The 132,118-nt window shown below is 37.5% G+C and overlaps 5 protein-coding genes and 3 non-coding genes across 12 annotated transcripts in view; 4 read left to right on the top strand and 4 right to left on the bottom strand.

Annotated features, from left to right (window-relative positions):
• Positions 1-6,880, bottom strand: part of boka (BCL2 family apoptosis regulator BOK a) — an 11,029-nt gene extending 4,149 nt beyond the window's left edge. Inside the window, exons 1-5 of one of the 2 annotated variants that reach the window (XM_060867773.1) lie at positions 6,687-6,880; positions 6,526-6,608; positions 5,382-5,662; positions 3,788-3,916; positions 954-1,117 (exon numbers count right to left, since the gene is read on the bottom strand). In XM_060867773.1, the coding sequence (XP_060723756.1) occupies positions 954-1,117; positions 3,788-3,916; positions 5,382-5,607 (519 nt within the window). In that variant the 5' untranslated portion in view covers positions 5,608-5,662; positions 6,526-6,608; positions 6,687-6,880. Of the gene's footprint in view, positions 1-953; positions 1,118-3,787; positions 3,917-5,381; positions 5,666-6,525; positions 6,609-6,686 lie in introns of both variants that reach the window. The other variant, XM_060867772.1, reaches the window with a different exon arrangement.
• A 6,670-nt stretch (positions 6,881-13,550) lies between these two features.
• Positions 13,551-25,206, top strand: stk25a (serine/threonine kinase 25a). Its single transcript, XM_060867777.1, has 11 exons — positions 13,551-13,825; positions 16,390-16,620; positions 17,889-17,945; positions 18,090-18,198; positions 19,919-20,076; positions 20,297-20,482; positions 20,588-20,733; positions 20,818-20,923; positions 21,793-21,861; positions 22,103-22,239; positions 23,592-25,206. Exons 1-11 carry the CDS (start codon positions 13,796-13,798, stop codon positions 23,629-23,631), a joined length of 1,269 nt encoding a protein of 422 aa, XP_060723760.1. The 5' UTR covers positions 13,551-13,795; the 3' UTR covers positions 23,632-25,206.
• On the bottom strand, positions 23,986-72,231 carry farp2 (FERM, RhoGEF and pleckstrin domain protein 2). Of its 2 annotated transcripts, XM_060867774.1 has the most exons (27): positions 72,084-72,231; positions 69,793-70,031; positions 52,834-52,938; positions 51,938-51,980; positions 51,773-51,851; positions 51,421-51,518; positions 49,532-49,646; positions 46,863-47,010; positions 46,671-46,766; positions 46,178-46,341; positions 45,921-45,989; positions 45,747-45,807; positions 45,318-45,546; positions 36,809-36,981; positions 36,385-36,474; positions 35,919-36,052; positions 35,271-35,352; positions 34,966-35,203; positions 34,654-34,784; positions 34,309-34,377; positions 33,618-33,707; positions 31,633-31,715; positions 31,419-31,537; positions 30,871-31,034; positions 29,433-29,540; positions 27,437-27,588; positions 23,986-26,615 (listed from the first exon to the last, which is right to left on the bottom strand). In XM_060867774.1, exons 2-27 carry the CDS (start codon positions 69,982-69,984, stop codon positions 26,525-26,527), a joined length of 3,123 nt encoding a protein of 1,040 aa, XP_060723757.1. In that variant the 5' UTR covers positions 69,985-70,031; positions 72,084-72,231; the 3' UTR covers positions 23,986-26,524. The 2 variants fall into 2 exon arrangements, with proteins under 2 accessions (XP_060723757.1, XP_060723759.1); XM_060867776.1 differs by lacking the exons at positions 23,986-26,615; positions 27,437-27,588 and adding an exon at positions 29,765-29,904.
• A 996-nt stretch (positions 72,232-73,227) lies between these two features.
• Positions 73,228-84,025, bottom strand: LOC132843938 (rho guanine nucleotide exchange factor 5). Of its 2 annotated transcripts, XM_060867076.1 has the most exons (15): positions 83,877-84,025; positions 81,369-81,624; positions 80,957-81,184; positions 80,445-80,525; positions 79,642-80,219; positions 79,357-79,517; positions 79,096-79,248; positions 78,621-78,750; positions 78,453-78,527; positions 77,239-77,328; positions 76,837-76,988; positions 76,489-76,662; positions 75,465-75,526; positions 74,758-74,862; positions 73,228-73,674 (listed from the first exon to the last, which is right to left on the bottom strand). In XM_060867076.1, the coding sequence occupies exons 2-15, from the start codon at positions 81,595-81,597 to the stop codon at positions 73,478-73,480; spliced, it is 2,415 nt and encodes an 804-aa protein (XP_060723059.1). In that variant the 5' UTR covers positions 81,598-81,624; positions 83,877-84,025; the 3' UTR covers positions 73,228-73,477. The 2 variants fall into 2 exon arrangements, with proteins under 2 accessions (XP_060723059.1, XP_060723060.1); XM_060867077.1 differs by lacking the exon at positions 81,369-81,624.
• A 4,735-nt stretch (positions 84,026-88,760) lies between these two features.
• On the top strand, positions 88,761-102,256 carry hdlbpa (high density lipoprotein binding protein a). Of its 2 annotated transcripts, none has more exons than XM_060867778.1 (28): positions 88,761-88,903; positions 90,378-90,449; positions 91,861-91,975; positions 92,091-92,257; positions 92,423-92,638; positions 93,064-93,270; positions 93,434-93,649; positions 94,085-94,291; positions 94,411-94,518; positions 94,645-94,749; positions 94,864-94,942; positions 95,103-95,242; positions 95,435-95,539; positions 95,647-95,760; positions 95,876-95,962; positions 96,197-96,328; positions 96,470-96,688; positions 96,769-96,990; positions 97,308-97,526; positions 98,072-98,210; positions 98,588-98,736; positions 98,813-98,917; positions 99,055-99,189; positions 99,575-99,718; positions 99,846-100,025; positions 100,261-100,377; positions 100,714-100,854; positions 101,205-102,256. In XM_060867778.1, exons 3-28 carry the CDS (start codon positions 91,900-91,902, stop codon positions 101,295-101,297), a joined length of 3,822 nt encoding a protein of 1,273 aa, XP_060723761.1. In that variant the 5' UTR covers positions 88,761-88,903; positions 90,378-90,449; positions 91,861-91,899; the 3' UTR covers positions 101,298-102,256. The 2 variants fall into 2 exon arrangements, with proteins under 2 accessions (XP_060723761.1, XP_060723762.1); XM_060867779.1 differs by lacking the exon at positions 88,761-88,903 and adding an exon at positions 89,468-89,486.
• Positions 102,257-103,708: 1,452 nt separating this feature from the next.
• Positions 103,709-103,782, bottom strand: trnai-aau (transfer RNA isoleucine (anticodon AAU)). Its single transcript has one exon. It is a non-coding gene; the product is annotated as a tRNA-Ile (tRNA).
• Positions 103,783-104,118: 336 nt separating this feature from the next.
• On the top strand, positions 104,119-104,190 carry trnap-ugg (transfer RNA proline (anticodon UGG)). The gene has a single exon. It is a non-coding gene; the product is annotated as a tRNA-Pro (tRNA).
• Positions 104,191-104,488: 298 nt separating this feature from the next.
• On the top strand, positions 104,489-104,560 carry trnag-ucc (transfer RNA glycine (anticodon UCC)). Its single transcript has one exon. It is a non-coding gene; the product is annotated as a tRNA-Gly (tRNA).
• Positions 104,561-132,118: the final 27,558 nt, after the last annotated feature.

Here is a 132,118-nt window from a genome sequence, read left to right on the forward strand (position 1 = left end):
TAATATCACTTCTTTAGCTTACATTTTACAGCTGAAAACTATCGTTCTCCTGCTCTGACCGCAAAGAGACCACCGTGGTGAAGACTCTAATAAAACATTCAGCACAGTACATCTTTCTTTATTTGTTCCACCCTGTTCTGTTTACCACAGAGATACAAGTAGCACAAACAATAAAGAACAGGAGGCAAAACCCTTTCTGTACAATAGTTTCAATTGTCGTAAGATAAATATTATCAGTAGCATTCATCTGTAGCACTAAATCAACAAATCAGCATCCAAATCAACTCATGCCAAAGAGAATATGTAGGAATGCATTAAAATTGATTCTACTTGGCTTATGACTAGAATGAGCTCAAATCTTAGCACTGCCAAGCTCCACAATAGACAATTTCAGCAGGCCCTTTCTCCTAACATAGCTGTAGGTCACATTCAAGTGCTAAATAAATGTAATCATTTGCTAAATACATGTACGCAATAAAACAATATTTTGATGTTATAGATTGTTAATGTATTAAAATGAGTGTAAACCCATTATTTCTCTTCCCATGATTTCTCTTCCAGCTGCTATTATTGTCAGAGTGGTTCTGATGAAACAATACTTTCAAACCAATCAGAATCAAGCACTCAACAGCACGGTTCTATAAAGCTAAATTAAATCATACTAAAAAGCAGGTAGTATTATTTTATATCATTTATTACAGGTATTATTAAATGATCTACACAAATAAAAAACCTCATATTAAAATTATCCTTAGGCTTTATTTAACTTGTTTTTCTTTTCCTTGTTAAAATTCTTATGTATATTATTGTAGAACACTGTATAACATGCTGTTTTCCTGGTATTCAGTGCCTAACCCAATATGTAAGCAATCCTTAAAAAACTATGATAAACTTAATGTATCATGAAATTGTGTCATGTTGACCTAGAAAGTGTTAGTGTGGTGAATACTTACCCAACCTCCTCTCCTCTTTAACCAGGACACCAGGCTCTTGCGAACAAACTCGCCCATGCAGTCTACGATGGTATGGACCATGGCTGGGTAGCCATGCCGGACACAGTCCACTGCCAGTGCTCCAGCTACAGCATACAGAGAGACCACCTTACCCCACGTCACCCCTGCAGAAAGTAAGAGGGAGGAAGAGAGAGGAAGAAAGAGTGACACAATGTTCAGTTACACAAATAATACACAGCACATTTAATCACATCATAAAATTCAATGTCTAACATTTAAAACAGATATAAAATTGTTTCCCAAATAACTGCTAACAAATTTACATGCAATCATTGTTTGAAATTCCTGAGTTTAGCTGTTGTGTGTATGTGCAAGACAGAAATGTGTATGATAAAGCTACTGCCAGGCAACTCATCTTCTAAACACCACAGGGCGGAAGGGAAGAGGAGGTGTGTGCGTGTGTGAGTGTGTGTGTTACATAACAGTCAGGGGAGCTGTCGAGTGGTCAAGAACAGAGCAGCCGTTTCCTCCTAAAAATCCACAGAATCCTCTGCCTCCCCAGGACACATGGCTTTATATTAACACACTAACAGCCATCCAATAGACTTTTACTGAGCAAAGCTTTTAACTGAAGCATTCACTGTGGTTTAATTTCCAGACAGCATAATAGTGATCATGAGAGGACTAAGTCAGTCAACATTATTTGGTACCTAGATTTTGCGTGACATTACGTGGCTCATGTTCACATTTATAGTACATTAAATCTTAATAAAACTACTTTCTTGTTATGCCAGGTACTATGAAAATAAACGAGGACACTCGAATACACATTCAAATGTATTGAGCTGTTTACAGCTTTACTTACAAAAGATTTTAAATCGTTACATTTTTATGTAACATATTCAAAATGTATCAGAAAGTCTAAGCAAACACTGAAACAATTAGGAGTAGGAATAGCCAAACATTATGAAGTTCAAGTGTATTTCTGCTACAATAAATATGTAATTGATATGTCCAGAGAGAGGAAGCAGACGCAGGAAGATAGAGTGTCACTGTGTTAACATCCAGGCCTGGGCTCAGTGATATACGCTTGGGTTTGAAGTTCTAGCCAACCAGAAAACACCCACGTTTTCCTCCCTCTCAAGTGAGCATGAAAATCGCTCAGGCCTGATAAGGAAGTCAATAAATAGACTTAACAGCCTGTATAAGAAATGTCCAACAGGGAAAACACATCCATTAGGGAAGAAAACTAAGCCCTCACACAATCCACACACAGTTCCTTCACCCATTACTCTCACTGTGATCTGTGACCTACTCGAGTTACACTAATGGATCACTCTTAAACATACAAATCACTTCTTCTTTCCTGAAGTCAGTACTGAGGGTGTGAAATATCCATTTATATCCCCCAAACAATGAAACAAGAGTCCTGTTTTATTGAAACTTCCTTTAAATGCCTCTGTCCAAATCCGGTACAAAAGAAAAATTGTTCTCAGTAAATGCAGACACACTGAGGAGGTTAGGATTATCTGTCACACCTACTGAAACAGTCAGTAAGTATCTGACTCATTGTTACAGCCCACGAAGACAAATTTTTTTACTGACACATTGCAGTGAACCATTGCTTTTCAGATAAAAGCAGCCTTTTTCGAGGCTAAAGCAAATGTGACTAAAACACCGGAAATAACCAACTTTCTGATTTCCTTATTGAACTTTGTGAGATCGTACCAAAGAGTGTTGATGATGTTTGTACAAGGAAAAGGGTGATCACAGCAAATACTGGACACAGACATGTGAGGAACATGCACAGATACTCCACATAGATACTATTTACTATACTTTACATACTACACTTTACTATGCAACGTAATAACACATGGAATTTTAGCCAATATCATGCATGGTTTCTGCTTCGTGAACAATGCAAAACTATTTATGGAAAAAAAAAAAGAAATAGAGGAGGTTCAATTCTTCCAAAAATAGTCTAGGGTTTAACTGGTGCCAGCTTTCTACTCCAAAAGGATGAAAATGGGATCTCAGGTTTACATATCCTCTAAATGGTTTAAGCCTAAAAGAATGAGCAAAAGCCATTAAGACATTCTTCTACAAATTCTACACAGACTGGAAACTTGCAGAGTGCAGATGAAAATGGGACTTTTTTTCCTCTTCTCTTCCCGCTCTGAACACAGACATTGTTTACACTGAATGATCTGATTGTGTTCACTAGAAAAGAGCATCACTGTCAGTGTATGTGTATATAAATGTTCAAACTACTCCACTTTCAGCAGCTTTAGAAAGAGCAAAGTTTGACTTCACAGATAAACCAGCTTTAGGCACGCTGGAATTATGTGTTCCATAATAATTTGTGGTCTTTGCCGTCTAAATGTGGACTCCATGTTGGGTTTCTTCTGAATATTTCCATTACTTTGCCTGGGACACAATGGTGCTGGGCTTCTTCTTACATTATAATTCAGCACCAGTGTTCAGACAAGGGCAATAAAATTTAAACCTTACACACATACACTAACATAAGGATCAATAAACAATCAATAATGATGAATGTGTGTGAATATGATTTTAAATGTCATCCTGTAACAGTGATGTCATGTACATAGGAGTGTTCAAATCAAGTTAAATTCAAGTAATTTAATGTTTCACACGAGACTGGAGCGTTAATTGTCATTTAATGTTGTCTACTTTGACATTAATATACAAATAACATATTATACCAAAACAAAAATACAAAATCTCTGTTTCTTGTTACAGTACTGTGATTTTATCATCCCCTTCTACACATGAATAAGATTCACATATAATGCATCCATATGGCTAACCTGTGGAGAAGATTTCTGCAGCTACAGCCAGAAAGGCATCAGAAACAATCCCTTCTGATGCCACAGTGATATTCAGTTGCTTTGCTACATTGCGGTACACGTTGGGTCGCAAGTATTCAAGCTCATCACCTAGGAAACAGAACAACCGAGAAGCAGCAGATTAATGTAACGTCATGAAAGGAATCTTTGTGGGCATTCTGTGTGGAGGTCTATGTATGTTTTAACACTAAACAAGATGAAGGAAAACACTGCTGCTGTATATAAACGTTCTCTAGGATAAGATTTTAAATACAGTGGTGCCCCAAAAGTCTCCATACACAGGGGAAATGAACACCTTTAGTAAAATGTAAAACATCCTTTATATGATTTGCCATAAAAACACAGAGTCTCTCCCACTCATGATAAATTTGTGTTACCACATCATGTGCATGTAATTGCACGTCGATCTCGGTCAGCTTCCCGCCCTAACATTTTGCTAAAAAGTGTTCATTTTCACTATGTATAGAGACTTTTGTGACATCCTATTTTATTACTACACACAAAGCCTTTAAGCCTCCTTTGATCTGACTCACTTATTAGTCATAATATATGAAAGCATGTAGCTAATGCATGAATGTAACTGTAAATCCTTAGTTTGTTGATACGATTTTTTTTTTAATGTATCAAGGTTACATCAAATATTTAATATTTCCTCAAGACAATGGATCTGATCACTGTAAGTATTCAGATTTATACAACATTCTTCCATTTTGCAGAAGTGTTTACATCCAACTGAAGCTGAACGGGTTAAGCAGGGTAACCCGTGGGCGGGAATCTCCAGCATTTCCCCAGCCAATTCAGATCTGCTCTACGATAAAATTAAAAAAAAAAATTAGTTGCTTTCTCTCTAACTGTACTTAGAGGAAACCCAGACAAAAATAGAAGTACAAATATGAGCCCATTTAAAAGACTTGTGACTTTAAATTTTGGGAAAATACAGTTAAGTTCTGAACACAGACAACAAAGTCCATACAGTCACACAAGTATCATGTGACATGCATGGGCTTGCAGTGTGTACAGTCTTGACTGCGGAAAACAGTTTAACTAAATGTTATAATAAACATAAAGAGGGATGTCTGCTATACAATTAAGCAAAAAAAAAAAATGAACACAGCCCCTAAATAATTCTCAAAATAGTTTATACCCTTACATGGGTGAGACCTAGAGACAACTATTAAATGCACTGTAAGAGGTTATGAAATCAAGTATAAAGGAAACTCTAAGAGGGTAAAGGAGAAGATGAATACCGATGTGGCTATTAATATTGCACAATCCTATCGGAGGATGGATCTCAAATACATTTTCATAACGCCAATGGAGATAATAAGAGCATAACAGCAGAGTCTGTTGCTTAATCACACCTGGTTAAACACACTTAACTTACCAGACCTACTGAGTGTTTTCAATGCAACAATAACTATACACCAGCATTGTGTTGCCTACCAGTGAATGTAAACAGGTTGCATGAATATTAAACAACCTAGACAAGCAGCACTACCGCAAGTCATCATTATATCCTCAGCTTTTTTCCAAGGTAATATCAAACATGCTTTACCTAACCAAAGAAGAACAGTGGACACTTCTCCGAGAATTCCTCCTGTAGATCCAAACTCAGATTTGGTGCAAACAATTCCAGCTCTAGTTAGCCTTGAGTGAATGTACTCCCTGCACAACATTTTTGACTGTGAGACCAGTTCTTTGTCTGTAGGGGAGCGATCAAACACTTCCATGACTTCTGCTGCAAACACTGATGAGCGACGGAGCATCTCCATGCTCTTCATCAGTGGCCTGTGTGTGGGAGCACCGTTTCTCCTCTGCTATTGCAGAGAAGAAAACCTGCTTTAAGAGAAGAGGTGGACTGTTAAATGCAATGTCTTTACATCTCACAATGCATCATGTAAGGATTTTTTCTTGTCAGATCAGCTCATATTAAGGTTTTATTTTTTGTTTTTAGTTCAGTTCAGAGTAAGTATCACTTGTTCTCTCTAGATCAGGTCATCCAAAAGTCCACCACCCATTTCTGTACCATCCATTTTTGTCTATGCTTCACAGGGTTTCAGTGGACCTGTAGCCTTAATCCCACCTGGAGCCGGGAGACTCCTGGACAAGGTGGAAGACACCCTGGACAGGATGCCTACAGGTTGTATGGCACAATTGCACACCCATTCACACACTATGGACAATTTAGAGACGTCAATCAGCCTACAATGCACGTATTTGGACTGGGAAGGAAACAGGAGTACCCAGAGAAAAAACGCTCAGTAGTGTGAATGGAATCCTGGTGGTGTGAAGCAAAAGTGCTCTTCACTAACCCATGGTTTATTGAACCCCTGTCTCCAGGTCAGTTTATGACAAGAATAACTTCTCTCTAGATGAGTTCATCACAAGGATCTCTTGATCAATTTAAAAAAAAAAAAGATACCCTTTCATCTCTCTAGATAAGTTATAGTAAGGATGTTTTTTGTTTGTTTGTTTCTTAATCAGTATGTAGGAATGACTTTTTGTTTCATGAACAGGATTTCTTTCTTTGTCTCTCTAGATCAGTTAGATCTTGTTTAGGCTACACAGGTCCTCATACATATTCTGGATGCACAGATCATATTATTTTAGCAAATAATTCACAAACAATGAGCAGATCAATGACTTGATCATTCCAAGCTGTTGTGCTGTTTGTGCCAGAAAAGATAGAAACAGCTTACCTTTGTATGTCTGTAATGACACTTTACCACTGGTTATTCCAGGTCTGCTTACAGCCTGAGACTGAGAAGCTTCAATACTGACACTAGATATGGAAAACACAAGCATATTTGGAAAAGAAACACACAACACAGAAGGGCTAAACTTCTCACCGCCCACTAACCGTCATTTTGAAGCGATTTTGGCCCAGAACAGCCTGGTTAAGGCGTGTATCATTCCTCTGCTCTCGGTGCCTGTTCGTGTGAAGCTCGACTACAGATACAGCAGATCCGAGGCGAAGTTTCCTTCTATGGCCAATCCACAGTGCCAAAGGGGGAGGGTCTGAATACAAGGCAGGATACAAACTAACACCTCAATCGTATTAGAACATTTTACCTTTGTGTTTTGTAATCAAGTGTCACTTAGTAATAAAGGAAAAAAAATATTAAAAAAAAAAAAGAAAAAAAGAAAAAAGAAACATCGCTTTTTCATTGTTATAATATCCGCAATGCAGTCCGATTATTATCTAAAACTAGCCATATTTATTGTTATATTGTCTGTCAGGCAAGTTAATGTTTTCCATTATAGCGTTGCTGGGTTTTGTTGTTGTTGATTTGGAAAACGTTGCATGTTGGCGCTAATTTTACGTCTTTGTTTGCGGAACTATTTTTGCTTCTTCCGTTTTCAGACGGACAAAATATTAAATTGTCTTGATGAGCAAAGCTTCAGCAGTCACTCACATAACACACTAAAATATTTATTATTATTTATTTATTTTTATTTATTTATTTATTATTATTATTATTATTCTTGTTATTCTTGTTATTATTGTTGCTGTTGTTATTATTGTTTTTTATTATTGTTGTTGTTAATAATATAATATATTACAGTGAAGTTATTGACTGTTTTTTAGTTTTCGCTTTTCGGGATTTGCACTTTGCAGACGGTCTCTTGGAATCTGTTTCTCAGTCGTCTGCACATAGAGACTTATGTATTTTGTCATCATTGTGTTTTTTATTTTTTGTTAGTAAAAACACTTCTATTTGAATCTTCTTCGTCGTCTTTTGGACTTAAACGTGACATTTATGCTATCTGTGTTGGTGTGTTTTTACATTAAAGTGTGCATGTCTTTTTTAAAGCAGAATACATCCAGTGTTGTAAATTTTAACCGTTTGGTGAAAAAGTATTCTAAAAATATATTCTAAAAACTAAATCTAAATAATTTATCATAAGACATTATGGTATTATTATGGCCCACATATTGAAAAATACAATTTGCAATTCCTTTTGAAAATATACTTGGGAAAAAAATGTATACAGTGGTCAATCAGAGGTGGTAAATAATTGTAATTAAACTATTAAAGGAAATAATTTATATTTTATGATTTTTTTTCCCATTATCCTCCAGCTCTAACTTCCAGGTTGTATTGCTGCTAGCATTATTTAAATTCATCTTTATTGCAGGTGCAGTCAGGCAGAATCCCCTTAGTGGTAAAGCCTCAAATAAGGACATTGCATTCAACATCATTGGTTGCACCTCGCTGTAGACCGAGAGGAGGGTAGGAGGGAGCGATTGAAGAAACGCGAGGCCCAACAACACATTGCCGACCCTCATTAGAGATGTCCCTGTACATCTCAACTTACCTTTCAAGTTTCTTTAACTTTATCAATTTCTCTTTAAAGTTCTTTGTACAAGTTACTCTGATTTAAAAAAAAAAAAAATCTGTGATTTTTTATTACTCTCAGAGTTGAACCTAACATTAATACATGCTTTAAAACATGATTTTTGGTGTAAAAAAATAAATAGTCTAAGACTCTTTGAATGTTATTTGTATTATAAATATTTCTTCTTAATGTTTTCAACTGAATTCCACTTAAATTATTAAGTACAACTGAGTAGCTGTAATTATTTATTCTTAAACGTATTCTTAAATGTTTACTCTTAAAGCTGTCAAAAGTAAATTGTTCGGAATACATTTGTTGTTGAGTGTTTCATTTACCTTTGAGTTAATAAGACTTTTACATACTGTCAGCTGCATGTGGGGCACATATGGGCCGTTAGATTTGAACAGAACTCAACCATACTAAAATAGCATATAAGGCTCACATATGGGCTACATTAAATTGTATTATTTGGCTCATGTTTGGTGGCGTTATGGCACTCCTTTGGTTCAGTTCTGGCAAAGAAGAGGTGTGCCATATTTGGGCCACATAAAATTACATTTGGCTCATGCTTGGTGGACTTATGGCACTGCTTTGGTTCAGTTTTGGCAAAGGAGATGTGGGCCATATCTGGGCCGGCAAACACAAACTAATCTGGGCCACAGCTCAGCTGTTTATCTGGCCCAAATCTGGGCCAAAGGAAATTTGCTGACTGGGAATAATAATAATAATAATAATAATAATAATAATAATAATAATAATAGCAACAACAACAACAACGACGATGATAATAATAATTTAAAATGTTTGCTTTTACAGGAATATTCAAAACAAATCGTTGGTTTAATTAAGGAACATACTGACAGTATTAGGTTAAGTAATATTCAGTACAATCTAATGTGAATTGTTCCAAACACGATTCCACCAAGTCACTGAGATATGTAATATAATAAAGATATGTTTTAACATATTAATATGTTTTGATTACAGCATAATCCTTTATATATTATCAGAAATGCATCCTGGGAGGTGGCGTGAATCTGTTCATTCATTCTCTACCACTTATCCAAACTATTCTCGGTCATGGGGACTTGAGCCTATCTCAGGCGTCATTGGGCATCAAGGCAGGATACACCCTGCATGGAGTGCCAACCCATCCCAGGGCACACTCACACTCTCATTCACTCACGCACTCACACACTACAGACAATTGAATTTTCCAGAGATGCCAATCAATGTCTTTGGGGGAGGAAACCGGAGTACCCGGAGGAAACCCCCAAGGCACGGGGAGAACATGCAAACTCCACACACACAAGTCGGAGGCGGGAATCGAACCCCCAACCCTGGAGGTGTGGGCAAACGTGCTAACCACTAAGCCACCATGCCCCCCTGAAGCTGTTCAAAAAAGTGATAATGTCTTTAGCATTATCTCAAGTGAGTGTTGAAAGGTTTTATTTATTTTTACTTTACCATTTCTTTTTCAGTAACACTTCCATAGAAACCTGTTTTCAACAGATTGTTCAATTGAGCACAGACCCACAATCCGGGCTCAATAACAATGCAGGGATGTTTAGGTCTACTGTTTTTGCACATTGTAGCACCTTACTAATTTAGCAAATGAGTCAGCAATTGAAAGCATTCTGAACCAAATAATCTGACTGACCAAATCGACAACAGAGTCGTATAAGTAAGATCTAGGTCGTGGAATAATGAAAACTCTGCTACTTATTTATTCAAAATACAGTTATTAATTCATTCTGTCTAAGTCAGCCAAGGAAGTATTTGTCTAAGGTAGTAAAACTCTAGCCTAAGCATTGAGCAATTGAGGCCACAGAGCTTGCCCAAGAGACTAGGATTCTTACATCCTTTCAGATCACTAGTTTAGAGCCTAGTATTGTTCAGTTTAGTGACTAGTATTAGTCACTGTGCTTTCACTGCTGTTAACAGAGACACTAATTAGTATGACATTTTGCTTGAACACATTCAAGGTGTAATTGATTCTTAAATGATGAGAAAATATACAGGTGTACTGGTAGCTGTTGTGCCCTTTTGGGCTTTGCAACGTGTCAGAGATTTTCAACAATGTTCATAGATTTAAATGCAGAGATCTTCAGACAGAACCACTGCATATCAGAATTTCACTTCTTGAAACCAAGTTCTAGTGGCAACGTAATGTCTGGGATGTGTTCCTTCCATCTGCAACAGCTGTCCTGCAAGTAAAACAGGCCCATAATCCTGTCTTTCTACTTACATTTACAGCATTTAGCAGACACCCTTATCCAGAGTGACTTACAACTGAGCAACTGAGGGTTAAGGGCCTTGCTCAGGGGCCCAGCAGTGGCAGCATGGTGGACCTGGGGTTCGAACCCATGACCTTCCGATCAGTAGCCCAACACCTTAACCACTGAGCTACCACATTACTTACTGTAAATATTCTAAGACATATCACACTGCAGCACAGAACACATATTTACACCTCAAAAGTAGGAACAAAAATGAAAAGAAAGTAAAACAACAGAAGTTCAACAGAATTTGTTACGATTTCTAGTGTGATAAATACTAAACAGATGAATGCATCAGTTCCTCTTTGTTGACCACGTGTGTTCAGGCTGTTAAAAAAATGGATGTCAATGAGGAAGCACTTATTGTGGTCTGATAAATTTGTAATGATTGACGATATGCATAAACACACTAGTGGTTATTTCCCTAGTAGATAGAGCCAAAGGTGGTTTAAGGACAAGAGAAAAAACAGGCTTATGTTTCAGATGAATTTCTTAAAAAATGGCTTCATTTATTATGTATGCGTTTTGTTTGTATTGTAATTGGCTATAAGCCTCAAAGCCTTAACATTCTGCTTGACTAAAACATTTTATCAGGCTGATTATGACTCAAGGGAAGTATGTTTTAATTATCTGCATAATAGTAATAGTTTACAGGCTACATTCAAACTTTACCCACACTATTTTGTTGGTATGCTTTTTTATCAAGAAAAAAAACACTAGTTGTATCATATTATGCCTGAGAATTATAAATACAGTCCATCAATTAAGTGGATCAAACATAATTCAGACTAAATTAACACAAGCTTTATTCACTTTTATCTTCACAGTCATATTTTTGTCTTCATGGTCCCTGTGCAGTCTGGGGTTCAGTTTCATCATATCCTCCTTTAAATGCCACTAACCATTGCAAAATGTGTTTAAGGGCAGGGGACACATACACATTGTAACTTATTCATTTAGATCACATATGTCAGACAAAGGAAAACAATGAAGTGTAAAGGGTATATTGAAAAAGAATTTCTTAACTAGCTGCACAGAATCCTCAGTGTCATCTATTTTAAACGGATTTAAGGAAGCAAATAGGCTCAACTATAAAATCTTATGAAATAAAATATAATAATAATAATTATAATAAATATTGGTTCAGAGTAAAAGGGTGTGGATTTATAGGCTGCTTGGAAGCCTTAATAACCTACTTTCCTGGATATTTTCTTCTTTATGAACTGTCTCATATCTACCCTGAGGAATACTTTCAGGTTTGTTTGAGCTGTTACTCATATTTACAATCCCAGCAGCAACATGTTTAGTGTTGACTAACTGAACAGTCTGAACTAGAGCTGGGCAGAATACATAAGGTTTATATGTACTGATTTACATAAATGTATAAAAATGGTAAAGTTAAAGGATATATTTTTCATATAGGTAAAGGTAAAAGATATTTATTAACAGTACTTCTGTTACATATTGAACATTTTACATGAAATTGTACATGTGGTGGAACATTGTTAGATCAAATCAGCATTATATCATTACATTACTTTTACCGATGCAACATCATAGATAAGAGATTTATTGACCATTTTAATCAAACCAGTGGCAAAGAATATCTGTTAGCTTGACCAGTTTGGCCTGTGTTTTTGCCTGTGCTTTCACACTCACAAATTTTCCAAAGTAAGTATTTTGCTATAGTTCTTGAGATTAAAGCTGGCTACTAGTCTTATTTATATAATTTGTTCATTGCATGGGTTGTGTGGTGGTGCAGCAGGTAGTGACTCCACAGTCTGGGGTACAATCCTCAGCTTTGGTTACTGTCTGTTTCTGTATATGTTCTCTCATGTCTGTGTGGGATTTCTCTGGGTTCATTTGTTTTGTCCCACTTCCTAGAAACATGCTGGAAGGTGAACAGACTAAGATACATTCCTCCTAATTGTGAATGTCTGTATGCATGGTACCCTATGATGGTCTGGTGTACAGTACCACCCAGGTTGTTTTTGGCATAGTCCCTGGATCATATCTCCAATCATTATAAAACAGAAAAAGTGTCATATTGTTGTACTGTCTCTTCAGCAAAACAAATGGCAGAGATACACGCATTCCCAAAACAACAAAACTTGATTTACCTGTAACGACTTGGCCAGAATCTTAATGGTGTCTTGCCAAAAGCTATAAGCTTGTAAATTGCTCTGAAACGTAACATATAATTTAGCACTGCAGTTCCTTCAATAGTTTAAAAAAGAATTTATCTGATATTATCCAGTCCTGGTATTCAACAGGTTGAAGCTGAACTGAACTGTGTATAAGCACCAAGTGGAAGCAGCACAGCTGGTATGGAAGCAAAAAACTTCAAATTCTTAATTTTCTTAACTTAAAATTCTTAATAATGAAAATTAAGCACAATTAAAATCATGAAAATTGAAATTGTAAATTATCTATTTAATTATTTCAAAGTAATCTCATTTAAACTCCTTGTTTTTTAGAATTTGAAATTTGTCTGTATTCAAATATATATTTTCATAAAATAAGATTCAACAATTTAGATTTGAAAACTAATATCTAAAAGTCTGATTTGTTCAATCTGAATTTGAAAACAATAAAAAAAATGGAATATTTATAAAACTTTTTGTTTTTTTTCTGTACCAGCTGATACTGCAGCTAATCCTGGAGTAAACTGTTTTGGCTCAATGGCGCCCCCTTGAGGGAAAAAGCGTAAATGAACACGCAGCAATAAAACCGGTTAAACTTTGGACATAATGAGTTAAAGAAAGCCGAAAATGGGTCTCTCGTACAAACAAAAGCAATGTTTCTAGTAGGAACACCGTCTTTATTATTTACCCCTTATTTAGCTCCAAAACATAATTGGTTTTTGACAAATGCTTTGCATAATTTAAAGCAAAGATAAATTGTAAAGTCAATTAAAAAGTTAATAACATTATTATATTATTATTATTATTTTTAGTAGTAGTAGTAGTAGTAGTAGTATTAAAAAACCGCCTCGCACAAACTACAATACCCAAAAGTATAGTTCATGCGCAGTACATCATCTGTTAAGGAAAGGGGCGTGTTCTCTGTTCATACTGAGAGATTAAACATTCAGTAAATATTTATCTACGGAAACGTGACAGCTGTCTCGGATGGACGGGAATACCAGATTACACGCTTTACAAACTCAGCCAGGGACACAGTGCTGTGTCTGAGGAAGCAGACAGAAGCGTTTGTGTGTGTGTGTGTGTGTGTGTGTGTGTCCCAACAAAACAACGGTCTAGACAACGGTGCGTAAATATTGGAGGAAATTTGGGAAGAAAGGTAGAAAGGAAGAGAGCAGAAGCTCCTGCGCGGTGCGACCGCCACCATGGCGCATCTGTCGTATATCAGCAACCAGGTAATATGTACTAATAAATATACTAATATACTAATCTCCACCTGAGGGGTGAGTGTATTTATGCAGTTCTCTATCTATCTATCTATCTATCTATCTATCTATCTATCTATCTATCTAACTCTCTGTCTGCCTGTCTGTATACACCTGTGAATAAAACTGTAAAAGTAAAGAAAAAAATCACCTTACAAGCAGAATCCAAGAAAGTCATTATTAGATGGTTTGTCATCATTGATGTATCAGATCTTGATAACTTTGCCTAAAGGAGGTAACAGAACATGTTGGGTGGTGTGTCATGTTTTTGGTGTAAATGTTAATCAGAAAATGATAGGCTTTTTGTCGTTGTTTTTGTTTTTCTTGTTGTTGTCGTTGTTGCTGCTGTTGCTATAGTAGCCTAAGAGGTAAACCATGGACAGATTTGCAGGTTAAAATGAATTTAAATAAACAATTCCCTTAATTAGTACATTGTACTGTGATTTTGCAAGCTTAGCTGTTTCTTTTGGATACTCAACTATTAACTGCTATTCATATACTATTTACCTGAAATGTCAGTCAAACTAATAGGAAAGGTATGTAGTTACATCTGAACCCATCTTTAAATATAAGATGTTTATACATTCTTTTATCCCACTGATATTAGTGTGATAACAAAATGTGTTGACTGGCTGCTTGGAAGGTTGTTAGCTCTAATCCCAGGCTGCCACTGCTATGTCCCTGAGCAAGGCCCTTAACCCTCATTTGATCAGTTGTATAATTGAGATAAATGAAAGTTGCCCTGAATAAGGGTGTCTGCCAAAATGCCATAAATCTAAATGTAAAAATGAGTGGCGTGTAAAAGTCTGAACCTGCCAATGGGAGATGAAGTAATTTCAATATGGTATGAGTGTTGTAAAAGCACAAGATGCAGGTATTTAGACTGCCATAAGTTGAGTATTTAACAGCGGTGGCAGGTGTGAACAAGTCAAAGTGAACATGTGTGCATGAGTAAGAGCATACCATCCTGCTCAGCCCTGACTCTCATCCTCTGAGTGAGGTATCTTAAGAAGCCAGAGTGTTGCTGCAGCATGCTCTGCATGACACGTGGATTAAGTTTCTAAATCTAGAAATGATGATCATTTTTTTTAAAGGTGTGGTATTCAGGAAATCACTGTTTTTGGGCCTGGAAAAATGTAGGTGCTGATGATGTTAGAAATTATGTTAGGACTGGATATTTCCAGAATGTTTCATTTTTAAGAGATTCAAAAATCCTGCACAAAAACATGAATTCTTTCAATTCCATATTTTTGCATGAGAAGAATAACATATATTTTGTCCTTAGAGATACCTATAATTCAAAAACATTATAATAAGTAGTGAATAAGGTCAGACTATGACGTACCATGTTTTGTTTTGATATGTTTTTGTATTGCTACATTCAACATTGCATAATAAAACAGGCTATTTGATATAAAATGCTGATTAGCTCACGTGCTGTAAAATAAACATTACAATTAATCTTGTCCTCTTTATCGCAACTTCCTCTTTATCTCAAATCAACATAGGCTACAGGGATTAATAAAACAGTCTTCTCATGAACATGATGTTTTTACAATTCAAACATTCACACAAAAGCTAAAGAACATGTTTCAGATATGCACCCACATTTAACTAACCACGTCTTTAGTGTTTAGTATTTTAGTCGGTGGAATATGGAAACCTAAGGCTCATATTTATTCAAGGCAATGCTCATTTTTGCTGTGTTGAAAACCTTAACTGTGAAATATGTTTGGAAAACATTATATTATATATATTGTACATACATATTCATAATATGGGTTCAAATATGGAAACTAGTGGATTTTGTTACTGTGAGTATTTTGGTGTTCATTTGGATGTGTGTTTGGGGTTATTCTTTTACTAAATTGGCATTATGTGCAATAGTATTAGACATTCTAAAAGGAAGGAGAGAGAAGGGGAAGAACATTTCAGTCCATTGTTTTTAATGTATGCATAATGGGTGTCTATGGCTAAACCTTTGCTCTCTTACTTTTACAAGATGTTGGACAATTACAGTTTAATGGACATGGGGACAAATTGGATTGCACTGATAGAGCTTTCACCCTTGGCAGGATCTTATCTTCTAAACTTTATGACCAGCATGAGTGATGATTTTATTTTTTGGTTTCAGATTGCTACTGAGCTCCTTATAAAGGTTTGAGTATTTCTTGGAAAGTCCAAAGGCGGAAGTGTCTTGTTCCATGAAATATATTAGTTTATACTGTATGGTTGGCAAATACATTCATCCTACTGATGATGTACTGTAAAATGCATTAAATGTTTGCAGTGCCTGATTTTCCTGATTTGTCTACCGTATGAAATTGTATTACCTCTGATGAAGTCCTCAGGTGATACCTGTTGCTTGGTAACTGTTAATGTGTGACATCCACTTCAGCTCTAAGAGGACTGCTCCAGAGTGTTCGGGAAAAGTCTTATGCTGTTATATCAGTTGATGCGTTTTTTTGCTTTTCCTTTTACAAATTGTGATTAAACATTAAAATGCTTAATGTGTGTATCTGTTTATTGACCAGAACACTCGTCTGGATCCTGAGCAGTATTTCACCAAACTAGAGCGCATCGGCAAAGGCTCCTTTGGAGAAGTTTACAAAGGAATTAACAACCACACCAAAGAGGTAGTGGCTATTAAGATCATAGATCTGGAGGAGGCAGAGGATGAGATCGAAGACATTCAGCAGGAGATCACAGTTCTCAGCCAGTGTGACAGTCCCTTCGTCACCAAGTACTTTGGCTCTTACCTGAAGGTCTGTGGACAAGATATTCATACTCATCTGCATATTTTAACAAGACCAGAACTTTATTCAGCTTTGCTTGAGTTATCTTATTCTGTGCTTTTCTTCATTATAATTCATTTTATTTATTTTAACTTGCACACTCCCAAGAGTGTTTTAGTAGCAAAAAATCAATATCACTTTGTTGCATAAATAGCATTGATGTAGACTTTAGTTTATTAGCTTCTCTCAGTCCTATGGTGTATAAACAGGAAAAAGAAAAACAATAAAAGCTATCTATATATAAATCTAATATACATAAATAAGTGTCTATAAAAAGTCTACAAAAAAAACATAAAATGAACTCATCGAATATATATATATATATATATACATATACATATATATATATATATATATATATATATATATATATATATATATATGTATATGTATATATATATATATATATATATTCGTTTTTTGTGTTAAATTCCAGTTGTATTTACACTGTATAATATTTTCCATGCTAGTTGAGAAATTAGTTATTTCATTGTACAGCTGTTATTTACGTGACTAAAAAAAGGCTCAGACTGGCAGTATCTTGTGGCTAGTGTCAGATATACATGTCCAATATCTTTTGCACACATTTCTGTCCACAGGCATCGAGATCTTTAATGTTGCAATCTGATTGGCTTTCTGCAGTTCCATGTTTAGATATTTCACAGGATATTTCTCATGCAAGAAAACAATCTTATTAACACCAAAGTTTTGTTTAAAGAACTTCGTGATGAGTAAATGAGAAAATCAGTTTGTCTTCTACCCTTTCAGTCCAATTGCCCATTTCTATGAAAATAGTTCTTGACCACATTCATTATAAAATGTATCAGGCTGTATAGAAAAAGCTAGAACTCTGGCTTGTGAGACTAGTGTCTAGACATTCTGCCAAATAGGTTAGATGTAACATTGAATTCATGCAGGAAATCTGTACATGTTCCCCTTCACATGTCAAGAAATGTATAATTTTCAGTCCAGGGATTATTAGTCAAGGGGCCCTGAGTAGTCAGTTCTACTGTTTCTTTCAATGTAACATCTCTTGTCTTAGTACCTGCTAGATGACTAATTAAGTGTGACTTGTGACTTGACTGTAAAATGTGGAATTTACTTTACATCATTCTGTAAATATTGTAAGAGGTTAACTGTAAACAAAACTTTTGAAACTCAGGAAGCTTATTCCATGGGTAAATAAATGAATGATTAAATGTGAGTGTGATGTTAACAGGATTTGTGTATAATGACAGGGCACTAAGCTGTGGATCATCATGGAGTATTTGGGTGGTGGTTCTGCACTAGACATGGTGAGTGTTGATTATTGACAGCAACCTGAATTTTTGATTGTGCTTCCAATACAGATATAAACATATTAAACTCTTCATTTGCATTTCTTGGGTATCTTATCCAGTTTGCCACATGGTGTGGGATTTCTCTGTGTTGTGTGTTAGCTAAAGCCAGGACCTCTGGAGGAGGCCTACATCGCCACTATTCTCCGAGAGATCCTTAAAGGACTGGACTACCTCCACTTAGAGAGGAAGATCCACAGGGACATTAAAGGTCAGGACTGAAATAGTCTCTGTTTCACTCTGTAAAATCTCTACATTTCAATGTAAACATAAAAAAGTCTGGCAACTTTGACAAAGCTACAAAACACGTGCCTTCCTTCCATGCCAAAACCCGTAAATCATGTTGCTTTATTTGTTAGCGTATGAATTTAATTATAACACGATGCATTAATTATAAATTACAATCCAGTTGATTTTATAGAAATTATTGAGTTTTTTTTTTCTTGTAAAGTGTTCAAAGTGACCTGGATGGAGTGGATTTACTGTTACAACCCTCAATATTATTATATTATATTATTATATAATATAATATTATTTTCTTTAACAACATGTTCTGTTTTTTTTTTTTATCTTAAATTGTTATTTTCAGGGCAATTTGCATTTACTTTAGCATTTTATCCAAATTAAAATATGTAATTTTTTTGATCAGTTTATACTTCGATTTAATATTGTGGATCATAAGGGGAAAAAAATACAGCATCTCATGTTACTGAGAAACCGGAAAGTGCTCTCTGTTTTGTAGACACTAATGTGTTAAACATTTACAGCGCTTGGCAGACGCGCTTATCCAGAGCGACATACATAAGTGCTTAAATCTCTATCATTGGATACATTAATGCTGGTTCACTAGGTTACATACTTGACACCCATGCTAAGATGAAATTTTTGGACCTCCACTGAGACAAGGCTGACTCTGTGAGAACCCTGAGACATCTACAGATCTACCGGCTCCAGTTGGACTCTGTGATACTTGTATATTTGTAACCACACCATCTAGTGTCACCCATATGAGGATGGGTTCCCCTTGAGTCTGGTTCCTCTCAAGGTTTCTTCCTTTACCAATCTAAGGGAGTTTTTCCTTGCCACTGTTGCCTGAGCCCTCAGACTTGCTCATTGGGGACAAATACACATACACACATACACACATACATACATACATACACACTGTGAACTGTATATATCTTGAATTTTTATTATATTAATTCTTTATACTTCTCCTTATGTTTATCTTTGGTTTTATGTTTATGTTTATGTTATGTATGACAATGTCCATTGTAAAAAGCGCTATACAAATAAACTTGAATTGAATTGAATACTTAAGATACCATTAGTTTAAAACATTGCTCAAAGTTACAATGAAAATGTTTCAAAGTTTATTTATTTATTTATTTATTCATTCATTCATTCATAAATGCAAAAGATAGGGATTGAAGTGCTAGTTGAATTGTTTCCTGAATAAGTAGGTCTTAAACCGCCGTATACTTGCCTCTTACCCTGAGAGATGGTGGAACCAATCGAGCAGTGCTGGTAGATCGGAGGGTGCAGGGTGCAGTGCGAGGAGTTAAAAAGCTTATTGTTACTGTTAAGAGCTGACACAGGAGATTACTTAAAGAAAAATAGATAGATAAATAAATAAATATACATCCTTTTCAGTAAACAGAGATATTTTTTGTTAACTCACAGCCCTTTTTAGCCATTTAGCCATTATTGATATTTACACTTTATTGAGTCATAAATTATGTGACTATCCATCATACACGTCCCATTGACTGTTACTATAGAACCAGTAATGGTATTAGATTGTAATATAATAAGTTTATTGATATAAACCTGTGATTTGAATGACATAATCGAGCATTCGACAGCAACATGGTATGAATAATGCCGCAGTATAAATCGACCTGCTGTGTGTTTATTCTGATCACAAACAGCTGCTAACGTGTTGCTGTCAGAGCACGGAGAGGTGAAGCTGGCCGACTTCGGCGTGGCAGGTCAGCTAACAGACACACAGATCAAGAGGAACACTTTTGTGGGAACACCATTCTGGATGGCTCCTGAAGTCATTAAACAGTCTGCATATGATTTTAAGGTATTCTTTCCCATGGACACACTCACACAGACAATTTCAGAGTGTCAGGTTTAAGTCTCTAATTTAAGTTACAAATCAACATCTGTTGAGCATCGCATGCATTCTGTTCACTCTTGTAAATTATCCTGTTGAAATATTTAGAAAGCAACAGATGGCAAGGGTGCTAAATGTTATGTCGTCTTCCTTTCTCCTTTGTATTTTTACTTTTTCTTCATCCTAGGCTGACATCTGGTCATTAGGCATCACAGCCATTGAGCTGGCCAAAGGAGAGCCCCCGAACTCAGACCTGCACCCCATGAGGGTTCTTTTCCTCATCCCTAAAAACAACCCGCCCACTCTGGAGGGTAACTACAGCAAGGCCTTCAAGGAGTTTGTGGAAGCGTGTCTTAACAAAGACCCACGGTTTGTGAGTGTCCCTTTTTTTTTTTTTAAGAATAATAAACCAATAATACAATGTTACATTTTACATGTTGCTGTCATTTGATGAAAGTAATACTGATTATCTCTACAGAGACCAACAGCCAAAGAGCTGCTTAAGCATAAATTTATTAGTCGCTACACTAGGAAAACATCCTACTTAGCAGAGCTGATCGACCGCTACCGACGCTGGAAGTCTGAGGGCCATGGGGATGAGTCCAGCTCTGATGACTCAGACATGTATGAGGTCACAATGCATAATTGTAATGATTGCAACAGTGGAAGTGTAGTTCTCAAGCTAACCTGTGTGTGTGTGTGTGTCAGGGATGGTGAAGGCGAAGCAGATCAGAGTCCTATGTGGACGTTCCCTCCCACCGTAAGACAACCTTTGAACAAGCTTCAGAGAGGAAATAACAATCCAGAGAATAAGGTTGGTGTGTGTACATAAAGCTTATTCATTTCCACTGTTTCCCAGAATTAGTAGGTGTCATGTAGACACACAGAGGGAAGTAGAAATAGCTAAATGAACAGTGTTAAACCTGGACATTATTACTCTTATATTACTTATTAAATTGAGTAAATCAAATGTAATAATTGTGATCATTTCACACAGGCCAGTCATGAAATCATAATGCTTGCTCGAGTATAAGAAGAAGAAAAAGTCTTTATTTTGCCACATATACATTACAGCACAGTGAAATTCTTTTCTTTCCATATCCCAGCTTTGGAAGTTTAGTCAGCCATGATACATCACCGCTGTATGATACATCACCGTGGCATCTTGGTGGTGGGGCTTATTCTGATCGTCTGATAAACAACCCAGAGCCTTAATCACTTCAGCTATTATTTGTTGTGTTAATAACAAGGAAACCCTGTGTGCTAGTCTGAATTAGGGTTGGGCCATATGACAAATATATCACAATTTCCTGAAGATGTTTCTACATTACATGTCGCCTTAAGGGCACAAATCTGTAATTAATTTCATTTTTAAAGTGTATTCATATTAATATATTTATATTAATAATTTAAGTGTCACAGAAACAACTGTAATTTGTTGTAATTTATTTGTTCAGTTATTAGAACTGCAGTCCTTATTTTTTCACCCATTCTATGAAAACAACATGGACTTAAATTGTAAGGAGGAAAAATATGATGAAATAAAAAGAAGAAATATGTGAAAGAAAAAACAGATATTCAGTAATACAATACAAAAATTTAAGTTTTAATACAATGCAATTTCCAACTATAAAAATGTTGTGATAATTAAGCAATGGCACAACTTTTTGTTTTCCACCACAGACAGATGTGATGAAGAGAAAACCGAAGTCCTCCTCACTCAAAACACTCCTCATACCGGCCTTTAGAGAGGTATGCAGTTATATTACATTAATGATAGAATTAAATGCTATCCAGAGTGCACTAATTTTATAAATTCAAATCATTACTTTGCCTCTTTGAGGGGGGGTTTATATAATTAACATCACAAAGAAGTTTAACGAACACGGCACAAAACACTCAAGTCATTCGAATATGCTCACTTAACCAGCAGCAGTGTTATCAAATAGAGATCTCTAGAGCTGTAGTGCTCATTTCTAATTTCTGTGTGTAGATCAAAGAAAAGCGCCGTGTGACTGGAGGAGTTGTGTGTGCATTAGAGGAGCTGGAGAATGCCTTTAACCTGGCAGAGGAGTCGAGTCCGGGAATCTCAGACCGTTTACTCACCCATGTGGTTGAGAGAATGTGCAGGTAAAGATGTTTGGTTTGATTAAGGCCAGCAATTTATAAAATACCATATGCATGAAAGAAATGTCCCAAGCCCTATAAATGCTGTTTGTGGGGATTTTTCAAATTTTCTATCAAGTCAGTGTAAGTTTCCTCCTCCAAAAACATGCCATTGAATAGAAGCTTTTATTATCGCCACATATACTGTACATTACAGCACAGTGGAATACTTTTCTTCACAACTGAGGAGGTTGGGGTCAGAGTGCAGGGGCAGCTATGATACAGCGCCCATGGAGCAGGGAGGGTTGAGGGCCCAGCAGTGGCAGCTTGGCTGTGCTGGGCCTTGAACCCCGATCCTCCAATCAACAACCCAGAGCCTTAGCCAGAGCCTTAACCAGTTGAGCCACCACTGGTGGATTTGTTAAAGATAATTGTGTGTGTGTGTTAGCCTGCTCATGTCATGTAGTCATGTTCATGGTGTATTCTGTCTCACTCCTTGTGTTCCTGGGATAGTCATTGGATCAACTGAGACACTGACCAGGATAAACTGCTTATTGAAACTGAATGAATGAACACTATTGTGTTTGGAAATATAATTTGACACAATTTAGATAATTTTTTTTGGTAATAACTCAGTAAACTTAAGTTTTTTGAGTTTCTAATTGAGTAGTTTGGACTGTCTGAAGTCATGTACTGTTAAGTTCTACATAACATCATAATGCTCATACTGCCAATCTGTGAGTTCGTCACCATCAGTAACATGCAAAATGTTACATTTATTTAAGACAAGGATATCCAGTCTTATCTGTAAAGGGCCATGTGGGTACAGTTTTCTCTCCAATCAAGCTGAAGTCACAAATGAGAGTCAAGTAAAATCCAAGATCAACTGATTAAACAGGTGGAATTAGGTGTGGCTTCTGCATGATTGGAATGAAAACCTGCAGCACATCAGCCCTTTGTAGAAAAGACTGGACACCCCTGATTTAAGATGTTAACATTACCATGCTGTCCTGCACAATTCGTTACATTAAGTGTTCATTACAGTATTTTTGCACATGCACTATAGATTATATAGTATATACTCTGGTTGCTGCTGCTTTTGTGTATTGTCTTGTAGTGTTTTATATTGTTTGTTTGATGCAATTTTTTTTTGGCTAGGACTAACTTAGGTCCTTAGCTCTGTGTTGTTCTATGTTGCACTATGGTCCTGGAGACACGTCTCATTTCACTATGTACTGTGTTAGCTCTATACGGTTGAATTGACAATAAAAGCTTCTCGACTTGTTTATATAAACAAACAGTGACTAGAGCAGAGGTCATCATTTCTACATGTCTGTGATTCTCACCTCTCACTCATTCTGTTCCTATTCCTACAGGTTTACACTTAATGGGAACACAACACCTCCAAAGCGATGAGAGCTCTTAGAGAAAACAGTCTGCATTAAATCACACCATCGATCCACCTTCTTCATGGTATCCTCTCCAACACCGTTTATAAAAGGCCTGGACCTTTTCATCAGTGCCACCCATCTTATTATTATGGCACATTATGGGATGTGTTTCATCGTTTCTTTATAGAATAATGATTGCTTTTACAAAGTCAAGATCTGTCTATAGCAGGATTTGATGTTAGATTTTACCATATTAATAAACCTCAAGGATACAAAGATATGGAGCTGCGTTTTAGAACAGAAACTAAGGCATTGAATGCTTTATGAATTATAGATTCCATTACAAATAAGAGACTACATTTCAATCTCAGATCCAAAATTAATTACCAGATTTGTTTTTATTAGTTTTTTTTTTTAAATGTAATGACATGGGACTGACTACAGCAACATGGTACACAAATAGGAGCATTGTGCATCAGAGACAGGAGTAAAAGATGGCGTTCAGAGTCACTCTAAATGGTAGAAGCAACCTGGAGCTTTGGTAAAGCTCATTCTAAACTCTACATGTGACGTGTGAAAATGACTTTTTACGTGGAAAGGATAGTCAAGAGAGAAATATTACAAATTCCAGTTTGGGTAAAGAAGTGTAAAAAAAAGTAATGAGCAAAAAAACAACCAGAGGTTTGATGAAACTGCTAATAATCCAGGATTTATGAATTGTGCATAATATCTGCTTACTTATATTAAAAAAGTATCCATATAGTCACAAGTACCGATTAATGTGTGGCTGAAAAAACTTCAGCCAAGGTATTCAGTCTTATGAGACATTTAGGTCTTTGGTTGGACCCAATACAGCATCCATTTCCCAATGTAGCAGACTGTGATTCAATCAATATCAAGTCAAATCTCCCAGATAAGATCAAATTAATTTACAGTTAATCTCAGCCCTTACGAGTAAACACAACATATATCGGTTTCATAAAGGAACACTTCAGGTGAAAGTGAAATCTACACAATTTTATCCATATACCAACACAAATGATCAGCCAAGAATCATCTGATGTCTGTCTGTTTTAGTTTTGCACTAATAGCTGCTATGTGATGTGGTTTCTGAGTAATGGCACATAGTAATGTATTAAAAAAAAGAACAGAATTAATACATACAGCAAAAAAAAGACAGTAGTAGCAGCCACACGGAAGCCAGAATCACTTTCCTCCTCAGCACAGTTTGTCGTCACTCCACACAAACAGGTTTGAAGTAAGAACCGTCCATTAAAGATTATTTGGATGAAGTTATTTTCTTCACTGACTTATTTTTCTATGTAATGAAACCTTTTGTTCATTGACGTGTGTGTTTGTGTGTGTGTGGCTATATCCTTGCAGCTTTCATGCAGAACCAAATTTCAATCACCAAACCTGTCTTGGGTAACCAGCAGCAGTTGGATACATGAAAAACTGTGTAAATCAAACTGTTCACAGAAATATTCCTTTAAAAGAAACTTTGACAACCCAAATATTTACATAAAATAACTGGCCCTTATAGTGGAACAAAGGATTAATAATAACACAGAAAACAGCATAACCTGTGCTTCAACACTTCTCTATGAGCTAAAAAAAGAAAAAAAATAATAATCTGATGAAACTTCATCACATTGACCTTTTTTTTTGGTTTAAGCATATGAATCTTAACTAATACGAGCAGTTACCCAAATGGCCCGTGTTCCCTTCTTCACAATTAGTGTGCAGGAGAAGTGGAGAAATCAGCAGAGCCACATGTTTAAAAGAAACTGATGCTAACTATCCTGACCCCCAGTCTGAAAGACTAGCTTAGGGGGTTTGTGTCAGCAAGCGCTAGGATTAGGACTGGATGCATACTTGAGATGCTGACTCCCCCTTGTGGTCCTCCAGGAAAAACAATTACATTTTATTTTTTTTTTAGATGACAAGTGTGTATAAATGCATTGTCAGTAACAAAACTGTTATATATTCTCTGACTGAGCTGTTTCAATATATATCAATATATCTTACATTTACATGAGTCAAAGCAGTTCCATATATAACTATTAATTACCAGGCATTTTATTAAAGGATAAGAAACAATAAGGTCACTAAAGTCTTACAGTGATGACTGTGGAACTGACCAGGAGCGCGTGCACACACACAAACAACGGACTTTACTCACGTGTCCACACCAGATCACCTATTATTCTGTCACTCATCTTAATTCCAGTGCCATTAATTCAATACCATGCCTTGTCCTTTTACAACAGTTTACAGAGGATGATGACCGTTCTCCAAACCAGATCATCTCCTGAGTGCTGCCATATCCTCTGATCCATGCCGCTGTGGTTCTATAGACTTCTTTCTTCAATCATTTCACTTACTCTACCATTCAGACATGATTCAGTCCATTACTCCGTTCGGCAACATTCCGTTACTGTGCTCCCGTAAATATGAAAGGTTGAGAAGATTACACAAAATGAGCTTTTAATGACATTGAAACTCATTCAGGACGTCCTAATGGGCTTGAGACAAAACCGTTTGGGACAAGCTCCCAGTTTTGAGATGAAGAACTGGCAATTTTAGAAATGTGACTGCTGAAATTGAAGCAAGACCACATGAACCAAAATAGAACATAATAGGCCATTTATGGTTAGATTACACTTCTGGAAAACTGAACTTGGCATGACTTTAAAATGAAGGGGTCGTAGCCCACATGTCAAAGATGAAAAAAAAAAGTAACGAGTTATTAGACGGCCCCCCGACTTCTTCCGTTTCCATTCAGAAGAAAGGTTGAAGATAATGGCATTATGAGCAATGAGACAAAGAGGATTAAATAAAATAATAGTGTAGACTCATGGCAGTCTGCAGGGCCCAGCCCTGAGCTCCAGGAGGACAACCAGCCTCACTTTCAAGCTTCAGTTCCCATTCATCTCTTCTGGGCCTTTAGGGATGAGCAGACTCACTCTGCCAACAGCACTTGCTGCACTTTTTATCACCTCCATCCACCTAAAAAAAAAAAACAAAAACACACACACACTCTTACTTCATGCCACAATTCACCTTTTCAGTCCCAATCAGCTTGTTTCATTATACTTAAGGGTCATAGCTATCCAGTGTTTAATGGCATGGTACTTGGTACTACTCATCTACCTACAGTTTTCATACAAATTCAAGGATATCAGGACAAAAAGCAGTGACCGTTCCTATGAAAAGCAAACATAAGAAACCAGATGGTTTGAGTTCCAGCAAAAATATTATTGTGCAGAATCTTCTAATCTGCAAAAGAGCTCTCGGTATTTCCATGTTGTTGAGGCTGAAATGCTGTTAATTAATTCTGCTACATTCCTCGATGTGATTAAATGAATTGTGTAAACATGTTTTTGGCTTTGTTTTTCCCCCTGATTTAGACGGTGCAGGAGAGGAGCTCTGCAATTAATATTAATTGTCCTCTAAAATGTTTGTCTGCTGAACAAATCAGCCGAAGGCCTTTGAGAAATTTAGCCAGTAACAGTTTGAACTTTCCTTCCCAGTGTGCTGATGTGCATGATCCTGTACATGGACATTTGTGAATTCCAGATGACTTCTTTTTTTTTTACATTTCTTAAAAGATTAAAGCATGCAAACTGGAACACAAAAGGGAAACAAGTAGTACCATTTCCCGAGTATTAGACAGGCTACTGTTTGGTAGTTAGAGTGGACTAAATAAAATTCATTTCAATATCACAATGCAACACAATGTTTATTCCCAATGAAATGAGAACACTTAATACACTAAACATTTACCTATATTCTGGTGATGATAATTAAGGAAAATGAGAAAGGTTTACCTTTCAAAGGTATATTCGCTTTCAGCCCTGAAGAAATAAACATGGGACTTGAACTGCAGCTTAAAGACATATTCTTTATGAATGCTGTCTGATTCCCCGGGTGTGCTGACCGTGTAACCCAGCAGAGGCAGGCTAGCCAGAGGAAAGTCATCCTGGATGAAAAATAGAACATCATGAACTCTCAAACCCAAGACGAAAAAGTGGCCGAGGCTCAAAATGGATGTTGTTACAGCTGCTCCTGAAACTGAAGTCTGGGTTATAATCAACACAGCACATTAAATAGAAGTCATTTGGAGAAGCCAAAAGCAAAAATAACATTGTCTGAATATGAACGCACTAATCGGTTTCATTCAGATGTGTCCAGATATGGTGGTCCTTGTTCGAGCTCATTATTCTTGTATGAACATTGGATTGTTTTGGACTCGATTGTAGAAACCTCAGACTTCAGTGTTTATTTAACATGACCATCCGCTTTAAAAGCCTCATTCAAGAACTTAAGTGAATGGGTGGCCGGTTTAGAGCTGCAAAACCATCTCTGAACAGCTGTAGGTCAATGCAATATCTTTTCTGCATGTGTCGTGCTAAAATAACACACAATAATATGACAGTAGTATTCCATAGTATGAACACAGTAGTAGCAGCGATACTAAAGTTTCCCCTACGCATACAACAATGTCTTCTAACACTCGGCAAACATCAGTCATCTAATCTGAAGACAGAAATAAAACTGATTAAATTCCCTGCTATCCTTATTTAGATCTTTCAAATACACAGTACTGTACATGTCCTACACTCTAAAAACGGGTGTAAGTTGACTGTTTCTCATGTCAGGACAGAATATCAGCATGGAACACTGTACAATATGAACTTAAGGAGTAAGTGCTATCACGGAAAAGCTGGAAACGAGTTGGCGTTTCCTGTCCCATAGTCTATGAGTTTTTAAATGGATTTTGGTTAAATTGCCTGATATAAGGTCTGTGGTTAACACAAGCTCAAGATATTAAAGTTTTATTCTTAAAAATAAAATCCATCACGAATGCCACACTCGTGATTTTTTTAAAGTCTTTATGTGTCAAGACAGTTGATAAGTGGTGAAACAGAACTACAGAGGATGTCAGGGACATTAAACGTCATCACAACGAAAAGGAAAGCTCATCTACCAGAGCCTTGTTGTGTTTATACTCCCATTCTTACAAACTATTCCAACTCCACCTTTTCATTTATTCAGATTCATCCACACAAAGAACCAAATGAATTTTAACATTTTTAAAAAAAGTGTAAGAATCAGAAACTTTTGTAGGTCACAGATTATTTTCTGCAATAATCCAAAAATCCATGGATTGAACCATGGAAAGCCTTTTTGTCGAGAGCATCAGGGTGTTGACTTACAAACGTGTGTCAATCTTGCAGCACTCTACCGGGTGACTGCTTTGTTTTTCTGACACAGACATTCAGTATAAACCATCCATAAAAAAAATAATAATAAACATTCACCTTGAGAATTACTTGTAGATCAAGATTTTTAATGAATGATTATTATTTAACGTGTTTAAAATGACTATTTGACTATAAGCTGACAGTGAGATACTTCAGCTCTCCTTTGCTGTCTTCTTTATATTTCTACATTGTCTTTCTATTAAATATTAAATAATACAATTGAGCTAGTCAAGTCCCTCAGTGACATCAGCGTGGCTCACAACTGCTTATTTCTCACAAGAATAATGCAAACAGAACCAGGCAATGAACTAGCACCAGAATCACATCACAAAAATAGCAAGATGTTGTTTCAGGACAGGTCTATCTTAAATTCTTACATTAAACCTGTAGCACAAATGCAAAACTAACAGCAAATTTACGATGGCTGAACTGTTTAATAAACTAAATTGTTTTAATAAACCGATTGTTCTAATCCTTATTTAACTACCCTTGATTGGGTCTTAAATGCATCCAGAAAAAAATCAGAGCTTTGTTAAAAATAATTCTGGAGTGTTAGTACCTGGTGTGTCTTGTAGAAGAACAAACAGAAGTTGGTGAAGACCACCCACAATTTCTGCCAGCCGTTGCTGTTTTTAAACTTCCTCAGCAGGTAGCCAGACAGCTGGTTCTGTAGAGAAAGAGCAGTCAATATTTCAGAGATGTCACTGAACAAACAGGACCACCATGCTGATTTATACTATGGCTTGACATTTACAAAGATTCAGAGCTCTGGCTAAAACATCCAGTTTTAAAAACGTCTCTAGGAAAAGGTCAGAAATGTAACGCGATCAGTTCATTAGAAAATATCTTGTTGGACATCATCCTCGGAGAAGTTTGGTTTGCTGTGTGTACCTGGTTCATGCGCAGGTAATCAGAAAGAGAGAGGTTCTGTGTGCGGTACCAGCACACGTGTGTGATGGTGTTTGGTCTCTGTCCCTGACCAAGCATATAACGAGGAGGCAGTTCCGGAGATGCAGCCGGAGAGAAAAACACTGAAGACACACAGGCAATAGGACGTGCAGAAGAGTGGAAGTAAAGAGAGAGTGAGAGTTACAGAGAGAAATGTGCAGAGTGAGACAGAAGGAAGGAAGCAGGCATGATGCAGAAAAACAGAAACTGTGTGTTAGTGAGTTAGAAGCTTTTAATCCACAGGTAAGAACTTAGTCTTGAGAATACTGACGCAGAAGTCAAACACTGCCGAGCTGAAAATGTTAATTGAACATGCAGCGTCAGTAGACCTGGTTTACCTTTTTCTGTTTAAAAGAGAATTTAAGGTCAGTAAAAAGAACATCCATCATGAACAAGAACAAAACAAATGCTAAGGTTAGAGATAATCTCCAGACTATAAGACACTTGTTTGCTTTCTAGCAAATAATGTGTCATACATGTAACAAATACAAAACCTTTTGATTTTTTTGGAATACACATTAAAAGTTTGCACTCAAAATATAATCATGGAAATACCAAATTTATATATATATATATATATATATATATGTATATATATATATATATATATATATATATATATATATATATATATATATATATATATATATATATATATATACACATATACATATACATATTATATATATATATACACACACACACATATCTCCATGCGTACATTTAGATATGGTGTGCGAATAGTACATAGTAAATCAAAAAAAATCTTAAGATTAGATTAGATTAGATTGGAAGATACATCCTTTGTCTATGCAAATTTTAGGGGACGCGTCTTACAGTCTGGTGTGTTAAGAAAAACAGGAGATTGCAACTTTGTTAAAGGAGCAAACAGGAAAAGTGGAAGATGAGGGAAGGTAAGAAGAAGGATGAAGGATAATGTCAGCTATGAGGTCGCGCCTGCCTAAGCTGTATACATGTGTGGAGAAAAACAGCAGGCTGTATATGATGAAGTGCATGTGTTCGAGAGGACGTGCGTTTCTGAGCGCTACCTCCACGGCTAGGCTGTGGTCAGACATGGAGACACTGGTGTTGCGGTGCCAGCACACATGCATGGTGGTGTTGGCACGATGGTGACTCTGTTTGTCCAGAGAGCAGCGGGATGAGTTCACATCGTCCTCAGACTCCTGCTCCAACGACACCTCATCAGATGACCCTAACGCAGTGTGAAGGGAGAGGACAGGAGGAGCAAAGGAGTGGAGAAGAAAGGAGTGGAGGTGAGAAAGAAAAAGGGAAGAGTGAAGGGAAGGCATTGAGAAAAGGAATGAAAAGGGGGAGAGGAGAAAAGAAAAAAGAAACATGGGAAAAGAAGAATAAAAGTAGAACAAAGAGAAGTGCATTGGAAATTTAAAAAAAAAGAAAAAAAAACCCAAAGGATTTGAAAGAACAGAACCGAAGAGAGGTTAAAGATGGTGGAGGAGAAAAGAGAGGAGAAGATGTGGGAGAGGAGAGGACATGCGGAGAAAAACAGGTTGGGTTTTATATCTAACACAAGCAAAGGGGTAAAGTGAAGGGATTTATAAGCTGAAATAACCCTCACTGTTGGAGCGATCACACAGACTTGGGTCGAGAAATATATCTGATTTCTCCTGTGACTTCTTCGCAATATCAATCGCCATGTTTAGGTCTTCAATCCACTTTGTCATCTCTACTTTAGAGCTAAAAAAAAAAGTTAAAGACAGAATGTATAAATGTGAGCAGAGGCACATATTGTATTTATTGTATTATATTATGCAATGTAGATGGTGAGTCACCTGGCAGCCACCACGATGGTCCTCTGGGCTGAGTAGATGGTGAAACAGTGAGGAACCGACCACTCATTTTCATTCTCCTCCACCTAGAACACAAACACTCATTAAAGGTAACCACACACAGCCAGCTAGGTCTAAAGGAGCATGAAGCTTTCCACAAATAATCTTTAAAGTTGGTCCAAGAATTACAGGTGTGCTCAGGGTCAGCAGCTACTGGGATTGTTCAGGACTCTACTGAAGCTGTAAAGCACTAACAGAGGAAGTCAGGTGGCGCCATGTGAAGGTCAAACCAGATATACGTACAACTTATGAGGACAATATCTATACAAGACACAGCCTAACAACAATTGTGAGATTGGAAGGTGGGCATCCAGGTAATATATTAAAAAGCATCATGATAAAACCATAAACAGTCAAAATTAACATTCACGGGGACTGTAATACAAACACAAAAACTACACCACAACTTAGAAAATGGCTGAAACATTTCAAACCCTGAGGTTGTGAGGGGGACAGTTCATATGGAATCTTTTCTTACAAATGGTGAACATGACCTTAAATGGAGAGAGATGGGGGAAAAATGGGAGAGGGCAGGGACTCAGACTTAAGCTTCGAAGTGTTTGGGTTTGCTGTTACTCACCGGACCATCCAGCACAATGAGCTGCATGCATGGGTGAAGCAGAGACGTGAATGTGAAGCGTGTGTGTGTGTGTGTGTGTGTGTGTGTGTGTGTGTGTGTGTGAGGGAGAGAAAATGTGTGTGTGAGTGAGTGAGAGAGAGAGAGAGAGAGAGAGAGAGAGAGAAAGTGAAAGTGTGTGTGTGTGAGAAAGCGAGAGAGAAGAAATGTCCTAAAGCTTTTTAAAATCCTTCTCAACTTGCCCCAAACCACAACCATAGTTAACACAATGCTAAATTATATCCTAAGTATACCGCACAATAACTGCACACTACAATGCTCAATATACCCAACCATTTGCACAGTACCATCAAAGCTCCATACCCAAAAACCTGCCCCATGTCTCCCAAATCCCAATAACCACAGAATCCTCCTCAGACCTAAAGACTTACATCAGTCTTACAATGTGCTGAGTGTTATCAGCCATATAAACAATGCTAAATAGTAACATTCAGCTAGACTTCATTTACTGCCTATGAAGGACTTCAAATCATTTGATAGTCTAGAAGACATTCTCCCACTAATTCTGGAGGCTTTATAAAATCCCTACAAATCACTCTGGAGGAAATATGGAAGAACTACTGATGATGATGAGAAGAAGAGTGTGGAAATGTATTTAATAATATATCAATCCAGTCCTATAGACTTAATACTACTAGACTCATTTTATTATTTAATATACCGATACTACTGGAAATCACAAATAAATCTTTGGGTAAAAATTGAAAATATTCTGTTGTGAAGTATGAAATACAAAAAAAACCCTGACAGACAAGAAAAACAAAGTAAAGTTTCAAAATACCATATTTCAAAGAGTGCTGCTTGGACATTTAAGCAAATACTGTATTGGATTGGATGTTGTTGTGTAAGTATATATATATCCCCAGAATTGATGTATAGATTTCTTCTTGCTATAACACGCTTGCTATAGAGATAGTTGCAGTTTGAAAATTAAGATGAACTATTCACAGTAGGCCAGAGCAAATAAGTGGGTGTGTGGTAGTGTTTAAGGTGTTGAGCTAGCAATCGGAAGGTTGTGTGTTCGTTCCCAGGTCCAACATGCTGCTACTGTTGGGCCACTGAGCAAAACCCTTAACCTTCAATTGCTCGGTTGTATAAACATGAGATAATGTAAGTCGCACTGAATAAGCCGTCTGCCAAATGATAGAAATGTAAATGTAAAGTAAATAGTCATCCATTTCAAAAACCAAACAAGGTCACTGACTGCAGTGATTAAGACAAATAAAGAAGAAAGCATTACAGAACAGGCAAAGTTTGTTGTTATGGAAATGAAATAGAGCCATATACTCACAAGCATGCCATGGAGGGGAAGCTGGCCATGAACTTTAAATTGGTTTGTTGCTGTTACACCTTTGCTTGTGTAAAGGAGCATGTCTGAAAACTGAGATGGGACATTCAGGTCAGTTAAAGGTAAAGATGAAGGTGAAAAGCCTGTTCAAAATGAAATGAAAGTCAAAAGATAAATGTATTCGCTAGTGGTAGCTATCTAAAGTAATAAGGTACAGTTAGCTAGTAAGCTACTTAAGTCCATCTGAGGAGTAAATGTTTTTTGTTTTTTTTTTTCAAAACATAATCATGTTTGCACCCACAACAAAAGATTTGCAAGTTGTTGACTATAAACTGGATTGTTCTATGCGTGCATCACATATAAAAAGATATTATAAAGACAGCTTTTTATTTTCTCTTCATATTTCCATATACTGTGTTGATTGTTCTTAAAATTACATTGTCTAATCATTCAGCCTAGCAAAAACACTTCTACCGAAAACTAGATCAGACCTCTGCTGAGGAGTAGTAGTAAGCTGTGGGATTTGGAACAAGCAGCTCTCCGTATAGTGATGCAGATCAATGCTGTAACACTGTGAAATGCATTTACTTTAAAAATATTCTCAACCCAAAATCAATAAGGAGTTGTTTTTCCCTTTCTTCTTGGCTAGTGATTTGTCCAATCCTGCAAGAAAACAATTGGTGTGTAAACTCACCAGGAAGAACATCCTTTGCTGCAGGCCTTTCTTTGTAAGCTTGTAAAGACAACCTTCCCTGATGAACTCCTGGTGATCACAAAAGCATTACAAACCACACAAATCATTACAGTTTAATACAGTACTGTACAGCATCAGTTGATTTTTTTTTTGTCTAATTGGGGAAAAGGTAGAACATGAGCTCTTATCAATTTGGGAAAAAAGAAATAGTTTTTAAACAGTAAGTTTAATCATAAAGCCCTGGTGTGCTACTGCTATTTTATAAATAAATATAAGTATATATTTTTCAAATTTTTGCTTGCTGAGAGAAAAATTTAATTATGTTAAATAAAGCAGGACTCGCACCCTGCCAGGAGCAGTGAGGTTCTCAATGCCGATCAGGTCTCGCTGCAGTTCCGTCAGTTTCTGGAAGTTCTCCAGTCGGATGAGGCTACTCTGCAGCTGAGCTGTTATCTCTGCCACCTCCTTTAGGGCCTCTACAGACACAAACATATATACTCGTAGTATATACATAGAGAAATGCTAATAAGTCATCTAACTTTGTGTCCTGTGTGTGAATCATTCTCACAGCAATCACATGCTCTCCCAATTCCATGATTAAGCTCTGATCTCCTGGACTTACTAGGAGTTACAGATGGAATGTGTGAATGTGGTTACCTTTGCAGTCCTGGTGGTCCCTGTGCTCGGGGGAGTAGTGTTTGCACAGGCGTTCGAGGATCAGTTTGTAGTGCATGAGCCTCTGGATGGGCTTGAGGAGGAAGGTGTTGAGGGGCAGATAACACACCTTCTGCAGTTCAAACTCTTTATACACTGTTTCCAGCTTCTTTACACGCTTCGTTGCCTTCTCCAGCTCAGTCAAGACCTCGTCGTGCTTCTGCAGGTAGCTGGTGAACTCCTGAGGAAAAAATACAATTAAAATAAAATTGATGAATGTTCCATTCATTATTTATTTAAGCCCTCACCTTCAGGGCACACATGTTCCTCAGCATGACATCACCAATCCTCTGGTAATCTCCCTTCACATGAGCATTAGAGCGACCCTCCCTGGGGAAAAGAGAAATAATATTAGCAAGAGATTAAATAAATCTATCACTGGCTGTGTCCTATATGTGGTACATCAGTAACTACAGTGTTCTTACAACATGACAACATGAGCTGCACCAAAAAAAATCTCATTCTAACCAAATCACAGATAAATCTTTTCCCCAAATCCTTTGGCTTTAAATTCTTTATTATAATAAAAGTGATATGTATAAAGATCCTAATTGACGCTTCATTTTAAACTTTAAATTGCAAATTGTTAAACTGTTAATTTCAGTTACGGATATTTTGGAAAGGGTGCTGAAAAAAAAAAAAACAGACAGAAGACAGAAATGTAAAACACTTAAAAAAGGATCTGTTTTAGAAACTTTTGCCACATTGCCACTGAAGAATTCAGAATTGGAACATAGTCTTAATGTGCCTAATTACTTTAAGTAATTGAGCAACAAATATACAACGTGTTTACTGTTCTGTTGTACTCATGCGCTGTGTCTGGAATAGGTCCATAAAATGTACTGTGCTTTGTCCATGATTGATTATTTGAGGTAAGAAAAAAGGTGGACAGGTACCAGAGAGCCAGCCTCTGGTCAATTTCTTTGAGAAAGCCTCGATGGAACTCGTAGATGGGGTCAATGTTGGAGAACAGGAGAGTCATCAGGCCTTCAGGCATGGCATTCTCTTTAATCACTGCACTGCGGAACCACTGAGGACACACATATGTGCCAGCATGATATAAAACACATCCATATTAGACACAGACCTCATCATCATGTCTGTATCAATAAGTCATGCATAAAACAGACGCAGACATCGGCCCCACTATTGATTCTGCATGTGTACAACACATTCACACAGATGTACCACTCTTACAGTGACACTCCAAACTACACGCACACACATGCGCGCACACGCACACACACATGCGCGTACACGCACACACACATGCGCGCACACGCACATGCGCGCACATGCACACACACACACACACGCGCGCACACGATTTGCTATTTGTTATTTGTGAACAGATTTGCTCACCACTGTGAGAACCTCCAGGTCTTTCAGGTACGTCCTCTCAGTCATCAGAATCTCTTTGGCAATAAAATACGCTTTATCAGTGGGATATCTCTGGAGAGACATAAACAGATAAATATCAGTAAAAACACACTCTCATGTTACAGTGTAACATTTTAGAAAAGATGACTAATTGTTCAGGACCTATTTACAAATGTATTATTAGTGAGGTAGCATGATGACTAAAATAATACATTCTGCATACACAGAAAAGTAGCCCTGTGTGTATTTACATGTTAATGGTAGGAGTAATAAATCCTAAGAGTAATGTAACATATGATTCCCTTAAAAAAACTCTTTATACAGTTATATACATGGCCTTTGTATGGTCCAAAACCTGTGTTCTAGAGTGTGATTAACTTGCCATAGACAACCTACAACAGCATACCTTCCTCCTAAGCTCCTCTTCCTCCTCTAGCCTGGCACTGCCCCCCTCGTTGAGAACAGGACTCGAGGGTGCCTGACTCGGCAGGCTGAGTGTGGACATCTGGAAGGACGTGGACATACTCAGAGGACACTTAGACCCAAAGGGAGACAGTTGGGGGCTGTCCATTATGGGACCTGAGAAAGGAGAAGAAAGAACAGGGAATAATTAATGCAGACGAATTTAAAGCAAAATGGGAGAGAAAAATATCTGTTCCAGTACATAAATACAGGTGGATAAGATGTTGAAATGTGATGTTTTCATCAATTGGAACAACACATGGAATAATTATCAATCTGATCTTATTTAAGAAGGAACAAAACTGGGGATGATCAAGATTTGTGGAAAAAAAATTTCATTTTGTACTTGGATCAACTAATTGGTCAATGTATCAACATTTGGCAGTGTTTAAAATTATAATACTGTATTTCTGATATTTTTCAAGCATAGAGGCCATCCCAGATGTGAGTCTGGGTTCCAATGTACTACAGACAACGGGGAGATGCAAATCAGTTCATCTCATGTGAGGAACACTTCTGATGAGGGAAAACCAGCACAGAATGAGGAACCCATAAAGACTGTTGAGAACTTGCAATCTCTGCACACAGGTGCAAGGCAAACGAAATAAACACCATTAATTTGAAGTGGAAAAATACTAATTAAAAAAAAAAAATAAAAAAATACGAAGAAAAACTACAGAAGTTTTTTTTGCGATATCATTACGGTTCAGCTTAAGACTGGTTTTTCGTCTACAATGTTGCGGAAACATTGACAAATTGAGGAACACCTAAAAAATAAGGTGAACAGGTTGAACTTGTCAGTCTAAAGCAGCAGGGGACACGCAGTGGACGGGGAAAAAAAAAAAACAACGCAAGATCTGTACTCACAAGTAGCAACATTCGTTTTCAAATATAAACCTTTCGCTCTGTTGTTTTCAGTACGTCGGCAGAAATCATGGCAAATGTCAGTTTTCGGGCACGAGTATCCTTTCTTGATATGTAGATGTTTCATGTAACTTTCAACCAAGGGATAAAACTCTGAGGTACTTTCAACATCAAGTTCAGTCTCTGGCATCAAGCATGGGCAGGATGTATATTTAAAAAAAAAAAAAAACCTGACAGTCAGAACCTTCCATCATAGTCTCTCTTAAACTGCAAAATCTGAATTCACACCTTTAAGAAGGGAAAAATTAGCAAAGCTTTACACACAGATCAGCAGACTATTTAAGATTTAAAAACAAGGGAAAAAAAAAGAAACACATTTTGACAAGAGAAACAGAAACAACCGAAAAGAGAGAAAAAAGTGGCTGTATGACCCGGAAGTAATTCCTGAAGAGGAGGCTTATCAGGAATGCAGCAATTCTGGCCAGACGGTTTACAGTTTAACTGCAGTGTCCCATTGGGTATGACACAGGAGACGGGGGAGGAGGATAAGACAGCGTTAAAGGCACTTAGCCAAAATCCTGCACAAACACTGAAGCAACTCCACACAGGAAGAACCGTAGCTGTGCACCTCTCAATCTCTCCAATCATTAACCAGACTTTGGTCCTGAAAAGCAGTGGAAATAGCTGCCATTTCAGCTCTCAGTGCCAGAGAACTGTACAGTACACACACACAATATTATGACGGTACTCTAAAACCCAATGTGTATTAATAATGATAACTCACAATTAAATGTGTAGAATAATATGAGAAGAGTTTGTAGTAGGACTTTGTTTGCTGCATTAGAAGCTGATTTATGGACATTTATATTCATAGCAGCTTTTTGAGAGACAATGAGGTGTCCTAATTGAGAACCTGTGTCTGTTTACCATAGCATAATAATGCCTAAAGTAAGATTAGTGGATTATCAGGCAGAATTGTGTGAAAATTGAGGCAGATGACTAGTTTTAGGGATGATAAAATAAATAAACTCTGCTAATTTTATTTTTTGTAAGTGTACCGATATTTCCCTATGAATGAAAACATAGCTTATCATGTTCTATTTTGTTATATTTGTATATCGGCTGACAGACAGTTTTTGTGAATGTTTTCAAAATAATTATTGCCTGACGTAGTGAGCAAACAGTGACTCAAAAAACAAAATTCAACCCAAGATGTAGGCAACAACAAGATATTGAGTTTAAGTCAGAGAGCGCTCAGGAGCAAGACAAACTTTCTATGGGTAAATAAATGAAAACATGTACACAATATGATTTATGATAAAATTGTGATAGACCTCTGAAGAAATCAAAAAAACAAAAAAAACAAAAAAACAAATTGAAAACAGAGTAATGTTGAGCTACAAACAGCTGACTGGATCGAATGAGGATTTGTGATTACGGCACTATTTCCAGGTCCGCACATAAGGTCCTATTTGGTTTGGGTAACCAAATTCTACATGGGTTCAGCTCACTTTGCATCTGAAAAGTCAAAGTCTGAGTTCATGGATTGGTCATTCTGTCGTCCTGTACTGTGTTGTGCTAGTGCTATTTCCATTTCACACATTCTACATCTAAAGTGTATAATCCAAATACAGAGCTAAGGATTCAAGGCATTTATGGGCCTGAGGTTCACTGGGAGCTGAAAATATAATATTACTGACAGTAGCAGACAAAACATGTAATTGCTGTGGTATTACCATACCAATTGTTCCCACTTAATTATTTATTTTCTGAACATGAATAAACAGTATCTCATGTAACCACCGCTAAACCCTCAAAGCTTTCTAGTTTATTCTGCCTTCTTTCAGTGTGGCATCTCTACTGATGTGTCTTCTTTATATTCAGTGTTCTCATATAAGTTGAGTTCTGTTAAAAGTGGCAATAAGAAGCAGCTATGCTAGTTGCATATACTTAAGAGAATAGGAAAATCCTGCATTTCCTGAGCTCCCAAAATGAACAAGTATCTAAGGTTTCATACAAATGAGTTTGAATCACAAGGATAGCACAGCCAATGGAGCATAACTAACTCTACTGCCTAGATAGGATGGATGCTACAAACTGTAATCACTGGGAACCTCATTTGTGTGTAAGTGACTCTTGGTGGTGGTGGTGTTGGGAAACAGAGCGTTCACAAAATGATGTGCTGGCTGGCTTCACTGTACACACGTCGCATAAGACATGGTATAAAGAGACCCAAATCATGGGGTTTCACAAATTTTATTTATGGGGTGAAACACACCAGCTCCCTGATAAAGACTCCAAATCAAAGCCTGAACCCTGGTAAAAAAATATGTTGAGATACTGATATGTTGAGATGGATATATGTTGAGATACTTCTGGATCTTCAGGAGCATGCTCAGTTGTTGTGCATTTCCTCCAACGTATACTTTAGTGGGCGACGTGGCACAGGAAAGACAGACGCTCTCTCACTATCTTGGTATCTGATGCTATATACTACTTACAGCCATCGCTTGGCTGGGAAAATGTGTTATTACACTTTCACACAGCTGCACAGGACAGAACCGAAACCACAGCACCTGGCTGCAGTATAATGGCCAATTATTCCCCAGCCTTTTAAGAGCACCTAAAGCATTTGTTTACATTTTCCAGGCCACTGGACTGTAATATTACGAAAGGGAAACAGAAAAAAAAGGAAAAATTCCTGAATTCTTATGGAACCAAATGCAAAAATTCCTAAAAGAAGTGAAGAAACGGTATGAATCAAGCATAAATGTATTAGATGAAATGCAGCAGTTCCAGGAAATAAAGCTTCTTAAAGATCTTTTAATAGAACATATTAGTCATGTTTGAGTCATATAAGTAATAATAAAAGGAACTGACAAAATGTTCAAAGTCTTCAAGGTCATGTACCAAAAAGCAAATGGTTTATTTAAAAAGATGAAAAACATACACACACACGTACACTTTTTCACATTAATTGTTATAGATTAGGCACTTAGGTTGTGCAGTGATTCAATCTAAATTAAGAGCTTTAAAGTGAAATTAAGTGGTCTTGTTTGTAAAGTGATGTCAAATACTTAGTTAATAAACTAGAGCAGGGGTAGAAGGGGAAAGGGACTAGGAAGATAATACTCAGAGCAAGGAAGATCTTGTCTGTCTTACAAACATCCGTTTGAGAAATATTTTCTGCAAAGATTTGTGAAGTGTGAATTTTTAGCTTCTAGATTAATGTTTCCATCTGCGGCCCAAGAGCACCATGAGTTGGTAATAGTGGTGAAGACTCAACCTAGCTCAGATTAATAAACAAATGGTTTGGAGTCGTTGTTATTAACTATGACTATTACATTCTGATCATTACTAAACCTTCAATGGGCTATTGCAAGACTCAATAAAAAAAAGCAGCACTTTTTGATCACCTTGCTTTGATCTTACCATCCAAACACATGTAAGAGAAAGCTGTAGAGTTACTGCAAAGCTTAGGGTGAGTAATGTGTCTGTGTGAAGAGCAGACGCCCAGCCTTCATAAACAAACCGTTGACCATCTTGGGTAAATCTTCTGCTGCAGCTACAGCTTCAAAGCAGCATTAAAACCCAAACAGATGTTTATCGTTACAAAAGCTAGCAAGAACACATCGAGTTTTGAAGTCAGACTGCATTAATGCATTGAAATTTTAAGGTCAATTAAACAAACATAATTGCTTCAGTCTATGGAGATGTCAAAAATATAACTGCATTTTTCAGAACAGAATTTCGGCATGCCTCACACTCAACTAACAAAGGTTCCAAGCTTGTCCAAGGATAGAGGTAAGGCAGCTGGATGGCTATTCTGTGCCCAGTTACACTGCTTGTCCTTGCTTGTGAGAGTAGAGAGTCTTTCGGAGGAAACAACTTCACACAATTGGTGCTGAAAACAGCTTTGCCAGCTCTCAAAATGACAATGAGAATGAACTCGGCCTTAAATGACCCAATAACGTAATCCACAGTCACACTGGATTTCACTCCAGCTTGTTAGTTATTCAAAGGCTCTCTCTCTTCGTCCTTGTTGAAATCTTTTTATAGTTCTTTAAAATTAATCTTTCTGCCATTTATTGTATTTTTCACAGAGGTAATACCTAGTTTAAAAAAAAAAAAAAAAAAACAGCTGAAAAGTGCTAGAAAGAGTTGCCAAAGGAAGACAAACCACAAATCTGACAACCGAATTTAGCAGAAAATGGACTGAAAAGAAACAAACAAAGTCTGAGCAATTCAGCAAAGTGAAGCAGGATTAGACAAAGCAGGAAATGAAACTAAATGGAATTTCACAGGAGATAGAATAAGGAAATGACATCACCCAAAGGAAAAAAAATGCACTGATCATACCCCATATTGTGGTTAAGATCTCAGTCTACTAACGGAACGCACCTCAGCCAAGAAACAAGGCCATTAAAGCAGTCTGATTTACCCACAAATCTGCATCTGCACCCGACTGATGTTTCCTGTTAGTGCCCTGTGTAATGTCTAGTACTATATAATGCCAACTTTGGTCAATCTAATTTGAAACAGGTTTGCCGAAAGTGAAACCTATTTCATTAACTAAAAGCAACTATTTAAGAAATGAATAGTGCAATAGCTAAACACTGAATGCGTGGAAACTGAGGATGAGGTGAACAATGCTAAATAGGATAGTTAGGATAACTTGCAATATACTTCAGACAAAATTATTAAAAAATTAAGGGAAAGCCTAAAATTTTATTGTATATAGTAGCTAAATCTGGGCGACCATAGACTTAACGCATTTTTAATCACTAAGGTCACACAAATCTGATATCAAATGTGACTGATTTGAAGCTTAATTGCTGTATATTAACATAAGGAGGATAAAGCACATTCTTCATGAAATGCAGCTATGTGGTGTAAAAATAACTGATGTAAATCATATACACATAGAGCTATATCTAAATATACAGGAGAGTGTTAATACCAAGACCCATTTAAGGGGGTGTAAATGTTCAGTGAAAAATACAAGAACACTGAATCTCTGACACTATGCATGAGCTTGCATATTACTCAAGGAGCAGGTTACATTCACACTGTTTTTTTTGGGGTTTTTTGGCAGCATCACTTGGTGCATTACATTCTCTGGAGTAAGATCAAAAATCTAAAATATGTAATTAAAAATAATAATAATAATTAAAAAAAAAGGTTTGCATGGAAGCAACAAATTGCGCAGTAAAGAAAGTCAGGCTACATAGCAATAAATCACCATCACCAAAGATAAAAAAAAAAAATACATTAAGGCAAAAATTGTGTCAATAGTGTGAAGGGAAAATACTGAACAGCAGGGAGCACTGTGGGGTAAGTCGATCACAAAATGAAAATACCAATACCAGTGCTATTAAGCCTCGATCAAACTTCCTGAAGAGGCACGGCTGCCAGTTTCACTGCTGCTTCATAACAGGCCTGAGCAGAGCCATAATCAAATTCACACCAAACACTGGAGTGGATACGTAAATAATCCGACAGTTTCACTATACAACGTTCACAGCACCTGATCAGATAAACCATACCGGTAGCAGGCATGTGTTGATGAATATCACAAAATAGTGCATAACTGATCAACACACAATATTGTTGCTGTGGATGCTTTAATGTATCATCAAGTCTATTCTGAGTATGGCTGTGTTCTAATTCATCTTATTTAATTTAGTTGACTAATGTGATTTGAAAAACATCATTATATATTCTTTACAAGTTTTAAAGAGGTCACTGTCTAATAATAATATTAAAGAAAACACAAAGCACAAACAATGTATCAGCACATGCCTTACTGGCAGCATAGATTTGCTCCTTATCTAGAATTTTTAAGACTATTTTCAAATAACTCTTGAGGTAATATTTGGCTATTTAGAAAAACAGCTTAGGTCACTAAATGTTAGATTAGAAATGGGTTCAAACTTCACAGTTCACTAAAAGATAAACTGGAATTGCATTCAAATATCAAGCAAATAACAAATTGCTGTACTTTTAGATTGAAATAATACATTCTGGTGCTGAATACAGCAACAACAATAGTATAAAACTATCTCAATGTTACAGAACAATTTCTAAAGCAGTGATTCTCAAACCAGTTTGAGAGGTACTATTCTAAGTTATAGACTATTGCAATATTCTCCTTCGAAGTCCAACACTGGCTTTAAATAACTGTGGTGGTCAGTAATTTTCAACAATCAGTGCTATGGCACAATAAACCAATCCAAATGTCAAGTATAAAACTGATTCCAAACATAGACAAAGAGGAGAGTACAGAGCAGCAAACAGGAGAGCTGAACCTGCACTTAAAGTCGAAGGGAAGATCTCTAATGTCAGCACCAAATCGTAAAAGATTGATTGTAGTCCCAGAAGGCATGTCATGACAAGACGCAAGCTTGAACACAGCAAACATTTAGAAAATCGGGACACACCAGAAAGCAAGAAAGACTAGTGGCTAAGCGCACGATAAAGTATAAAGGAAAAAGTGGCAGCATGAGATGATAAAAGTGCCTATTATGTTCTCAAGAATTATGAAGTGAGGAAAAAGAAGCGCTGTATCTGTTTAGCATCAAAGATGAAAACACCCCCCTCCCCCCAAACTGGTGGCTTTTTTCTTTTTTCCCTGATTTTGAAGTATTATGAAAATTCGTGTATTATGAATAAAGCCTTACGTCTGATGCTTAGCTAGAGCTTTAGTGGTCTGCAAGGCATCTCTCTCTAGGATTTCCCACCAGGAAAGAGCTCAATTTATATATAAGTAAAACACTACACATCAAGCTGGTTGGCTTTGGGGGCTTCCCCCAGGCTTAATGCACGAAGATTGTGGCACTCAAGGAGGAAAGCTTCCATGTCTGCAGTACCAGTAAATGGGTTGCTGTAAAACAGATTCTGATCTGACATCAGGCCTCCATCAGAGCCCCAGTCTGAATCTGAATCAGAGCTGCCTTCGCCTGAGCCCTCTGTGCCTGTTGGTGGACAGCTAAGCTGCTCCAGCTGGTCCACCAGTTCACTAAATTGCATGGCTGAACTGGCCTCTGAGCGTGCAGAGCATGGTGGGAAATTAAGCATGGAGCTGGCCTCAGATAGGTTTTCTGAGCCGGGCAAGCGCAAAGATGAGGACGACAGTCCCAGGTTGTCCAGAGAACTGCACTCTGAGCGATTATTGACCAGTGAGCTGGTCTCAGATTGGCCAAAGGCAGCCTCTGAAAGCTCATTCGAGTTTCCATTCATTTCACATTCGCCATATTTGAACCTCTCTGCATTTTCGTTAAAGCCAAACATGTATGCTTCATTCCCACCTGCGTAAAATGACATTTCAGCAGGGTCATCATCTATGAACTCTTCGCTGAACTGCAGCGGGAATGCGGCAATTGGCCCAGGGTGCATAAGCTCCGTCTCCAAAGCCTCCAGAGGAGTAATGAAGGCCTTTCTGTCACCTGAACCAAGATTTTGCATCAGACACTGCCCCATCTTGCCCAATGCCACGTGATCACCATAATCATTGCCATTTTGGGAGAAGCTACTCTCTACACACACAAACGAGGGGCTGCAGTCTCCTGCTGCCGGGTTGTAAGGGGCACCTGGGAAGGCTGAGTTAGATGGAGGGTGGATCTTTGCAGGCTCCTCCTTCACAGGGCTAGGTGGTCTCACAGGCTGCTGAAGAGATGGGATGTGCTGGATCTGCTGGATTTGAGGCTTGCTATTGTTATCCATCCGTACAGGAGAGATGGAAGAGTGCAGAGAGTGGAAGGAAACAGTGGCAGATGGGGGAGAACTGCATATCTTATGGCTGTCATTGAAGAACAGGCTCTGTAGGAGAGAAAAATAGTCAGAAAAAGAGGATTAATGGGAGGTAGGGATATTAGGGGGAGAAAAAAAAGATTCATAAAATTCATAAAATTCATAAGATTCATAAAATTCACTGTATATATGTAGAATTAAAAAGCTTGTGGTTTAGAATGGAAAAGCAATGGTTTGGGATAATAATGTGGACACCATTTGTTACTGACCTGCTTAGGAAAATCAGTGGCTAAGGAGCGAGTTGACATTCGGATCTTACTGCTGTTCCTCCTGTCAAAGACAATATACATAATAAAAATAATAATAAAAAAAGAACAAATGAGTTAATTTCTGTTTCAGCATTGTTGTATTAAAAAAAACAATCTTGGCCAGCAGTGGCTCACCTCTGGTAGGGTGTTCTTTTCACACCACTATCCCTAACATATTGCACCAGCTGCTTCTGAGTACGCCCACTGTCACAAAACACACATAAATCATCAAGCCTGTTCCTACAGACATTACAAACAGGGAATAGGAAGATTCTTTTGCTTTCATAAAAAGGGGTAAAATGTAGTCTTTGTCCTTTACACACATCTACAAAAATAATCTACAATCAAACATATGTACACTATGCACACTCAAACACATTCACACACAGTACCTGTATCTGAAGGAAGATCCCCTGCTGAACAGAATTGTTTTGGCTTTGGGTTGTGGTTGATCAAAAAGGCGGAAGAAGGCGTGGTGCTCCACACAGCTTTTCCAGAAGATCTTGCACTGATCACGACTAGCCATCAGGAATTCCAAGGTGTCCTGATGAGGACCCTGAATGATGGACACAGAGAGAAAGAGATACATGGTCACAAAGAGTTAATAACACACACACACAAAGTGACAGTATGGGAACCCTCACTATCCACCAGTGTAATCATGCAGTTATCTAATTAGACAATCGTGTGGAGGCAACTCAGTGCATAAATTCATGAAGATACATGTCAAGAGCTACTCATCCTCCATCAGAATGGAGAAAAAAAGTTGCTTGTGTACAGGTGTTCCTAATAAAGAGGATGGTGCTGTATAGTCGTGGAAAAAAATAAAACGATTCATGTGGTGCAAATTTAGTAGTGAGTCCTCTCCCGGGCCTCAATACCCACATGGACCTCTGGGTGCAGCTTGATAAGAAATCTCTTCCTTTTGAAGCTCAGTTTGCGAATCTTGGACCAGTTGAATGTGTTGATCTTGGTGTTACCCTGAGAAAGAGATTAAGTAAATAATGAAGTTTATCATAGCTTTAAAATGACAGACCTGTTCCCAAGCACAGATTAATACAAACAGGCCATGCTCACCTGGAAGACCTGCAGACCCATGTGGGCCACTGATAGGTTGATCTTGGTGCCTTCACGATCGGCTGCAGGGTGGAAACGAACACCGTACATCTCCAACTTACGGGCAATTTCCAGCACTTGGAAATCAGACTCGGCCGGCGTCTGACCCCTGCACCGGAATAAAGAAAGGAATCACAGGTGTGCTGAACAAAAAAAATAAATTGTTATTTGACAAGAAATGACAACACAGTCTGAGGTACAAAGAACACAAGCATAGTAAGACGATATTTGCGGATATTTATTCATAACTGCTTGAGATGAGCTTTTATCAGGCTGAACCCCTTTTCACTCTGTCCTACATGTTCGTCATTAAAGGTATTCCATTGTTTGTGCTCTTTATCTGCGAAAATGTTTTCTGTGAAATGAAATGAATATCAGATCAGTTTGAAAGATTCTTGTATAAATACTGACAGAGATGAATTTGGTATTAGTTTTGGGTAAAAGATGACAGATTGCGAACCCTAAAACATTAGACTGATTTGATCATGTGGCTTTTCTTACAGAATATCAGAATATCATGCATGTAAAATGTATTTCTTACATTTGGAACAAGCCTTGGTTAGCTTCTATAGCAGCCCATCAGGCCCATTTCAAAAGAATTGAAGCCAACAGCTGAAAAGTGGACGATTACAACCTACAAAGCTATAAATGAGTCTATCCAGTAAAGAGCATGTGTATGCCAGGCTCTGGCCCAATAGCAGATTATCAGCACATTCTAATTTTGCTCATCCTTTAAGCTGTGAAATCTGCTGAGGCTCCTCCCAGCAACAGTGTGGCTAATAAAGGGGTCTTAGCCAGGGGATTGGCTACGCAATCAAATACAGAGCTGACCTGAACATTTTAACCACTCCTCATACAGCCAGAGTGCCTGACCATATACAAACTTCAAAGACACAGAAGCTACTGAAAGATCCAAAGCAATCACTATTTTACACACCGATTTCTTTTTAATAAAAACGACACTTCAGAAGTCTTTATTTTTTCACACATACACTATAGCGCAGTGAATACCTTTCTTCACATGTTCCAACTTTGGAGGTTGGGGCCAGAGCACAGGGTCAGCCATGATACAGCGCTCCTAGAAAGGTGAATTTAGATGGAGCAGCTGTCTGCCACTACAACCACATCTAATACATATCTGCAAGCTGTTCAAACAATTCTGATACATTTCCAAACATCAGACAGTGTGGAATCCGAGGCTCCATCACCCTTCACTTACAATTAACCCAACACTCTAATAGACTGGAAAACTGTAAAGCGTTCATTATTTGTTCTGTTTTTGTGGTGTCACTTTGTAATTTGATCTCACAATAGTTGAAAAAAAAATAGAATAAAATAGTTCACCTGCATCAAATAAACAAACAAATAAATAAATAAATGTTTACGATTACTGACCCCCACTTTTGCTGTGGCTTTAGTCATTATTCTTGAAAGTAGAAAACAAGAAACTATAGTTTACGACCATTCACCCCATAGGAATGGATTAAACATGCAATATATTTATACAGAAATGATGGGGTCTCAATGTTAGGTGTGCAAGTCACAAGTCATGCATAGAGAGGATATTTTGCATTAGTGCAAGAAAGTGAATAATCGTGCACTGTCATTAGCTGAGTAAGGCTTTCACCCAATTAACAAGTGCTGGATCAAGAGATTATATGCCCTAGGTTTTTCAATTTGAAATAGAGTTAAGAGTTTGTTTTTTTTAAATCTAAGTGTTTGTGTTGCTGCTGAGCAACAGTAATACAACCAGCTGACTGTCTACAGCTATGCTTTTTTAGAATCTATGTGGGCGCAATGTCTGAATTGGCAGCAGCCATGATTTTTGTAAAACTGAGCTACAGACTAGCAATTACAAAATTGTGGTGGTTCTCATCTTATAATTATTACATTTCCAACAGGCTCTGGCAAGGAAGCATGTGTCCCACAAAATAAATTTTACTACAGTCCCAGTACAAAACACCAAAACTACTATCATTTTTGTCTGTTACAACTTTACCTTGTATATTCTAGTCTACTGTACTGCACTCTGTTCTTTTCTAAAAAGTTAAAAAGTGCTTAACAAGATCAAGAAAAGACTCAAATTATAAGAGCATAAGTCATCATTTGAATTTTTAAATAACAATAAACAGCAATCTGCAAAACATAACATTAGTTTCCTGTGGAACTTTTGGTCTTCCATCTATTGACGAAACAAAAATGCCTTTCCAAAACCAGGGAAACGCTGTTTATAGTTGACAATAGCTTATAATGTTTTACTATATTTTAGTACATTTCTGCTGCTGTTAAGTCTAGTTTGAGACATGTTTGTAGCACTTATATGATGCACACGCACGCACGCGCACCCACGCCCACCCGCACGTGCACCCACGCGCACACGCACCCACGCGCACTGTATATGACCCATTGAAACTATCCTGCAGAAAAGAAAAAAAAAACTGTTTTCAAAAGGTATGCAAATCCCCATGGTGGGGACGGAGTGTGATTTGTACCAAGAAATACAAAACCTGAAACAGCACAGTGTGTTCCGTAAAGGCAAAATACACAGGGTTAGTGTTATTTGCATAATGTTATGCACTTTTTCTGCTATCACAATGTGCAGTGAGGATAAGTTTTGTAAATGGTCTTACACATGTCTGCGATGGAACTCCATGATTTTCTCCTGCAATTCCTCCTGATGCGGCAGCAGGTTAGTGAGCTTCAGATACTCCCTGTCTGCAACATCATCATAGTCTCCAATCTCAGCTAACAGAGAAAGAGAGAGAAACAACAAAGACTAAGGAGGAAGAAGAGAAAAAATGAAAGAAAAAGACAGACACTTTCCTGCCAAAACCTTGTTTTGGCATCTGATGAGTGAGACATTACAAATACCAGTTTATCCTAAATAAAGCAACCTTATTTCCCTCGACTGCAAAGAAAGATGTTTTGCAGTTGTCAAACCATTTCCTTCAGCTAGTAGTCATGCAGAAAAGCCACACAAAAAGAAAACAAATAAATGAAAGACCTGGAAGCTGAAATAAAAAAGGCATTTATTTTGGGTCCTTAGTATATAAATAATGAGACAGAGTTTGCTGTGTGGTTGAGTTTTGTAAATTTCTGTAACATTTCGCTCACATCATCTTCGTTGACTGACTGGCAGAAATGTGCTGGAAGGAAAATGTGCTTTATAAGAAAATCTTACACCAAATTTACTTGTTTATTAGGACTCGTACAGTTCTTTAGAGACCAGACACTCCATAGACTTGTTTCTAAAAACATTCCCAAGCTGAGTTATCAGTTGTCTCCACATAATGATTCAACCATGGGGAGAAGTAGGTTCCATGATGGGCAAAATGGATGAGATATCATCTCATAAACAGAAGTTCCTGCACTGACCTGGACATTTTTGATAACTGAGAGATAACATGTTCCCTGGAATGGCTGAATGACAAAACAGAACTTTGAAAGAAAAATAAATAGAGGTTGTTTATAGCTGCTATAACATGAGTGATAACAGGAACTAACATGCTTTGCTGTTAAATGTAAAAAGTAAATCTTTAAAACGTATATGCACCAAGCAGAAAGAAAATTTTAGTGTTAAACTGCTGAAGTAAAAGGGGAAATACAACACTTTGCTCACACCCAAACACTCTGTGTCAAACTGGGATTTTATTCTTTAATTATAAATCTAGGGGCAAATTAGTGGATAAAGGCCTGCATGTTAGAGACCATAATTTGAACAAAACCCCAACTGGATTGAAAAATATATAAATAAATACATTTAAAAAAAAATCTAGTGCCAAGTTCAGGTTATCGCAGGGCATGACAAAACTATTAGTGACTATATAAACGGCTCATTTGTATATCTGCAGCCTTCTGCTGTATCCAAAGTCTGATCTCTATTGCATTTTGCTTATCTGTATAAAACTAAAGAAAAAAGAAAACAAGATAGATAAAGTGATGGACTCAACAAGGCTAAGGGTGTTTTAACATACACAGTTCCAACAGCTCTCACACTTGCTGACGGCGTGTGCTTCCAAGAAATTTTGCTATGCTGGATAAATTGGAAACAGGTCTAAAGTAACTGTTTGAAATGAATTATTTCTATAAACTTTTCATCATTTCTGTAAAGACTTTAGCACCATTTATGTATTCTTCATGCTTGGTTCCTGTGATGGCTAAGATGGCCTTGTGAAGGATGGTTTACTTTTCCCACTACCATATATCTGACCAGTGAATGAATTGTTCTTTATACCCGCACTGACACACAGCTCTGGAAGGGTTTCGGATTTTCCTTTTTGGTTTAATTATGTATAGTGGGAAACTGAGCCGAACACTGAGCCAAATGGCTCAGTGCTCTAAAGAAATGGAGAAAATTAATAAAGTGCTATTCGCAGCAAGAAATATACTATTTGAATGAACAAATGAATGAATGAATGAATGAATACATACATATGATTACATACACATGGCCATGGTATTATAAAATCACAAGGACTAAATTAAATACCATCATTGTGCACAGTGGACATAGACTTACATTGGACAAGGTGAGAGGCCAGTAGAGCTGCTGTGTTTTCTGTGCAGTTCAGTATTCCTTCCATCAGATCCCGCTTCATTTGCAGGGAGAACAGGTACCTGCACCAGGAAACACAAGCATTAATATGTTCTGAAAAACCTGATGGAACAAAAGCTTTTGCTTGCCTTTATATATTGCCCCGGAATTCAACGACTTTTATACAAAAATATAAAATATTTTATAATAATTGCAATCACTTTAATAATTAAATTATATTTTACTCGAATGAACCTTGATATCAAACATCTCTCGTTAGACATAAATATCTACAGCAGCAAAAGCCAGATGTTAACTCTTGTAACTTGTCACACACCTTGTGAATTCCTCCTGAAGCTGGCCAGGATCGGGCGGGAAGAACTTCACCGACAACCGAAAGAGTGTGTTCATTGGTCCTGAAATACAACACACAATCACAAAAACATTCACAAATCTTTTCAAAACACACTACAAGTGACCCCAAATCTAAAAGTGCACTTACGTCTCACTTGTTTCACTATGAGCTTGGTGGGCTCCAACCAAACCTACAACCAAAAGCAGAGCAACAGTTTTAGCGTCCGTTCCTTTTAGAGGATTGTTCACTCAGCGTTACCATTCCAAACTCCTAGCCATTCTTTCCTAAGGAGTTTACTGGATTTTGGATGGAGTTTGTTGTCCACCGTGAAACATTTCAGACAGAGATGAATAAAGTTAGAAAAGGTCTATGTTAATACCACACATTGAAGCTAGCATTCACAGAGATAATACCTTCTAATTATATCACTAAATGCATTTTTAATACCATGTGTTTGCACAACTACTGTGTATTAGACCCACAGTTGTTCTACAGGAGATTCCTCTTTTATCACACACATCTGTGAATGATTGTAACAGGAATGCACTGCATGCTGCCACACCTTTCCTCCAAAGAGATCTGCCCTTGTCCAGACAGCACTTTACCCATTCTTCATAAATGTATACCTTTTTTTTTTTTTTTTACTAAATATTCAGTGATTGTGGTACATAGACAATACACACAGTTGCACTTTTAGGTACGCCTTCCATATATTTACTTTTACAGGTATACAACAATATTATTATTATTTTGTTTTCCCCCCATTTCCTTCTAGCAACCTTTTTACATGTGTTTGTTTCTCACTGTACTGCAAGCTCCTGAAGTCTCTTTGTGCTGTCAATTTTAGATATATTTTAAAATACGTCATATCTTACTTGCTTTATTCAGAGCCAGACAGCTTTACAGCTATAATTGAGAGAGACCACCAAACCCCTGAAGCCCAAAGGCAGTACATATGAGGTTATAAAACTGGAGCTGGAGATTTTGGAGACTCGTTCTCTCAGCATGCACACTGGGGCATTGTTCAACACGCTGCCACCTACCCAGTTCATCTGCACATTCTGGAACTCCAGACCAAAGTAATCGCTCTCGATGAGATTTATCCTGCGATACACGTCATTAAGAAGGGTCTGTCCGTCTGCTTTAGCCTGAAGACACAGAGAAGGAGCAAGAAGGAGAGACAAAAGGAAAACATTGTGAAATAAGTGTGTGTCATTATTAGCTCTTCACAAGTGGGCAATTTCAAGCAGGATTTAAGATCCTATATTGATAACTGACTTTTGTGCCATTATACAACACTGTACTACTGTATTTCATTCGGAAGGCATGTAGTCAACAGTCACAGTGTTAAATTGAGTAGGTCTGAATGTGTCAACTTGATGTTGACACCTATTATACTCTAAATACCTATAGGTATATGTCTGTCTATTTGAGTAGGTGATTATAGAAAGTGACAGGGTCTGAGGCACAGTGTATAAATGTTTGAGGTTGTTCGCAGTCAATGAGAAATATGAAAATATTTTATGAATTGCCCTGAGCAGAAACCCTGGGGAAAGAAATCATGTGGACAGCTTTGGTATAAAATGGCTCCACTTTCAACAAACGGGAAAAACCTTTTTTTTTTTGCAGAACGCTTGCTTCTGAAATGCCCTGGGCTTTGCTTTCTCAAAATGAAGGACTAATTGCTACGTAGCGAGAAAACACTGCAGTTTGGGTTTTGGATGCCAGTCGACGACTTTTTGAGAAAATTACACAGCAAGACATCTGTTTGCAATGTTGAGTATATTTTTAAATCCAGTGCATGGGCACGGTTTGGATTTGTTTTAACCCCTTAACTTCTCAGGGTATTATCAGTGTATTATTTACTTACTCATCTTAAAGCACATTATTCAGTAACAGCAACAAATTACTCAGCAGAAGTCGTTTACAGTGACAAAGATACGGCTGGGATTTTAAAGGCTTAAGCATAGGAGTCTTCAAGTTTCTTGTGAAAAAAATGTAAACAAACTGTAGATCATATTAGCAAATTAAACAACAAACGCAAGAAAAAATGGATTGTCTATGATAAAGGTTGTCTAGTTCATTATGGGAACACTGGGTCTCATGGTCATGAAGCATGATCTGAACCGCAGTACTGTTTATACTCAGACATGGTTTTGAGCACATGATCGATTTGTTACTCATGGTTAAGGCTCCACTGTGTACTTTAATCCTCTTCTGACATTGTGGTCCCTCTTTGGACATGCCTCCTCCTTTAATGTGTAATTACAATGCGGGTTAAATCTACAAATGCCCTCTAGCTGGTCCCTGCATTTGTCATCTACCACACGTTCCACCTACCCAGAGGGGCGCCCCTTCAATGTTTCTCATAAATCTTTATGGTCTTATCTTGATAAGGACCTGTAAAGTTTATGAAGACATGCTTGTGTGATTTTGTAATTAGTATTACAATTCATTTTAAACCCTTCAGCTGGTTAATTAATATTCGTGTTGAACAGACCACAATTTTAACTTCACTTGTGAAAAAAGCCTCAGTTACTAAGCAATTACTAAGCAGTTGTCCATTCTGATCTTTTTAACATGCATATATTTTTGCTAGAAGTAAATTCATTTGTAGGTTCAATTCAGCAGGCAATTAAAAAAATGTAAAAAATAAAAAACACGTGTACATTTGTTAAGTCTGAACACTTGACAGCCCCAATATTACAACTTTTGGGGTTTTACTGGTGGCAATGCTGGTGAAGGAGCTTAAACTCAAATGACACAACTCTCAACTAACAAGGCTCTGTTTCATAATCCTGCTGCTGTGAAAACAAGGGAATGGTGATTTCCAGGAGGATGTCCTCACATGCATGTTTTTTTTAGTCAGGATGATCTCATTGCATGTTCCACTAGTTCCTTGGCTTCACACCATCAAGTCTATATAGCGACAGGTTGGGGGGGCGGGGGGGGGGGGGGGGGGGGGTGGGCAAAGTGAACAGAGCACTTTATATAGCTAAAGTCTTTGAAATGAACAAATCAGTATCCTGGGACAAACAGATTAAGTGCCTGGGGTAGTTTTTTTATTTTTAGTTGCCCAGGGGACCACCAGGATTAATAGGCTGCTTTTCCTTTTCTTGTACAGAGTAGAAAATAAAGATTATATATATAATAATGTTTAATTTGATATGCAGACCCATGCTGTGTAATCAGAAGAAACATGGTGGTAGTGTATTACACCTAAATATAGTACTCATTTCCGAAACCTACATCAAACGCTGGCAGGAAATTTTTTTTAAATAAACGTTATTAGCTTCACAGATGACAGAAACTTTATTTTTCTTTTGGAAACAAAAACCTCATAGATGAGTGGAAACAATGACAAGACCAAGCAAATTACAATGCAGTGCAAACATCACAACCATACTGAAAGAACAGCAAAGATCAAACTGCATGTCAATTAAAACACAAAAAAGAAAAGGACAGACAGACAGACTCAAATGACGGGTTTAATATAGCAGAAAAATCTGTACTACAACTTCGCTCTAAATTAAAAAGAGAAATAAATAAATTTCTCAATTCTCCTAAAAATGTTAATGAATATTAAAAAAGTCTCTGACCAATGCACTTTGCTCAACTGAAAATAAAGAAGCGATAGCAAAGGCATCATTTTAACCAGAAATATGGCGTTTTTCTACCTACCTAGCTACCTTGTATTATTTAAAAGCTACATAGTTGTATAAAGTGTATAACCTCTGTTGTTTGTTGATCATTAGCATCTGGAGCTAATAGGTTATTCAGAGCTAACAGAGATGGCGATTCACAAAAGAATGCAATCACATGGACATTGTGTTGTCTCTATACATTTTAACTCCGCTGGCTGTGCATCTTGGTACCTATGGTGTTCAAAAAATGCTATAGCATTACATGCATAATAAAATGAAAGCTGATTTCCACAATTAGAAGGTCACATTTCCATAATGTCCATCGTCACATCGCTATAGTTTACCTAAAAGAGTTAATGAATGGCATCTTCTGTTGCTGAACCTTAAACGTTTTATAAAATATGTAGAATTCACTTTGACATGTTCGTCACTCGCGTCTTGCTTAGAACATCGTCACTAGTGTTGTATCCTATTGAATTTATAAAACAAACATCAATTAGTTGTCATGCAACAAAGCATGGATATTTAAATATTCATTTATATATAGATAAGATAAGGACAACGATTACTTCAAACTCCTACAGAACTGGCTGATATTGTGTGTGTAATGCAGGAGGTGAGCCGCTAGTGAAACACATGCACAGCTGTGCGGATACTAGAGACAAGCTCCAACCTGGCACAGGGAGGGGTTTGAAAGGGAGGTGCGTGTTGGGCCTGTGTGTGTAAGTTTAGCTAGAGAGCGATGTGTGTGGAATGAAATGTGACCTGGGCTTGAGTGAGAGAGCCGATGGCAGAATTCCACACTGTTAGAGGGGAAAGCTGTGTTGAGGCATGTCTTAACACTCCAGCTGGTGTGCCATTTTCCTCTCACACACTTAAAACCCGGTTGAACAGCCAGTGGCTCTCGCCGTCTAAACACCTAACCACACCCGTAGCACCTTAAACCTATTATTCTATTATGCTCGACACTAGTGCCACAGTCATGGGTACATGACAAACAACTGGACATAAGCCAAACAAACGCAGAAATTCTTACTTGTTTCACTGTTCACAATTTTATAATCTATTATTTAATAATAATATTTAAATAATTAGCCCATAATTATTTCTATCCTGAAAATAAAGTAAAGACTTTATTTACTGGCATGTACACCAGTACACAATCCCAGCATGATGCCTGAAGCAAGAGGATCCTACAGGGTACAATGTAGTAAAATAGTCTGCAATCATGGAGAAGAGATTAAATGTACTTGAACTAGGTCTTACTGATATATAACGCTCACTCATTCCAGCCTCTATCACACATACAGTGATTCTGTATGTGAAACATGGTCTGCCTTCATTTAACCCTCAATTTCTTAGCTGTGTGTTAAATGAAGGCAGACCATGTTTATACAAAGACCATGGAGGAAACCCGAACAGGTTCATACAGTGAATGATAAGAATCCCTATTTGTAAATGATTAACTATTTAAGAGCATGTGTACTACAGGTGACTCAAAATGCAAATCCAGCTTTAACAAAAAAAAATACTTAAAATCATTTTAAATATATTGAATTCCTGAATAGGGATTCCGTCTAACTAAATGGAAGTATATATGTTAGCTTCTTTTGTTAAGGCAAGTGTAATATCCAAAAGGTCATGGTTTCCCAATACCTGACCTGAACTGAGTTGAGCTGAGCGATTATGAGCTTTCCTCAGACTCTACATATTTTAACTCTGACCTACTACAGCAAACAGGTTATGAGTAATACCTAAATCTTAGGCTGTCCTGTCTGTCAGGTTAATCAGAACAAGGTTGTCGTATGAGGAGATAGGGTGTTTTGTACAGTATGGTCAGTGCTCTAACAAATCTGATCCACTGATTCCCATTCACAAGACGCAATGCAATTTAACAAACCTTGTTGTTTGGGGAAAGCAGGATTTTATTATAATTAAATGAAAGCAACATTACAAACAAAACCGATTTCAGGTATGAATTGATTTGGGCATAAACAGAACCAAAAAACGTCAAATCACAGAAAACATTTAATGGAATTTGCCAATTAAACTAAACCACTTTTATTCTTTGAACCTAATTCTTGTCAGAAAATACTGTACTGCTTACTCATGTTATATAACAGTATAAAAAGTGATGCTGCAAAAGAAAGTGATGCAATGGTCTAAGCATTCAGCCCCAAGTGATATCTTTCAGTGTTCCAGATTAATAACTGTTATGTGAGCAGGAAATGGCATACCAAGTCTAGTCCTTTTTATACTGCAGTACTTTTTAATTCTTAAATCTGTTTGGTCAGAAGGTGTCGATTTATTTTATTGTAAGCGCACAGCTCTGAAAATACTGCGGACTGCAATTCAAATGATAAATTCCGTCATATACAAAACTCTTGCAAAGGGAATTACCCTTAATAAATGTACAGATAAAAAAAAAAAGTTATTTAAGAAAGAAAATAATTATTCTCATTTACATGCCAAAGCTTTTTATAAGGTGTTTCAGTGTCAGTGCTTTGGAGAAAAATAAAAAGAGGAAGGTGAGGTAATTTAGTTTTTTGGTAATTTGCTTTTAGTTGCTATAACCTGTCTTGTAGACATTTTACAATATTAAACATTAGAAATGAAAAAATCCAATTGTTAGGAAAATGCTATAGTATGAAAGCAATAACATACTTTCGGACACAATATTATTTAAAAATGATCCATTTCAGAATGGTAACAGTACTTCCTTGACATCAGGGTACATCACACCACCATATTACATTACATTTACATTTACGGCATTTGGCAGACGCTCTTATCCAGAGCGACTTACATTTATCTCATTCATACAGCTGAGCAATTTAGGGTTAAGGGCCTTGCTCAGGGGCCCAGGAGTGACAGCTTGGTGGCCCTGGGATTGGAACTCACGACCTCCCAATCAGTAGTCCAACACCTTAACCACTGAACTACCACATCCCACATATTATGATGTTGATGTTATGAACATATTATGATGTTCCCCGAACAGCATGCCCTGTCCTGTTTTATCCCTTACTTGCCTTAATCTCTTTTGCAAATAGCAAGTAATTTTCTCTCATATTCTCATAATGGCGAGACACATTGACATTTGCTTTTGTGTAAAAACTTTACTGGCATGTACACCAATACACAATCCCAGCATGATGCCTGAAGCAAGAGGATCCTACAGAGTACAATGTAGTAAAATAGTCTGCAATCATGGAGAAGAGATTAAATGTACTTGAACTAGGTCTTACTGAGATATAGTACTCATTATATAGTACGCTCACTCATTCCAGCCTCTGTCACACATACAGTACATACACACACAAACACACGCGCGAGCGCACACACACACGAACTTACACGCGCGCAAACACACGCGGGCGCAAAACACACACACACACACACGAACATATGCGTGCAAACGCACACACACACCATAAAGCATTAAACTGAAAAATACTACTCTGGAAGGGAAAAAGAGAAAGGAACTAAGAGGCAAATTTATTCAAATATGTGGCAGACAGTAGGGAGTGTTTTTAACACTGAGACCTTCCTCAGCTTTAAAATTACAAATTTTTGCCATCCAATATAGTTACTCTACACTCTAAATATGAATATTAAATGGACCTTTTTGGTGGGTTCAGACTCCAGGCGTCCTCCAGTTCCAATCCCAAACTGCGCCAATACTTGGCCCTGCTCAAAGAGCTGATCTGTCTTACTTTGATGCTCGAACAACACCAAAGTAAGAGTGGCCCAAAATTATGATCCAACTCACGGGGAGCAATCAAGAACAAGCTGAGGGATTTCAATTTATTTCCAAGTGCTGTGTCTAATTTGTTACAGTAATTGTGTCATATGGCAGAAACTCAGCTAGCCTAGAAAGTGTGTGTGTGTGTGTGTGTGTGTGTGTGTGTGTGTGTGTGTGCGTGCACACACACGCAGGGGGCATCTGGAGCTAGAGAAGTCATGCCAAGCTGGAATTAGAAACCAAACTAAGGCTGCTGCTTAAACCTAATCATATGGAAAAGCCATGACACCCCACCATAGAATACCAAGCCACCAATCCAAATGTAAGGACAAATAACAATTATGCCCAATTGATGATAATAAAAATATAAAAGATGTAAGTCTTTCAGTTATTTAAACATTGTGCTTTTCAAGAATACAGAGCTGGAATAAAACAAACTGTGTTTCCTTTAACACCAAATTTCACCTATTAGTTAATCCCTAATGCTGTACTGCAGCCAATCAATGAACACAGGGGTGAAGGAGCATCCTGTTGAATAGATGAAGGACAGCTCGAAGTGCTGCAAAGCACAGAGCAGCTGAACATTTCAAGATTATGCTTTGCAGTCAAAATATAAAAGCCTCACTGACAGGGCTGGGCGATAAAACGATAACGATATGTATCGCGATAGACACAGTATCAATAAAAAATGTGTTTGATAAAACGTTCAATATTTTTTATTCTTTTTTTTTGCGGAAAAAATAAATGTAATTTTTATTACCGTTCTTTTAAAGGTAGGGTCTCCGATGTGTGAGAAATGCTTCAGAAAATGAGTTGGAACAAATAAATTCAACAAAAATCAAAACAAACATGTAGCCAATGAGCAGAAATAGCAGAAAGCGGTTTTAACATTGACATGGAGGATAAAAACGAAGAAAGAAAGCGAAGAAAGGCTTACGATAAGGCAAGAAGTAGGACCCGTGTTAATATAGGATCAGCTTTCCAGCGAAAAATCAGCTCGCCAGTATGGCAGTTTTTTGGATATTATAAGTCTGACCGTAGTCAGACCAACGTCGTCTGCAAATTATGCAATAGCACTAAACTTGCACTAAATTCTCAGGTTTCTATATTTAACACTTTGCACTATTTTACTACACTTTATTAAGCATTTCTTACATTTTCTTCTTATTTTGCACCTTAAATGTTGAGATAATTGTTAAGTGTTCATTGTGACTTTAGACTTATGTTTACATTTTAATTATTTGAGTTTTCCATGGTTGTTGACATTTCTGTCTTAATAACTGAGGGGATTATGATCAGAGGAAGGTTAGGTTTAAAATAAAAATGTTTAAATGTAATATTTTTCTCCTGGTCCTTATTTTAAATGGGGCATAAAATATCAATAATTATCGATATCGACCGATATGAAACACTGATATCGTGATACAGTTTTCAGCCATATCGCTCAGCCCTACTCACTGATACTGAATCACCTATACATGCAGGGGACACAATCCTACTGCAGACATTATTACACAGATCTTATTAGCTCCATCTTAAAACAGTGACACCAAATCACAGACCTTTTCTGGAAAAAAAAAAAAAAGGTAACAAAACATTTGAAAGCAGGGGTTAAACCCCACAGTGGTGTGTGAAATTTCCACAGTGTTCTCACGCTGTCACGGAGACAAAACGCTTCTGACAATTCTGCACACAAATGAAGCTCATTCTGCATGCAAGGAATGTAAAAAGACAAAAAAAAAAAAAAAAAATCAGCCCGTTTCCCCGACAACTCAAAGACACCGGCACAGAAATGAGCGTACAACGGTGAGAGTAGCTCAGCCTACATTTTGCGGCCCACTGAGATGGGCCTTTAACATGAAGTTTAGTTGAAACACAGAGGCTTGTTGAAGTGCCATCATCCAAAAACCCTCAGGTTTATGGTCCAAACTCAATTCCGAGTGCAGGCAGAAAGAGTTAAGAGAAGGAGAAACATTTTCCCTTATTAACTCTCAAACATTTCCATTGATTAAAAAAAAAGGTACAACAAACTAATATTTAAATTTGGACATGATCAACAAGACAATTGTGTGTTTTAATATTCCAGAACACTAATATACTTCGGTGCTTATTGGACAAAAGTATTTTATATATGTAAAACACTGAGAAATGTAAAGTAGTGTAGAGAACATTATGATGATCTGGGCCTGGGGGGGGCCTTAAAACTAAAGAGAAGATCCTAGTAAAGACCTAAAAGTTATTCATAAGGCTTCTTAACCCTTAAAAGAGCTCATAAGGTCAAAAAGTGTTAGAAGTAGTGAGAAGGACTTTTAAGAGTTTTAATGGTTTCTTTAGCAGAGGAGAAAATGACCAAAAAGTGAAGAGGGAGAAGAAATGTATTTTAAACAATATTTAATAACGATAGTGAGTTAATAAGATGCTATAGTTAAGATCGTTAGATGTTAGTGCATCTCTACTATGATCAATCAGAAAAATAACCCCTACATGATATAGGCTCATATATTTTAACATAAAGACAAAGTGAAGGCTTCTAATAGACCAGCTTTTAAAAGCACTCCTATTATTTTATTGGACAACCAATCACAGTCTTACCAATCACAGTCTCAAACGTGTCATACCCAGGTTTAGCCCCACGTCCTCTCAAGATAAAGATTGTTTTATTTTCTTTGCTCAGAGTTGCTCTGGGATTGGTCCTGAATCACTCTTAAGATAAGATTCCTAGTTAGAAATGTTTAAGCTAAATTATGAGCGCTCTGAGATAATACTTAGTCTTTATGAATAAAGGCCCTGGTGTGTAATGTTGTGCAAATACAACCCCTAAAAACATAGCTGCTGTGGGGATTCTTGTGTAATTAAACAAACAATAAACTTTAAGCTCCAAGACTGAAAAGGAGTATATTAAGAAAATCTAAGCTGTTCAAGCTGACCTCTTTACTCATGCAAATAATGAGTCTTTTATTTTATTCATTCAGCTGCACAGATTTTGAATTGCAGTTAGTACAATTCCACTTCAGCCCCTTCAAGAAGTTGCTCCTTTCCCTGTGCAGCGTGATCAACCCATACTATTAATAATTATGTTTACCAATGGTGGCCGAGTGATTAAAACGACCATATCACTCTATAAGCCTCATATTTACACAATGACCAATAAGGATCCCTGTTTCCCATGTGTTAGTTGAGCAAACAGCCATAAACATTACAGCCATAAACACAAAGAACTGAAATTCAGACACACACAAACTTCCCAATGACCTACTCTTCATCTGGATAAGTTGCACACAGGGAAAGCAACACACTGTTGTAATGAAGTGCTGCATGAAAAGAGCTAGTGTTCTCTGCTGTCCTGTAATGCAATGCCCTCGGTTGTAGAGAGATGTGGGAGGGGGATGAAGCCAGGCTGCTCCTTCAAACCAGCATGAACCAACATGAAAACAATGCATATACAGACTGAGAAGTGCAGTACTAACAAGTCAGGCTGCAATTTCTAGCATGATGTTTGTCTAAACATTAAAGACATGAACACGTGTCACAGGTCACGGTTGGACATGTTGAGGTAATGAACATTTTTATCTGTGAAAGATTTTCACAGGTCAACTATAATTAGGCTCTGCAATAACCAACACGATTTATGTTAAAAGCATTTGTGCAAATACAGTTTGCAGAGTGCGGGATGAAGCACTGTTTAAATTATTTTCAATGATATTACATTTAATAAAATTAAAATGGGACCACTACACATCAACATGTAAATATTTACTAGCCTCTAAAAGGGCAATAGACATGCATGAAATGCTGACACTTTAATGTCTGGTCTGCGGCTGACTGGTCTCTTTCCCTTTTTTCACCCGACATGTGATACCTGCTAAACATCATCTGGACAACGTGTCTCACTTAATGGGAATATTTCAAACAACATAACCCGATAGTTTTCTAGTAGATTGGATTACTTTCCTTTTTTTCTGTAATGCAGAAACACATGGCTATGGGACAGATAACAGTGCTCTTCTTTCAACTCTTGTGTCAGAACAAGGATCAGACTCTGCAGTTTGTTTGTTGTTTTTTTTTCACTTTGACACCCACAAGGAACAAAAATACTCATGATTTAATTACAAGTATGCAAAGCAAACGGAGATCAGATTCCCCGGACAGTTCGCCATAAAAATAATCATCTGCAGCGTTCTTGCAAATCATCTTCTCATTAATAACAAAAGATGAAACACTGATGGGGAACTGGGACTCGGATTAAAGCTTGGCTTCCAAGCTGTCTGACTGAAACTCCTGCCAGGTGCTTGGCACATAAAAATGCCTGTGCGAGCAGGGAGGACCTTCACACAAGAAGCCGTGTATTAATAACCCATTGCTTGGTGTCATTAGTAATATAAAGTACTGTCTCCTCTTCTTTCTCGTCCTTGCTTTCAGTACTTCCTTCCTTCTCTCTCTGAACATCCATAAACACACACACAGTGTTGTTTTTGGCAAAACCTCTACTCTTCGCACACATTCTATTAATTAGGATAGATGTTCTCCCCCTTTCTCTCTCTCAACACACAAACGTTCTACGCTAACGTAAAGGCTATTCTCATTTCTACGGCACAGGCCCCTCCCCAGTGAGCTGCAGTGGCCTCACAAATTCCTCCAAGGGTTAGCACAGCACTCGGCCGGCTGGACGCACGCATTCATGACATTCCATGCAAATTCAGTTCAACCGAGTGCCTTTGTGCAAAGCTCAGGCACAACATATGGCAGTGAAGATTAGGGATAACAGTCAACTCTGCTGACAAAGCTACCAGCAACATTACTGTAATGGCTAATTAGTGAGAGATTTAGGTCAAAAGATTTACAGTATATACTGGATTATGATATGTGCCTTCTGCATGCAACAGGTGCTACGACTTGCCATTGTATGTTGTTTTCTTTTCTTTTTTTGGCCAGTAAAACCATTATAACCAGTATTCCTTATTTCACAGGAGTTTGCTCATCACACAGTTGCCGCCTTAAAAAACAGAATGCTCTCAAACACACTTGACTTACAGATTTAAAACAAAGGTGCACCTTTCAAATGAACCACTGCAAACACCACTGCAGTAGCCCTTCTTCCAGCCCACCCATGCACAAAAACTGAGTTAATCAGCCATTCATCACCTTGCTTTGAACACTGGTAAAGGGAGGTCAGCGACAGGAAAACGATCCATGATATTTACATGAAAGCTCCAAAAGGATATTGTTGACAATTTTATAAATTCGGCTGTGTTTGTGCCATAGACACAGAGATCTCAAACTCTGTCGTCTTTCATGTTTTTGCTCTGCATATGTTTAAACCTGAGGTCACAATCCTCCCCACTCTAATAAATACTGATTTTAAAACCAACATGTGGGAAATGGCTTTGCAAAACCAAGTGTATTTTGTTGAGCTAGTAAACTAGTTGATCGGTTCAATACAGATCATTTACACAACATATTTATTTACTCAAAGTTAGAACGAACAGAAATTAAGCACTCAATTGAATAAACAAGTACAATAATTAAAGAGTACCGTTTCATTGCTTTTCTTTTCTTTTTTTAACTCTGGCACTGAACAAAACAGTAAATTTGTTTGAAGGAACATCTGGAATACTTGGGATGCTGCATTCAGGAAAACCAAATAAACCTACAGAAATCTATGAACGCAAAAGAAATAAAATTAAAAAACCACAGCCACGTGTGTTGCAGCTTCGTAAGAAGTTATGTATTACCAAACAGATCAGTTGCCTGTCAAGACTTTGACTACTGCTGTAGAAATAAAGACAATAAAAATCACCATTTTTCCCCCCACTTTTCTTTCGCTTCCTCACTCGACCACTATGTTGTCTCTACCTGGCTGAATTTCTGCTGAGCTCTCACATGATTTGTAGAGCGGTGTGTGTGTGTTTGTGTGTGTGTCTGTTAGACAAACACAAATATGTGTTGTGACAGTACGGAATGAATAAGACCTGCTCTGTGAATTTTAAATAAAATACCATTATATAAATCTTATAAATCAGCAGGTCTGATTTCTATAAAGAACGCACAAAGCTTATTGTAAAGCTAGTTTATGACAGTCGGATTAGATCATTTGTATGGAGGCGTCCACATTTTCTCTAAGCACAGATGGGACAGGAAGCCTATGTTGTTCGTGCTGCTTCCTCATCACTTCCTATTGGTTTTGTGAACAAGGCCTCATACAGGAAAAAGTGAGAAAGGCACACTTCTGCAACATAACAAGAAAATAAGCCATGGAGCGATATTACATACAAAAGGAGAGTTCATTGATATTACATTTTACAACAGGATTCAGTTGAAAGTTTCATTTTTAGGAAAGGTTTAAAACAGGCAGAAATATTTATGTATCCAAAATATGACACAAATCCAAAAACTGCATCTTACTTGGCCTCTAAGGTTGGAATGACAATTTTCCACCTCAGCACCAAAATTTCGCTGTGATTGATGGATATTTTCCTTCTCAAACAGTGTACGATATGTTTTAGATTTAACTAGTAAATGTGTCTGTATATTGATTATTCAGAAACAAATAATTGTGTATAAATTACCCTCTTAAAACATAAAAAGTGCAGCCGATATGATAGCACAGAGATGGAACTTATAGTTTGAAATACTAACCAAACCTGACAAAGTAAGAATTGCAAGCTGAGGGGTGTTTTTGATTTTTTTTATTACTTCAGAGATTGGAATTATAAGATGCAACCTCAAATTCAGTGTAGGACAAAGCCTCAAACCCTGAGTTAAGGGCTATACATTAAAGACCAAATACAACACTACTATTCCAATGCTACACTTCAATGGTTACTCTTTGAATTGATACTTGACCATTAGTCAAATGGGCTTTAATATAGAGCAAGACATCATAATCACATGTATCTGCCTTTTTGGACCAAAATATTTGCTTTGTTGGTTTGTGGGTTAATAGTGCAATTCATCCAAACACAGAAATTAATTCTAGAACCGGGTTGTCCAATATTATCCACAAAGGGACGATGTGAGTGCAGGTTTTCAATCCACATAGCTGATTCCACAGGTTTAACCAAGTTCAACTTGGCTTTCGGAATATTATGGGGTGTGGATTCCACATGGTTGGAATAAAAACCTGCACTCACTCTGGTCCTTTCTGGATTAGACTGCAAACCTCGATCTAGAGCCCCTGGCATGACAATTGAAGATGATCTACAATTCCACTTCTGTTATAGGCAACACTGCTGATATTCAGCAAATGATATATTGTGTCCTGCCCAACTTAATGCACAATAAACTGAAACAACTGAACTGGTAAAAGCTACTGTTTAGGAAAGCAGCACAAAACAAGCCAGAGGTTTAACTGAAACAGGGCTTGAGCTACTGACACTAAGTTTAGGCAGCAAGGCAAATTACAAGCCAGCTGACCAAAAGAGGGAGGGAGCAGAGTCGTGGTTTTCCGGGTCAGCAGTGGTTAGTGCCAGCGTTAGAGCAGTGGCATGCCCTGCCCAACACATCCAGACTTTAAAACACATTCATCACTTCAGAAGCATCTAGAATGAACTGTGTGGTTTTTATACATATGGCTACAGGAGAATATTAAATATACGAAAAAAACAAAATATGAATGTTCATAGTAGATTAAAAAAAGATGGACAATCGCTATAAAAGGACTTAGAAATGAAAATGTGAGATGGAAACAAGTTTTTGGAACAAAATATAACTTGAGTGTGCTTTCCAGCCACTCGATGACATCCCTCTTTATGTTTCTTCAGACAATTCACATAACAGAAGTGCATGTAACTAATGCTTTTGAGCTTTATTCAAATCTGTGAAAAACTTACAAGGCAACAGAAGAGACATAAAAGAGTCTGGAAATCCATAAAGAACACAATCAGCTTGAATATCCATATATTTAAAAAGACCAAATCGCAAGATACTTGTGTTCAAATGCACACTGGGGGAAATAATTCAGGCCTTTATTGGCGATTAATAAAACTTTTCTCCCATGAAATGTTTCTGGTAGCAGTTAAAGATATGAGAAGGATAGTAAGATTTCAGAGCAGTGATGCAAGTCTTTAAAATAACGTCCAAGCTTGGAAACAGATGTTGAAACTATGGCATTAAACTGCCACTGCAAGGTGTGTTACTTGCTCAATGAGAGGAGCCCTATGATCTGGAGTGAAGTGCTGAAATTAATTCAATGGTAAACAATTCAGTCTCCAAAAGTATGTGGACACCTGACGATCACCAACATGTGAGCCTTCCAGAAACTATAGACACAAAGTCAGAAACACACAATTATAATATGATGCCTTTGTATGCTGTAGCATTACAACTGTATTTACTGAAACAAAGTGGCCCAATCCTGTTCCAGCGTGGAAAATTGGACAACAGTCCTATCAGAGACAATATCTGTGTGTGGAAGAAATTACATTTACATGGGGTCCTGGGGTAATTTGCTAGTTTACAGGTGCTTCGGTTATTTAATCTCCATCTAGATTGGCCATGTTGGTGATTTTATTCCATGCATCTTTGAGAAAACTACAGGTCAATTTACCTAATATTTTTCAAATTTTAGTCCTTTCTGGATGCACATATCTGTGATTTTCTATACAGATGTCTCGCACTGGAAAATTAGTGCTGATTTATGCCATAATTAGCCTCATATCATGAATATTAGTGACCCTCCTTCAGATCTGAAACATTTCCTAAGTTGCAGAACAAAAATGGAAACTTCTTGGAAAGTTGTGGTCATTGTTTAATTGTATTTTCAAATTGTTGAAGAAAATCTTTTTCACCCCAGTAGAGAAATAAGAGCCAGCATCTCTTCTCTAATTCAGTAATTCCTGGACTGCTTGGATGCCATGTTGTGAGTGGAGCTTGATCACATGAGACAAACATACAGGTTCATACAAGAGAAACATAGTGTTCAAGTATGTGTGAAGTATCATCATGAAAACTGAAAATTATGTCTGATAACCACTCTCACTCTCTCAGTAAAATAAGATAGATATAAAAATCATAGAATAATGTTTTGTGTCACAACTACATCAGTTTAGTGTTATATTAATAGTATTTGATTTCTAGTATCTCAGTACTAATGTAGTATAAGGCAGATCAGGCAAGCTCACAGCACTTAACACCTAATTCAGCTGCATCACATGACCATAACAGTGTTTTAACACATAATGGGCCTGTTCTATTCTCCACCTCACATCTGACGTGTGGAAGGAGCGATGAATGACAGTTCCACATCCACATCGTAGTGTGAGATCCAGCCCATCTCCTTTCCCCACTCCTACGTTCAACACACACCCTTTCCCTGCTAAAGTCAAAGGTATTAGGCACATGTCTGATCAGATAAGCACAGCACAGCTGTAGCCAGATGCAATAAAACTACATGAGTTAAGGTGTTCCATTAAAAAAAATAATAAAAAAATGTAATAAGCCTGCTTTCCTTTTCTGAAAGAGAAAATGGTCATGCATCATTTATTAAGGTTCAAAACATGCTTAAAATTGTTTTTAATACTTTATATTTGGCCATCTATATATGGATTATTATTCCACGGCAATTTTTTAGCCTCAACTTCGAGAATGGATTAGTGGTCTAAAGCCCTGCACTACAAATAAATGAAATCTGATCCTAAAGCTCTAAACTACCACCATCATTTAACCCAGCAAACCAAGCTGATGTTGAAACATTTAAGACATGTTTGTCTGAAGTTTTCCCCTCAGATGGAAGGTTACACCAGGCTACACTAGACAGATTCATGGCTCGTAAAGCCGCTCCAGCCCAGCAACCTTGTTAGGGCTAAGGGGGACAGAGTGGGACGTGCCGATCTGCAGTGATCTTAAAGAAGGGATTTGAGGAGTACAGCGAGGTGACAGTTGTCACTTTACATACACAGCACAGCTGCGTCATGATAAATGCACTCCATCTGACTCGTCTCATTGCTTTTATACGAGCTACACATGTGAATCAAGATAAGGTGACTAAGATTCATGAAGTGAATACAAAAGATAAATGAAAATGATGCATCAAGACTTTTCTCCTTACCGTGTGGTGGACAGAACTTCACCTAACGTTTCGAAAAGCTGAATCACTGGCTTTTCTCAAGCTAAGATTGAACACCTACCTCTTTATTGGGAACCATTGAAAAAAGGAAAAAACAGTTTTGTTGCTGTACTAACTCCCCTGTACCAGGTTTCATCCTGATGGTGTTCTTAGACCCTGACCCATTTTACCAACATGAAGACTGTAAATGTAATTTAAGCCTCAGCATGCAGATATACACTGCAGTCACATCCCAAAATGGCTATTTTAATAAGTGTTATGCCAAAGCACTATGCCACACGTGATATTTTCTCATACAATTTCCTACAGCAATATGCATTTGGAGTTATAACTATGGATCAATATTGTCACCACGTTGCACTTTTCTGTTTTCAGTTGGTTGAACAACACAAACTTTTTAGAGACTCAATATTTCAGAAAAAAATAAACTAAAAAAATTAATAAATAACTCCTTTCACTTCCAATACTAGCACAAAAGTGTTTGTTTCCAAGGTCCTATCTGCATAATTTGCGTATAAGGCAGATCAACAACTGAAAACAAGAGCCTCACCTCAACGTCGTAGAACTCCTGAGCATCATCCAGGCCCTGAACACGGATCTGCAGAGACTTGCCTTTGCCTCCTGTCCCAGATGAGTTCAGGCTCTGCCCAGGTTCCAGCGTGCTGATTCCGGGGTTGAACTGAGAGCCCAAGCGCGTGCCCGGAGTCTGTAGTGCCCGGTATGTGCCCTCGACCTCACCCATTGCTGCTCACGGCGCAGCCGGGCTTCTCTCTCGCTCACACACCCTGTCTGTGAGCAAAACACGAAATAAATATGAATAATATATCCTGAGGAATTTGAACATTTCCATTCATCAAGCCACTATCTTTGCTGTACACCCTGATCCCATAATAGCAGCCTACTGATTGATGTATTAGTGCAGCTGTTCTGTTCAAGAAAGCCTGACATCACCTACTGGAAACACAGTTCACTCTCTGCTGAAAAGTCATCCATCATGTACAGTGACGTACCAGCGAGAGATGGAGCCACCTCCAAAACAAACTCGGACGGTATTATTAGCCCGTGCTTTTCCAGTCACTCTAAAACACTCACCCAAAACGACTTCTTTATATAAAAGAGCAAGGACAAATGTATTTTTAAGTGCCCAGCCATGTTCCAGCAAAAAGATCATAACTATAAAAGAAGTAGGATTAAATTCTGCTACCAATTTCAAACATGCACGCTCCTGCGCAAACACACACACACACACACACACTTTGAGAAACCCAGATAAAACAGTACCTTTACAGACTATTTACAGACTAACCATTATGGTGAATCTTACTTGCTACAACAATTTAACAAAATATGGAAGACAAAAAATCCCTTCACAGCACCGAAAGTTTTACTTATCCTTATATGATGTCTTCCATCACATTTTTAATGGTATGCAATGGTGTGATATCAAAACCATGCATATCATACATCATCTGCACTACACACTAAAATTTGACCTTTAAGTTAATGAATCTAGGGATCAGTCGTTATGCATGTTTCTGGTCCATTATCCTAAGACAACAATACAGCCATTCACTTTTGATTTATGCCTTAGGCTGTTTCAGTCTATCAATATACAAAGTCTGAAGTAGACATTTCATCCAATATGTGCTAAAAGTTAATAAATGGAGAAGCCTGTGGGCTGAAGTGGAGGAAGAGTAAAGGCATGTGTTCACTCAACACCAGCAGCAGGCAGATTGAATGGTGATTTCAGAGCACATAAACATACAAACATCATTAAACAAGCCGTAAATAAACAAGCAATATGAACTTAAGTCGCCTGCAGTGTTCTGTAATGGTCAGGTTAACAAATAGAGCTGGGCAGAAAAACAAATAGTTTTTAATGCAGTTTCCTTCACTCAAAGTGCTGTGGAATTATCTCAAATTAGAAAAGCCTCAGTAACCAAGTAACCTACTGAGAGAGCAAATCTGATTTTCTCTCACATAAATCTCTCTCTCACACACACACACATACATACATACATACATACACACACACACACACACAGAGAGAGAGAGAGAGAGAGAGAGAGAGAGAGAGAGAGAGAGAGAGAGAGAGAGAGAGACAGAGAGAGAGAGAGACAGAGAGAGAGAGAGAGAGACAGAGAGAGAGAGACAGAGAGAGAGAGACAGAGAGAGAGAGAGACAGAGAGAGAGAGAGAGAGAGAGAGAGACAGAGAGAGAGAGAGAGAGACAGAGAGAGAGACAGAGAGAGAGAGAGAGAGAGAGAGAGAGAGAGAGAGAGAGAGAGAGAGAGAGAGAGAGAGACAGAGAGAGAGAGAGAGAGAGAGACAGAGAGACAGACAGAGAGACAGAGAGAGACAGAGAGAGAGAGAGAGAGAGAGAGACAGAGAGAGAGAGAGAGAGAGAGAGAGAGAGAGAGAGAGAGAGAGAGAGACAGAGAGAGAGAGAGAGAGAGAGAGAGAGAGACAGAGAGAGACAGAGAGAGAGAGAGAGACAGAGAGAGAGAGACAGAGAGAGAGAGAGAGAGAGAGAGAGAGAGAGAGAGAGAGAGAGAGAGAGAGATGGCTACCTCATCTACTTTTTGAAGCTAATTATTCCAGCAGAAAACTAAGTATAAAACACACTCTTGCTCCTCTCGACTGATTTAAAAGTCCACCCGTTTAATGCAGGTCCTGAACCTCAGAGAAAAACGAAACTTCGTCCTCCCACTAACACGCGTTTTTAAAGCACCATAGATGGAAAAAAAAAGTGTCACTGGCGACCTAAAGCAAATGGTAAGTTATTTTAAACAAAACAATGCAGTAAAATAAAGTGTAAAACCAATACAAAAGCAGCTCCTACCTCGTATTTGTGACCAGTTTTATTTTCCTCAACTCTTTTTTCGGGAATTTCTATCGAGTGGAGTTACAAGCGCGAGCAGCAAACAAAGGCGTCATCTGATTGGAAGAATCCCAAAGCGTTCTGATTGGAGGAGTCGACGAATTACCTGATTGGTGGACGTCTGGTATAATTCAGCTCCTATTGGTTAACCGTTTCATAAAGTTTTTAACAAACGGTGATTGATTTTTTTGGTTGGTTTAGAGATATTTGAATCAGTGCCATCATTGGGATTTTCTAATCCAGTACATACTCTGGGCTCCTTTGGTGTTTTGAATAGGGACACCATCACCCCACTTGCCTGGTTACAGCTAAACATCTGTTTACACCTAAACATCTGCTAAGGAGAATAACCCACTTAACTCACACTGGTGGCAAGCACTGGGAGACCAGTATAACCAGTAAGTCAAACACTCTGAAAATGGGAGACCAGATAAACCATCCAGGACAAACCAGCATGTAAAAATTCCTGCACAGAATTAAGGAAATATAAAATAAATAAAAATGGGTTAAAAAGTCAAATGCCAATGAAAAAATGCCAACCTTAGACCTACAGGATCTTTCAAGTTGATTTAAGCTTGGGTTTATGGCGACGTGGAGATCTTGCTTATGTTTTCCCCATGTCCACACCGACAAAAACCCAACCCAATGGCTTTTTTCCCAAAACCTTTTGACCCATTTTTGTATGTATGTATGTATGTATGTATGTATGTATGTATGTATGTATGTATGTATGTATGTATGTATGTCTTTGATGGACAGGTGTCCATCTCACTTCACACATTGTTCTCAGGATAGGCTACAAATCCACCTTGACTCTGATCAGGATAGTGTGCATACTGAACATGAATATATGAATCATATAGACGACACAATATAAGAATAAATTAGAAATTTCAAATTCCATTTTAATTTATTGAAAATATCAAGTATAAAAAAGATACAGAAAATACAGTTTCCTGAGGTTTCAGTGCACAATAATAAATAGCATGACCTAAATAAAGCATCTCTTATACAATCAATCCCTTCAAGTATACATTAACAAATTAACAATTAAATTACATTATGTAATTACATTACATTAACAAAATTACATTAATGTAATTACATTACATTAACAAAACCCTTTTTCCTCATAATTTCTTTACAAATTATAAAATAAAGACTATTAATCATAATGTAGATTCAATTATTTTTTACAGATTATTTCCCTGAATAGTTGAAAGTAGACCAACCACATAAATACCAATTCATATAAAACATGCATACTATTAGTTTCAAGTGCTATTTTTGTTCCTAAAGACCCTACTACCTTGGCCTTGGATCTATGAGAATAAATATGCAGATAAATATTCTAATTAATGTTTGTTGAAGCATGTAGTGGTGGGCTGTTCCTGACATATTCTGCGTTGTTTTACTACGGTAGCAGCTCTCTGGAGGACATGGTGTCGCCGACGCAGGTTGCGTCTCCGCACATGTTCATTAACGATCTCCATCACACACTTGGCAGGGAACCAACCGGTCACCCCATCTGCAAACCGACCTTCCATTAAACCTGTCATAAGAAGTAGTGGAATATGTTACTGAGTTGAAAATGAGGTGTATTTGAGAATTAAGCATATTTGGGGTACAATGCAATGACACCATCTGATTGATTTTTGTATCTGTTACCACGATACACCAGGACACATATATAGCTTATCTACAGTATATCTGTAAAGTTCATAATTTGTTTCAATTATATGCACAGAAATCATTCTGCAGTTTGTAACTGCCTATGATACGTTCTAACAAATTTAGTAGGTGCAATTTCCTCAAAATATAAGCAACTTAATTTAAACCACTATAGTTCTGATTAGGCAGTTACTACAAAATAAATTGATGCATATTAATGAGCTTGGTCTTTCTTTATCCTGTGATCTTCATATCCAATTGCTCGATCATAGCCATATAAAAATAAACACCTCCGGCTCATGCAATTTTTTAGTTTTGTCCTGCAATATTCCAGCACATATTCCCACCTCTAACAAAGCAGAACAAAGCAAAGACCAAAAAGAAAAAGAAATTCCAGACCTCCTATTCATATCTCTATTAGTATCTATTTAGGACATATGTTTGTTCTAAATAAGGTATTTGTGTCCATGTACTTGTATTGTGTATGAAAATAACCAGTAGATATGGCTTACATAAAATTACATTTAAATGACATCAATCTGATTGCAAATATTCGCTTTCATATGCATTACTTATATTATGAATAAAATTTAGAGCGTCATGTGTAAAAGGGATTTTTGAAGTCGTTTTCATACCGGATTGTTTAAGATCTACACTACCTCAGCTTTCAGAACTATCAGTCCAATTACTAGTGGATTATTTGGCTGCATGTAAATTTACATTGCTGGCATTTAGCAAATTTTTTTTTTATTATTATTTCAATTTATACAACTGAGCAATTGAGGGTTAAGGGCCTTGCTCAGGTGTCCAGCAGTGGCAGCTTGGTGGAGCAGGGGTTTGAACTCATGACCTTCTGATCAGCAGTCTACATTATGTATACAGTATGCACTAATGTATCCTAGAGTAAGTTCTTTTAACTGTCTTTTATAATGTCTTTGAATATCACTAAATGTTTTTTAATTACCGTTAGTTGTTTTCTGGATGATGCTGACTATGTCACCCAGCTGTAGACTGAGCTCTCCAGGTTGTTGTCCATTATACGCCTCAATACATCGCACCTGAGGACAATCTGAGACATAAACAATATTTTTTTCTATAATTCATTAAAGCTGCCAGTCAAAAGAAGAAAATAGCTGGATTTGCAATACAAGCACAACTCTGCCCTCTAGTGGGGATTCTGAGTAATACAGAACATCAGGTAGAAATGATTTAGAGAGTGATTCTTATGATGTCATAAAATCTTTTTTTTTTCCCCACCAATGTTTTTCCTAAAAGCACAATTCAGTCTCTCGTTTGCTATATTTCTCATTTGTACAATTTGACTTACTATCTTGAGAGTTATCTTAGCTACTGGAATCACTGCTATTCTAGCCTGGAATTATTAAAGAAAACAGATTACTTATACGTACAAAGTACTTATGAGATTCACAAGTACTTTGTATGTTTAAATAAAAATATAAGGACTAAAATATATGTTTTAATAAGCATTGATACTTAAGAAATAATATATAAATAAGCCTAAAATAATTCTTAAGTATAATAAAGTGCTCAAATATTTTCCACCCCTGGAATTCATACATGGGCTTAAAAAACAACCTCCAAACTAAAAAAAAATGTTCACAAGTCTGTGTTCTGCAAAGAGACACCTTCCTTTGAAACTCAGGCACTTACCCCACTCTTTATACACTCCTTCCTCACTACTCAGCACCTCCAGCCAGCTGTCTCTCTCTTCTCTGAGGATAGATAAGCAAATTGATCTGTAAATCATACCTTTAAATCCCTACCTGTAGTACAAATATGTACTGGGAATTTTTTGGGTTTTTTCCATGATGACTTCAACTTAGACTTCAACTCTTCGCACTCTATCACAGCAACATTTTCCACACTCGGGAGGTGTTAAGCCTACCATTTGGAGGTATACATTTACTGACTGTAAACCATTTGTTGCTGTTAACCATTTGTTGTCAGTCCCTCCTTCCCTGTTCATCAGTGAAAAGGAACTACTATAGCACCTCTGTTGACCAGATATCATGTGTGTGGTAGTCCATTCCAGCACAACATTAATGCAGACATGGTTGTGTGTGTTTTGCTGGTAGAAGTGTACCAGATACATCAGATTTTCTGCACATTTTAACACCCCAATATCAAGTCAAGTCGAGTCAAGAAGCTTTTATTGTCATTTCAACCATATGTAGCTGTTGCAGTACACAGTGAAATGAGACAACGTTTCTCCAGGATCATGGTGCTACATAAAACAAAGACAGAGCTAAGGACTTAGTAAGTAAGTCTTAGCAACATAAAGTGCATCTGTGTGACCTGGTGCAAACAGATGGTGCGGGACAAGACAAACACGACAGACAAGAAAGTGCAGGACAAGAGACAGTGCAGACAAAAAAATTACAAGACAATACAAAAAAGACAATACACAAAAGACAATAAACAGAAACAGTGCCGACCATTGTAAATACTGTATGTTCAAACAATATTGTGTGTGCACTAATATCCCTGTCAATCAAAAATATCTAACAGACAACAGTGCTGTTGACAGAATCTGACACTGACAAACAACTGTGCATTGAAAAAAAGAAGAGTCTCTAGTGTACTGTGTACACAGCCTTGGGTCTAATAAAGTGGTCACTAAGTCTATATGTTTAGATACATGATTTGTCATTAGGTTTATACTCAAGCTACTCACAGTGTGGAAGCCTGTAGTAAAAGTTGGTATGAGCCTCCTTTACGGTTCTGCAAAATAGCCAGTAGAAATACTCTGCTTACATCATACCCTTCCAGATCATCCTCAACTTTAGCACCCTCAGTGACCTCAATGAGGGAACAGTGGACATGATCATGAACCACATACCTGTCTGACCTACACATTAGACACAAATAAATGAAGGAGATGTTCAGTTATTACCAGATCACAGAACAGCACAATGCAGTAATTAAAAATCTGTGCATGCTGTAAATTAAAAATGTTATTTATTTACCAAGATGTGGACAAATATCATTTCCACCATTATGTATTTTTAGAGTTCATTCTCACCCTTTCTTTGAGGCCACAAGAAGCAAATCATTGAATAGGATCAAATGTACAGGGCAATTTTTCTTCTGGACAGACATATTCTCAATCAGAGCGATCTGAGTCATTTCTCCATCTCTGATTAACCAACGAGAAGCTGACACCAGCGCCAAGGCCTGAAAGACAGGCAGGCAAAGAGAAAGATAGAAAGAAAAAATGAAAGAAATTTGGCCCACAAAATAAAAGGAAAAGTGAAAGACAGAAAAAAGAAACATAAAAACAAAGAAGAAAAGAGAGAGAGGAAGAAAATTTTTAAACCCTCACATATAATGAAGGAAAGTTAACCTTCAGTTGCTTCATATTAACTGAAATCAGAAGGAAACAAATAATTAGTTTGACAGAAGTTAATATTTTAACTTCAGTCACCTTGCCCTCAAATTCTATTTTGTTGACAATGCTGACAAGGTCCTCAATCTGCTTCACCTTACCCACTTCCCTATTGCATAAATCCAGCACCTGCAGACACAAATAATATGTCTTTACATTAAACAAATTTCATGGAGCTGCAACACAAGTTGTGCTATAACATTTATAACAACTCACATATCATTCATTTTCCATTAGAAAACAGGGGGACAGGTGACTTATAAAATAGGCTGATAAACAGGTACCACTGTGGCAAAAGAGGTAGTCCAGAAGACAAAGCATAAAGACAATACAATAAATCAGTGTTGCTAAGATGAAACTCATGAAACAAGGCAGACAGAAATGAGGAAAAACAACACAATGCTTTGCAAAAAGCAAGAGGAAACAAAACATGCAAAAGCTTCTTGGTTTTCCTTGTTCCTTGTATTTGGGTATAGTTTTTGGCTCCTATACCCACTGCTGCTGTTTATTTTTCTTCTCAGTCATAATTCAAAACTGGTCAGTTGAGGCACTAAGGCAATCAGGAAAGTGTACAGTGGGCTCAAATTGGCCCAAGATTCAAGATTTTCATTAGCAAGGTAGAAGCCTGACAGCAAGCATAAAAACAATACAAGTTATTTTTATTGGCACATAATTGCAGCCAAAAAAGTAGGCTGGTGCTTAACTACATCACTGCTAAATTATAGAAACTAGACAGGGTAAATGCTGTGGGCATATGCAATGACTGTGTTTTGATTTGTCCATTCATTGACAAATGAACTGATTTTTCATTTGAGGACACGTTAATGTTGTACACTCGGGCATGTGGTTTAATTTTTCACATATGTCCAAGTATTCATGTCATCTTACAAGTTTGTTTGAGTACAGTTTCTTGACACAACACAGTATCTATAAAATAGTATCCTTTTACACAGTGAGCATATAATTGGTGTGTGAACAACATATGATAACATGTACAATTACGTATGTGATTTTTTTTTGTAAGGGTTGTAATATCTTAATATCTAGCACTGAAACATGCAGTGAAGAATTTCTCTTACACACTGTATAGCTCTTTTATGTGGCTTGCTAAACTATGCAGTATATGGATAGGATCTATATGGGTTCATTCACATGGCTTATTAAGCCCCTTAAATCTTCAGTGGAACATTATTAAGGTTAAACAAATCTTTGTACTCTTCAGAAAGGATTTATTTAATCACTACTATATTTACCTCAGAAATCCTTGTTAAGGCTGCTTCTGCAGAGGCCTGAACATTCGAGTTTGAGTCTGTCCTCTTTAGGATTGTCTGCAATGGGAAATATTTTCAGGCAGAAGCTTCATACAGCATCATATTCACTGAGTCCTATTTTATTTCTGCACATTTGTTCTGCTCCCTCACCTCCATTAAGACCTTGATGTGAGAGATCCTCTGAAAAGGCAGCGAAAGGAAAGAGTCGAGAGTCAGCCGATTGCAACAGGGATCCTCCTGAAGCTTGTTTACGATCTCCACAAAGCAAGGGCTCTTTTTCCTGACAAGAAGTAACCAAAAATATGTTAGTTATATTTGCATGAAAGTAAAAGAACTTGTAATTAGTGCTATTTTTTGGTATCAGAGTATTCATAAGTCTTTGATTTAGGCAGGGCGTGGATCATGAGGTTAAGTCACAAGATCTATGTATGTCAATGAAAGATATGAAAGCACAGCCCTTTAATAAAATGGTCACTCACTTGAGAAGCTAATTTGGTATGGTCAAGCCTCCAGCTGCACTAATTATTGAGCTTCTTTCTGACAGTCCTAACCCCACCAATACAGATGGCAGTCAGGCTTATCAAATTATGTCTATTTAATATAACTATTAAAACATGTTTTCTACCTCAGGTTGATGAGTGTGTTTTTCTGGCATGGCATATTGCGGATGTAGTCCACATAAGCAGTGAACGGTCCAGTGGCGTAATGAAGGACAACATCACAGAGATCTTCACAAAGTAAACCGGTACCCAAGTTCTCAACCATTGAGTCAAGGAAGCTACAACAAGAACCAATAATATACATAGATATAAACATCCTTCTGTCAAGAATGCAGACATGAATACTGTTATTATTTCTCTCTGTATTTTCTAATGTGATGACTTACTTCTGACTGATTTCTCTTATTTTATGTATGCTGGAAAAGAGTGATTTTTGGTCTTGGGGAGCTATAGCTGAATTTATTTCTGGAGATTCCATGAAATGATTCACAACAACAGTAAGCCGTTCAAGATATGACTGCTCAGATGTTGCCACTTCATAAATACTCTAATGTGTGGACAGAGAGAAAGATGCACACACAAATACAAAGAGATCAGATTAAAATAAGATGGAGGATTAGAGTATTCATGTATTAAGTATTCTGTAGACCCTTCATCTGTGGTTGTAATACCTCCTGAAGATGAAGCTCCTCCTTGGTGATTTTATTTAGAATTCCACTCTCTTTCACAACACAGTGTTCCTGCCAGAGTTTCTTGTCCAGCATTTCCCATGAATAAGCATCATTCTTGACTTTCCTATTAACTTTCAAGCCTGAGGATGACAGCATAGCAGCACTTGATTGTTCAGGCCATTTTGATGACATTTTGTTGCAGTCCTGGAAGGACTGACTGCGTGAACAGCTAGAAACTGTAGATGGAGGTTTGCTGAAAACGGATAATTTATTTTGCTTTGTAGAAATGTAGAAATCATCTACACTGTTTTTCTTATGAAACACTTTGGCTTGAGACCCAGCCACCTCCTCAGATAGCATAACATTGCCCAAATTCTTCTTCATTATTTTCGGTTTCTCTTTGGTTTTAAGTGAAAGTGTCTGGCAAAGCTCAATCCTCAAACTCTCAGCTTGCTCATCATGCTGATATTTATACTCCTCATGAGTGGCGTTGATTCCTTTAACCCTCTTCCTGGCAGTAGGAACAGGTTTTTGTGAATGGGTCTTCAGTGCATCACTACTTGGTTCAGTTTCATTTCCTGATGGTAGAGATATTTATAGGGTTAGAGTGACAATGAGAGAACAGTGACTTAGGAGCTAGCGCTGACTTACAATATTAACATATTTTATTTTGTTTTTTTGTATTTTTTTGTTAATTAAAAACATCAGTAATATAAAGGTATAACTAATATAAACTTAAAACTACTGTATAATATATACTATAACTAATGTATAATAAATGTGTAATTAATTAACTGACTCACGTTTAGGTGCTGTGTTATCATCATGCTTTGGTAAGTCAGCTTCCGAAAAAATGCCCTTGTTGTAATCATCAGTTGCTCTTCCTATTGTGAAAAACACAAAATTCCACTGATAATTGTAGTTTAACTGAGCTATATCACACTATCCAGCTCTATTTACCGATGTCCTTCCCCTTATTTCAGATGCCACTTTAGTGAACATTTTCCAGGTGAGCAGACTGTGACGTTGACTGATTCACCACGATAATATTAATAAATTCCTCAATTGTAGCATACAGGACATCATTCAGGAAACATGTGCGCTAGTGATGTTTCTCTAATGAGTTATTAAGGTTCTTCATGTTTTCCCTCAATCACCTATCTGTTTTTTCACAAGAGCAATCCTGAAAATGTTCTGCAGCTTTAAACTTTTTACTATAGCTAAGGGTAAAAATACACTTTCCTGTGACTATAACATTGTACAGTTAATTATTTAGACATCTTATGATTAAAGCTGAACTGTGTATCAACCTCACCGTTACTCATGATCCTCTTCAATGGCTCTTTGGCATGAGGTCTTGCAGGAACAGGTATATCTGGAGGGACTCTTTTGGGATCTTTATTAACTTTATTCTCTGAGGTTATCATATAATTGTCCGCATACTCTTGGGTTTTCTTTGGTCTATTCTGGCTGGTGTTATGACACACACAAGGACATGAAAGCGGGCAGGCTGGAGGAACCGAGTGGCTTTCACTGGATCCATCTGTGAGGAGAAATCGTGTATATGAAATTAACAGAGAATAAAATCAACATTGATTACCATATGTCACCATTTTAGATGAGAAAAATCATACTTAAGCTGATATTGTTGACAGACAGTCAAACACACTTGAAAAGACATGGATCAAGATTTGATATTCAAACTGATGAACAAAAATATGACATACTAGAGGCAGCAGTGTCCGTGTTAAACAAAGAGGCTTGATCTGCATTGTCAGCTTTGTTCAGGGTGTGACTGAGTTTGCGTAGGCGAGGCTTAGGGGTTGGCCTGTATCGTGCATCAGTTGTGGTGGTTGTTCTTGGAGGGGAAACCAGGACCTTCTGTGTTGTTCCACATATTATTTGGGGTTTGGGGGGTAAGGGGGGTTTGGTTTTGAGCCTATCATTTGTACCCATGCAGCTCTTCTTGTGATCTTTACAGCCCTGTGGAATAACACTTTTAGTATGAAATGCCTGATCATGGCTATGAAAAATCAATGTAACAGATTCTTTAAAGTTAACAACAACAAAGATAACCTCATTTGGATGTATGTGACTGAGTGGAAATTCTTGAATAATTCTACTTTATTCCTGTACCTACTCTTGCACTTTTAAAAAGTCTTTCTTTTGCCCAGCTAAAACGCTTATCGTTTATGTTCTCACTAAATTTATATGTGCTTTAATTTTAAAAACACATTACACTATTATAGACAACAAACTTCTGCAAAACAGACAAGTAAAGCTTGAATTTTCTCAAGATTTATCAATGAATCATACATGATAACATTACTACTATGCCTTCTACTTTGCCTTCCATATAAAAATAGTCATCACATATAGAGATGCATGCTGAAATAAGTTAGATTTAAGCTAGGATTTTTAAATGTTAGCTAACCAGCAAGCCAAATGTAGAAAACAACCCATTTCTCACTCCTCTTTTCTACCCCCTCTAGCCCCCACACCAGGATTGCTAGCTTGGTCAGGTAACAAATACAGCTGTGTTTGCATTTTATCACCGTTCAACATAGGGAATCCTTTCAAGCTCATGCCCCTGCATGCTGTTTATTGTCAATATAACTGCAAGAACTGAGACTGAGACATTCCTCTTACAGAGAAAGAAGCAATTTATTGCTGAGCCCATGGCTGTTCCTAAAATCCCCTTGGGAAAACCCCAAACAGTGAGGAATGCTCTGCCTGATTGCAGAGGTAAGTAGGTACATGAAAAATGGGCAAAGGGCAATTGTATTACAGCACCCTTAGAAATATCTATCTATCTAGATAATCCACAAGTATTTATGACCAAATGGTTGCTTCATTACAACAATGTAAACAAGGAATTATAACAGTCCAATTGAATGTGCACTGTAACTGACTAAATCTGATACACATCTTTGATATTTTATCATGTCACTGTAGTGCAGAACATATAGTCAGCTCTTTTCTGCACAAGTGAAAAAATTGTGATCAGTCCAAGTGAAAATGGGGTAAAAACTAAGTAGATAGTGTGGAAATGTAGGCGATGAGTCACGTATATTTGATTTGATGATGTTCACACTTTTTTGTTAATTCCTGTTGAAGCTTTACATCATCTCAGAATGTTCAGATACCCAACAACAGAGTAACATGAATTGAATTGGGGCATTCATTCATTCATTCATCTTCTACCGCTTATCCGAACTACCTCGGGTCACGGGGAGCCTGTGCCTATCTCAGGCGTCATTGGGCATCAAGGCAGGATACACCCTGGACGGAGTGCCAACCCATCGCAGGGCACACACACACACACTCTCATTCACTCATGCAATCACACACTAGGGACAATTTTCCAGAGATGCCAATCAACCTACCATGCATGTCTTTGGACCGAGGGAGGAAACCGGAGTACCCGGAGGAAACCCCCGAGGCACGGGGAGAACATGCAAACTCCACACACACAAGGTGGAGGCGGGAATCGAACCCCGACCCTGGAGGTGTGAGGCGAACGTGCTAACCACTAAGTGAATTGGGGCATGTACACCTTTATTATCATCACATATACATTACAGCACAGTGGAATTCTTTACTTCACATATCCCAATTGTGGAGACTGGGGTCAGAGAACAGGGGCAGCTATGATACCCTGGAGCAGTGAGGGTTAAGGGCTTTGCTCAATAGCCCAACAGTGGCAGTTTGACAGTGCTGGGGCTTGAACCCTGATCCTCCTAACATCAACCCAGAGCCTTAACCACTAGAGCAGCCACTTAATTTTAATAAAAAGAAATGCACTAATTGGGCTATTTGTCAACAGAAGATGGCATGTCATCATAAAGTTTAGAAGAAAAGGGGCACACTGCAAATGTGTAAATTACATGAGAAAAGGTGAAACCAAACAAGTCAAACAACACAATGGAAATACTTTCATTTCTTTGTAATAGAGAAAAGAAACTGTGTATAGTGTTACAAACGTTTTCAAAAGAATAATCTTGATAGGGAGCTTATATGGGACACTCTATATCTTGACCACAGAGTAGTACGAGAGCCCCTTTTAAACCAGTCATTCATTATTATTATAATAGGCAGCTGATCATAGACATGACCTGATTTTGTATACCAGTTGTACAAATCTGTGATGCAAGCAGGCATTTGAATGGTTGGGTTATATGAAATACAGCTTTTATTTATAAATAACACAACAAAAGATTATCTAAAACACTTACCACAGTTCACCTCTCCCTTTCTTCCTGATTATAAATCAGCAGTTAATCCACTTCTGCTTCACTTGTCATATGTTCAAATCACCAGTCTGCAGAGTTCAGCTCTTCTTCACACATGCACAAATACACAAACACGCCCACAGTCCAAGAAGAGTTGATAACGCCCTCTGACAGGAAATCAGATTATTCTTAGAAGGAGAAAGACTGCACCTTCCACTTCCAATAGTTACAATGAACTGCAAAATCTTTGGTAGCCTTGATGAGAATGGTCAAAAAAGTACCAAATAAACATTTTATAAAATAAATGTTCCATAAAATAATTATGTTACTTGTCATGTAACAAAAAACATTCTCATAAGACTTTTAAAATTTAAATGAACACAAAACCTGAAAGAAAATCTTTTCAATTTCTGTCAGTTTCAAAACTTGTTTGTTGCCCTAAAATCTAATGTAATTAGAGCCAATGTAAAGTCCCATTAATAATCATTTGGAAAAAAGACCCTTTAAAACCAAAAACACAGATGTACACATGTACATGAATATATTCAACCATATAGAGTCCAAGCTTATTCATGTATATTGTGTGTACAATTAAATAGAAATAGTAAATAGTGTATGTGATATACTTTAACTTGGTCACAAGACACCAAATCACGGTCATAAAATCATGTGTAATGTAGAGGAAAGCACAAATAAACCTAACACGGTATCATAGAAAAAGACTTTTCATATGTTATCTCGCTTTAGCGACCTTGAATTTTCTAGGTAGTCATGATAAACTAAATTATGCACAGACTTTATTTCACAATGTCTATTAATTAAACCAGACCTTTTCTCGTGGCCTTCATAATAACATGCCCACAGAGAGCTTTGTGTACATCCAAATATTTTACTATAATCTTTTGTTACCTTGCAGGTAATTTAAGGGAGAATTTGGGCAATTTGTAACAATATCAATATCAGTAACAAGCTACTTTATTGACACTCTCAAAAATTTATCAAGACAAATCAGTGAAGAAAACAATGAATGAACACGTACCTCTTTTAGAGGTAATCTAATGTTGAATCATTTGTAACGATTCCATTTGTTAAGATGTATACATGCTATAATATTATAACATAAAATAGTAAATGTTTATTATGAAATGTTAACCGACCAGTGTAGCAATTTAAAGAGTCTGTATTACAGTGAAGCTACTGAACAAATGACTGATGCTTTTAGAATTCCTGAAATATACGTCATATAGAACATTTGCATGTTATTACAACTATGCAACTAATAAAGGTATGGAAAGTAAATGAAAAGAAAGGAAAAGAAAGGAAGGGAAAGGAAAGGAAAGGAAAAGTAAAGTTGTGTTTGTTTTCAATTTTAAGGCAGATACAGTACTCAGAATATTACCTTTTATATTATACTTTCAAATGAATTATATCTAACTGTGTTACCGTTTTAAGACAGAATTTTATTAAAATCAGGAAATAAAAGACTTAAACAGAAACTCTGAATCTGACATTGTATATCAATGTAATGATCATATTAAATATGGTGTATGACCTCCAGAAACTATAGAAAGCCTAAGAAATACCTTGTACTATGTGTATGTTTTAATCTCTATAATCATTACATTCATCCTGGTGCTCTATCTACAAAGTTGAGGTCAGACTGGAGACATTTATGTTCAAATGTTGCTCTTTTTTCTTCCACCAGATCTAAAGATCACGCATGATTAAAGTTCTGGATCTCAGAAGCCAAACTATATTCTTATTGAAAATGGTCCAATAAGCCATACAATTTTCAACAGAATGTATGCAACTGATATAAAGGCATTTGGTTGCTTTAAGATAATATTTTGTTCCATATTCTGTTTTGTGCACAGTCTACAGTGTATACAAAATTGTGCATCGCATTACAACAAAGCAATATACTTCACATTCTCTCTATATATGAAGAGATGTACAAAATTAAACATTGTCATAACAGTTTGTACTGGATGGGAGAAAAATAAGCATTAAGTATAAGCATACTGAATGTCATGCATCAGCAATGTTCAAGTTAAATACAAATACATTATAAGGCATATTTATTTATTTGACTGGTACGGCATTAAGGACAGTCTCAGCTGTGTGGTTTTTCTTAATTAGGATCATGTCTGGGGGGCACGGTGGCTTAGCGGTTAGCACGTTCGCCTCACACCTCCAGGGTTGGGGGTTCGATTCCCACCTCCGCCTTGTGTGTGTGGAGTTTGCATGTTCTCCCCGTGCCTCGGGGGTTTCCTCCGGGTACTCCGGTTTACACCCCGGTCCAAAGACATGCATGGTAGGTTGATTGGCATCTCTGGAAAATTGTCCGTAGTGTGTGATTGCATGAGTGAATGAGAGTGTGTGTGTGTGTGTGTGTGCCCTGCGATGGGTTGGCACTCTGTCCAGGGTGTATCCTGCCTTGATGCACAATGACGCCTGAGATAGGCACAGGCTCCCCGTGACCCTTGGTAGTTCGGATAAGCGGTAGAAAATGAGTAAATGAATGAATGAATGAAGGATCAAGTCTGTAAAATAATTATCTCTGGCTGTTTGTGGTGAATCAGCAATCGATTTAATAATATTAGGTTAGATTTTTCAAAATTAGGACTTGGCCCCATCTAGTGGGTATTAACTTCTTGTTACTGACACAAAATAGAGTGAAACCAAAGACAGAAACTGTACTGATACAATTTCTGTACTCTGTAGATGAATAACTTTAAACAATATGTTTGTCCAACATGTGGTAATACTTTTATTTCTACATTGTTTGAATAAGTATTACCATCCTTGTTCTACTTTTTTAAATGTGATCATGAAATGTACTTAATTTGGATTTTATGTCATGATAAATATGCCTATATAAAAAATTGGTGCGTATGTATTTGTGGCAAGAGAGACGAGAGATCTCTGAGACAGACTTGGGTGATCCTGGACCAACATGCATACTAATGTTTAGAAATTCTTTTTGACTTGATCTGTCTGTGCTTATGTCAAAACTCTTAAACAGCTATCAGCAAAAAACTGGATCATCTATTGATGTGTTAAAGGACTTATCTTAGCATATCTTATCACTGATCTCTGAGAATCTAAAGGTAACGCCATCATACTGGCAGTGATTGATCAGTTTTCTAAGCTATTTTGTGCTATCCCACTTCCAGGTCTCCCTAGTGCATTCAAGAGATCTAGAGGCTGATTACACCCATAACTCCCATGTCTACTCTTCAGATCCAGTGCTACCTGGCTTTCCATCTGCCCCTGTTTTCATAGTAATTACAATCAAATTGACATCTATCTACAAACCTGCATATATGAAATAAAAATGAAAGTGCCAAACATGTTTAATCATTATAAAATACACCTTGAAGGATTGGGCTTTTGTTTAATTGTATTGTTTTTTTTATTTTTTATTTTTTTTTTTATTTAGCTGTAGTAGCCCAAATCAAAATTAAACATAAACCAGTGATCTGATGACACTGAAATGCTTAAATCTGGGTCTGGGTCACCATGCCTTTCATTTTTTTTGCCTGTTACTGATTTACTAATGAATCTGCATCTAAATAAAGGTGGTCAGTACCAAGTTTTCAGGGCCTAAAAATAAATAGGTTATTATACATAAATATGTTTTTTTACAATATCATTGTAGTGCAACATATTGGTAGAAGATATAGTGACTGATATGAATACTTACTGAACTTACAGATAGATATAGATATTTAGATCGCCCCAATTCATTATTTCCTGATGCATTTTGTCCTTTAAAATATGCCAAAATCTAGAAATTAAAGAAATTAAAGAAATGTTTTTTAAAAGAAAACAAACAACTGTAAATTGTTATTACAACAAACTACTGAATCGTAGTTTCTAGTATTATAATACTATAGTAGGCTGGCCCTGGTTCAGAATAATAAACACTGTCCTTTTACTAATAGCTCACCACTTTATCAAGAGTTTTCAGTTTATCAGTGTGTGTAGTGAATGTACCAATCAGTGGCGCACATTTGTTCTTCAGAGAAAGGTCACACACATACACATGTGCAAGGGACATTGACCGACAGGCAGAAATATAGGAGAGACCCTGTGAACCTACACACCTCTAGGACTAAAGCATATTACTACTTATTTTTAATGAAAACAAATATTTTCATTTTGAAATGTTGAACATTAGGTGAATATTTAATTAGATTTTAAACCTGTCACATTTATTAACGTTACTATAAGGGCTAGCTTGACAATAGAATAACCTAATAGTTGAGTCTGCTTTATTGCATTTCTTGCTTGTTTTTTGGTCAAATGTAGGTTTCCTCCTGTGTAGTAAAGGTTGCTGAGGTACTTCCATGAACAATTCTCTCTCTCTCTCTCTCTCTCTCTCTCTCTCTCTCTCTCTCTGTGTGTGTGTGTGTGTGTGTATGTGAAGGTGTCTGTGCTAACAGTCTGAAGTATAGTGACACTTATTATTATATTACTCATATTATTAATATTATCCTAAACTAAAAAGAGGCTAAAGAGAGGTTAGTGGTGGAACAGCTGTTTCTAGCTCTAGTCATGTAATCAACATTAAACTACTGTAAACAAATAAAAAGCGACGTGCTCTTTAATATGGAAATTGCTAATGTGTAAAAAAAAATTATAATATTATAATTAATATCTAATTATAAAATTATTAAATATACTTATAATAGTTTATGGAAAATAACATTATTGTAGTGGGGAATTGAACAACATCTCTTTAGCCAAGGGTGTGTGTAGAAGGCTCTTAAGCCTCAACTGCTCAGTTCTATAAATGTAGAAATCTATATATATATATATATATAAAACTACGATGAACTACTATGACGGTAGTTGAGCTCCACTGCTGCTTTGCACCTTTAATAAGACGTGTGACGACTGAGCGGTGCCGTGACGTCAGCAGGGCTGTTATAAGCGGACGGGCTGCTATTCTTCTCTTCGCCAGTGGAATATCACAACCAGATTTCTGCACCATACAGGGCAGAGACGGGAACACACAAACACGAGTAAGTGCTTTCATCCAACATCGAACACCAATCTGATGTTGTATTTATTTTGGACATTTACATGATGTCTTGACTCGTTAGACAAATCATTATGATCAGCCTTATAAATGTGTTCTGGCTTCATTCCGTCTTCTGAATCCTAATTCGTTCTTTTGTTCTTTTTCTTCTACGTGCATGTTTTTTTTTGCCTATGGATTTCCCTTTTGTTTTCTACCCCCTCGTCGTTCCAGTGTAGGTGTATTTTGAGTGTATTTGGTCTTGATCCGGTTTCACAGCTCTGACTCGTCTCAGCTCGAGCTTAAATGCCTACGTGGACTTGTGCGTGGACAGAAAAGCCACGCCGAACCACGAGCCCTGCTCAGCAGCTGTGTCCGTGCCGTGTTTATTTCTAAACATCTACGTCTTATACGTCGCTAAGTTACATCACAGTGTTCGTAAAATAGTTTTTAGGTTCGTTTTTAAGCCGTATTTTGAGGTCGTTAGCCGTCTACGCTAGCTGGTGTGAGCTACGAGCTACGTGTCACCACGGCGCATGCGCAGGACAAAGTTTCGGAATAGTCAGTTTAGCTAGAGAGCATGCTAGGTAATAAAATACATCACAACGTTTTAGATGCTGTCGAATAGGACATATCTTTTAATGAATGTTGTGTCGTGTGGTCAGTGTGGTAAAATAAACATTTAAAATCGTTTTAAACCATGGCGATGTTTTTAAAGGACAAGAAATGGTCAAGATTAGCCACGGTGGCTAAGCTAACGCTAGCATATTAACAGTTGACGTAGCACTTAGACAAAATCAGTCAGTGGTAAACAAGTTGGATTTTTTTCCTGTTTATGATTTCTTGTTATAAGTTATTTGATAAGTAATTCTATTTTCAGAGTTAGTTCGGTCTTATTTTGTGGCTTATCCATTCTATTTGTTCAGGTCTTTACTGCCACGCATTATGTTGGCTAGCCAATTGCGACATGAGGATTTTTTTTTTTTTTTTTTTTTTTTTTTTTTTATAAAGGCCAGCTCATCGTATTACTAATGTATTCATCGTATTACTCCTAATGTACTCATCAATGGTAAATGTTAAAGCCTTATTTAGGTATTTCATACAAACTTGTAAATAACTTGGATTAAAGCCCTTTACAGGTTTGTATGAAACACCTAAATGAGTCTACCATAAACCATCTACAAGACTGAGTTATCTCATTGTCTTACCAGTGCTTTATCTGTTCCTGATTAGCTCATTAAGTCATTATATTTCATTTTTTATTTTTTTTATAAAGATAGATATGATCATATAATATGATATGGGTGATTATTAACAGGAATGGTTTAGAAGGTTTCATTTGTTTTAAGATTAGATGAGCTCTGTAGCTCTACTTTCAGGTCTGTATTACATAAAGATGGAACAATTTATTTAACCACTTAATAATAATAATAATAATAATAATAATAATAATAATTTTATTTTTTTTTACGTTCCAGGCTAAAGCTGGCAGGCTGACACGAACAGACAGCTTTACAGGACGGATTATCTGGCAACTGACCATTTAGCTGGTAAGATCTCTGTCCATTTGTAACCATAAGCATTTAAATTTGAAGAGTAATCTTTTGTTTTGCTATGTTCTGATGTGTTCATGTAACAGCAGTGTACTGAACAGTGATTATGGCAGCATCAATTGAATACTCTTTATATAATAAAAAAAAAAAAGAAATGCTAGTTGAACAACTGTAGTTGCAGAATGTTAATGAATGCAGTAGACTATGTAAGAATAGAAAGACATGGTGTCGTGGACTGCTACCTAGTAGGTAATCTGTGCATTGTTCATCTAAATTTCTGTTAATGTGTGAGTTGATTAAGGTGAATATTGCAATGGTTTATATCTGGTAGCTGTGAAATTTTGAAAAAAAAAATTTAAGCATGTTTTAATAAGTTATGAGGATGGCTTAAAAGGAAATTTAGGGATATCTGAAAGGAAAACACAACTGATTTTTAACAAAAAGAGAAGATGACAAATGTGCCCCTCTGTGTTGAGCTGCTAGTATGATAACCTTGTTTCGAGCTTGAGCTCATTTAAAGGGTTAAGTGTGCATTCACAGTGCTCCTCTTGTGGGCTTGATATTTCAGGAGGCCTGCAACGGAAGAGGCCCCTTTAAGGATCATGTGAAAACAGTCTTGTTTCTGTGTGAAGAATATAAACTTGAGCTAAGAAGTATGCATTCAGCATCGAAACAAACTTTCTAAAATGTTTGCATGGCAAACACCGTGCGTCATGAGTGCCCTTTGTTTGAGGAGCTTTAGGGCAGGTCATGTGATGTCAGACATTTTTTTCCTATTTAATGGTTCGTTTTTTTTCCCCCTGTAAATTGACAACTCTCAAGTTGGTACGAAGGTGAGCAGTGACATTTCTACAAGAAAGAATTGTCTGCACACTTACTACAGATAAAGAAGTTGCAAATATGCAGTCTGATACTTTAAGTAGTTGGTTTTCCAACAAGTTGTTTTTTCAGAAAAGGCATGCCTGTTTTTCATTATGCACACATGCTTTATATAACTGCCCTGATTGCTGACATGCGGAATTCTAAAATGTGAGTGCAGCAGTATGGGTTATGTTGGAAATCCTCTTAGCTCTAGAGCTCATTCGGCTAGCTCCTAGGCTTAGAATTAGCTCTTCACTTGGCTAACAGAAGGCCAGCTTTGTCCTTTTGTGTTGGAAGGTATTTTGCTTCATCCTTTATGGGATGTTGGACATTTGTTCAGTCCAGCCCAATAACTAATGTTTTATACTGAAGTTTTATGACTCAAGTCACATTTCCTAGAAACGTGTTACAATGTTTTAAATTCATATCAATTTATCAGCCAGAAAATGACAGTCCATATTAACAGCAGTTAAGGACACACGATTTTGGCCTTTTTTTTTCACGCTCTCCTTGAAATATTTTAATCAGCTGAAATCTCCTCTTGTAGTGGCACACTCGGACTCCGTGTAAACGTGGGATTTCGACCATGAGCTCAGTCGCCGTACTTACGCAGGAACGCTTTAATGAGCATCGCAGTGGCCTTCTGCCAGAGCAGGGTGGAGGTAAGAAACAGAACCAGTCTGCCCAGCCTGCCCAGACCAGACCAGATCACAGAATTTGTATTTATTTTTAAAAATCTGATATGAACGTGCTTGGTCACGTTGTTTGAATTTAAAGCTGCTGTGGCAGGATCAGGTGAGGCAGTAGATGAGGAAAACCTCCCTACCTACAAGGATGCCTTCCCACCTCTGCCTGAAAAGGCTGCTTCACCCGAGGGAGCAGTGGAGCCTGGAAACGCCTGGACTTCGAAAATCAGGCCACTCAAGTCCTCAATCATCACCCAGGTATGAATGGCTTTCGTGCTGTTAAGACATCGATTTGCAGTGATTCAGCGCTTATAGCCTAAATACACAGAATAATTATAAGGTCATACTTTATTTTAAAATTTAAGTTATTAAAGGCTCAAAGATGTCCTTTGGATGAACTCTGTTCACAACCATTTCTCCCAGGTGTTCCATGTGCCTCTGGAGGAGCGCAAGTACAAGGACATGAACCAGTTTGGAGAGGGAGACCAGGCCAAAGTATGTGTTGACATCATGCACAAGACTGGTGCACACCTGGAACTCTCTATGGCTAAGGACCAGGGGCTTTCCATCATGGTGTCTGGGAAACTGGATGCTGTTATGAAGGCCCGTAAGGAGATTGTGTCCCGACTGCAGACTCAGGTGCGCGTTATGGTCAGAAATAGCTTTGCTGTAAAGAAGGGGGAAAACAGGTTTGGCTTTGTTTGTAGTGAATGCATGTTTGAGGACCAATGTTTCGGCCCTAAACAACCGTTCTTAAAACCCGAAAATGGCTTTATTTACCCATCTTGAAAGAAAAGAACAGGTGTGTAGGAAATATGTACTAGATCAGTTTATGTCCCAGACCTTTTAAAGAACTGGTAATTAAAATGTTTGTCAAAATTATTTTTCATTCATTACCTACAGTCTCTGGACACGTTTAACTGGTAACATTATACAAATTATGTGCATCATTAATTTCTTCTGTCAAATGTATTAGGTGGAACTTTTTATAGAAGATTTCTAAATTGACCAGAGATCAGATCTCTTGCCATATCCACATATCTTTACCTGCTCTTTTGCCATAGGCTTCAGCTAATGTGGCTATCCCCAAGGAACATCATCGTTTTGTCATTGGCAAAAATGGGGAGAAGCTGCAGGAGCTTGAGCTCAAGACTGCCACCAAGATCCAGATCCCAAGACCAGACGACCCCAGCAATCTCATCAAGATCTCTGGCACCAAGGAGGGCTTGGAGAAGGCCAAGCATGAGATCCTTCTCATTTCTGCTGAGCAGGTAGAGAACCACCAATTGACTGATACTTAATGTATTTGCTTAATTTGTATAGGAAAGAATAAAAAAAAATTGTCATTCCTACTCCAAAAGCCCAATTATTTTTATAAGCCCTGCTAATTAGCTGCCATTTTTCATTTGTGCACTAATCATTTATTCCTTGCAGGACAAACGTGCGGTGGAGAGACTGAACATCGATAAAGTGTACCATCCTTTTATCACCGGTGCCTATAACAAGGTGGTGGGGGAGATGATGCAGGAAACTGGAGCCCGCATCAACATCCCACCACCCAGCATTAACAAAACTGAGATTGTCATCACTGGGGAGAAAGAGCAGGTTGCTGTTGCAATGGCCATGATCAAAAAGCTCTACGAAGAGAAGGTAAAAGCAAATTAGCATGATGCTGCCATAATAGCCTACTGCAACATGTACATCCAAGATGCTTACTACATTTAGCCTTTGCCACACTACCAAGTGGAATAGATTGCTACAGTAAATTACCGTATGAGCCAAGTTGAAGTCCACAAGTTGAGCTAAAAGTCGTGTGGACTGTTGATTTTAATTGAGCATAGTTCTGTGCATGTGCTGTGCATGTCCTGATTAAGCTCTAGTGTAGTGTCTGCCAAAGTATATGCTTTTACAAAGCTTTAAAGATTCTATCTGTTGGTAATTTAATTGCTGCTGTGAAATTATCCACAGAGCTGTTTTCTTCTCAAATCTTCTAGCTGAAACATGTGCCAAATGGCTTCCTGTGCATTTGCATAGGGCAAAAATGCTGTTTCTTTTATTTACCATGTCCTTGTTTTCTCCTTTCAGAAAAGAAATGTCACCACAATTGCTGTGGAGGTAAAGAAATCTCAGCACAAATATGTGATTGGTCCTAAGGGCAACACCCTGCAGGAGATTCTGGACAGGACTGGCGTCTCGGTCGAGATCCCACCCCCTGACAGCAGCTCAGAGACTGTCATCTTGCGTGGGGAGCCAGACCGGCTAGGCCAGGCACTCACTGAGGTGTACGCCAAGGTAAACACTGGATTTTAGTTCTGAGTGACTGATTAAAATTTCTCAATTTTACCTTACAAAGCAGACATGCAAATATATACATATTCTAAACTAATGTCCTTGGTACCCTAAATATGCAGGCAAACAGCTATACGGTGTCCCATGTCTCAGCTCCTTCTTGGCTTCATCGCTTCATTATTGGGAAGAAGGGACAAAATCTGGCAAAGATCACTCAGCAACTGCCCAAGGTAGGACAATATATTTTTTTCCTTTCTCCAAACTTTATTCCAAAAACAAATATACATGTATATATGCACCTAAATTTATATATATATATATAAAAGTACTTTTGTTATGGTATGTGTTCCTTCTAGGTGCACATCGAGTTCACTGAGGGTGAAGATAAGATCGTTCTTGAAGGACCTACCAAAGACATCCAGATAGTGCAGAGTCAGATTGAAGCCATTGTGACGGACCTGGTAGGAACAGACACTGATGTTTTTTACCAAAGCGGTTAGCTGAAAGTCAGATGAAGTGCACTGGTGCTCTAATGTTTTTTTATTTATTTATTTATTTTTTTTTTGTGGTGGCAGGTTAGTCGTATGGATTACACAGAGATCAGTGTGGACCCAAAGTTCCACAGGCATTTGATAGGGAAAGGTGGTGCCAACAGTGAGTATCACACTTTGAATCATTTCTGTACAAATGTTTAGTACAAATTAGAAGTCAGCAATGAGTGGAATCCTGTGGTCCAACAGAAAAAGATGGAGAGGGTCTTTTTATTTATTTATTTTTGCGCTATTTTAGTATTTCACACACAATTATCTCCTAGTCAACCGCATTAAGGACCAGTACAAAGTTTCGGTGCGTATTCCACCGGACAACGAGAAGAGCAACCTGATCCGTATCGAGGGCGACCCCCAGGGCGTAAAAGAGGCCAAGAAGGAGCTGCTTGAGCTGGCGTCACGCATGGTGAGTGAGCCTGCCCTTACCTAGTCATGCTTCAGGTAATTAGTCTAATGTCAGCTTGTTCTACTTTTAAAACTTGTTGGATTTTGGGTCAGGGTTGAGCTGTTGGTTTTAAATTGTGTTGAAATAAAGAGCTCAATGATGTTACATGGCTTCAGGTCACTGGGAAGTACATTGAAACTTTGTGTTCTGCAGGAGAACGAGCGTACAAAGGACATGATCATTGAACAGCGTTTTCACCGAGCCATCATTGGGCAGAAAGGGGAGAAAATCAAGGAGATTCGGGACAAGTTCCCTGAAGCAAGTTCTCCTTTTTATTTTAAATTTTTTTTTTTGTGCATTTGTGCACAAAAGGGCAATGTGCATTTGTGAAATAACGGTCTAAAATTTTGGAACATTCTTTGCAGGTCATCATTAATTTTCCTGACCCTTCACATAAGAGCGACATTGTACAGTTGAGAGGGCCTCGGACTGAGGTGGAGAAATGCACAAAATTTATGCAGAAGATGGTGGCTGAAATGGTAAGCAATGCCAGGGTTTCAAGTGTTTGTTAGCTGAATAAAAGGTGAATGGGGAGAAATGATGGCAAAAATATTAGTGTGTTAATGGCCTAAATTACATCCTTCTCCACCCCAGGTTGAGAACAGCTTTTCAGTCTCGGTTCCCATCTTCAAGCAATTCCACAAAAACATTATTGGAAAAGGAGGCGCAAATATTAAGAAGGTGAGTGTGTTTTTTATTTGTTTGTTTATTTATTTATTTTAATTTTTTGTGTGTATGTGTACCCTGATTGTTAACAATGTTAAATGTCACTTTGGGGGAGGGGGGGGGTCTTCATAGTTCTCTTGATCTATTTTAGTTGCACCTGCATAAATCATTGCATAAACTTGTTTTTTTCTGACATTTGTGAGCAGGCAGTGGAATGTGTATTAAGATTGACTCTTCCTGTTTTCTTAGATTCGTGAAGAGACCAACACTAAAATTGACCTGCCTGCAGAGAACAGCAACTCTGAGATGATTGTCATCACTGGGAAAAAGGCTAATTGTGAGGCAGCGAAAAACAGGATTCTGGCTATTCAGAAGGAGCTGGTAAAACCTTCAGTTGAATCTGAATTTCAATAGAACTATAGAAATGTAATAGTTCAAAAACTAACATCTGCTCCATTGCTTATTCTTTTTTTTTGTTTGTTTGTTTATTTATTTATTTATTTTTTTAAAATCTGGTTTTAGGCAAACATAACAGAAGTGGAGGTGTCCATCCCTTCAAAGCTGCACAACTCCCTGATTGGTTCCAAAGGACGCTTTGTGCGTTCCATCATGGAGGAATGCGGTGGGGTGCACATCCATTTCCCCACTGAGGGCTCTGGCATTGATGCTGTGACCATCAGGGGACCAGCTGAGGAGGTGGATAAGGCTAAAAAACAGCTGCTGTCCCTAGCTGAGGAGAAGGTAGAGGTCATTGCAGGTCTTTAGTTTAGTAACACTATAACTAATATTTCTACCACTGACTACTAAACTTCAACTTGTAGCAAACTAAAAGCCACACAGCTGAGCTCCGTGCCAAGCCTGAGTACCACAAGTTCCTAATTGGGAAAGGAGGCGGAAACATTCGGAAGGTGCGTGACAGCACAGGTGCCAGAATAATTTTCCCCACACCTGAGGATAAAGATCAGGAACTGATCACAGTCATCGGCACTGAGGAGGCTGTAGCCGAAGCACAGAAGGAGCTTGAAGCCCTCATCAAGAGTTTGGTAAACTTTAACATTTTTCTTGAGCCCTAAAAGTTCCCAGGTGTTGTTGGTGAAGGTTTTACAATGTTGTTAATCTATGATGTGAAATTGCTGCTAGACATATGTCCAAGTAGCCTCTTTATATGGTTGCTGTAGTTTTCAGCTGATCTTGCTGACCCTTACAGTATGTCACTAGATCACACCCAGATTGCTACAGTTACTACAAATTCAGAGTTGCCATAGTTGAGACCATGTTTTACAAAATACCCTTATAAGCCGATTGAACAGACTGACTTTTTTTTTTTTTTTCTTTTCTCTTCTCTCCCTATTTATTTCAGGATAATGTGGTTGAGGATAACTTAAGTGTGGATCCCAAACACCACCGCTTCTTTGTGGCACGGCGTGGCCAGGTTCTGAGAGAGATTGCAGACGAGTACGGTGGTGTGATGGTTAGCTTTCCTCGCACTGGCTCTCAGACTGACAAGGTCACACTCAAAGGAGCCAAAGATTGTGTGGAAGCTGCCAAAAAGCGCATGCAGGAGATTGTTGAAGATTTGGTAAATATATTTCTTATTTCAAATGTGCTTAAACAAACTTGAACAATTTGTGTTTTAATTTTTATGGTTTTTATAGAGGGTATAACCCAACCTGCTGATTCAGTGCAGCTACATAAAATAAAAGGAGGGGACTTTATATTTATATTTATATATATATATATATATGTGTCTGCATGTTAATCTGCACCCTCATTCCTAAGAGAACTTGTAGAGACCTTATGGTACAAGTTATTTATTTGCAAATTCCAATAGGGTCCATTTCAGTTATGAAGGTAGTTAAATCTTCTTACTGAGCTTGAACTAAAAAACACATGCAACATGGATATCCTTAAAGGACTTCTGGAGAAGGGGGAAGTGCCTTAGTGCTTAGTGTTTCCCAAACAATGCTGGCCTACTTCAAGCCAAATGACTTCTCTATGTGCTAATAGAAGTAGAAAAATCTCTTGGAGCCCTCTAGTGGAATGACCAAGAACCACATCAGACAAGACATGTACAGCTCCGGCTAGTGTCCTTACAGTTAATTAACCTTAAAATTTTCCCCACAGGATGCACAGGTTACAATGGAGTGTGTGATTCCCCAGAAGTTCCATCGTTCCATTATGGGTCCTAAAGGTGCTCGCATTCAACAGATCACCAGAGATCACAATGTCCAGATCAAGTTCCCAGAGAGGGAGGATGTACAAGGTAAACACTAACTGCTGCTCAGATGTATTATGTAAATTGTGACCTGGAGAAGGCAGTGTTCAGTACTGACTTTGGCATGCACTGTTCTACACTACTCGCTATTCAACTTGGCACTGTGATGCATGTAAACTGCTGCTTTACACGCACTAACCAAGTTGCGTTCTTTTCATTAGAAAAGAGTTTTGTTCAATAGACATTGTGTTTACTTCAATGTCTGATTAGGAAGATGTATTGGTCATGTCAATATTAAAATAATTAAGGTGAAAAATTGTTTTATGAGGATTTCTGGATGAATCCAGCTTTTTTACCAGCTATAATCAAATGTATCGGGTTTTTATATGTATTTTAAATGTATATACTTGCCTGCTTTTATTCAGCTTCACAGACTGAAGCCCAAGTGCAGGAGAATGGAGAAGCAAATGGTGAGATGAAGGAGAACGCTGATCCTGCGGCCCCAAAGAAATGTGATGTGATTGTGCTTTCTGGTCGCAAAGAGAGATGTGAGGCTGCTGTGGAAGCACTGAAGGTGGTCGTCTGAATTTTCTTGTTACTCATTATGCACATAAATTTTTGGCAGTCACCAATACATTTGCTTTCTTCAGGCTCTGGTTCCTGTAACCATTGAAGTGGAAGTGCCTTTTGAGCTTCATCGCTACATCATTGGGCAGAAGGGAAGTGGCATTCGCAAAATGATGGATGAATTTGAGGTCAGTTCTAGACCCCTTTTAGGCTTTGTCTAAAGCATTCTGCAGCTCAAGAAACAATTCAGTAAAACTTGGTTTATATCATTATTCTTTTGGGGGGTTTTAGGTGCCAATTTAATGAGGTTTTTATTCACTGCCAGGTCAATATTCAAGTGCCTGCTCCTGAGCTCCAGTCCGACATAATCTCCATTACAGGCCTTGCTACTCATCTGGACCGTGCTAAAGAAGGACTTCTTGAGCGCGTCAAAGAGCTGCAGGCTGAACAGGAGGATCGGGTAAATGTGACAGTCTCTTACACTTTGTTCATCATTGTCCCATGCCAAGGATTCATTATTTTTGGACAAAGTCCTGAAGGATCATGCACTTGACGACATTTGCAAAGACCAAATCCATTTTTGTAAACCATTCAGACATTTGCAAGAGACTGTGGGGGCAAAAAAACCTACCTGTTATGGTATGAACTAGCTTCTCTCTCTCTGTCTGGTATAGCAATTGTGCATTTGGTTTTCTCGTAACTTGATCTGGTTCACATTATTTTGAGCACATAAGTTTGGCTTTTGTATTATTCGAAGGAATCATTTAATAGAAGTTTTATCTAGCAACTTGGAGAGTGCTGTTTTTAGTGTTAGCTGTGTATTAATAGATCATTTTCTTCTACAGGCTCTCAGGAGCTTCAAGTTGACCATCACTGTGGATCCCAAATATCACCCCAAGATCATTGGTCGCAAGGGTGCCATAATCACCCAGATTCGTACTGACCATGATGTCAACATACAGTTTCCAGAGAAAAATGATGAAAACCAGGTAATGTTTGATAGCAAATACACCTGTGGTGTAGGAATGTTGAAGACTTTTTATTTTTTATTTTTAAAAGAATGTCTTAAATTTTTCTATTGTGCATGATTTGCAATATTTGACCTTTTGTGTTTAGGACCAGATCAACATCACAGGCTATGAGCAGAATGCTATAGCAGCACGTGATGCTATCCAAGCCATTGTTGACGAACTTGAGGAGATGATATCTGAGGACATTACCTTGGATAGCAGAGTTCACGCTCGCATCATTGGTGCTCGTGGCAAGGGCATTCGCAAAATCATGGATGAGTTTAAAGTGAGAACATGTTTTACAAAAGCTAAAATTCAAAATAGAATCTATGAATATTGATGGGCAAGAGCAAGTCATTCATTTGTAGCTAGTGACCATGTAGTTTAGTATTCTTTTCTTGCGTTGTTTGAAATGGCTTAGCTACATGTAAAATCTTTCACACTATGCTTGCAAGACAATAAGTCTGGTGTATATTTTTGATGTTGGATTTATTTATTTTTATTTTTTTTCTTTTACCCAGGTTGATCTTAGGTTTCCTCAGAGTGGAGCTGCAGATCCTAATTTGGTTACTGTAACTGGCCGTCCAGAGATGGTTGATGAAGCCATAGATCACCTCCTGAACTTGGAGGAGGAATATGTACGTAAGCTTTGAGCTGCCTAGATCAGTTAAAGTTGTAAAATGGTTGTACTGCTGCATTACACCCAACAACCCCATGTAAAATTAGCTCCTGAAACCATGGCTGTAAATTCATACCAGCTCAGAGATGTGAGACTCTGTGGTTTGTAGTTATTTAGGCCAAATTCTGAAGTGAACATTGTTGCAGTAGTTTAGTGGCCCAGAGCAACTTGAAGAAAGAGCAACTTGAACAGTGTAGATTTTTCAGTGTATATTAGTAAATTAAATGTGTTTTGATTTGGGTGTATTGTAAAGAACTTTTTTTTTTTCCCTTCCCCCTCTCTCCCATTCCCCCAGATGGCTGATGTGGTAGAAAATGAGGCAAAGATGGCCTACATGAAGCCATCTGGATCTGCAGCAGCCAACAATGAAGAACCACGTGGGCCCTCCAAGGGCTTTGTGGTGAGGGAGGCACCCTGGGCTACCAGTAACGAGAAGGTAAACCTAAAGGCAGTTTGCTCAAGTCTAATTGCCTGTCTCTGAAGTACTGTTTTTGTTTAGTCTATTTATAATTCTGCTACAGTTAAAACAGTCATTTGCAAAGTGTCTATAAACACAATGTTCAATTAAGGGGGGAAAATGCATAGATGTGTCATCTCTACTTTCTGTAGCAAGTTCATGAACATGTTCACTCAAAGAAATATAAAATCTTAACTAGATTACAATTTTATAAAACGTTTTTTTAAGCTATTGGAAATTCTAACTTGAACCTGTGGGGTTTCTGTTGTACATTTTATTTAATTTCTTATTTACTCCTCCCCCCCCCCCCCTTTCCCCCATTTGTTCAGGCCCCTGATATGAGTAGTTCTGAGGACTTCCCCAGCTTTGGTGCTCCTGTAGCTGCTGCCAGATCTTCGCCATGGGGACCTAAACGTTTTTGAAGTGATCTGTGGTCAACAGTTGTCTCCCCTTAACCCTTTCTGCCCTTCGGTTTCTACCCTTTGGATGTTGACTTACTAGTGAAATGACCCATATTCCTCTCTTTCCAGTCCCCAACCAAAAATAAATTGTGCTGCACATGTGTGTGCATTATTTTCTTAAGATGACCTCTAATATTTCTCCCAGGTCTAGAAAGCTGTCTAAGGTTTTATGAGCATAAAAGGAGTTTCATTGTACTCTACTGGGTTTAGTGTATTTTAATTCTGATCTGCCTCTGTAGCTTTACCCAATGGTTTGAAAAATGATTTTGTCTAAATTGTTTGCTTTCAGATCATTGTGTGATAGATGATACACACTCAACAGTGCTTCAGGTCTAAACAGTGATTCAGTACAAACATGTTAACTGTACACTTGAGTGTTCAGGGTTGATTTAAGCTGCTCTGTTTTAGTTGCCTTTGCAGTGGGGTGGGGTAAAACATACTGTATACCTCTAAAGATGCTTCTGATTGAAGTCATGCACCCAAAGGAAATGGGTAACTGGTTTTTTTTTTTTTTTTTTTTTTTTCTTTTTCTTTTTCTTTTAAAACATGTCTCTCCCCAAGGTAGCTGTATAATCTCGTTCAGACATTTCGGTGGTCTTCCCCTCGTCCTGTCTTTCCCCTTTTTGTAATTTTCATGGATCTGGACAGGAAATCAGTGTTCAGCACAGCCTTAGAATCTTTAAACAATAGACAAACATGTTCACTACAGAATTCTCAACCAAACTGCCAGCTTTTTTTGAGGTGCAAGATGTGTAGTCTCCTATGAAAATAGTTCTCTGACTTGAGGTCCACACTAAATGAGTTGATGTCTATGCTGTCCCTTTTGATATTCATAAAAATCCTGATTATGGAAAAATGAATCAAATCGTGCTGGGAGCGGATAAAGCATACCATTTTGTGCCAATAAATTGTCAAGTATGCTCATGTGTTGCTCATCTTTGCTCTTGGGTTAGTGTTTTTAGCCCCCATTTTTTTGTCTTCCAGTTGCTATGCAGGTTTTGGTCTGAATTCATAGCAATGGCCCTCTCAATAGCCTTACATGAATTATGCAAACATGTACAAACAAATATGGATAACACTGGAAAAGAAATCCAAAAAAAAACAAAAACAAATAAAAATGGAACATTTGAAGCTTGACTTTTTGTTTCTTTTACCAATAACCAGCTCTAATTACATTTTGATAATTGGTTGTAATGTTCTCTAAAACCACACACTTTGCCATTAACTTTAGTCGATCTGAGCTGCTGCTTCATTAATCAATCCTAATCCTTAATCATGCAATGGTTGGGTTTTTGTTTAAATCCCACGTGCATGGCCAAAACTTTTGACAATGACCTATATTAGTTTTCACAAAATCTTCTGCCTCAGTTTTTATGATGGCAATTAACGTACACTCCAGAATGTTAGACTGAAGAGTAGTGAGACGAATGGCAGATACTTGCAAAGTTCCTCTTTGCCATGAAAATTTCCACCCATTTTCACTGCATTTCAGCCCTGCTACAAAAGGACTAGCTGACATCATGTCAGTGATTCTTAACAAAGGTGAGCGTGTTGAGGACAAGGCTGGAGATCACTGTCATACTATGTTAGAATACCAGACTGGAAGCTTTAAAAGGAGGGTAGTGCTTGAAATTGTTCTTGAAAAGACCATTGTTCTTCCTCTGTTACCCATGGTTACAGATGCAGTCATCATACAAAAAGATATTTACAGGCAAGGACATAGCTGCTTCAGGGCACCCAGGAAAGTCCAGCAAGCACCAGGATTTCTCCTAAAGTTGATTCAGCTGCAGGATCGGGGCACCACCAGTGCAGAGCTTGATCAGGAATACATGCACAGTGATGTAAAGACTTTTGGAGGATATCCTGGTATCAAAAAGGGCAGCAAAGAAGACAAATACTGACAAACTTCAAATATTATTTCTGCAAGAATGAGCTTCCATCATTGGAGGCCAAAGAGGAGATATATGGATCATCCATATATCTCCTCTTTGGCCTTCCAATGGTGCGAGAGTAGAGTATGCCAAGAATAGAGTTAGGTGGAAACTGATGATTTGCTGTGGTGACCCCTAACAGAAAAAGCTGAAGGGAAAAGATGGCTGCCATCAGTCAGGCTGTGGCAAAGAAGTTGATTGACACCATGTCAGGGTGAATTTCAGAGGTCTTGAAACGTCAACACTGCAAATTGACTCTGCATAAACTTAATGTAATTGTAATTATACTTCAGCATACCATAGTAACATCTGACAAAAAGATCTAAAAAAACAGAAACGGCAGACGTTGTGAAATTTAGCATGTATATAATCTTTTGGCCACAGGTGTACTTTTTGACTATTTTTGTGGGTGACCCAGATACTTAAATAGAAAACAGTAAGTGGCCCGTACGGGGATCGAACCCGCGACCTTGGCGTTATTAGCACCACGCTCTAACCAACTGAGCTAACCGGCCTGCCGCAGCTTATGTGGTTCATGTACTATTGTCTACCACCCTTATTGTCTACCGCCGTTCAAATATAGATAATTCATTGAATTAATTAGATAATTAAACATTTTAGAACAATTGGCATAACCTGACAAATATTGTGTAGATGTTTTGTGCCGCCAAAATAGCTCTGACCCTTCAGAAAGATGTACTGTGGAGAATGACGTTAGTACAAGATCATTTACATACATAGGTTGTGAGGCCTCCATGAATCGGACTTGTTTATCCAACACAACCCACAATTTTATAAAATTGTAAGATTGCGTTAAGGTCTTTAGGACTTTTAATGACGTCATATTCAATGGCTCGTTGGTCTAGGGGTATGATTCTCGCTTTGGGTGCGAGAGGTCCCGGGTTCAAATCCCGGACGAGCCCATAGTTTTTTTATTTCTGCATTTTTATCTCTTAACGCAAAATTAGGAAACTTCACAGGCTTATACAATGCCACAGCTGGGATCTATGATTAAACTCGCACTCAGAACAGCCTCCATTCTTTGGCATCTGCAGTGTTGGAAACATTACCGAGATTATGGAACATGATTGCAACCGTTAACATAATTAAGATCGTCAATAGAGTCAATCTAATAATAACAAAAACTTCATTAATACAGAATATTCCAGCAAACGGTTATTCATGACACTCACAGAGATTTGTCCTGCACATGTTTATTGTGCGTTGGTGGTATAGTGGTTAGCATAGCTGCCTTCCAAGCAGTTGACCCGGGTTCGATTCCCGGCCAACGCAGATTAGTCTTTTTCGATTAAAGCTGTACAAAATATTGAGTCTATTTGGGTTTATGGCCTATGTCATAATTGTACGTTGTTTGGGTAATGACGTTTGCCCAGTGTTTAAAGAGTTGTCGTAGATAGTTTGTTCTTTACCTGAAGATGAGATGTAGATGAAGACAATTAAGTTACTGTTTTATCTTGGATTCAAAGGGCTTTTTTCATTCTAATGAAGCAGGAGCCACATCTGATTCCACTCGTTTAATCAGTTGATTGTGGCTGTGAATACGGAACCAGGGACCCATTTAACTAAACAGATAGATTTCAGGTAACCCTTCACTATTATATATATTTTTTTTAACATATATTTGATTTCAAACATTAACACTGCATTTCACTACCGTACATTTCGGCATGTTAGTTGTTCATATTCCAGCTGTATCAAACATGATAGATGTTTAAGTATATCAAGTACTTTATACAATAAATAAATATCTGTTAATATTTGATAATTCAAAATCCAAAGTAAAAGAAGCTAAAAAGGGTAAATTAAATAATTTTAATAATAGTAATAGTAGATCAATGAGTTAGCATAATAAATTAATAAGAAAGGCAAGTGATTCAAAGCAGTTAGTATGACATGGAATAATTAATTTCATTGCATAAACAAAGGCCCCTCACTATTTCATGATCATAATTCAGCTCTTTAAATAATAGATGCATTATTGAAATTTGTAAAACAATTTTCTTTTAATTATTCTTGTAATTTTCACCTTTAGAACTATTTTATTATATATTAGATATTATTTGCCTATAGACCTCCTTGTATTTGAGCATCAACCAGTTTTAAAAATGTAAGAGCCCAATACAACTATAATAACTGTAATATTCGGTAACTAACTAAATAACCAGATAAATAAATCACAGATCTATATACATTGCATTAACATGGTGCTATATGTCGTATACATCTTCATTAAATCTTTATTAAACATACTGTCTATAGTTATGTTTTTATTTCATTTGGTAGCACTAATTGAACAATTTATATTTAGTACAAGCTTTAGTCTGTGCACTTCTGGCAGAGTTCACTCACACATACCTATACAGTCTTCCTATTTCCTTCTCAGTTCTGCCTTTTGTATTATTTATTTATTTATTTTTGCTCTCACATAAGCTTAAAGGCATAATCATGGCACAATTAAGATAATTTCAGCACGAGAGCTGGTGGGTAGAGAACTAATTTTCACGCCTCCTAATCGAGGAGGCCTGTCAGATGAAGATAGAGAGATGATTTGAGGGAAATTGTCTTGGCTGAGCCTTTGGAGTGTGAAGCCCAGGTGGCTGCAGGTATCTTCTCGCCCGTGAGCAAATTTGGGTTTGATTTGCCACACTGGTGAGATGACTGGAATGGCAGACTTTCCTCTGTGCTTGTCTCTTGAGGGGGGATTTTTCAATTTATTATCAACTTTTACTTGCCTTCCACAGCTGCTGTGCTCCTGGATGAGAAACTCTAGGCTTATCCTTACACTTACAACCTCCCTTCTTTGCCTTCTCTCTGTCAACTTGAGACTCATCCATTTATTTGTACCACACATCCACATCTGTTAGATCGTGATAGGAAATCAAATAGAATAAAGACCATTTAAAACCAGAGCAGGAACTGTCAGTCGGAGGCCAGTCGTTCAGACCATAATGTGTTCCTCTTTCTTTCTCTTTTATGTTTGTGATCTATTGATTAGGAATGGCTTTATTTAGTTTACACACATACATACAAACATATATACACACATTACATACACATATATGTGTGTATGGGTGTAAATTAGCTAAACTCCCATGTAAACAGGGAAATTAATAAGAAAGTGGTAAATATCTGAATGTCTGAAACAATAGTTGGTAAATAAATATTAAACCAGGAACTGACCTGTGTTGGTTTTTCAGATTAGGGTTTTTAATTATTTTACACCGAACACCTAGCAGCTACTGCTATAGCAGCACTGAACAATTTTCTATGCTAATCCAAACTGGTTAGACATGGGCAACAGATGGGCAACCACTTTTGATTGAAATGACTTGTAACACTGACTACAACTTTACAAAGAAAACAGTTAGCAAACAATACCAGAGAGCATATAGAAATGATTAGCAGGCTACATATGAGTAAGGAGTGCTGTGACAGGAACTGAATCAACACAAGCTGGAGTGATGTGGGATGTGGGAATCTGCTATGGGTGGCTGACAAAGGGGCTTATGATCTATATTCATTAAATGTACACAATTTAAACCATTCACATTTTAGCTGTAGCTAAATTAGCAAGTTTAAAATGCATTTATTTGTTCCCTGCTTCTTTTCCATTTTTTGTACTAAGTATTACCTTAAAGATTTTGTGATGAGTTATTGCCTATTATAAATACTAAATAAATAATGAATACTTCCGTCAACCGCTAGATGGCACCACACCATTGATATGCTTTCATTCTCCATCCTCATATAGATTTCTAGCTTCTATAGGCAATAGGTATTATTTTACAAATTATGTTATTCGTTGTTCCTTTAATAATATGGTGGGGGCTGACAGTATGCTCTTGAATTGGCATATCTTAAGTCTATGAAACTCTCCCAGTCTATGAAGGTGACGCTTAATTCATCATAAACATACTCAGTATATATATATATATATATATGTATATATATATATATATATATATATATTTTTTTTTATATATATATATATATTAAAACAAGGTTACTAAATTGAGCCTAAATTAAAGCTGACATATCTACAGCATTAACACATCTGTATTGTGTAATTAATCAAACAATTTTACAAAATGATCAGTCAGGAATCTGCTGAAGCAAACAAATTGAAGATGACCTTAGAATAAATCCATTCACGTATCATCAATATTTACAGAGTTTATCATTTAGATCATCACAAAATCTTTTATAAAGATCTCTCAATGTCTCAGCATTTATACGTTTATTGTGTGCTGTTGGTCTGTACTGTGCCTCGAATTTCAGATTGTAATGATGCAGTAAAAACGGCCAGTAGAGTTAATAAACAGTGAAACTGCAGTATCTCCTGTATATGGCTGCACGGACAAAGCTCAATCACATGAAAGAGAAAATCTATTTAAGAAGTGAGTCACTTTTCAGGAGATGAGTTTGCAAATACAAAGTCCTCTGACCAAGGCCTGGAAGAAGGCTTAATCATTTGAAATGCCACTGAAATTAAAAGGCCCTAAACAATAATTATCTCTCTCGCTTGTTGCCCAGCCACGCTCCATGTGACTTGACCTTCTTTGACTGAGGGCATATTGGTGTATGCTGGCAATCACAACAGCACCAGCTCTTACTCTCTTCTCCCCTGCTCCTTAATTGATACTCTGCATTTCATTCATCGCAGCCCTCATAGGTTTCACCTTTTTCCCAGAGAAATATTTGACAGTGATATTTCAATCCTAGCACCTCCAGTGTGTTAAATCTTTCACATTCATGCATTCAATTCTTGTCATTTTCTCACTCAAATACACACGCAGGGTGTTTCAGTCTCAGGAGTGTGCAGTAAGGACAGTTCCATAATAATCAAAAGCATGTTTGGCCTTGATTTTAGCTGGGTTTTTGGAGGATTTTTTTGCCCGTTTTTCCACTGCTGATATTTGCTTACAGGCATGTTTTTTTGTGGAACTGTTTGCAAGGTGACCAGCAGTTCTTGAACAGTAAATGCATACCTTTTATGCTCATGTGTGAGTCGATTTTGTTTTTCCTCTCCTCTTTTGTGATGTGAGATAACAGGTTTTGTCTGTGAGCTGATGTTTTTCTGTCTCTGTTTTGGCCTGGTGTGCTGTGCTTCACTGAGCTGTGACACAGAAGTGTGATTCAGAGCCAAAGCGTGTGATGAAACTGTAAACATGCTGTTGTCTTGCACATTGTTCCTTTTTCTTCCAGCTGTGTCTTGGTGAGAGACTCTCAAACAGCAGTTTTGTGCATCATATTAGGTAATAAAATAAACTCTAGGACAGGTGAGCGTATTGAGAGCATGCATCTACCACTAATTATTCTGGGAAAGTTTCATTTTATTTTGGAGAACGCATTTAGCTCTTGGTTGCACAATTCCAGTCGACTACAAACTGTTGTACAAAAAAAAGACGACATTTACATTTACTTTATTAACTATCCACTAACAAGTTAGGATGTGTTCCCTTCTGAGCCTGGTTCCTCTCAAGGTTTCTTTCTCATCTCAGGGAGACGCCTCAGACTTGCTCATTAGGGATAAACGTTAGGGATAAATAGTAGCTTAATTTAAAATTTACATTTTTTATTCTGTTTGTTTGCTTCCATAACAAATTTAAATTTGCTAAATGCCCTATACAAATAAATTAATTGAAATTTAAATGTTACTTTTATTCATTCATCTTTAGCAAGTGTTTTTTCCTGAGCAGGGTCGCAGTGGATCAAGAGAATCCTTTACCCTAGATGGGCTTACAGTCCATCAAAGATCATCATGCACACACATACTCCTATAGTCATAGGAGCCATTTAGAGTAGATAATGCACCCATGTCTCTGGACAGTGGGAGGAAACCAGAGAACCTTGAGAAAACCCATGGGAACACAGGAAGAACACAAGAAACTCCACACAGGCAGTAAACTGAGTTCAGCATGGACGCTGGGGCCTGTGCTGCTGTGCTGCCAATTTAGAAGTTGTATTTAAAAAACATTCATACATTTATTTCAGTTAAGACTACAGAGCTGACTCACAAACTTTCAGTTAATTAATTTGCACATTAGTCTATAATAACATATTCTTGTTTCTAAAGTAATAATCTCTTAGAATCTATTTCTAGGATTAACATATTCTCAGTCCTGTCACTGGCCTAGAGATGAGGAATAACCTGCACATCAAATATTAGGGCCAATGTCATACCCTTTACTCATGCCTTTCAGCTTGAATGACGAAAAAGTAGCCATTTTGCTCATGTTCGCTCTCTCACTATGAGATAGGACATATAACTCATGACGCTCCACAGTCCTGCTCTAAGATCCATGGTAAACGGTTGTGAAATAGCTGGAGAAAAGGGGATTTGGCGAGATGGACCAGCACAATGACGTTGTCTCGAATTCAGCCCCTCAAGTCGCCTGACTTTGGTGAAAAGCCCTTCAGTATTTCCTGTCAAACGGAGCAATTTTTTCTTTACTTCTCCTTAAGTGTCTAGACAGTGCTTTTCTTGCTCCGTTGGTTCCCTTGGACAGAGACCAAATCTCCACTCTCAGAGGTGATAAGAGCTGTTTTATCGGTTGAGGCGAGTGTCACTCAGGTGGGATATGTGAGGATGTGAGGGCCCCTCCTCTCGCTTCTTGATGGGAGAGTAACCTTGACCAAAGCTTACAAACACCGTACACTGCACAGCGTATACGATACATTAGTGCATTACCTGATCACAAAGCTGTGGGTCACCAATTTGTTGAGGAATGTGTGGTTTTACACCTCAGCCAAGATTCTGTTCGGTTCAAAATGAGTGAAACAATAGCAAAAAAAAAGTCCAATAGAATATATAATTGTATTACAGACAGAGGTGAAATATTTATATAATAAATATTTTCACCCTATAATAAACAGAAGACCATTAAACCTATTTCTTGGTTTATTCAGTGATTTCAGGCTTACATTTTTCTTGCTTCTTTCTAGACATACATGCTTTATCTGCCAAAACAAAAAGTCAATCCCAACACTGAAATCGTTAAATAAATAAAAAAACTGATCAAGATGATTTTACTTGTTAAGATACCATTATTTGCTGTGTTGTGCCATATATTTCACTTATCGCATATTTTGAAGGTAATACTTAGTATAAGCAATGGAAAAGAAGCAGAAGAACAAATAAATGCATTTTGAACTTGCTACTTTAGCTACAGCTAAAATGTGGATGGTTGGAATTGTGTAAGTTTAATGAATATAGACCATAATCCACTTTGGCAGCCACTCATAGCAATTTACCTACAAGTAATCAGTCAAAAACTTTGGGAAGTCCCACATCACTCCACCATGTGTTGATTCAGTTCCTGTAACAGCACTTCTTACTCATATGTAGCCTGCTAATCATTTCCACACGCCCTCTGGTATTGTTTGCTAACTGTTTTCTTTGTAAAGCTGTAGTCAGTGTTACAAATCATCTCAATCAAGTCTTCTAATCTGTTGCCCAGTCTGAACAATTTTCTATGCTAATTCAAACTGGTTAGTGCTGCTATAGCAGTAGCTGCTAGCTGTTCCTGAAAGTTGCCTGCTTAGATTAGCTTGTTGATTAAACCATCAAACCATTTACAAAGGTTCTTGCTCATACAGTATATCCAATAGTGGATGTTTTGAAATTTGAACTCACTAACCACCCACCTCATGTCCAGAACCCCATCCAGTGAAGTGAAATGTGCATTTAAGAGTTGCTTGTGTTTCTTAAAAGCTACTATTTCTTCTTTATTTCAGTACACACTTGTTTTTATTTAGTGCTATACCTCTGTGCAGTTTGAAGAATAAAAATTGATGTCTGGCTCCCACATAGAAAAGTTTTTATTCTTTGCAAAATAGCTCAGCAAACATTGTGTGTCAGTCACAAAGCCACTCTCTTTCCTCTTCACCGTTACAATGAAGTACACCAGAGATAGAGGTTATCCATTGAGGTCTGACAGCACCTATATTCCCTTGGTACAGGGCACTAGGGTAATGCATCGCACATTCACACCATTCATAGCTTTATGTCTATCTTCACGGAATATTGTCTGTCTTGAAAAAGTCTTAGGTCCCTCAAGTAAAAATCAATCCACGAATTGTGCAGTGTGTCCCTTGTTTGGAGTCTATTGTGACTTTATTCCCAAGCCGGGTAACACAAGAATAGCCCCTTTCTTCTGGGTATAGTGGATCCACAATATTGACTACTGGTCCTTAATTCATTTCTATGCTAGCTAACTCTCCAGCTCCAAGTAATTCAGGCTCCTTTCTCTTCGCTCTGAATGGAGCACTTGCGTCGTGAAGCAAAGGGGGATTTAATAGATGTGGATGATTTATTCAAGGGAAAGCAACAGGACTTTGGTATGAGATGCATTGCACTATTCTTTCTTGAAGGACAAGCTCGTTTTTATCCTGCACTACAAGAGCAGATTCTATAGCGACTTAAAAATATTCACGTTTCTTTTGTTTTCTTGTGCTTGTCTCATTATCATGCATAAACTGAACTGATATGTTTTGCCTAGGAAATCTAAAAAATAAAATGAGGCCAGCATGCCATTTATATTGCACAATAATGTTATGTTTCTGTGCCCAGAGATCTTTCTGAATTCAGAAATAGCTTTTTTTTGGAGTGTCAGTAGAAACTGTCAGACTTCGTCCTGGATTAGGAGCTGCATCCAGCAGACATGTGTCCTTTTTGGTAGATTTTTTATCAGGATGAAATATAATTTTTATCTCAGTTCATTCAGAATGACAGTTCTTCAAAATCACTGCACACCAAGGGATATTCATTACTTTTTGTAGACCCGCCTGGGTAACCCGTCAAGTTTTCATCTCTTCTCATCTCTCATCTATTTCACTCTCCCAGAAAGTCCATTTTTTTGCTGGCAATTTTCCTTGCTTTACTTTGCTATGACCTTCCACTGTAAATTGCTTGGGTTGTGTTATTCACAGTTTGAGATTTACCTGGAACAGTATTTCTTCTGTGGATTTTCTGCACTCTTAGGTGCCCAATAACTCATACTGATAAAGCCGGTACATTTGGCCTGGCTCACTTATTCTTGCTCTCTACAGGCTCACACGCTAAGGCTCAGTGAAGATTTGTTAAGGGTTATTGTAAAAAGTAAAAAAAATCTAATTTGTGATCTAATGCATCAGTAGGGTGACAAGATGAAAGGAACAGATATTTGTAACTATTAACAACCTTTTCCTCTTAACATCTAGGTTCCCCATAGGTGTAATTGAATAATATTGAATTTATAGAATATTGTATAAAATAATAAAATAGTATAAAGTTCATAGTAGAATTTTTACTTCAATATGAAATTTGCCTTAAATATTAATTTATTGGGATTCATTCACTGAGTCATCAGGTCAACTAATCTTTGGTTGTCTTTACTTTTGATTCATTTCTGGCAACAGTCTTTGGTTAAACTCTGGTTTTCTCTCTGAACCTTTATGAATCTCCACTGAATAGAATGAGCATTAAGATGATCATTCTATGCTGAACCTCCTGTCTCTTCTCAAATCACTCAGGAAATGGACACCCATTCTCTTGTTTTGACCCCAGCACAGCAGAGACAAAAGCTGATGCTCTTAATTTGCAGGTAAGCCTTCCTGCACTGTTACTGTAGCCCACATTTAACTGACAGAGTGACTCGTAGCTTTTGCCAGGGCTCATTTTGAGAACATAATGGCGTCTGGCGCTCTCTCTGAGTCCATTGTGGAGAACAGGGAGACGTCGTGATCATTTAGAGAAAACCCCTAAAAATGTCCCAGAGGGCTTTAATCTTTCTTCATTATTTCTCCATTATGGATAAATGCTCTCAGAAGGCCTCTCTGCAGTTATAAATGAAACACTTTGACTCTTTCTCCATTCTTCATTCTCCCGCCTGTGCACCTTTCACCCTCTGCTTTCATCTTTTACACTGGCATGAGTGCGTAAGAGGGCCAGCCATGTGTATTCCACTTGCAGATAAAAGGATAATTGAGTTGATAAACACAGAGGTCACAGTGAGTTAAGTGTTACTGGAGTGGAGGAGAGCTTTGTTTTGCAAAAAGAAATGCACTGTACCACATTACACTGGACTATTTTAGCAGGTTACTTAATATGTGCTGTTGGCTGATGGCTTTCTGGCAGGAAACACAACCATTTAGATCAACCAGAATGATGAGACTCTATTAAAATGACCATGCCATGGTTGCTGCTCGTTTGGTTACTTATTACCTATATTCACTCACCAGCCACTTTAATAGGAACACCTGTATTCTTGCTCGTTCATGCAGTTACCCAATCACATGGCAGCTGCAAAATGTGTAAAACCCACAGAGATACAGCTAGATCAAGAGGTAGTCTTCACACATAAGAATAGATCACAAAAAATTGTGATCTCAATGTTGTTGTTGTTGTATGTTTTACGTGATGATGATGGTAATTGTAATGGTGACATTACAATTTCTAATTTATGCAAGGATGACACTTTATTCTATATAGTCATATTTTGTCATGTGTTTTAGAAATTATGAATAATCTGTCCAATTACTTCATTCTGGGCTTTAGTCTCGTCCTTTTTTATTTTAAGTTTAAAAATGAAATCTAAAAGCAAACAGAGTAGCAAAAAAAAGATTAGACTGAGTAAAGTACCCACAATTCAGTATTTTACTATTGGTCCGTCTGGTAATTTGTCTCTGTCCTCAACAAAGAACTCTGGCTGCCTGGTAATGAAAACACAATTAGCAAAGGCCAATGCTTTGGTACTAATTAGTAAGCTGCAGTTGATAATATAGTTATTGGTCTTTTTCTAGTGTTTAAATGTCATTCTTTGCTTATTGAATGCCATTTATTGCTTTATCAGGGCTAGTATAAAGGCAGTTGTAATTTTGTTTGCAAGCTAATTCTGGTAACTAGTTGCCTAGTAGCTGTATTTGTTTTCAGCTTTGCTATGATAGTGTTGGGTAAATATAAAAAAATAATAAATAAAAATAAAATATATATATCAAATATCAAAGCCCTTAATCCTGCCCCAGAGGTGCCATATCATAGTTGATTATGCACTTTGCACCTTAGCCTTCTAATAAACTGGCCTATATGAATAAATATTTTTACTGTAATGTACATGTAATAAATAAAGGCTGTTTTTTGTGGGCATGCTCTGCAATTGTAGCTTAAATATTGTTTATTTTGTTTGTTTTATGCAAGAATTATGCTTCTGTGCTGCCGTGTGTAATGCCAGTGACTGGTGGAAATGCCGTTTTGATGAACATGGCAACATGTTGGATGGAGTGCACTGAGGTCTTGGGTAAAATTGGCTTCAGGGGAAATACAAATTGAATGAATACAAATGAAATTGGATTTATAATATAATCTGTTTTAATTAATATTACTATATATTCCACAAATCATCGTTATGCACTGAACTACATGAACTGAATATCTCAGGTCACCCCACGGTTCAGAATCTAGACCTAAACTCATATTTTCCAACTGTGTCACAGATGATTAGTAGGCTAATATTTTTGAAATACTGGTTGACCGATAAGATTTACCAGTATTATTTGGTAGACACCATTATCCATACTGACATACAAATGTGCTTTTTAGTCTCTATTATAAACATCCAGAGGAAAAAAACAAGGAGGAATATTATCAAGCTAAAACCTTATTGGGGAAAATTTAGTGCAGAAAGAAAGTCATTGATGAGGAGGTAGATCTTCAGGCAGTGCTTCAAGTTCAACTCCTAATTTTCTGACATAAATGTTTACATGGTGCTGTTTTACTTTGGTCAAATATTCTCTTACATAAAGGTACTTTGGTAAAGGTCCTGGATCCGATTTGCCTTATTGCTGAGGGACACTCCTGTGGAAAAGTCATTCCTCAAAAATCTGTTTAACATGTGCTTACTTATTGAGTGATATTTTGGAATCAATTGGAAATTTTCACTGCTTGTTTGTGTGAATGGTGTGTTACCTTGACATGTTATTTCATCAGGCCTGTTGAATTACTGGATCATTGTAGACTTATGGCTTTTGGGATCAAATATTTAAGGTAACTGACTTCACATTCTGTTTAGCTATTCACCAACTGAAAACTCAACCCTTCCTTTCCTCAACGCATGCATTCTACTGAACTTGCCTTTCCTCGTCTTGCTCCCTGCTTTACTAGGTAGAAGTTGAAGGTTTATTCATGTGAAATAAATCTCTATACATATATTTTACTTAGCCAACATTTGACCCATATGTTTTAAAACACAGTTAATTATATTTGTTAGGTAGGCCACTGAAAAACTTTTGTTAAAATTTTTTTTTTGGACAAGAGAGACAAAATGGATGAAAATAATTGGAACAAAAGATGAACTGATTTGACTTTGGAGTTGATCCAAACTGGGTCACCGTAACAGCAAGGATAAATGTCTGAAATAGTTTATTTGTGAAGAAAATGTAGCAGCAGAAGAAAATATTGTACAAGGTTTTAACTGTTTACTGTACATTACTTTAGAGTTGTTTCACCAACCAGTTGCTTTGCGCAAGCGGTTCCTGACTGCACAGCTGATATTCCACCTTCCCAGACCCTCCTTACACATGACATACATGTTATTCTGTTTTTTTGGCCTAGTGTGATTAAATAATTTACTGCTTTTTTAAATGAGAGAAAAAAAATCACATAAGCCTATTTATGAACTTAGAGAAACTTAAAGATTTAAACCTCGATGTTTGGTCCAAATCTGTGGACAATGTGTTTTCCCAAATGAGCTCAAGCGACTTTTGATCTATCACCAACGTAAACTTACTTATTGCTCTGCTATCATAGACTATCATGTCCTTGATACCAAGGTTTAGAAATTAATGGCCTTGAAATAAAATTATTTGCAACAATGTTTTGCAACAATGTGAATTCTGGGAATACACACTTTCATCAGTCATGAGAATAATGCTGAATGTAGACAATCAAGCTGTCTTGAATTTCCTTAAAATGGCTAATATTCTACATGAATTTAGATGTACTTATTTAATGCACATATATTATGCACTCCGTCACGGACAATTTTAGTTTGGTCGCCGGGTTTTGAAAAAATAAGCTGTTTAATGTTTAAATGATTCAGGTGTACAGTATATGCATCTGGAAATTCACAGATCGGGACACCAGAAGCATTTTTTGTAATAAAATGGTGGATGAAGATGTTTTATATTTACAAAAAAGACATTTTTTGGTTATATTTTTCAGAGGAATAGATAACCCTCACACCAGGCAGAGAGGGCACTCGAGCAGTAGTTGATTTGTGGAAGCAAGCATTCATGTATTGTTACCACATTCCACATACGGGAATATTCTGACCATTTTTATGACCATATTGTAGTACGTTTCTGAACAACATGCCATTTTAAAAAGTTCACTAACATGAACTGCAGTGAAAGAGTTCATATTTTAATGCCAATGCCAACAACAGCTGAAACCTTTATGCTCACTTATGACTAAAGGAATAATCAGGTCTTTTTTGATATCCTGTGAGTCATGCCGTCTGTATCCTAATCCTGTTTTCTCTCATTCTCTGCATGGCTAGATGAGGACCAGGGATGAACACACTGAGCGCGTTCTGTCCATTCCTTCATGACTGATTATATTGGGGTCTGAGGAGCAGAACAGTGCCCATTCTTGCTTAGCGCTTAGTCCACAGAGAGCTGAAAGAAAACGAGAGAAGGGAGAAAAATGTAAGTGTATTTCAAATATCTTGATGGAACTCCCTCTTTTTTTTTCTTCCTTGCACCAGTGCGTATTTATCCATGATGGTTGCCAGCTGTTACGGTTTGATAAATTCACAATAGGAGCTATTTGAATTAACAGGAGGCCTGTTCACTCAAGAGCAGCGCTTACTGCTAGACCTGAGTGCATTTCATACACTGATTTAATAGAGTTTCATCTTTTCGGATGCAGTACAGGAACACACAGCATGTCAGAATCCAATAACCAAGCAACATTCAGATTTCTTTATATTCTGCTTAGTTAAATGAATTGTGCAACACAGTTATGATTATTAACATTTTAAACTGATTACACAGCTCAGGGCAAAACAATTACCATGATTACCAGGTCCACTCAAAAGCAATACATTGGTACGTGCGCATGAAGGATTTTTTTCAATTGATGGAAAAATTATGTGCCACACAAAATCTCCACACTTGTCCTCAATAAACAGTGTCAGTGAACCATTTTACAACATTTCCATGAATATTGATGTTAATTTAAATGCAGCAAAAGCCTTTGTAAATGATGCTGAAGGTCACAACTTCATGTTTGCTCTTACATGCACAATATTTTTGTAGAGCATAAGTCATCTTTAGCTGTTGCATCTACACAGTTTGAATAAGATATACTTTACAGAGTAGAGTGCATGTTGTGGAAGATCCCAATTCTTCTGGGTGTGAGAATTTTGACTGGTTCAGCAATATTATCTCACTCAGGCCAACAATGCTGGGGCTGAATGCTGTTTATTTATCTGTCAGGAACATGAGCATGGAAGCCAGTCCCCAGAAACCAGAATGAAAGCCTGTGCTTTTTATTCACAAAAAAAAAAATAAAAAAATCCTGAATAACACAAATCAAACTTGGCTCATCTGGAAAAAAAAGGAAGGTACATGTGAATAAAATGGGAGATAAATATGATTTAAGGGAAAAAATAAATGTAAAGATGAGGCTAGGGAGTGTGTGTGTGTGTGTGTGTGTGTGTGTGTGTTGGGGGGTGTTGGATGGGGGGGCTGATTAGAAAGAAATAGAAAAGATGGAGAGAGAAAAATTTGGATTAAGCATGTGCTAGAAAAAAAAAGAGGAAAATCTAACTAAATTCTCAGGTTCTAATCTCTTGCTCGGAGCAGCGCTCTGCTAAGCCCTGGTTTGGATGACAGGTCCCCCACCTGGACAAGCTTGGACAATGTCTCTGCAATGTCTCGTTTCTGTGCGAACAGCGCATCACAGACGGCTAATCACGTCCGGAACCAAAGGCATCTACCCTATCTGCCTCTACATTTGCTGGGGAATCTTTAAAAAGGCTAAACCTCACTTTCATGCTTGTCTTTTATTCGTGGTAAGTGCTTATCGAGAGCGAGCTGTTGCCGCTGCCCCGTGTTCCCTCCCACAAGCACGGAGAATGCTTGACGTAAGTACCAGCCAATCTGGGTAAATGTGAATCTCTCCTTACTGTCACTGTTGGCATATTATGTCCCTGAGGGAACATTCTTTTCATAATATCATAAGCTGCTTAGCCGTGTGCTTCTATTTAAGGCATACATATTAATAGCTATAAGGAAATCATATTTGAACTGTTCCCTGCAATCAATGTTTTCGGGATTGTTGTTGTATTTTGTATAAGAAGGTGCTAATAACTCAGAGGCACTTAGACTGGGCAGACTAATCCGTTTGTATGATAAAAACTCGACATGAGTGGATGCCAGATCACAGGACAAGGTGCTTCTGAGGGTTAGACCTCCACACCCATCCTTCCTTTCTTCCTGTTCTCATTTGCTTTACAGAATTCTGGCAGCACATTGAAGAATCAGACATTAATCTACTTAACCACCTCATGAATGCTTGAGTACCCAGTGGCCACTAAATGTTGTAACCAGTAAGATTCTCCTCATCATCCTTTTATTTTGCTAAGAGGAAATGAGGGTGCAGAAGATTACTTACAAATGCTCAATATGTTTGATGGTGTTGGGTAGAAAACAGCTGGTTAGTTGAATGCAATGTATATAAAAAATGTCAGGTTATAATACATTATATTCCTTTATCTCATGGGGGGGGGGGGTAGCTAATTTAGCTACGGTTTTCTACAGAAATAAAACGCAAACAGCTATTAATAATTCTAATTAATAATTCCAATGAATAATATTGAAATGTGACGTGTCAGTGGGTATATAGTTTACTTATTAATGTTAAACATTGTTTAGATCTAAATCATGTTTTAAAAAAAAAAGCCCTGGAAAGCAATTGAGCTACCAGTGGTGACTAATTTGCCTTTTATTACTTTACATGAAAATAAAATGACAAATATAATACCCTGTCAACAGAAAAACACAAATGGGTTCCTGTACTTTTGTATGGTAAAATGTAATAACTGCAATAACGCACTCTTTCCAGATGACTTATGTTCTGGTCTTTAACAATGGTGTTTAAAACCTTTTGTTTATTTGCAAGGAGCTTTTGTATCATTCCGTCATTCCTCGCATGTTGCTGACAGCTGTATAATTATACCACACTTGTTCATTTTTTTTTATCTTATGTACCAGTGCTATTATAAACATTTGGCTGAACTGATCAGCTAAATTCTAGCTAAAGTTCTATACCTACTTCTAATCAGTAAAACACAACAGACGTAAAACCGGGCTCTTCTGCAGAATTTGGGTCAGTGAAGCTGGACCAACACTATTACTAGCTTAAACATTTTATTAATATTTATCACATGATTTAACTGCTAAATGCATGCACACCTGCTGCAATTCTATATTAGCGCTCTAGCATTGCACCTGTGGCACAGCTTCAATATAAGCTCTACAGTTGCATGTAATGAGAACACAATATTATTTCTTCACCTCTGAATGGTAATAATAATAATAATAATAATAATAACCTATCATTAGTAATAACAATAACCCAGAATTATAAATAATAAGAATACATTGATAACAGTTTTAATGTAAAGTATTCCTATGTTACTATAACTTACTACCACAAAGATTTTATTAACACTGTGGATATTAGCTTACAGAATTCTTTGTGGACATGACTAGCATGCTATTAATTTATAACAAATGAAAACAGCAAGTTTTTTTCTTTCTATACTGATTTTTTTAACAAGATGATTAACTGGTAGCAACTAAAACAATGTGCATCCAATAGCTCAATGTATGTATTTTATCTAGGAGATAGCTGTAGACAGATTGTTTGCATAAACTTGCTTTACATGAGCTACATGACTCTTTTTAATGTAGTTGTGCTAGAAAAACTGCACTTTAAATAGAGACTTGGCTATTTGTTTAAATATGTGACTTTTGGGTACTCTGTATATTAGTAATATCAGCTTAATGGGGTTCCAATTCTGCTATGTTACAGTCACACAAAGTGGCAATACTTTCACATCAAACATTTTCCACTGACTATTTTTGACCATGAATAAAGTTTTGTACCAGAGCTGATATCCCTGCAAAGCCTGCACAGGTACAAGCAAATGTGTTCCAGCTCGAGCTTCTAAGCACTGGGTTTAAAGTGTCTGTGGATTGGTTACATGGATTAAACTTTCATTTTTATATTATTATGAAGCAGTACATTGCTTCAATGCTGTAGTTCTAGTTTCGAAAGCAGCTTTCTAGTAGTTCTCCCCAGGCCATCTCCTGTCAATTTTAAAACCCACAATGCTTTGGAAATAGAATATGCAACTAGTCTTGTCATTGGAATAACATCTATTTTGATGTATGAAATATTTCTACACCCTTAAATTTAGCAAAAAAGTCTCCAGATTTAAAATTTTATTTTTTAATTTACCGGTTATATTTGTTAAAGTATAAAGTGAAAAGTATATTGTGGTGTGTGTGTGTGTGTGTGTGTGTGCTTTTGTGTGTCTGTGTATAATATTTTTTTTATTATTTTTGCCACTGATTAATGCTGCTTAAGGTGGGTTTAACTCAGTGAACTGTAGAAGCAAAAGTGGAACCTTAGTTTTTCCAATTTCCAAAGTTTTGGTAAAATAATAATAATAAAAAAAATAAAAACAGCTGAAAAATTATTTCAACATATGCAACTATCGAGATACCACACTGAAATGTATTGACTGAAGGTCATGCTATATCATACTAACATGGGACCCTTTCATAATGATTTTATCATTTTATTAAACTGATTACATTTTTAAATTTTCTATTACACAAACACCAGATATGGGAGATCCGTATTTCTGATAATGTTGACTGTTTGAAGTCCATGCCTCCACCAGGGGGCGCTGGATTACAGTGTTAAGAGCCCAGCAGAGGGGCCTCGGTTCTCTGAGTCTCACTGAGTGCCTCAGTCGTAAGGATCTTTTCCTCTAAGCCGCTGGCTGACAGCAACACAGTACTCTTATTTAAAGCAATTTCAAACATGTCTTGTTTGACAAGTTTTAAATCCTACTTAACACTCTATAACAGCTGTGAGTTTACTGTCAGAATTAAAGAGAGAAATTCTCAGAGGGGGGAGAAATTATCACTTTCATTTTGTTCTGCAAAAGGGACATGGCAGGGGTGTTTACCTAGGGATGAATACATTATTACCCATTTGCAACACAATGCCTTTCAGCGGCATGAAAAGAGCTCCTGGAAAATTTACCTTATATTTTAATTGCTGACATCATGGAGAATGGAATAAAGACTGCACGTCGGGTCTTGTGGGGCTTAGCAGATGTCTCCAGAGATCAAACCCTTCCATTGGGTTTAACACGCAACTATGTGAACTCTGTTGCTAATGGATATAAACCTGCATGCATATTATGGAGGTCCATTTCTCCATGCTTTGTGGATTGAACAAAAACTGTAGCTGTTTTCCATTGTACACTCATGCAGTTCTGCTGCAACTGTAGCCTTAAAAAGAAGACACAGAATTCATAGATTTTAAATAAAGGCCCAGATTACAGGTAATAGCTTTATGTAAGAGCAAAAACTGTAATCTGAAATTTTCCGAAAGATTGCAAAATAGAGCTTTTAAAAAAAATAAAATATAAATAAATAAAGATGGCATTGTGTATTTTTTTTTTTAACCAACTATAATATCAAGAAAACAAAAGGTGAAATAAGTAAAAATATTTAGCTATTCAGGATTTTGTCCCCTACCTCCATTCCTTGGTGTTACACACTGATTTCTTCCTTCTTCTCAATTTTTTATCTGCTCCAAGAAGCAAAAACAAATCACCAAATGTAACAATCTTCTCCCTGTCCTGCTCGCTCCAGCATGTGAGGAGGTGCACAGATAAGAAGCACACTACGTGTCGGTGCTGTGTGAAAGACACTCGTTATCTGCTCCTGCCCCCGACTACTGCTTAGTCTAGTCAGCCCCAGAAATATGTGGGGAAATCAGATAGGGAGAAATCGCCCCATCTCAACATCAGTGCAAGCGCATGCCTTGCCACTGATGTTTACTCAGAAATATGTCAATATTGCGCTCTCAGGCCGGATCCTGCACCTCCGCTGGTGACCTCACGGTTTTGAGACACAGATGAGCAGAAGGGGCATCTAAAAGCGTATGAACTGCAGTGTGAGCTGTTCTGCAGCAAATACCAAAGACATGTGGCATTATACATTCACTTTAATAGGAGCACCTGTGCATTCATGCAGCTATTCAATCAGCCAGTTATATGGTAGCAGTACGATGCTGTAAAATCCTGCAGAGACACGTCGGGAGTTTCAGTTAATGTTCACGTCAAACAAATATGTGTTTGAGTTTTCTAGAATCTGATCATCATCAGAGATTTTCATGCACTGCCATCTCTGTACTGTACATTATTACAATGCAACTTAGTATTGTAAGGCAGTTCTGTGGTTGTAAACTGTGGTTCTGTGGTTTTAAGCCAACAACATGGCTATGATAGCCTTAAATAGTCACCCTTTACAAATAGCCACCCTTTACAATCATGGTGTATGTATATATAGAGATATTAAGTCATTATTGCAGGAAACAGCAAAATGTGCCCTCATTATAAAAAGTTGTTTTTGATATATGGGCAAGAGTAAAAATATTGTCACTAAAAGAGGAGTTTGCTGAGAGCCTCTGAACAGGGTCAGATACAATGCTTTACACCCTGTCTGAGGTTGGAGGGATCTGGTTAAATGTGTGCTGTATGAATGTGTGTGGTTGGCAGGAGACGATGACCTAGGTCTAGGTATTTGGTCCTGCTTGGAGATTCTGAAAAGAGCCATTCATGTACAGGATGACATAACTCAGAGACGGGAAATCTTTAGTAAATAGCACATTGACGACGGACTGAATTGCAGGCCTTTAGGTGTGGCAAAGGCCATCATGCCCCTTCTGGATCTTTGCTGGTTAGATGTTTCAAAGATGATCAGAGAATCACTCTTCTGCTAGGTGAATGTCAGTGAAATTTTTAGTGACCGAAACCCATAAACTCTGCTGCACCTCTTGCCAGGAGCAGACTTAACATAAAAATACCAACCAAATACCAAGTCTTAGGCCTCTGTATAATTTTACATGTAATAATTTTAATGTTCCTTTCCATAACTGACAATTCCTGAAGTTGCAAGCAAATGTGAAACATAAAAATTATATATTATAAAATTATAAATTGTATATTTCTCTAATGGGAACCTTAAATGTTTTTGGAAATGAGATAGAAATGCACCTTCAAATATAGCCTTAGCTTCAGCTCATTAATAGAGTTACATACAAACCAGCGGTGAACAGGGTTAAAGGTTATGGCAACCAGGGCTTTGGGGTTAATTACCTAATTTAAATACCTAAAAGTTATAGCTGGACACAGTGAATGTGTTTTAATTAAAAACTATGTATATTTCTTCCCTTTGCTCTAATTGCCAGTCATTGAAAACTGCTTCTGCTTATTTGACCTGAAATAGAAAACCGATTAAAGAATATCTGATGGACTTAAGTGAAATTTGCTTCTATGTTTAAGTCTGCCATGAAATAGTATTCCCTTAGATTGGGTTCTGGCAGTTTACTGACCTTAAATTCAGCTGATTTTATGATGTGTCGGAAACGTCACCATACAACAAGGCAAAATATCACTTTTAAGCAAAATGTCTATATTAATAGTTAATTAATAGTTAGTTAATACTTTATTTATATATATATACAGTATGTCACCTGTGTGTGTGTGTGTGTACCCCCCACCCCCCACAATGGAAGTTGAATGTATTGTTTGCATTCACAGGAAGCTATCACTAGTTACATAACATAACACTGTTGCAAAATCTTTAACCAAATTTTAAAAGCCTAGAAATGTTGCCAACCAAACGAGTACCACTGATGAACACACAACTAAGGTGGTGCTGGCATATATACCACCCATGTATGGAGACATTTGGGACACCTTGTATATTGGTATGGAAGCTATGTGTTTATCAGTATTGCTTCGTTTTGCTTGAGCTTTCTGTTGAGCTCATTCACAGCTTGTGCAGCTTGGAGTGCTTCAAGCTCCTTTTCAAATAAATTCTTATTTCATCACTATTGTATATACATCAGTTACATCAGTCATTTTATTACAGGAAAAATGCATTCCACTGCACTTGCACAGTATAATGAGTTACTCAGAGTGCATTTCTGTTAAAGTTAAAAAAGTCACAAAAGCAGTATTTACACTTTTCAATACTTGTGTGTAGATGTAGAAAATGCATAAATCCAGCTTTGTATAGAAGCACAGAGTACATACCTCCCTTTGCATTTATGGCTAACCTGCATCTTTTGAGTTCTGCTACTCAGGGAGATCTCTGTCACCAGGGTGGATATTTGTTGCAACTTTTTTTTTAACCATCAACGGCAACTTTGTCCCGTTTGTCAGGTGAACACTGCCTCGTGGCATGTGGATGGGGGTGTTTGGAGGTGAAATAAAGCCAAAGGTATCCTGGGTAAATGAGGGAAGATTCACACAGAATAATGAAGGCCAGACCCATTTCTTCATACTTGATGTGTATCTGAAAGTCTCTGTAAATGCGGTTTCTGAACTGAAGGCCTTATCAGCAGATATACATATCCATCCTGCAACCACATGAGGGCTTTCGCTATCTCCAGCATCATTTGTAGCCTTTACAAGTCTCAGTTTCTGTTCTCTAATGCTGTACCTTCTCCCTGCCTGACCCCTAGCCTGGACAGGATAGTTACATTCCTGTTGTTCTTTTCACATTAGTCATAGACACCTAATGTTGGACTGGATATGTCTGAGGCTGACCTGCTGATAATTGATAGGTGAAGAATATCAAGTTTTAAGAACTAACTGAATACACAATTAGATTTTTATCTGAAGCAAATGTGTAAAAAAGATCATGGGGACTGCTTTTTAACCATGCAGTTACTTAATGTAGGTATGTAGGTTCTTGTGGTTGAAGCTTTTCTCATTCTTCAGATCCCACTGTAGTGACATCTTTGGTGCAGGACATCCGGTCTCATGTAAATCAAAACTGTTATTTACCTAATGAATAATGTGTATATTTCTATATTCTAAAAATGAGCATTTACTGAAATATTGTATATGTGAAATACGTATGCATACATATAAGGATGTATTTGAGTTTTAATGTATGACTATATGTCTTCATCATCAGTGACGAAACAAACGAAAAATAAAACAAAAAATGTGGTAGCTTTGGGTTTGAGGTGTTGGACTACTGATCGGAGGTTTGTGAGTTCGAATCCCAGGTCCCCCAAGCTGGCACTGCTGGGCCCCTGAGCAAGGCCCTTAACCCTCAGTTGCTCAGTTGTATAAAAATGTAATGTAAAATTGTAAGTTGCTCTGGATAAGGATGTCCGCTAATGCACCAAATGCTTGGATGTATTTGAGAACCGTAATATTGAATCGCGCGATGAGCATACTTTGAAACTGATATATAATGATGTACCAACTTTACAGTAATGAATAAAGTGGCCACATGCAAATGTTTCTAAGCATGCACAGAAACATGGACCATGTTTATTTTTGCCTCATTGGTGAGCAAAATCGGCATATCTGTAGATAATTCAATGTTCTACTTTAAATATATCAAGAATGTGGCTGCAATTCTCTATGTGAATATTTAGATTTTAATTGTTTTTTTTGCAAGGTATTGTTTTATGGTTAAACACTTTGAGTGTACACTCGTATGGTAATACTATCACAGTGAGTATGACTTATTACTTCAGTATTAGATTTATTTACCACTCTTTATCATCTAATTTTCTTTCTTTCTTTCTTTCTTTCTTTTTTACAGTTCCATTCCTTTTATTAGCTCCCACGCACACCATAGGCATTTTCCCTCTGTGTTGTGCTCTGTGGCCTGTGAGCTGATATAATGGTCAGGAACAATGTCTCCTCAGGCCGGCTTATTTAATGATAAACTGTGTTGCTGCCATCGCCCTGCTACAGTGATGTATGCTAGAAGCACAGCAGCTGAGATTGGCTTTGTGGCTTTGTGTCTATAAGCAACAGTTTGACCAGATTTGCTGTGCCGTTACAAGGGATTCCTGGTGCTGTACTAGAGACTGTGTAAAACAGTGAAATGGGGCAATGACCTTGACCCTGCTCAATGCACTCCTGCGCTCTGTGTTTGTGTTTGTGTGCACACATTCTGTTTTGAGAGCATGAACAAAATATATAGTTTTTTAAGAGTCATAGGGGAATATGTTGGTGGCTGGCTTGTTGCCAGGGAAACTGACTTAGTTTTGGAGTGAAGTTTATTTTTTAATTCACTTTAGGCCTTGGCTGCCAAGTCGAATCATCTCGGTTTTTCAAACAGTTCAGCGGTTCAGACCGCAATACACTCATTCCATGGTTTAGGAGCAGTCTAATCCTTTTTTTGTGGACTGTGGACAGTGATTGCCTATTGTGGTTGTCATGTCACTGTGGATGAACTATATCCTCTCGTCAAAGAAGACATCTGGGCATCTTAGGAAAAGGTCATGTTTTTTCAAAAAGAATGTAAAATGACTTGAATGGATGTTTTTTCGCAGACTATTTCAAAGCTTCGGCATGTGTTCAGTGTATGATGCTTCATATAGATTGTATATTCTGTACACACACAAAAACACCACAACTATACCATGTATGTTCTTGGTTTTCATAGCATAGGCTTTGCACACACTGAGATTTTCTTTTCTGCCGTCACAGACATCAAAGTACGGTTGCAAGAAAAGAGAGGAAATGCGCAGAAGAAAGGTCAACAGGATGAGAAGCTTTTATTATCAGCGATCTTCTCCTGGCATCCAAAAGCAGCTTGTTTCTAAGCTGCTACCTAGCCAAGCATGAAGGGAGTATAATTTTAGCCAATTCCCTGCTAGCGTGGCTGTACAGAAAGCCATTGTAGACAAGCAAAATAGCCACAATAGACTCACTGGCCACTCCTGATAAAGATCTGCATAGGTAATGCCAGGACAGCAAGAAATGCACTTTTTACCCCATTGCATTCAGGGTACACTCACTTCAAGCTCTGACCACTGTTTGTCCCCTTGGCTTTGAAAGTGATGGATAGCATTTTTGTGGCTTATAATTGCAAGGGCCAGGGCATGTGCAGAAATTGATTAATTTCCTGGGCGAATAATACATTACCCCGGACACTTCTTTACTGTTTATCAGGCCATGCAGCCAAAGGCTTTGTTTGCTCTCTTCAACTTTTCCTGACTCCTCCTATCTGTGGCGTTTTTTCGAGGGCTTGCTGCCTTGAAAGGCCTCCGGTGATATATTTTTTTTAAATGTCAGTTATGCTATAACTTTAGTATCAAAGCCAGAGGGGAGGGCAGCAAGCAAAGACGAGTGTTACTCATTGTACAGCAACACACGACTCTCCAGATAAAACTTTCTACTTTGCATTATTTTAACAAAACCACAGTGCTGTTTGTTATAAGTGCATTTAGAGGTTTTCAAGTTGCTTAATAGCATTTTGTATGCAGAGCGCTATCAGCTTATTCTGCACTGCTCTTAATCCTCCTGTTTGGTGTATCCTCCCCTCCTCTTCAATGTTTTGCACTGCATTTCCTTGTGCTCAGGCTCTCTATGCCAAACTAATATAATATATCACACATAGTGTTTTTGCCTCCAGCCTATTGTATTGATACCCTTTAATCCACCATTTTCAGGCTGAGGACTTATACATCTACTTGATGTGCAGTTTTAAAATTGTATTTATTTATTTATTTCCTACCCAGAGATTTATAGTATGTTTTAATAGTTTATTTATGTCTCAACATGCAGTCTAGTCATGTTGACAGGAATAGGTGCTATTATTAGAAATGTCCCAAATGTGAGAACATATAGGTTTTGTTCTTAAGGGGTCATTATTTTTAAATGTTCATGCAGCTACAATACCAGATAAACTTCCGTATAGTTCTTATTGTCCCTTTTAAACACATGCCTTGACACTGTGCACGTGACCTTTTGTTTTCTCAACAATTTAAGTTAATTAATCCGAACAAGCATGTGAGACACTCCCTTAAATTAAACAGCATTTCTTAGATAAACCAAAAGGTCCAACTGTTTCCTTTTGGTGCTTTTGAACAGACTAAATGTCTGGAACTAAATCAGCGTATTGTCTGATTTGAGGTGCTGTGTTTTCAGGCTCTATGAATGTAGCCACAATACACATTCCCATCTCGTGTCCAATCTTCCAGAGAGCAGATGCCTCGACTTGAAGTGGCAAAGGCAATGAGGGACTGTGAGTGCAGATCAAAACAAGTTTTCAACTGGGGGGGAAAAAATGTGTCATAATTTTCACAAAAGGCAAATGAGACTATCGCGGAGCAACATCTGGTGCATTCATCCTCAGCCTTTCATGATAAGTGGCAGGAGTGACACATGCTAGGTGCATGGGTTTTGCTTAAGTAAGTTAAAGGCCTAATGTATTTATGCACTATGAACCAGCAATGAAGAATTATATTGCAGTGTATTGCTGTGTATTCATTGTTTCTTAAATACAGCCCTGAGGACTGTCTGTTTCACACAGTATGATTTTGAATGTTTTCATAATGAACTGCCTTAGAACTTGAAAATAGTTCAGCGCAGTGCAGTGGGTCCTAAAGACTACAAATAAGCATCTCTGATCTTTATTTTCCAGTTAAATCTCTGTATATGAAATTGATATTTGCACAAGAAATTCCAATTTCAAGATTTTATCTAGATCACATTCTGTCAAAAAAGAAATCAGTTTTTAATAACGTTTTGTTTTGTTAAAAAAGAAAACGAAAAATAAAAACAACAACAACGACATCATCCCTGTCCTTTCTTTTACTCAGAGGTTATACATTTCTTCCAGTCCTCTCTGTCTGAGCTATTAAGTAAAAGAGCTCTAATACAGAATGTAATTCTTCTTACCTGTAGTTAAGCAGGGAACCGAGAAATGCTAGTTTTTATTTTATCTGTTGGCTTTGTTTCTGTGCATGAAATATAATTTTCTAGCCAAAAATATACTTTTCTTTTTTTTTGCATCGATATTGAATCTTTTCCATCTTATTTGTTGGAACCATAGACCAGTATGAAACAGTCGATATTCCTCCTACTGAAACAATGACAATTAATATCTGTAGCACAGGGTCTGATATTAGATCATTAATTAATAAAAACAAAAATAGACACTTTTTGAAAATTTTCCAATATATAGTTATGTTTTGCTCACATCTTATGGGCGATCAAAAAGACAAAATTCAATGAGCACAGAGCAAAAAAGTCATTTGTATTGCTCCTGCATAATTTTTGTTTAACTTTTCCACAGAGAGATCTCAGGTTTTTTTTTTTTTTTTTTTTTTTTTTTTTTTGTGAGAATGGCACACTTGCCCCAGGTTGTCAGGGATGGAAGAATGCAGTGCTAGCTCAGAGTAACTAACAGCAATTGCCACTTAATTAACCTCTCCGCCACCTCCTGCTTGCCACAATTTTCCCGGTGACTCATCTTAATAATTTTACGACCTTGCCGTCAATAAGACTGAGACACGCTGAATTGAAGTATGATTTAATTAAAGGCACATATGTTAAAGAAACTTAAGCACACTGCTGTGAAAAACAGAGGGAGTGTGCAGAACATGGTGTGACCTCACTATTAAATATTAAACATGAAAATCTGAAAGAAAATCTGAAGGCAGACTACTATTTGGCCAGGAAGGGAATTGCAGCATTTTTATAGTTCCAGAGTCATAAAAGTAGTGCTTGTTTCATCCACCACAGGGTGCTAGTGTCCCTTCACCACTCTAGGTTTCCATTTCACAGCTTGAATCAGATTTGATAATTGAGATGCATCATCTAAGTATACAGTGTGTAAAACTTCTGAAGGGTTTTAGTTGAGCCCCCTGCTGTTTTTTTTTAAAGCTTTAACATTAATTAGGATTTCATTTGTTGATTAAAGAAAGGGTGCATTTTAATAAATGGATTCCTCAAACACAGACTTTGTAGTTCAGACAATAGTACAGAGAAAGAGAGAGAGCAGTCACCTGCGATGGCCTGGTCACACACTGAGCACTCCCACCATTTTCAAACGGCTATTCTGATGGGAAAGAAATGACTTTATAATAGTAGGGGTGTTCCTGCATTTGTACACTGATATGATAATCCGTTTTACATACAATGGTGATAATGATCGTTATTATTGCAGCCGGTTGGAGGGGGCAAGGAAGTAGTTTAGACTAGACCCTTTTATTCTATAATCCTCCTGTCTAGAAAGGTTAAAGACAGATTTGAATATTACATTCTTCTTTTCTTATTATCATGGAATAAGATTGCATGATTTAAGTTGATTGCTTAAAATAATTTTAGTATAAAATATTAATTTCACGATTCATGGAATCTGTGGTTAAAAGAGTGACTCTCTTCTGATATAGGTTTGATCATGACACTTGTGAAGCCCTATAATTCCTTCTGTTCTTTCTTTCTCCCTTTCTTTTCATTAACCACTTTTTCCAGGTCAAGCTTGCAGTGGATCCGATGGCTATCCCTTGAAGCGTGGACATGACCTGAATGAGATCCCAGTTCGTCATAGAACACCTTGAACTCATTCGCACATTGGGCCAATTTAGAGTATCTACTTACTGCCATGCTTTTGGGAGGTCAGAGGAAACAGGAAAACCCACAAATACATGGCAAGAACATGAGAAACCTCACAAAGGCAGTAGCCCACAACACTACAATCAGTCTTGCTCTTATACATTTCAGCAGACACCCTTGTCCAGAGCAACTTACATTATCTCATGTTTATACAACTAAGAAATTGAGGGTTAAGGGCCTCGCACAGGAGCCCAACAGTGGTAGCTTGGTAGACCTGGGATCGAACTCACAACCTTCTGATTGGTAGCCTGACGCCTTAACTACTAGGCTACCACACACCCCAGATTATACATATTTCATGAAGTGATCATAAGTAAATTCTTCTGTCCAAAACATATGGTGATGATTCTGGTGATATTGCAAGGATGAGAGTGCACACTTTCATGTACACTGAATTGTGGGCAAGTTACTGAAGACTTTATTAATGGTGTCTCACTTCTGGTTAATACTCTAACTCCTAGTAAATTGAGTTTGAATGGATTTGTAGTAGGTGTCAGGTTCATAAACAGTGCAGCTGTAGTGCCGCTGTGGATGTAGGGATGGCCCAGTGCAATAGGCCTACCTATGACAGTTCAAGTGTGCCTTTCTGCAGCTGAGAAGGGTTTAAGTGGACTTAAGTGAGATTAAATCCTTGTATGATTCACACTTTGTGGACGCTGCAGCAAATTGGGAGCAGAGCTCAGTGACTCTGTTCCACTTGCCAGGTACTACATGAAATATTATTTTCATATAATAGAAAAAACCCTAGAAAAGACATGTACAATGGCTATTTTGTTATGTTTATGTATTGGCTCATCTCTTTTGAGGAGAGAAGAAAAAGATATGAATCACCAATGGTAATGGGCAAAATCATTATATGATTCCAGTTACGGTGATGTGCCATGTTAGTGTCTGTATCTGTACATATTTAATGAACTTGAACTTTACTTGTTACAGTCTGAGTTTGTTACAGTATGAGTTTGAGATGTCTATGTCCAAAATATTCTATGTCCATACATTTCTGTGACCAATAAAATTTTATATTTTTTGACTAAATATAAAACACAGCCACCCAAATAATGCATACTGCATTGTGTATTATGAACAATCCAGTATTCTT

The sequence above is a fragment of the Tachysurus vachellii genome, chromosome 4, assembly GCF_030014155.1.
Source record: "Tachysurus vachellii isolate PV-2020 chromosome 4, HZAU_Pvac_v1, whole genome shotgun sequence".
NCBI lineage: Eukaryota > Metazoa > Chordata > Actinopteri > Siluriformes > Bagridae > Tachysurus > Tachysurus vachellii.

Excerpts from the sequence above, each read along its gene's own strand:
- hdlbpa (XM_060867778.1), top strand. The coding sequence starts at position 91,900 with ATGAGCTCAGTCGCCGTACTTACGCAGGAACGCTTTAATGAGCATCGC. Across the intron at positions 92,639-93,063 it reads TGTCCCGACTGCAGACTCAG|GCTTCAGCTAATGTGGCTAT; the intron begins GTGCGCGTTATG and ends CTTTTGCCATAG. Across the intron at positions 98,737-98,812 it reads CTGCTGTGGAAGCACTGAAG|GCTCTGGTTCCTGTAACCAT; the intron begins GTGGTCGTCTGA and ends TGCTTTCTTCAG.
- LOC132843938 (XM_060867076.1), bottom strand. The coding sequence starts at position 81,597 with ATGGGTACAAATGATAGGCTCAAAACCAAACCCCCCTTACCCCCCAAA. Across the intron at positions 78,528-78,620 it reads ACATCAAGGTCTTAATGGAG|ACAATCCTAAAGAGGACAGA; the intron begins GTGAGGGAGCAG and ends TTCCCATTGCAG. Across the intron at positions 75,527-76,488 it reads TTACTACAGGCTTCCACACT|AGAAGAGAGAGACAGCTGGC; the intron begins GTGAGTAGCTTG and ends ATCTATCCTCAG.
- stk25a (XM_060867777.1), top strand. The coding sequence starts at position 13,796 with ATGGCGCATCTGTCGTATATCAGCAACCAG. Across the intron at positions 17,946-18,089 it reads GTGGTTCTGCACTAGACATG|CTAAAGCCAGGACCTCTGGA; the intron begins GTGAGTGTTGAT and ends GTTGTGTGTTAG. Across the intron at positions 21,862-22,102 it reads TCATACCGGCCTTTAGAGAG|ATCAAAGAAAAGCGCCGTGT; the intron begins GTATGCAGTTAT and ends TTCTGTGTGTAG.
- farp2 (XM_060867774.1), bottom strand. The coding sequence starts at position 69,984 with ATGGGTGAGGTCGAGGGCACATACCGGGCACTACAGACTCCGGGCACG. Across the intron at positions 36,475-36,808 it reads AAGAGGAGCTTAGGAGGAAG|AGATATCCCACTGATAAAGC; the intron begins GTATGCTGTTGT and ends ATGTCTCTCCAG. Across the intron at positions 34,378-34,653 it reads ACCTCACTGCTCCTGGCAGG|GAGTTCATCAGGGAAGGTTG; the intron begins GTGCGAGTCCTG and ends TGTGATCACCAG.